The sequence below is a fragment of the Indicator indicator genome, chromosome Z (assembly GCF_027791375.1).
Source record: "Indicator indicator isolate 239-I01 chromosome Z, UM_Iind_1.1, whole genome shotgun sequence".
Lineage (NCBI taxonomy): Eukaryota > Metazoa > Chordata > Aves > Piciformes > Indicatoridae > Indicator > Indicator indicator.
In genome coordinates, this window is record NC_072053.1 from 35549128 (window position 1) to 35692714 (window position 143587).

Below are 143587 nucleotides of genomic sequence, written 5' to 3' on the forward strand. Positions count from 1 at the left end.
GCGGGGAGGCCGCCGGTGGATATATTAAGCACCGGGAATCAGTTACTGGGCGACGGGTAGGAGGTGCTGTGGAGACTGCGAACAGTGACCTCTGTCGCCTCCGTTTATCCCTGTGGTGCCGCCGCATCTTCTCGGCCGGCTGAGGTGAGTCGCGGCGGGGTATGAGGGGTAGCCTGTTTCTCCGATCAGCCTAGCCTAGTCGGGCGTGGCCGGGTGGGTGGCAGAAGGACCGACTCAGCGGCCGCCTGCAGAGGCCGAGGAGAGGGAGACTGGCTTAGCTCGCCCCGGCTTGTCACGCCGGTGGGCGTGGGGCGTGCTACCCATTCGGAGGCGGGTGGGCCGAAGCAGCCGCTGCCCCGCAGCCCCATGTCCGCGCCTCTGGCAGGTTCCCGTGCTAGGTGTCCGCGGGCATCCCGGCTGCCGCTCCCTGCGGCCGCCGCGCTCGCTCTCCGGTGGCGTGGCCGCTCTGAGGCCGCGAGAGGGGCGCGGAGACAGCCGTGTCAGGCGGTGGGTCTGGCCGGGTTCTCCCGCGGCAGGGTTTGGCCTGCCACAGCCTCTCTTCGTCAGGGCCCGCTGCCCCTCGCCTTGCCTGGACCTTCCCGGGGTACTGGCCAGGGGTTGCGTGATGCCAAGTTCGGGGTGAGTTTCGGTCCAGGCCGCTCCATGCTTGCCAGACATATTGGGAGGGCGGACGGATGGATGGACGGACGGACAGACAGACAGACATACATCTGTTGTATCTTTGTTATTTATGTATTATAGCTACACAAGATCTGTAATACACATACATATTTTTACACATGTATATGAAAATAGTAATTACAATGCTATAGTAGATGCCTCCAACAAAAGATGGCTCTCTGTGTGTATGAATACATGTGGATACGCAGAGTCACACACATGCTCTTCTGTTTTCCTATATGTAATGTGTGAAGCGTAGTGAATTTTACTGAGGTAGGGTTGATTTATCCGTCTTTAATAAAAACAAGAGGAAGCATCTTGCCTAAGATCTGTTGACGCAGCATTGCTATCCCGTTATGGAGTGTTAAATCGAGCTGAGAAAACTGGGTTACTCTGGGAGCTAGAGCAAAAGGTTTTACTACCATTAATGGAAAACAATATATACTAGCACACTGATTTTTATGTAGATGTTTGTGTCTTGCCTAGAGAAAACCATTAAAGAGTGATGTTTAAGCTGTTCTAAGCTGTGGAGTTTCCAGTTTTAGCAATGAAAAATTTGAAGAACTAGCCTGTGGTGGGGAGATGCTGTCCAGATGCTTTTTTGGTGGGGGGGTTGGGGTGTTGTATGTGTGCAGGAGAGAGGAGGGGACTTTTCCATCTTTGTGCTTGAGTGCAGATACTGATTTTTGTCTTGCGTTGCACCTCTGGTAATAGTCTGCTATATAACTCACTAGTTTGTAAGGACAATATGTATTGTGACAGTGATTGGTAGAGTATAACCAATTCTACCTCTCAGAAGGACCTGATAAAAGATTGCTTTCAGGGCAGCGTGGTTATGGTGGCTAGTAAGAAAACATTTTAGCACCTGTTTCTTGGAGGGGAAAACATCAGAGTGGAGTGTGGGTTATACTATAAATGCTTAAATTTGGGTGTTAAAACTGAGATTATCGTTTAAGTTAAACATTTTTTTATGAATGAGGATTCTGAAATAGCAGATGGGTGTTTTAAGTTGGTTGCCCATTCCCCTTCCCCCAGTGTGACCTTTCTTAGCATCTGCTCTGTATGGAAGTGAATGTTTTACAGTGCTTTTCTTTACTGTTGTGGAAGATGGGTAATTAAATTGAATTCTACTGTACTTTTTCAATACACTCTTTCCAGCAATGCATCATCAAACACAGTACCAAGTCTTTTTGGAGTGTTTCATAATGACCTCCTTTACAAAGAAGCTTTACCCTGAGAAATTACTTGGAAAGTACTCTTAACGTCCTATGTATGTATATTAAGGTCAATAGGTCTTTTCATTTTAGTAGTGAAAAAACGGGGCTCATGAGGCTGGAACATAGTAATCAAATTGTATCTGCTATACACTCCATAAAACGCTAGTCACCCTTTGATCTGTGAATGTAGAGTTTGGGGTAGCTGTAGCAGAGAGGCAGGCTCTTCTTTGGAAGTGCTTTCATCAATGAATGCTTCTTGGGTAATCATGCCATAAACTATTTAGAAACAGAAAACTTTTTTATACAATAGAAGTGGATTTAAAAAACAGTCAAGCAAAATCCAGCCATTCTCTCAAACATTTAGCTTTTAACTGTTACAGTATGGCTTAAACAATTCTAAGTGGAAAAGATTGCTTTAATGTGTTTAGTGTGTTGTTTTAAATATGACTGAAATTGTATATGCACTGTCTTGGTAGCTCTTCTTTGGCATTCTTGCAGTTCTGTCTTCTATTGCTGACTTTTTTTTTCTTTTGAACAATGTGATGTGATATTTATTATATCATTATAAAATAAGTTGGTATTCTCCAGTGAGCCACAGATTTTTAAAGAGGCTTTTAAATACCTCCCTAAAATATGTAAGAGGGCTTTGTCCCAAGACTACTTACGTTTCAAATCTTCCCTAAAATCTCACTAAAATTAGTAAAGATTGTCAGAACTAACATCTCTCTTTGTTTTCACAATTAACTGGAAAACCTAGTAGTTTTTTAAGAGCTATAGCTATATGTACTAAAAATCATTCCTTGAACTGAAAATCTGGGAAGATGCATTCGTCTGAATCGTGTACAGAACTGTTGTACATCTATTCAGAACAGCATTTTAGTTTGTGTTTTTTTTCTTCTGACTTGTAAAATTTGAGTTGATACTCTCTCAGTCCTGTACTTTGTTTTGTAATAACTTACTATTTTATTATTACTGTGGAACAGGAGACACTTTATTCACAGCACCAGTGTCTCTTTTGTGGGCCAGGGTGAAGTGAGTGCACTTTCTTCAAGGCTTTATCAAAATAGATGTAAGATGCGATTAAATAGGTTTATTTGATCCTATGGATGACTGAAGAGTAAGAATAATTGATAAAGGTATGGTCTCAGTAGAGCGAGTAGCCCCTGAGGCAGTGTTAGAGGAATACATCACGTTCAGAAGTTTGGGAGTAGCAGTGGTGATGAGCCTGCTGCTGCACAAGCCTTTCCCAAGCATGGTGTTAGTGAACTTTGGATGTTACGGAGTGCTGCATTAATCTTAATTCACTTTATACTTCAAATGCACCAAATACACAGCTGTGAAATGTGTTTAGTTTAGCCAGTGTATTGCTGGAAGACAAATCTTATCTAGCTCTCTTGCAAGTAGCAAATCCTGCAAATAGCAAGGCTTGAAATCTTGAATAGCATTTCACAGCTGTTTTAGAATTAGCAAACAATAATCATAACTTTGGGGAATTTGAACGATCTGTGAGCTGATAATGATGTAGTGGGCATGTTAACAATGTAAATGTATTACAGTACAGCACAGACAAGAGGATTTTAAAATGTTGAAGTAATTTTTTTCTTTTAGTACTGCAGCACTGAAACTTTGTTGTCAACCTCTTCTGTGAAACTGAGTTTTCTGAAGTAGGAGGTAATTGAATTTCTGCAACTGAGGCTTAAAGCTGAACACTTAAGGTTTAGGGTTAATAGTGAAAAACAGCACTGCTAATACTGTTGGGTTTTAGACAGTATGATATGGTGATATGTTCAGAGGTATGATAAACTTGCTTATACTTGTTCTAAACCCACCCCTAATAAGCAAGCAATGTCTGTGTTTCTAGAGATCAGTTATGGAAGCTTTTAAGGCATTAAAAAAAAAAAGGTTAAATACATCTTTAACAGAATAGCCTAGATACTAGGACCTGTAGCTTATGATTTTGAAACTCACAAATATGTATTGCAGTGAGAAGCAAGAGGAACACAGTATATTCACAAAAGCATGTTAAGTTCCTGGAAGGATGTCAGGATCGTTAATGGTGGAGGTGAGGACAGGGAGATACATGAAAGGAAGTTGTATGTGAATTCCTTTTCACTACCAGAGGAAATTAATTGCTCTTGCTGACATTCTCAGACACAGCGTCAGTCCTGTGGTAATGTGTTTTCTGATGGCTGGTGAATACTCTTAATAAATCTTTTCTATAATGCAGCCGTGGTAAGCTGAACTAAACCAGCAGCAGCTGTGCCCAGTTGTGGGAAACAAACAAACCATCTGCATGAGATTGTTGTAAGCAAAGACAAACACAGAGCTGCTTAGAAATGTGCTCTACCTGCTAAAGAGGTTGCAGGATACTGGTTCTGATGGCAGTAGGTAGGAACAGTGGAGAGAAGCAATTTGTATTGGGGAAAATAGTGTGCACTAAGCTGTTGCTCCTTTGTGTATCTTGTTGGAAAGCTTGAAGAGGGATACAAGGTAGCTCATATCAGAAGAGACTCTGAAGGGCTCTGAGAAAATAGGGGTTTTGTTTGTTTGTTTTACTCTTGTTTTGAGGAGTTCTACATAAACAAGAAATACTAGATCTTGCTACTTAATTTTTAATTCTAGCTGGAGCAGCTTACAAGGTGCCTGATTCTTCTCTAGCTTTAGTCATATTGATACTGTTTGAATTTGTTTCTTGAGTGCTTATTTTTTGGAGGATGGAGTTTATTTCTGATTTTATAGTTGTAGTTCGTATGTGTCTTTTCCTTTATTTCCATCCTTATGAAGACAAGATAAAACCAGACAGGTTTGCTGCTGACTCCAACTGTGGGCTAACCTGGGGTAGTCTCTGTGGCCTTTGTAAAGGTGAAGAAGAGCTGGAGCTGTTTCTCATGGGTGTACAGAAACGCCTGTGCCTACTACTGTATTTGTGAGAATGGTGTCTGTCACCTGGGATAGCAGGATGAAAAATGACTTGCTGTGATGCGAGAGATGGGACGCGGCCTGATGCAAGCCAAGTGTCAATTTATTGCACAAAGCTTTTTCTTTATATAGGTTAACATAATATCAGAAGGCAGCTTGTAATTGGTCATTAGTATGTCCATACTACAGTTGTAAATTCATGATTGGCTACAGAGAGAAAGTATCACACAAACATATATTTTTTCCAAGGCTTAAGCAACTGTCAAGCAAGAGATAAGGGGGCTCCATAATTCTGTCCCAAGCTCTGCTTTGTTCTTGTTATCAGGTCACTGTGCTCTTCTAGGGAGCCAATCTGTCTGTGTTTTCTTTCACACAGCTGCACTTTGCTCCCAGGGTTTACTGCCCAACAGAGATACTCTATCTCTGGTGTCCAGATCTGGAGAGCTCATCCCTAAATCAAATCCTTCAATGACTGGGCTCAGACTGACAGTAATGGCTTTCTTGTCATGCCTGAGACCCAAGCATGGTGTCTGAAAGCCCTGATTATTTCCTGTGAATATGGCTCTTGATTTCCTTGGTATTGTTTTCTGACTTTCACCTTACCCTTGCCTTGAGAAAGGCAAGGTAATGATCTTTCTAGTTACCTGTGTCTGTAGCTCTTCTGGAGTTCTGTGATCCCATCCTGTTTTGTGAAGTTTGGAAACTGCATTGCCTGTGAAGTTCATTTTGTTTTACATTGTCAAGCCTTCAGCTGTGTGCAGTTGAAAGAATTTGCTACTTCAGAACACTGAACACATAGCAGGTAACATTCAGAATTTTTTTTTATTAAACACCACATTTTAACCATCTGTCATCTTCTGAAAATAACTGTAATAATATTTGGAGATAACTGCCTGTTCCCTTTCTGGAACAAATTCCTAAAGTAAGGTATAAACTCTTACTTCTCCAAATACTGTAGTGTTGACTTCCAGGCTATTGTAAATGGGCCGTAGGGCCATATAGCCAGAATCTTAGATTCCCCAGTTCTGTGTGCTTTATGGTCTGCAAGGTTTTAGGGTTGTCTGAGAGGAATCTGTTGTTAGTCTTGTTTATTTGCTTTCCCTGCTTCATTTCTGTAATTTACTCCTCCTCCTGGGAAGGTCCCATGTTAATTTTTACCTCCCCTTTCTGCATTTTCATTGGAGTCACCCACAAAAAGCACAGTTGCTGCTTTCTTAGTTATAGGTTTCCTGCTGCAAATGACTTTAAAAACAGAACCAACACAAGCACCTATAGAATTTAAAATACTAAAGCCTTGGATTTCCTGTGGCTCCTCTGCTGAAAGCCATTACATCCATGGACTTCTTGGGGCATAGTTGTAACTCAGGCAACCATTTCAGTAGCTTAACTGGGTATGAAGGGGATGATTGCAAAATTTAATAACCTGCTGCTCATCTTCAGAAATCAGGGCCATCGGTACATTTGAATTTGTGTGTAGAATGTAGAATATTCATGAAGCAGCCTTAAAGAATTGTTGTTTGGCTGATAGACAGTAGTTCATTAGACTGCTACTTTGTCTGCATTTGGTTGATCGATTTCTGCAGCTGTGAAGTCTGCTTCATTTGTGGAGATAAGGGAGAGGACAGCACAACAAAGCACTTTAAAAACAGATACAAATGTGTGTTACTGCAACACCAATCTCACTGTGGTGTTAGGTTAGTTGTGTTAGACTTCACAGTCCACCAGCTATCTAACCAGGTTTTTTTTGTGTGTGTGTGGTTCAAGGGAGGAGCTTTCTTTGTTATTTCTGAAATCACTAGTTGTGTTTATGAGGTGCCCTTCCAAACCAGAGGGATGATGTTAGAGGAAGGTATGAACCAAGATATCAAGAAATGGGTGCTGAGCAGGAGTGAGTGATGTTCTTCGAACAGCACGCAGCAAATAAAGGTGCAGAAAATCAGAGAGGAGGCATATCTTATTGCCTTGTTGAAGAGGTGCCTGGAGAAGCAGAAGACAAACCCAGGGATTCAGAGTTGTGGAAGATGAGGAGATGGAAGAGCGTCATGGCTGGATGTTTGGCTGGCCAGCAGCCTGAGAAGGGAGGCTGTGTGGGCTACAAGTGCTATCTATAGGAATGTTTTCAAGATCTTCAAGAGTGGATGGGGCTGTATGTAAGATTCAGGAGTGAAATTGGAGGGAGGTGAGGGTGGCACTCACAGCTGCTCTAAACTGCTGAGGCATGGAAGGAAGAAAGAACAGTAGCCAGAGAAGGGCTGTGGGTCATTCAGGGAATCTGTGAGGTTTGTTACTTCTTAAGATACTAAGTACGTTTGTCTTGTATAGTGGTGGGGAGAATATGAATGTGGAAGATTAGAAAGAAGAGGGAGTGCTGAGCACAGGAGAGATCAGGCTGATGCAGGGAGTAATAATCCCATGAGGCCCTCTTTCTGTCTTTTTGATGTGAATTATTTTCAAATAAAACCAAAATGGGTTTAATTTTGTTTGTACATACATGCTCCTTGAATGCAACAAGATGAAAAGGAAAGCAGGATAGATTTCATTAAGAAAATCTTATTTTTATATTTATTAGTTTTGGATATTTTGAGCTCAGATACGATTTTAATATGGTAAATTTCTAGTATTCTTGTAGAAAACAGTTGTGCATATTAATTTCTCCAAATTCTTTACAGAAGAAAGTGCTCTTCAAGAAACCAGATGATAAGCTTATTAAAATGTGAGACTGTATAGAAGAATGTAAATAACAGGTTAGTAGTTTGTATACCCAAGAACTTAGTCTTTCATTAGGCTGCCTAATCAATACTTAATTTTAATCACTTGAGCAAAATGCCAGTGGTGTTACACAGGTGCTTAATCAGGAATATGCTTAGGAACCTTTCTTACCTAAGGTGGTTTTGAGAGTGAAGTTGTGTAATACTCTCCTAATACTAATCTGTCATCTCTGTTTTGATAACTGGTAAGTTTTCTGTCCTGTTTTCATTAAACCATATAATTGTCATTGTTAGCAGAGTTCACTTGTTAACCACCAGTTGATTACAAGTACTTTCCAATGTTATTGGTTGCACTTTAAGAGTGTCTAGATTTATGTTAGTATGTTTTGGTTGAGCTTAGTCTTTTAGAACTATTGAATGTTGTTTTTTTAATTGCATGGTAGAACATCCTGGGTGGATTTAATTGTAGAGTGAACTTGGGTACTACTTTTAAGACTGTTTTGTTTTAATGAATTTAATATAAATCTTGCAATTTTTCTTTTTTTAAATTAGAGTAATTTAATGTGGAGGACTTATTTTGATCCTTGTTTGTCAGGGACATGTTGACCATAATTCTTGCTGATTCCCCTGCAATTATTTTGTATCAGGACTGCGTAACTAGATCATTTATATAGATTTTGTAATTGTTATACAGGAAAATTAAACTGTGGTGGTTAATTAATGAATGGAAAAGGCTGATTTTTTTGTTTTGTTTATTTGTATTCAAATCATCAGTTTTGATTTGCCTCTGATAGGAAGCCAGAGCTGCATAAGCTGGTTCAAGCAGATTACCAATAATGCAGTTGACATTTTAATCCGCAGCTCTTGGTGGGTGTTGACAAAGATTTCTAGAGCACTGTTCCTTAAGAACTTTCTATTTGAGATTTTGTATACTATGTGTTGATGGTATTCATGGCATTTACGTTATTTGGTGTTTGGAGGTTTGTGGTGGGTGTTAGGGGTATGGGGGGCTGGGGGGTTGTGGTTTTTTAAAAATAACTCCCTAAAAAAAGAAACCAAACCCCAACCAAAACAAACAAACCCCAGAACCCCAAACCAAAAATACCTAAACAACCAAATGCCCCACTGCTCACCCCCACAAACCCCACAGTCCCCAGAAAATAAGACTTCTCTTTTGTTTTAGAAAGCAAACTCTAATATTCTAAACGAAAAAAAAAATTATCTGAGTTTACACAAATACGTATTGAAGATCGACATTTGTATGTTCTCTAAAAATGTGTACAAAATACATGCTACAGGAAGTAGTATTTATATTATTCAATATGTAATGCAGATAATAGTTTGAAGGCCACTTGAGAATATACGAATGAAACTTAGAAAAACAACTCTAAAAAACCTGCTTTTAATTATACAATTATTTGAATTAGTTTGAGTTTTCTTAAATGTGGTAGATCAAATAGTGTATTCTTGTTTCTTCTTCAAGCCTGTATGGTTTTCAAAAAGCCTAACATATACTGCAGTGCTTAAAAAACTTCCTAAGATATCTTCTTCTTTCCACAGTTGACATGTATTAAAATGAAGAGTTTTAGAATAAATAAACACAAAAGCTTTGCTCCAGTAATGATCTAAATTGATAATTATGGGACAGGTTTTCTCTACTTCAAAATTAATAAATTTGATAGGTGCACTCTATACGTAATTAAAAGGTTATCTTAGCATAGGTTTAAAATGGACTTCATTTTTTTTTTTACATTGGAAAAGCATGAACAACCTTTTTTTCTGTATGTATTTGCATAAGAGATGTTTCTTGGAATCAAGAAAAAGCATTTAAGTCCCTCCAAATTTGAAGTATTTTATGTTGAATAAAAAAGAAACAAGAGCAATGATAATGTTTTGTGTGACAACTGGCAATATAAGCAAAGTATTATTTATGTAATTTGTCTGTTAATATTAGAATATTAGCAATGTCAGAATATTAGAAATTGCAGGTGGGATGGTTTTGGGGTTTTTTTGGTAGTTGAAGCTAGAAGAGTAAAAATACTACTTCAAAAAAACCCATGTTTATTCTCCCAATTTTATGTAGTTTCACACATTGCAAGACAAGAAATGAACATAGCAAAAAGGAAATTATTTTCGTGCTGCTCAGACTGAACAGAAAATCGCTGTTTTGGTGCATCATCAGATCTGGTTCCAGGTTGTGACTTGAAACTTCTGTGGGTGTAGCTTGGTTGTCTCTGGAACATCAGCAGCTAATGTATATATGGTGATGCACTCATCTCATGGAGCTGTCTCACATGTAACTATTTGCTGGTCTGAGAAATTACAGTAGTATTATATTTTTAAGATAGAATGAGGTTTGAGGTGTCTGATGATTCACAAGAAGTGCATGGCAGTCCTTGCTGGAGTTCTGTGATCCAGTACTTCAGCACTTGTTTAAGTAGATTTAAGCTTAGGTAAGGCACTCCTGCAGTGTACTTGTTATTCAAGCAGGCCAGTACTTCATTACAGTACTGGACCTCATATATTCTGCAGCCGGGGGCTGGATTAGTTGTCCTGGTTTAACAGAAAAGTTTCTCAGGTTGTAGCTTGAATACCCCAGTGTCTGTTCTTTTAAACTTCAGATTTTAACAGGGAAAAAAACCCCAACTAAACAAAGCCAAAGCAAACAAATTACAAACCCCAATTAAAATTACTTATTATAAACACAAATTTAAATCGGAAGGTTGTTCAGCTGCTATCTAGCTGTCGATTTAGTTTTTCACATACATATTATACCAGGCATGTTTATCTGTCCCAGTTATTTTATGTTGATAAGTCCTTGTTGTACTGATATTTTAAAGTAAAACGTGTTGCGCATTTAAATAGTGCTGTGTAAATAGTTTTTGACTTCCAGTCCCTCAATTGTATCAAAACTTGACAGGTAGATGTCTCATGATCTTGGTATTTGTCATCCTGGTCTCACTGAGATAATTATTTGTGTTTTGTAAGTGAGGAGTTCAGAGAGGTTGAGTGGCGTGTCTGTGCTAGAGCTGGAAATTTATCCCAATTCCTCTAAATCCTTGGCTGGCAGCCTAGCCACTTAAGCTTAAGTTCACTTAAGATAAAGGCATCGAAAACCAGTTTTAAGCTGTATTTAAACCCCCTGACATGCTGTAAAAAACAATAGAGCTTTTGGCTTATCTTTCTGCTGTTTCATGGCATTTGGTATTGAGGGTCTCCAAGGGGATGAACAGATACCTCAATTCCTGATGAAGTTTGTGAGCTGGAAGCTGCGTGTTCTGTGCATCTCTTCTTCATTCACATCTGCTACAGCTGTCATTTATAATTAAATCAATTTACACCATTACCCACTTACTCTACTTTTTTTTAATCTTAGTGCTTAGAGTAATAGATTTTTTTTTTTTGGTGAATAAGGAAGTGCCATAGTTGCATGGGAATGCATTCACTCATCCTGTTAAGTACTTTTCGTTGATGTTCCTTGAATTGATTTGTTACCCTCTAGTACTGAAGCTGTTTCTGAAAAAGAACGTGCCATTTCTTGCATAGAAGCTTGCAAAATGTTGACGAAGGGGAAGGTCATACAATTCCATGTTAAAGCAATGTGAATTTATCACAAGTGATTGCTGATAGTGTTACGTGAAATTACATTATGAAGAGTGTAAGATTTATTTCCTTTCACTTGAAACATGAAAAGCCTAAATTGCTTATTAGAAAAAGCCCCAAACTTGAACACACACTTCTAGTATGCCTTTTGTACAAGTGGTTGTGATGAGTTTGATTGCTTAAGGCTAGAATCAGCTGGACTGTTTGCTAACCAACTGGAGTGGCACTCCATGAGCAGAGCAGTGCTGCAATGCATGACAAGGATTTGACCTGACAGCTTTACAGTTATGCAGCACATGGAGGCTTAGATCAACAGAAAGGAGCACGAGGGACTGTGTGGCAGACGTGTGTGGCTGTTCCTGCTGCTTCTGCAGAGAGAAATGTATAATGCTTTTGTAAAAAATCGAAAAGCTAGTTATCTCTGATTTCTCTTGCTTTACTTGAGACTGGATAATGTGGGGCTGTCTGTATTTTTGCTTTAAAAGCTCTGACAAACCAGTTATGTTAGGGAAAATACATTAATTTATTACTATTGGAAGCCATTTTGTTTGTCTTAAGTAGGTTATTTTGCCTTTCAAAATGAAGATGTTTGCATTTTGAACTGTTGAACTATTTCTCTGATCTGCTATAGTATTTCTGATCTCATCAACGCTGACCAGTCATACTAGATGTGTTTCAGAGCTTGTTGCTTTACATGTTTAATCTGCTGCATGGTACAAATGATAGGTGGTTATTTTGCAGGGATACTGAGTATATTTCCTTTGGTTCAGTCTTGAAGATTGCTGTGTATTTGTTGTTGTGTTGTTTTTTTTCTGCGTTATGTTAGTTGCAAATGATGTAAGATAAAGTCAAAAGTGACTAAGTGGGGAGCGGATAAAATCAAAGTATGCTAGGTGAAAGTGCTAGCAGCTAAACAGAAAGGATTTATTAAAAATGGTTTTGAGGGTGATCCAATGTATTTGTTAATGAGCAGAAAACAGGTTTTGGTCTTAAAAGCAAAGATATGGTTGTTTTCATTTTTATAGTGGTGTAGTGGTTAGAACTCGGATAATCTACTGAATTCTTATTGCATGTTTTCCACTTTGGACCTGCATTATTATTCTTTAAAAAATGTCAGGAACTATTACTTAGAGGCTTTCATTTATAGCTTGTCTTGTTTGTCATGTAATAATGAAAGCTTGGCTCTGTGCGTCTCTGACTGTCTGTCAGGGTTCTCCGAGCGTCTCTGACTGTCTGTCAGGGTTCTCCGAGCGTCTCTGACTGTCTGTCAGGGTTCTCCGAGCGTCTCTGACTGTCTGTCAGGGTTCTCCGAGCGTCTCTGACTGTCTGTCAGGGTTCTCCGAGCGTCTCTGACTGTCTGTCAGGGTTCTCCGAGCGTCTCTCTATTTTTTTGATAGTAGAAGGTGGTTTCCCCTTTCTGCCAGCATACCAAATGCTCTATTTGGTGGTTTTCATGTGTCTGTACTCCTTTAAACAGAATTTACCTGGTCTATTGCAGCTGTCTGGGTGCTAAAGTCTCTCTCTTGTAGAAGCAGTGACTTGTAATCTCACACTGAAGCTCTCATCATGTTTGTCTTGCAACATCAAGTTATTTCAGAACTGCGATATGGGTGGGTAAACTGTTACGTGCTAGAGGTGAGGGCACCACTGTTGGATGAATTGCTTCCGTGGCAGCAGCTCTTCTGACTGCTGTGTGCTGGTGTTTGTTGCTGTGGCATTGAAAAGCACACTTGCATCACCTTTTGGCTCTTGGAAGCCCTTGCTTTGAGCAGGAGGAAGAAACTCTGTTGGCTGGTGTAAGGTGTCTCTTGTTGGCTTCTGCCCTTTTATTAAGGCCAGCACCCCGGAAGGTGAGAAGAAACAGGTGGAGAATAAAGAGATGCAGCTAAGCATCTGAAAAGGGAAGTGAGCAGTATCAGGAAGAATGTGAGAGACTGGAAGAGAAGGCAAGAGACAATCCGAATAACAAGGGGAAGAATTGAGCTGGATTTGAAAGGAAATGGCTGTGGGGAAGGTGTGTGTATGTCTAAGCAATAGCATTCAGTGTTGTCATCGTCAGTTTTAAATTGCATTCAGCAGTTGTAAATGACAACGAAGTCATGTCCAAGTTTGTTTTTCAGTTTTAATGGAAAAAAATCCCTTTTCTACAAAAAATGCCTCATCTATTTAGGCAAGCGAATAGTGGTATATTCTTGCTGTTAAAGCTTTTCAAATGCGGACTCTGTAATTGCTACTGGATGATTCAAAACAAAGCTTTTATTTTTTTTAAGTTGTCAGTAGCACAGTAAATGGTGGATTAAAGGAAAGGCGCTAGAGATGAAGGAAATATCTGAAGACTAGGATTTAAACTTTTTTTTTAATAAAAAACCCAACTCCATAGTGAATACTGGGAATTGTAAATCCCCAGTGAAAAGCTGTGTAAAGTTTTGAGAGCTGGGTGAGTTCCTGGGAGATGATTGACACAGATTTAGAGATCCCTATGTTCCTTCAGAACAGGTTCTCGTGAACTTGTAGTAGCTCATGCTTGTGAGATTGAGTTAAAGGAGTAAAAGGGTCTGTTCTGTCTATAGCTTTTCAAATAGAACTTCTGTGAAGAGCACTTGGTGTGTTCCAGGAGCTCTTGTTCATCTTAATTTGACACCACTTTGGCAATGAAGATTTGAACCTTTAAGATCTTTCAAGGTGCTATTGCTATTGTGGGTGATCTTAAGTGCTTTAGTTTGTCTTGTCACCTCTTTTGAAGTATCAGTCTGTTGTGTGCTCTTGTTTTTAACCATCTTTGAGAATCTCATGCTCACAGTTGAGCTGCTTTTGTAAGCAGCCACTAAGTTGTTGAGAGTTCTGTTTGGTTTCATCAGGGATTCAAATGCAAAGTCTCCAGAATAAAGCCTTTTCTTGTTATCATTTGGGCTGCTTGTGTTTTACGTGACTGGGCACTTACTGCTTAATCAGTGCCTCAGAGATAGCTGAGCGGGGGTTAAGTGAGCATGTCACCAAGACAGCATGTGATCTATTGTGCATGTGCTGCAAGCTCAGGGCTAGTATGTTGTTAATCTGCCATGTTTGGATCTAAGGAACCTATATCCTAAATCCATCTTTTTTTTTTTTTTTTTTGCATCTTAGCACAGATTTGGTTTGTGTATTTGACAGACTTAGGTGTTAATAGGCAGCATCCTAATTAAATGTGTGGAGCACTTCTTTCTGGCTTAGATATAGAGGGCTCCAGAGAGCAGCAGAAGGTGGTTGTTCAGCAGTCTTAGTTACAGGGTTGGTAGGAATGTGTGAAACTGCATCGCGTTTATCAAACTACCTATGGTAATAACGTTATTCATTTCTCAAAAGGATGTCATTTCCTGTGGATATATTGAACAACTGCACTCATGAAGATGTGGAGATCTCAGGATGGAGCTGTGTGGCTGAACTTGAGCGTGGGAATCCAGACAATCCTGAATTCTTCCCTCTGCCAAACCAAACCCAAGTAAGATCTGTCAAATTCTTTATTCCCATTTTTCTTGATATGCTCATAGATTTAAGACTTGTGATACCCAGTACATAAGTATTGAATTGCATAATTATTTTAGCAAAGCTTTTCTATCTCCTAAATTCCTGTTTGTGTTAAGGTCTACCTTTTTATTTTTGAACTTGGGTTTAAATCTGGGTATCAGTGACTACTTTTTGCCTCTATGCATTAATTAATTTTAAAAAGCCTTAATTTCAACTGTGCCCAACTGTTTCCTAACTCAAGCAGTTACAAATCTATCATAACTGAGAGGTTCATGACTTACTGAAGCTCAGTGGCTATTTTTGTATCTCAGTCCTATGTACTTCATTGTTGGATTCAATACTTGACCAAGTTTCACTAATTTTGGTAGTTATTCTTATCTGAAATAGTGGCATGTTAGGGATAGAAAGAGAGGTCTAGGAGTTATCTAGTCCAATCCTGTTGCTAAAGGAGGTTTACCCAAAGCAGGTATGAATGAACGTCTAGCCAGGTTTTTAAAAGTCTCCAGAAGGGACTACACAACGTTTCTGGGCAGTCTCTTCTAGCGCTCTGTCACCTTTATGGTAAAGAAGTTTTGCCTCATGTTCAACTGAAAATTCCTGTGACCCATGTCCTGTCACTGAGCACCACTGAAAAGAGTCTGGCTCCAGCCTCTTGGCACCCATCCTTGAGATATTTATAAGCATTGAAAAGATCTCATTTCAGTCTTCACCAGGTCTCTCAGCCTTTCCTCATAAGATGCTCCAGTCCTCAGGTTTGTAACTCTCTGTTGGACTCTGTCCAGTAGTTCCTTATCTCCTGAGCTGGTGAGTCCAGAACTAGACACGTTGCTCCAAATGGAGCTTCACTAGGTCAAAGAAGGGGAGAAGAAACTCTTCTACCTTCTGGCCCCATTCTTAATGCACCCAGGATACCACTGCCCTTCTTGATCATGAGGGAACATTGCTGACTCATGGTGAACTTGTTGTCCAGCAGGGCTCCCAGGTCCTTCTCTGCAGATTCCATGTTCTGGAAGGTCAAATCCTGACCCTTATTGCTGCTGGGGTATTCCTCCCCAGGTGTGGGACCTTACACTTGCCCTTGTTGAATTTCATTAGGTTCCCCTCCACACAGTTCTCTAGCTTGTTCATGTCTTGCTGAATGGCAGCATAGTCTTTTGGCCGTATCAGCCACTCCTGCCAGTATTGTATCCTCAGCAAACTTGCTGAGTGTATGCTCTGTTGCTTTACTGTTGATTAAAATGTTGAACAAGGCTGGAGCCAGTACTGACCCCTGGGAGACCCTGGTAGTACAGGTCTCCAAAAAGATCCTGCAGTGGGCTCACAATTCTGAGCCAGTTCTCAGTCCACCTCACTGTCGACTTGTCTAATCCATAGTTCGTAAGCTTACTTGTGAGGATGTTGTGAGAGTGTCATAAACCTTGCTGAAGTCAAAGTAGACAACATCTGCTGCACTCCCTGCATTTACCCAGCTACTCATCATCATAGGAGGCTATCAGATGGGTTGAGCACAATTTCCCCTTCTGTGAATCCATGTTCAATACTCCTGAGAACCTTTTTTCTCCACATGCTTAGAGATGAGCTCCAGACTGAGGTATTCCATCACCTTTACAGAGATGGAGGTGAGGCTGATTGTCCTGTAGTTTCCTTGGTTCTCCTTGCCCTTTTTGAAGGCTAAAGTGACCCTGGTTTCCCTCCAGTCCTCAGGCACCTCTCCTGTTCTCCATGATTTTACAAAAATGTTAGTGGCTTAGCAATAACTGTAGCCAGCTTTGTCAGTGCTTGCAGCTGTATCCCATCACAGTCCATGGATTTGTGGCTATCCAGTTTGCCTTGATCTGTAATCCAACCCTCCTCAACCAAGGGCAAGTCTTCTTTCCTCCAGACTTTAACTCTTACCTCCAGGGACTGGGATTCCTTTTGCCTTCACTTAAAGTCATTCTTGTTGTCTTTGACATTCGTTGACAGATTTACTTCCAAGAGGGCCTTGGCTTTTCCTGTTGCATCTGCACATACTGTGGCAGTGTTCCTGTATTCCTCCATAGTGGCCAGTCCCTTTTTCCATGTTCTGTAAACTTCATTCCTCCATTTGAGTTTGTGTGTGGTTTTGGGGTTTTTCTTTTTCCCCCCAGAAGCTCCTTGCTCATCTGTGCAGGTTTCTGCCTCCTTTTATTTCTTACTCATGGGGATTCACTGATCTTGAACTTGGGAAGTGGTTCTTGAATACTAACTATCTCCTGGATCCTGTTATCTTCTAGAGCTCTGTGTGGGTGTGAGCTGAAATTCCCCCCCCACCAACAATAACCAGGCTAGCCCAGTCTGGAAGCAAATGAAAAGCTGTATTTACAAGCAGAGTCTAAAATCTACAATGAAATGCAATGAATATATACAAATATACAAAATTCACGACATTCACAAATATATACAATCAACAGAAAAAGCACAACCGATCTCCCTTTGCTTCCCCCCAAGGGGACCCTCCCAAAGGGGCCTCCCTATCCCAGGAGCTTCCCCCCCCCGACCCCCCTGGACAGAGAAGCACAGTTAGTTAAGCAGAAAGTTGTTAACTTAGCTGCCAAGGTCAGTGTGTTATCTTCAGCCAGAAGAGAAGAAGAAACAGCAGCCAGACAGCCCAGCAACTGCCCCCACTGCCGAACACAGAATGTGCAGAGTGCCTACTTTGTTTTGGGTAATAGTTCTTAAACATTTCTATCTATCCAATGGAAGTGTTTAGAACAATCGTTATTTTGCTTTCTTACACCCAATAGTGACTTATTTACATTCTTTCACTTTTTCTGTTCTGAACTTTGCAAGGAAAAATTAAAAAGACGGTTTCAAACCATCACAAGCTCTAATCCATGGGATTCCACCAAACAAGTCTTGGAGGAGGCCAAAGTTTGCTCTCTTCAATTCAAGGTTCTAATCTGATTTATTGCCCTGCTTCTCCCATGCAGGATCCTGAACTCTAGCATCTTATGGTCACTGCAGCCAAGGCTGCCACTAGCTTTCACATGCCAAATCAGAGCATCTTTGTTTGCTAGTGCAAGATTCAGCACCACATTCTTCCTTGTTGGCTTGTCCAGCACTTATGTCAAAGCCATCATCAAAGTTCTGCGGGAACCTCCTGGACTGTGTATGTCTAGTTGTGCTCTTTCCAATAAAGATTCTCTGCTGTTGTTGGGAGATTTTGTAGAGGCTTGCTGTGACCCTTCATTTAAAATGCTTACTCTGTGTGTGATAAGTTGATCAGTGTTGGTTCTGACTAGATGAACATTTCTATTTGAACTAATACCCAAAAAAGCTATGATGTATAGCTTTAATGAAAAGTAAGTGAGCTGAGAGGATTCTCTGGGAACAAATGGCCACTGCTGCAAGATTCCCTGGCAGAAGCAGTCTTCTGTGTGTTTCTGCAGGTGCTGTATGCCTAAATACTTGTTTGATTAATATCCTTGTCTGTGGCATTAACATCTGGTTTTTATGTACCAATTACTGAAAACACATGAATTTAAGTATCAAAATGCGTTTCTGCAAAAGTAGTCAACTCCTGAAAGGTGGATTGAGTTGACTAGCCCTGAGGGGAAACCCTGTGGATAGCTTTGGCATTCCTAAAATGCACACAATTCAAGGGAGGAAAACCCTTTTGAATCCAGCCATCCTACCACAGCACACTTATGTTTGTTAATATGAGCCCTGATTTTGTTGTGCCGCTTTGTTTTTGTGCCTGTCTGCTTCATTCTTCTGTTGGCTTTGACAGCTTGCATAGCTGGGATGGTTAAGGTGAATGTACTGCTCCCTCTCTGTACAGCTTACTTCAGTTGTGCACATAAATACAAACCGTTTACAGCAGTGAGCTGTATAAATTACTACAGATAAACCTACTAGAACTCTTTGTAATGCAGTCTGTCTTTAGGAAGACAAGGTCTGGTGCTTCTCCTTACAGTTAAGTACTGTTTTCAACATTCATCTTGCTTACCCTGCTAAACATTCTCAGTGTATTGAACTAATGCTGCATTAGCAAGACTGTTGAAATATTGTATGCTCTTGTTTCAGGTTCCTATTAGATTGTCATCTGTGAGCTTTGTTCCACTTTATGGTGAAGATGAGACATACAAAGTTCTTGCTTTGTTTACACCACAGGATCCCTTCACAGGTTCCATTTTAAGATTTTAATTTCTGTGTTGCTGTTTTTAATGTAGCAAATAGATATAAAAAGGCCCTTGCTCTTTCCATGCTAGTGTAACTCTTAACTTTGCCACTTTTTCATTTGTTCACTGTGTTCTTATTTTCATATTGTTTTTCTTGTGGAGTCATATACACAAGAGATAGAGCATGCTAATCAGAGTAGAACCAGTCCCACTGAATTTGCAAGCTATCTAGTAAAACAACATGAGGCTTGCCTGAATCCAAGTATGATGTATATCTGCTGATCTCTTCATGTACATGTCTCTCCAGAAGGAATTTATTGAGCATTCATAGAGTCCATTAATTTGCCCATGAATTTAGATGCTTATCAGTCACTGGTAATAAAGACCATCAGCTGTAAGCTCATTGTTAGCTTTAGATCCTAACATAGCTCTGAATAAGATGAGGTTATCCCTGTTTGGGAACTTTTCCCTCCTTCTTTTCTCCATTCCCTTTGAGTTGTCTGTTTCCTTATCTTTCCATTTAGTGCCAAGTTTGCCACGAATGCCCATAGATCAAATGCTTCCTGATTGCTGGTGACATGGCCATCATTTCTCTGACTCCATAAAACTTGCATATCTTCCATATCAATATCCATTAGCAACCCAAAACTGAAATACATGTATGAATAAGACTCCTTTTGGCAGGCCCAGTTATTAATGTAAGAATGTGCTAGAGCACAATGATGAAGGATTGTGGTTATGTCTGAGAAACTGTTCAAATATGTCATAGCATGCAAAAAATCTACATTTGGTTTTATTCTCAGCTTTTCAACAAGTTTTGGGCTAGGGAGCATTGCATATGATGGGGATATATACCACAACATGTATTGTGTGGGGATAGTAAAAGCTGTCTTAACATAGTACCAATTAGAAGATGCTTAACCTGGTTACCACAGTGTTGTTCCTAGTTGATTTTTTCAGCTGTAGTGAATGTTTCTTTCAGAATGGGAAGAATCACTAACTTTCTATCTCTACTTCTTTCTTTCAAGCTGCAGCTCTATATCTTGCTGGCCAGTGGTGGTCAATTGATGAAATTGTGAGAACATCTGTCCTGACTAGGCAGGGGATTTGTCAGGTAAAGTGCTCGAATATTCACTTAGCAATTATTCTTATCCTTCAAGATAGTGGTAAGTAGTGACAAATAGCTATTCTGTGAGATACTGCATGGTTTCATTTCAGAAATGAGTTGGCTGTCTCAAGTCAAAGATAATGTCAGTGTAAATAGAAGAATAGTTACTGGAGGGAAGACAAGTTGTTGTGAAGATAGTGTCTAGAACTAAAGTGGCCCTCATACAGTAGCTTTATATGTAAGCTATTTAGATGTTCTTTTTTCTTTGCTCTTTAGAACACTGTGTGTCTGGTTGTCTTGAAACATCATAGTAGAGTGGTGCATTGTGGCATAGCACTATTTATTGGCCTTAACAGGAGGCTAGTAAGCTAAAATCTGTGTTGGGAAACCTCTTCGATAGAGGTGTGTTGGAGCTGGTGGTTTGCACTAGCAATACGTGAGGCTTGAGAAAGTGAGTTGCCCAGTACCTACTTTTATTGTGCATCATTGACCTTTGTTAGCATTATTGACACCTGTGAAGCATGGAGTTTTGTTGTTTTCCAGAACTGAAAATCTATCTCTTTCCGCAAGTGCAGTTTACATCTGCTAAGTGAATGTGGGTGCTCATCTTTGGTTTTTGTAGTTTTTATTTTTAGACAATTTATCATGTAGCCTTATTTTCCGAATGCTTCTTAATGGTGGGATGGGGATTAAATCAGGAAAGAAACTTTTACAGATAGAGCAGCTGAAACTTTGGGTGTTGGGAAGTGAGTGTGGTTCCTTCATTCTTCCCTCACAGTGGGTAAGATAGTGGTAGTCTTAAATTCTGTGTGTAAGAGGAACGTTGTAGGACAGAGAAAGATACCAAGTTCCTGGTTTCATGCCACAGGAACTGCTGTAACTAGTTCTTCCACAGCATCATGCCCTGTTGTCTGCAGCTGTCAGCAGTGATTGAGTGTGACAAGTCCTGCTGCTCTTTGAAGGTAATAGAATCATTGAACCACTGAGGTTGGAAAGACCTTTAAGATCGACTCCAATAGTAATCCAGCTACCATAACCACTAAACTATATCCTGAAGCACCACATCTACATGCTTCCTGAACACCTCCAGGGGTGGTGACTCCTACTACCTCCCTGGGCAGCCTGTCCTGTTGCCTCACCACTCTCAATAAAGAAGTTATTCCTAATGTCCAATCTAAATCTCCTCTGGCACAACATAAACTCATTTTATCTTGTCTTATTGCTAGTTACTTGGGGGAAGAGACCAAGAGCTGCCTCGCTACAACCTCCTTTCAGGAAGAATCCTTTATAGGACTCCAATTTACGTGCTAGCTGGGAAGTCTGAGGCTGGTGTATTGCTACTGTTTGAATGTTTCTTAAACCCCAGAACAGTTTTGACTTAAAATCAAAACTTTCTCCCACCATCCCTCTCCTAGCACTACTTTCAGCTCTTACCCATTGGATTAGGAGTAACACTGAAGTAATAAAATATCATCTGTCTCTAGTAGAATTTTACTTAACCTGTTGCTATGGCTTGTAAGCATTTCTTTGCCCTCAAATCCAGATCTCCATCTGCTTTTTAGCACTTAACAGCTTCTTTTGACTCTGCAGTGGTTTTAACTTGATGGCTTTGAAAAATAAGGTCCCTGATGTATGAATATTAATTAAGCTGACAACCCCTCTGAAATATTCTTTTTTTCCTTAGGTAAACTCTGTTGGAGAGAGGATTGTTCTCTATGTTCTCAATCGGATTATCTACCGGACACAAGAAATGGAACAACATGAGGTTCCATTCCTCTGTCATGCTAGCAATGCCTACGCTAAGATTTTGTGGGAAGGAGGAGAAGCTGTTGGGTTCTATTCTGTTAAACCTAAAGGTAAAATGCAAGTATTGTGGGGTTTGGCAGGGCAGTGGTGGGTAGATAGAGAACTTTTAAGAATATTGCGTTTAGTAGACTTTAAGCCTTTCAGGCCTAATGAGTTGGCGTTTTCCTGAAAACGTAAGAGGTCAGACTGCTGTTAAAATTCGTAGCTGAAATGGTTATACTCTACCAACCTAGAAGTTTTCGGGTTTCTTCATATTCTACAAAGTGTATTTAAAACTGTAGAAATCAAGTGTCCTCAAAAACATATTTCTTTTTTCCATAGAGCTATTGATTGTTGGATTTGACTGTTCTTGGTGGATTTTCGATTTTTTAAAAATTTTTTTGGACCTAGCTCCAGAACACAGTAATATTTTTTTCATCTGAAATGATTGTAGAAGATCTCATTATAAGCTAAACATTTTATAGTGTGACAGCATAAACTTTGGTTACAAGCATGAGATACAACTAAGTCTGGTAGTGAGAAAAACATATTCCCTTTCCTTTCATACATTTGTTATTTCTGTTACAGACTTTTTGGTTTTGTTTCTAAAACATAGTAAATTCCAAATAACTAGAAGGAAATGACAGTGGGTTTTGTTCATTGCTGAATAAAATTTAATATTTTGGTAGGCTGTTTAGCACATTAATAGCACTTTGTAGAATATCAGTATTTGAATACTTCTCATGACATCATTATTTACATTGAGTTAACAAACACTGAAGGCTAATATTTCTAGGCATTGTCAATATTTTCTCTGTGTTTATGTGCTATATTCTACAAATGAGTAGTCTACATGGAGAAAGACAGCACTGGAAATACATGACAAGGAAGAAGTGGGAAAGCTTGATTGTTGCCCCAAAGGGTACCCAAGTAATGTAATCTCTGCCCATGTTTCCATGCTTGAAAAATGGAGAAGTGTTTTTATTGTCTTCAAAAGTACAAGGCTGCAAAAACTATGTTGTATAGAGAGCTGTGTGCTTCTCCTTGGTCTTGTTAGAAGAGAAGGCAACTTCTGGGCATAGTTTACACCAACTCACAAAATGACTCTGAAAATGGATTTGGATAGTTGATGGCCTGTCTTAATGCCATTTTACAGCATCTCTTTGAAGCCACCAAGTCTATAGGCACTCTTTGAATCCTCTGACACTGAAGTACTTACGTGTTTTGAGAGTCTGTTTCATATTTAGTGTTTTGTTTGTGAGGATTCCAGTGTCAAGTGTCCTAGGATTTTTGTAGATTTTATTTTAAAATTCAGAATGCTTATTTCATTCTTTAAACAATTGTCGTCTTCATATTTGTCCTGAGGAGTGACAGAATCTACACAACTGCAATGTAAGGATTTTATTTTCTCCTTTTCTCTCCTTCCTCTTTCAGCTTGATTTTTAGTATACTTTTCCATCTGGAGTTGTACAGTGAGATCTTAGATTGAGCCTTTCCTCTATGCTATTCCTTTCTGGTACTACAGACTTTCATAGAATCGTGGAACTGTTAAAAGTTGGAGACCTTTGAGATCATCAAGTCCAACCACTCGCTTAAGGCTCAGAATCCCACAACTACTGCTAAACCACCACCACTAAACCATGTCCCTATGCAACATGTCCACATGTCTTAGTGTATCTATTTATATAGTATCTATTTCTAACATATCTATTCATATATCTTTACAATTTTATGAAGATTGCCCAAAGCTGATAAATGGCTGATAGCAATTATTTTTAATGAACATTCTAAATTAGTTTGAACTTTTTATGACTTTGGTATAATTTTTATAAATTAAAAGTATTTTAGTATGCTAACATCTGTGCTGCAGCATGTCAGTACTCAAGTACTGATGGATATTTTTTCCTCTCCTATTTCAGGAAGTCCTTATTATGCTTGTCTTGATCAGAAATACTGTATGACAGTGCTAGACACAATCTTTATAAGAAAACAACATCGTGACAAAGACTCTGGACTGCTCATGTTGAAAGACTTTGTGGATTCATTTAATGAAAATAGTCTTGGCCTACAATACCCACTGTCGGCCTTCATGCACACAGGCAAGCACTTTTATTTATTCTTCTGTATTGAATGTTCTGCTTCTCAGGGAAGGGTGAAAAATCCTAATTTAAGATGCTGGTATAGTTCCTGATTAGATTTTTAATCCTCTACATGAGATTGGGTTATTGGATCTCAGTTGGCTTTCTGCTACTGTGCAGTTTACCACTATCTTCCCTTGCCAGGCCTCCAGAATGAGCTCAGGTGTTTGTGTGTCTTCTTTGTAGCACTTTTTACTTTCTCACCCCTAAACCTTGCAAGGCTGTTTAAATAATGCTTTCTCGGAACTTCCAGTCAAATGGGCATGCTAGGCTATGTTTTAACTTGGGTGTAAGGTGGCACAGTTCAAATGTGCAAGGAAAGTACCTGTGGGTTTTCCATTAGCAACCCAAGAGTGTTATGTGATCTAGGGAAGGATACGCATCCTGGAAAGTGCTTGGGACTGTGTTGTCAAAAAAAACCACTACCTTTGCCTGGTTTCTCAAGGTTTGTCTTAATCTCTGGCTATCCACCAAACAGCCCATTAAATCCGTTTCTCCAATTTAGAGAAGATGTTGCAGCAGACAGGTAGAGGCTTTACAGAAGTTCAGACAGACAACATCGATAGTTCTTTTCTTGTCCGCTGATGTAGTCACTCCATCACAGAAGGCCACTAGGTAAGTCAGACAGGACTTGCCCTTAGTAAAGCCATGCTGGCTGTCTCGAATCATCTTGCTGTCCTCCATGTACCTTAGTGTAGCTTCTAGAAGGATCTTGTTCCATGATTTTCCCAGGCATAGAGGTAAGGCTGACAGGTTAGCAGTTGCTACCCTTTTGAAAAATGGGTGCAATGTTTCCTTTTTACAACTTGCCAGGGACTTTACCTGACTGCCAGGACTTTTCAAACATTATGGAGAGTGGCTTGTCAACATCAGCCAGTTCCCTCAGGACACTGAAATGCATCTCATGAGGTACTTGTGGGTGTGTGTGTATTTGGAGTAGTGGTCATAAACCTGATCTTATCTTACAGTGGGATGGGCTTTGTCCCCCAAATCTGTCTTGTGTTCCATCAGCTTTGGAGGTATGAAGAGAAAGTTTGCCAGTGAAAACTGAAACAAAGTCATTGAGTACCTCATCCTTCTCCTTGTCTGTTGTTACCAGCTTGCCAGTCTTGTTCATCAGAGGTGACATACTCTTTGACCATTCCTTTCTGGCTCACATACCTGTAGAGCTGCTTTATTATTCTGTGTTCCTTGTTCGATTCCTGCTCTGCCTTGGCCTTCCTGGCTCTAGCCCTACACAACCAGGCAGTGTCCCTGCATTCTTCCCAGGATATCTCTCTGCTTTCACTGTATTCTTTCCATTTATTTTGATCAGCAGGTCTCAACTCATCTTTGCTTGTCTTTGACTTTCTTTGTCAGATTTCTTCACATTGAGATCTATAACTCTTGCACTCTCTGGAAAGTGACCTTAAAAATCTGCCAGCTCTGTTCTACTTTGTTGTCCCTGAATGCAGTTTCCTAGGAGAGTTGTGTTGACTAACTGCTTGAAGAGCTACAGGTTTGCTTTTCTAAAATTCAGGGTCTTGACTTTACTCTCTTTGCTGGACCCATACTACTGAGGACTGTGAACTGCTCCACTGGATGATCACTGCAGCCCAGGCTGTGTCCAGTCTTGATGTCACTGATTAGCTCAGCTGCATTGGTGACTGTCAGATCCAGTGCATGCTCTCTGGTAGGGCTGTCTATTACCTAGCTGAAGAAATTATCCTCAATGCATTCCAGGAGTCTCCTGTATTGCTTACAGCTTGCTATGCTATTTTTCCAGCAGATGTTGGGGTGGTCAAAGTCTCCCAGGGGGATGGGAGCATGTGAGCACAAAGCCTCCTGTAGTTTATTGATAGGCTTCTCTTTATCAGGCAGCCTGTAGTACACACCAGCTACAAGGTTCTCTCAGTCTCTAATTCTCACCCATAAACTTTCAACCTGCATGTGGCTGTTCTTCAGGGATGGTTCTTTACATCAAGAAATGCAGAGTGCGGGTGATGACGCTTGTGTGCATCCTGTGCTCCAGATTTCCTCTCCAACTCTCCCAAGGCCGCGAAATCTCAGGGTTCTGCGACTATTCATAGTGGCGTCATCTCCAGCCACATGGAAGATTTGTAAAGGGCAATAGTCTGAGGGCTATACCAAGCTAGGAGGTTTCCTAATGATGTCCTTAACCCAGGCTCCAGGAATGCAGAATCCTTCCTTAAGAGGAAAATCTGTCTGGCATACTGGACTTCCTGTTCCTGAGAGATGGAAGTTGCCTACAGCTATAACCCATTTCTTCCATTCAGAGTAGGTTTTTATATGAGAAAGGAGAGGGGGATAGACCTTTCTAATGTTGGCAATGCTTCTGATGTAAATGGACTATCTCCATGGAGTGGCCTTCCATATCCAAAATCTCATACCTGTTGCAGAGAGTGTTCTAGTTTAACAGTCTTTTCCCTACAACACAAAAGTGAGGGAAAGTAACACACACAAAAAAATCCAGACACCTCTGGATTGAGATAAAGAGTTGACATAAGAGTTTAATGTAAATGAGATAGCACAATGTACAATTATCTTAGCTTATTTGTGGAAAACAGCAGCAAACTGAAAGCCTTCGATTTAAAAACCCAAAGTGGGGAGCTACTCCCCAGTCCCTCCCTGTCCAGCTGCCATCCCAGTGGAAGAGAGCCAGCACATAAAAACCTGGAACAGGAAGCCTCATGTTACAACTAGAACCTTCAGGTCCCTTAGTATTTTGCTCTAGCCAGCACTTTCATTTTGAAGGTGGCATGAGGCAGGATGTTATGAATAGCAGTAGATTAAAATTCAAACTAGGACGTTCTCCACCCCTTAATCTGTACTGTCTGCATCGTGCCCAGCAGCAATCAACATGAAACAACATACATCGTACATCAGTCACTGTCCATTCTCACTCAAAATGAGATCACTTTGCTGTACAGAGAAGACTGCTCACTGCAGATGCTCTGGAGCTCCACCATGTTCCAGCACAGTCTGGATCAGTCCATGACCAGTCCAAATGGTGGAGCTATTTCCACCCCTGGGGCAGTTAAGTCCAGTCACTCCTTCCATCCTTCAAAGTGAAAGCAAACTGTGGCTTGCATTCCAGTGCTCAGATTCCAACACATTTAGATGTCACACCAGAAAAACAGATGAGTTCCACCCCTTCAGCTTTCCAAGCCATTGGTTGCATACAGTCCAATAAACCCAGTTGTTCTTCTTCATCTCTTTGGAGGCAGGGCCCTTCTAATTCTGACTTGGAATCATTTGCATCTTGTGAAGATGCTTTGGGAATCCCTTCAGGAGGATCAGAAGCAATATCAGCTTGTCTACTCTTTTTGGGTGACTTTCCACTGGAAATTGGGGGAGCATTCTTCAGGGAAGAATTTCCTTGTAATTCAGACTTGTGCAGCCAGGACTGAAATGAGTTTTCCATCCCTCTTCATGTCTTCCCTATAGTCATGCAAGGAAAACCACAGTGTTCTGTGGTACGTACCTCCCAGATTTTCTCACTCAGACAGGGGAGCACTGTTACCAATGGTAACACAGTCACATTCCCAAAGCTTTTCACAAGTACCTCTAATAGCACAGAGTGACAAAAATCACTTGACTGTCTTCTGCCTAAGAGCCTTTCCATCCTGGGCTGGGATTTGCGATTGACAGGGACCAGTGACCAGTAAAGCTGTATAACTCATGTGGATGCTTAAAGAAGAAAATCCCATCCATCTTTGCTTGCAGTTTAAGATAGTAATAGAAAGTATTTGAACCTGAAGAAAGGATTTATTAAGAAGCACGAGTAGAATAAAGCAATATCATGCTTATTTCAGAGTCTACTATTTTGTTGAACAGTTATTTCTGTGGTGGCTTATGTATATGATGGATGATTGTAAAATAATTTTGGTTTCACATACACTTTAAAAACTGAGGTACGTTCAAGTATATCATGCATACACATATAATACAGTGTGGGTTTTTTTTCCTTACTCAGTTTGTAAGCAATATTTTGAGAAGTACCCTGCGGATTGTAACCTTTTGTGGGAAGTAGAAGGAGTAGGACGTTGGTTCCAGAGGAAATCTATTATCTCTCTATTGCAAAATGAAGGTACTTATGCTTTTATTGTCTAGTGGCACTTTAAAAGTTAGTATAACAGTGAGTTCTGTGAACACTGCCTATGGAAACTACTAGAAAGATTATTTTTTTTTATTTGTCCTGAGACCTGAGAACATATTTAGAATGGTTAATTGTTATATAAAGCTACTACAATTTTCCATTTCCCTGTTTCTTTCCCCTCTGCCCGTTTGAATCTTGCATCAGAGACTTCACATGACAAAAACGTGAGTGGACAAGCAGTGGATCATTCTCAGTGGTCTGCAGCGGTAGCTGGAACAAGTGGACAGAATGCTGAGCTAGAAGCAATGCAAAATGTGCGTACCCAAAACTAAGTAGTTCTGATAGCTTTTTAACTTTCCAGAAGATAAGGTCTGGGAGATGTCTTCTCTCTGTCATGTTAACTAAATTGGCTCAAGTGTGCACTATATATAAAATACAAATGTTTTTGTTACTTTTTAAGTGGATCTTATGCTTCTCCCTAATGTAACACCCCTGACTAATCTGGGGTTTAAAGTACCCTTTTTTTCAGAGATGTGGGTAGGGTGTCCGCATGAATGTAGAGGGTCTGTATCACAACTGTGAGGGTCTACAATTTGAGCTGTTTGCTAGCACATTAGAAAAGGGAGAGTATTCCATTTCGCTTGGAGATTAAACTGTCTAGAAAGGCTGTTGAACAGTATCATTGTAAGAGGGGAGAGCATGAGGAAAAGTGTTTATAGAAGTACAAGTGTTTAATTTGTATTCAGAAGGACTGAAACCTCCTTTTTATGTATTTGAAATATCAACCAGGTTTCAGCTGCATATGTATGTGTTCAAGCATGTTTGTGTCTTTGAATACTATGAACTTGTTCCTCTATCGTGTTTCTGTTCTGAGGCCACACAAGGTGCTACAAGCTATTCTCAAGCTATTGAAACATGAATTCGTAACAGTATTGAAACATGAATTTGTGTGCTTCAGGATGGTCTGTACTATTGACTGTGCCTTCACAGAAGTTGATGCTTTAATTAATAGGAAATAAGGACTGAATAGGTGTTCTCAACTATTGGGATCTAAACTTCAGATTTGAAGTAAGTCAACTGTCCCTTTTCCCAGCTTAGAAAAACAAAGCCTTTCCCAAGGCAGAATGGTGATTTTTTTTTTTTTTAAATTACTGGAAACAACAACTCTTTAACTGTCTTCCTTTCGTATCTTGAGCAGCATCACTAAGTTCTAGGTTTAGATTCTAAAAGTGATTGCATCAGCAAAATGATCTAGAAGAGAGGCATGTCTGGTAGTAGAGCTGTATGGATATATTTGGAGAAAATAGTAAAGGAACAGTAGTTATTGCAGTTTTCATTGCTGTGAGTTAAGAACTCAAGCCCTATCCTTTGCCTTCTTCCAGAAGAGGGAAGATAGTTGAATCTAAAGTGTGCCAACTCTTCATAGTTCATTAGAATTGGTGGCAGCTCTTCTTGGCACCTGCATCTATAAACAACTCTGCAATGCTTTGAAAATTGTTGGACAGCTGAACAATATCCCATCTTCTCCCAAATCAGAAAAAGTTTTCCAAATGTACCTTACACTTACTGCTCCCTATTTTGTATATTTTGATGCTAGAATAATTTGACATTTCTTGTTTCAAATGAATTTTAAATACGTATTTCAAATGAGCAACTTTTTGATGGCTGCCTTAGATAATACAGGAAAGGTGACTGAAATGGTGCTGGTTGTTGCCAGTTCTAGATTACTTCCAGCAGCTAAGAAACAGCAATGTGCACAGCTTTTTTTCTGATATATACATTTCATGTCTCCTTCAGAGTATCAAGTGCTTGACTACTGAGTCCTGACAATTTGCAGAAAAGAATTGAAGTGGCTGGGGGAACAAAAGACAAAAGAGTTCTAGGGAGAGGGAAATCTGACATAAGCAAGCTTTTCTCCTGACTGTGCATGTAACCTGCATTACTGATGAATCATCATGGTCTAACTCTGGCCAGCAACTAAGCATCACACAGAGCTGGTCATTCATCAGTTGCCCCTCGTGGGAGTGGGGAGAGAATTGAAAAGGTAAAGCAAGAAAGCTCCTGGGTTGAGATAAAGACAGATTAACAGGTAAAGCAAAAGGTGTGCACACAAGCAAAACAAAACAAGGTGTTCGTTCTTACTTCCCATTGCTGGGCAGGGGTTGTTCAGCCATCTCCAGGAAAGCAGGGCTCTAACTAGTATTTAACAGTGATGTAGAAAGACAAATACCGTATCTGTGAACATCCCCCTCTTCTTCCTCCAGCAGTGTATGCTGGAGGAGATATTATGTCATGTGGAATACCTCTTTTGTTCAGTTGGGGTCAGCTATTTTGCGCACTCCCAGTCTACTTGTCAGTAGGGTGTTGTGAGAAGCAGAAAAGGCCATGACTCGGTATAAGCACTGCTCAGAAGTAACAATAACATCTCCTTTACCAGTGCCTTGTTCAGCATAAATTCAAAATGTGGCTCATTCATGCTACTCTGAAGAAAATTAACTCTGTGCCAGCCAGAGTCAGCACCTCCTTACCACTTATGCCATACTGTTATGCCATGCTCAGGTACCACAATATCCAATGTGTTAACCACTACCACCCTTCCCATCCTTTGATGTAATATGTAGTATAATTCCCTTAGTCTATGGGAATTCTTACCAAGCTTGTAAAAGGTCCACTTAGTTCGTGTAGTCCATGGCTTTGACCTCCAGCTGGTGGTCACTCTGAACAGGAGAGGTGATGTGTTGCATGGCGTTACTGGGTATCAAAGCTAGCTCTGATTGGGTTGCTGCTGCGATTGAGCTGTTGTACTTGCCCTACTTCTTGCAAAACTTGTCCTCCAGTGATTTGGGTAGTTCCTGCTCTAGTAAGTCCTGTAACATGCAACATAAATCATGGGTTACAATAGTTCTAATTTATATCCATTATAATCTCCACTCTTGGTCCCCTTTGGACCAGACCATTGGGTTTAACACTGCAGTGAACTCCTCCATTTTTCCCTCTTCTGGCTTGGCTTTATCTACAGACTTTAAATCCTTAGTGGGATGTGCCTACCTCAAGTGGAGTCTTATGTACAAGCCACAGTCTCTTCAGAGGTATACTTAGTATGATACAGACTTACCCACAGCCACAGTCACTTTGAAGTGCACCTGTTCCAGTGTGGCCTTCTCCATGGTCCACAATGACTTCAGAGATACACCTGCTGCAGCATGGCTTTACCCACAGCCAGACTGCCTTCAGGAGTGAACCCAGTCCAATATGGCCCATGGCTGCAGTCTCTGAAGGGGTATATGTGCTCTCTTATGGGCTTATCCACAGCCACACACTTCAAGATACTACTGATACTTCAAAGTGTACCTGAAGCAGCACAGACTTTGCCATAGTCAGAGATGCTTTGCAGAATAGCTTTTGCAGTGTGGATTTATCCGTGGGCCACAATCCTGTCAGTTATATTTGATGCAGCAGACGTAACTATGGCTACAGACACCCTGAGATATACCTGCTGTGGCACGGACTTAGCCCTGGCCATAGATGCTTTGGGAGTATCCTGCCCCCATGTAAACCCATCCATGAGCCATACCCTGTCAACGTGAGTTCAAACTGAAGTTCCAGCCTGTCCAGTAAAGCAATCCAGAATCAGCAGTGATGACTTGGTCATCTGCTAGCCCAGGTGCATGGCCATTGCTGTTAACAAATGTTTCCAGTGCAACAAGCAGCAAAGGCAAAAAACAGCCACTGACATGTGCTAGATTCCCGATATACACTAAGGCAAGAAGCCCTGTGGCAAGCAAGGGCCTGTCAATTAATAGCTGAGCAGCAATAACAGCTGTAATTTGATCTAGTACATTCTAATGAAACCTGTTGTTATTTCTAATCCTTTGAGCCTCACTTTGGGCACCAAAAAAAGACTGTTGTGATTTAACCCCAGTCAGCAACTAAGCACCATGCAGCTGCTCACGCAGTCTGCCTGACAGGATGGGGGGAGAGAATTCAAAGGGTAGAAGTGAGTTTGGGTTTAGATAAAGACAGTTTCATGGATAAAGCAAGAGCTGTGCACACAAAGCAAAACAAGGAATTAATTCACTGCCTTCCCTCAGCAGGCAGGTGCTCAGCCATATCCAGGAAAGCAGGGTTCCATTATGTGTAGCGGTGACTTGGGAAGACAAATGCTATTACTCCATGTCTTCCCCCTTCCTCATCTTTTTCCACCTTTTGATGTTGAACGTGACATCACACAGTATAGAATATCCCTTTGGTCAGTTGGGGTCAGCTCTTCAGGTACCCCATCCAGCTTCTTGTGCATGCAGCCTGCTCACTGGGGTGGTGGTTAGATAAGCATAAAAAGCCTTGATGCTCTGTAAGTACTGCTCAGCAGTAACAAAAATATCTTTGTCTTACCAGTACTGTTTTCACTACAAATCCAAAACATAGCCCATACCAGCCACTATGAAGAAAACTCCATTGTTGCTAAAACCAGCACAGTTATCAAGTTATGATTTTGTCTGATCTCTTTTCTTTACATGAGCTGTCATATTTTTTTAATGTCTTGATAAAAGTAAAACTATAAAATAGAATCGAAATATAAAAATAAAAAATTCCCATTAATTTTTTTGTCAGTTACTGTAGTGTATTCCTTTCATTCTATGTGGGAAGGGGAAACAAATAAAAGAGTACTTCTATCCTTTAGTTATGTGGCCACCTGTTTCTAAAGAAAATGGTTGGGGGAAAAAATTGGTAGTTTTTAACTGTTTACTTTCAATTCTGATTTGATTCTGGAAGTAAGATGCAGGATAAAAATACTCATCATTGTAATAGTGATGACTTAAAAATAGAAAAAATGTTGAGAGATAAGACATACATGTAAATGTCTTAATTGAAGAATGATTATAGCTGTTCTTCCATAGGATTATTACTATGAAAGATGTGCTTTAGAAAGATATAGCCACAGATGAGGAAATGAATATATTTTAATCATTTCAGAGGTGTTGGAATAACTTTCTTTGCTTTTCCTTCACAGACTGGCTCTCAAAAAGCTAAAGAATCGGTAGATATCCACACAAGCACTTATCAAGGTAAAATTAAGCTTGGTTATCACTACAGTCATTGCTGTGAATTAACAGGTTCTCAGGCTCTTTGACTGCTGCATTGCAAAGTGTATAAAAACATGCCCTTCTCTAAAGTGCTGAGGCTAACTCAAACATTTTAGAGAACTTTAGATATTTTTTTTTTTTGAGTTTTGGTAAGGATTTACACACATATTCAGAAAAAGTACTACAATGAAATACAATTTGTGTGCACTCAGTTTCTTTAATGAAATACTGGAGGGGAAAATTATTTATGGATCCTTAGACTGCATTTGTTTAATGCATTTTTATTGTTGGTTTTCTTTTTTGTTGTTTGTGTGTGTTTGTTTTTTTTACCCCAAAGACCCTAACATAAGTCCAGTTTCCTCTTGGTCACGAAGCAGTTATTTAAAACATGCCAGGATCGGAAAATATAGCCAGGAATCTCAAAGTGAGACTTCCCAAGGAGATGACGAAAATACTCTCCGCGTGTCAAAAAGCAGGTAGAGGAGCCTGTATTCTACTAATTTATTGTTTTCTTGTTTGGCCAGTCACAGATTATATCAGTGTCTCATAATGTGCTGCTTGGTATTTCTTCTTTCTTCCTACTTGTTTGATTTCAAAATTACTAAAAATAAGGCCTGATTTTACAAAGAAAACTGAGACATCACCTGTAGAGTGACTGTACCAAAATGTAGCATCTCTGAAAGCTCAGCAGGTACTGGAAATAGTAGTAAGAAAGCCGTCAGGGCTGTGGATGTTCTGTTACAACTTAGTCTGCATGAATGTAAAACATTGGTCCTGATACAGCACACTGTCTTGCAACAATATAACTGGATAGGTGTCCTTTCTGATCTCTTGTTAGGGTGGCATATTGCAGTAAAATAGTCTGACTGTTTAGTTTGGGAGCTGGCTACTGCTTGTCACTTAATAGCAAAGTTATATGGATCCACCTACTTCAAAGTAAAGCACTTTGTTTAGATAAATTCTAATTTAAAATCATAATATCCAAATGCAACATTTTGAAAACAGAGTATCTCCAGTTTGAAGGATGCTGTTCTGTGTAATAATTGTCAAATGGGGGTGTGAAGAATTGTACCACTTGCATGACATAACAATTCATACAAGACAGAGCCTGAAGTACTATTTGCACTGGCTTTCATCCAGAAATTGGAACTGCAGCTATTTTAAATTAATAAATTTCTTGTTCCTTCCTCCCCTTTCCTGTGTCTATGTGCATACACATACACACACATTGCCCTTCTCTTCGTCTCTCATTCTCTTCCAAAAAGCCCAGTGCACTCCCCACAAACATCTTCGAACTATTTAGAAAACCACTGCACTAGAGGCAATGGTTTTAAACTAGAGAGGGGGAGATTTAGATTGGACATTAGGAAGAAGTTCTTTACTCTAAGGGTGGTGAAACACTGCAACAGGTTGCCAGGGGACGTGGTGGAGGCCCTATTCCAGGAGGCATTCAAGATCAGACTTGATGGGGCTCTGAGCAACCTGCTTACTGCAGGGGGATTAGACTAGATGGCCTCAAGAGGTCTCTTCCAACCCAGTATGTTCTGTGATTCTATGAACTGAATTTTTGAGATTGTGTTACTACCCATAAGGTGCATCAGAGCTTCATCGTTATCTGTATGCTAATTTAATCTCTATTTGATTGAGTCCTCTTCAGCTATGGTGTGTTTATTGCCTTAAATTCTTTCCCAGTTGTGGTCTTTGTGGTATACATATTTAATGATTATACAACACATTTGCTTTTGTAACTCCATAATTTTGAACTGTTTCTACAGCACGGGTAGGAGAAGTTACTTTCTTTCTCACCCCTTTGTGACTTCTAAATACGTAACAGGTTACTGCTTTCTAAATCTAAGATAACAAATTTCTGACTTTTATTCCCATAAAACAGAAGTGAGATGGATGTCTTCATTTTATAATTGCCAAAACAGTTTTTCCTACTTGATGTTTTTTTCCTAGAGAGGAGTTAGCTATTTTAGATGTGTTTAGTTTTCTGTACTCTTACTTACTATGGCAGGCATATGACAGAGCACTTTATAATTCGTCATGAAAGAATTTCCCTGCTGAGATGACCAAATTCATGTGTTACTCTGAAAGATTAAAGGATGTATCTTAATACCTGCTGCAGGCTGGAATTTCTTGCTCAAGCATCTAGAAACTTAGAAGCCATAGTAGAAATATCTAAGGAGAGCACTGTTGAGAACGATGAGAAAACGACTGAGAGCCAGCCTGTGTCAGAAGCGGAGCTACCTGTATCATCCTCTGAGAAAGGGAGTGAGGAGGTGAGCTGGATGTGGTGGCAATAGCAGATAAGTTTGGAATACAGTTAGAGTTTCTTTTTAACTGTGGTCCTTGCTGCTTTGATCCATGTGACTATGAACAGTTTGATTTTTCATACCAGTGTTTTGTTTGGAAGTGTATCTAAGAAGTTATGGCTAGCATAGAATTACTTTTGAGGAATGTTCCTTTATATGTACTTTGAATAACAGAGCTCATAGGATCTTCAGTAAGGTGAATTTCTGGCTTGCCTACCAACCAAATTTTCTTACTTGACTTCTACTCAGGTATTCTGAAGACATGGAGTATGGTCAAGATCTGATCCAGTACCTCTAATTTTTTTAAAAATATGTTTCGTTGAAAAAGCCAATAGCAGGTATGTTTTAGTGACTACTGTTGGCTTTTTCTACTTCTCCACCTAAAGGCTGCCTTTGATTTTTAAATCCAGCTTTTATCTCTACAACTTGTTAACAGATTGAATTTAAATCTGTGAGTACTCTTTGTGCCTAAAGACGTCTCCAGGATTTTGTGTTCTTATTGAGAAATTGGATCTTACACTGTTTTGAAATGTTGGAATGACTGCAGCATGTATGCTTGTGACCTGCATAAAAACCACATAGCTTGGCTCCTAACAATGTAAACTATGGTCAGAAATTTAGTGCAGATGACAAAACCAGGCTAGTAAGAGTAATTAAGTTTGGTATTCTGCACTACAATCTGCCTTCTTAATACACATTTCTAGGTACCTGCAGTATCTGCTTCTCACTTGAAGCTGCAAATTTGGATCACAGATACACACCCACTAGTGCTGGGGGGGGGGAAACAGCTGGGCATAATTTTGACTTACAAATGTCATTTTCCAGGAAACTCCATCAGAACCTTTTAATGGTGAGGTAACAGAAGAAACTAGTAAGACCTTACTTGCAGATGAAGTGGAAACAGCAAATGAAGCTCTAAGTGGTGAATCAAAATTGCAACCTGAGAATCAAGAAGAACCCTTAATGCTGTTTGTCCCATTAATCCTTGAATCTCAGGCAAAACCATCAGAAGACACTGTATCAGAGAAGGTGAGAGAATTGAAACAAAATGTGAAGCCATCTTGCCTTCAGAGTATACATACTGTGTTTTTTTTCTTTTATTAAGTAACAGGTAGAAAGTACAATTCCATAGGAAATTCTGGGGAGAAGCAATGGTGTAAATCCATAAAGAGAATATACTAACATTTCTGTTTTAATATGCAGAAGCAGGGCATGTATGTATAAGCTAATGCTGCACCAGTTTGCCTTGGCAGTAATGAAACAGCTCATTCGTATTAAAATACTAGTTGGATACAAGTGAAAAGTTACATCCTTGTTTGTCCACTCATTCTGCCCTGATGAAGTGCATAAATTAGTGGTAAAACACCTGTCTAGAACATAGATCTTACTGGTGTTTTTTTTGTTTATAGTGCAAAAGTAGATTGTTATATGCTAGCACAATGATAACAGTGTATGTCTAAAACAAAATTTTTAAAAACTACAATTTTTTTTCTTCCCCTGGGATTAATTTCAGCATGTTTATAACCTAAATAAAAAAAATACTTTGAATAACTGGAAATAGGAGAACAACTCCAGATATCGAATGCAGTTCATAAAAGTCTTGTGTGAAAAGGGAGGAAGAAATGTTTGTTGACTGGACATATTCTGGCATTCAGCAATTTTTAATACTATATCATCTGAGTTTGATAGCTAGGGGGAGGAGTTATTCAGCCTCTATCTTCACTTAATTGTCCCTATTGCTTTGGCACCCTTCTCCTCCCATTGTAGGTTTTAAAGGCAAATGATTCAGAAGTGCTGACTGAAGAAGGTAAGTTAGTGGAGAAGGAGGGCACTGAAGAACACCAAGAATCCAGAAAGACCGCTACTGAAAATGCAGCTGCTTCAGGGTCGAAGGAAGAGCTCTCTGACAATGGCCTGCCCAACTCTATGGTAACTGAAGCAGCAGAAGAATCTGCTTCTGAAAACGTATCACCCAAAACGGCTTCATCATTAGAAGATCAGAATGAGGAAGCAGGTTACAACTCACAGGAGGCCCCTGGTGCCTTAAGTCAGAGCTCTTTGATAATGGTTGAAGTCGAGGGTGTTTCTTTTCAGCAGCCTTCTGGACAGGAAGGACAGAAGAACCAGTTGGAAGAGCACTCAGAGGAGTCTGCAGAGCAGGTGGATCAGTACATGCAGACAGTAGCAGAGAGGGCTGCTGACAGCAGCTCTGAGGAAGCGGAAATTGAGGTACCCATTGTAGATCGGAGAAACTTGCGAAGAAAGGCCAAAGGCTACAAAGGTCCACCTAAGAAAAAAGGAAAGCCATCTTAAAAATGAAATACTGATTGTTAACGAATCTATTTATAAAAAAGTTATTTTGTGCAAAACACTAGGGTGTAATTAGACCATATGGAATACAGGACATGTGTTTAAAATTCTGGGTTGGACTTCCTCTTAGCATTAATCACCTTCAGGTTTTCTTGAGGGTGGTTATATACAGAATATTGTGACTCATCTTCCATTTTTAAAGCAATCTTTACTAAGGATTAATCTGCTGAATACTTCAATTGATAGTCATGCACCCACTTCCAAAAAATTAAGGATTCTTTGGCTTATGAAAAGTGAGTCCAATTATTTCAGTTACTTCTAAGTGGATATTTGGTATGTATGTTTATGGCTGTTACTACCTGTGAGATTGGAAAATAGTGTTTGTGAGAAGGCAATGCCATTCATTGGGCTTTTACTTTTCATGGCTAAGTTGGAAATAATTTCAGTCAGTATCTTTAAGATATTTGTGTACTGAATACATAAATATTACAAGATTATTAGATTCAGTCACTCTTGATTTCTACTGAGAACAGTGAGATTTCTGGTATCATTTCAGTGACTTAGTTTTAGATACTGAACTTAATTCACATCTCTAAGTACACCCTGGGGTGGATTGTAAATCTAGGGTACCTGAGATAGTAACTGATGAGAAGACTATTACATGCAAAATATGGGCAGTTGGGGTGCAATTAGCAATTCTGATAACCAGTGCAGTCTTGAAAACTGGATGTTGTTCTAATTGTGATCACAGCAGTACTGAAGGGTAATGTTTTTCATTAACTTTTTTGGCATCAGTTATCTGGCAGTCAGTACAGAGTAGCAAAATTGAAATACTGACTTTCAATAATAGTTTTTGTTCCTGTATTGATTGTCCCATTGGAATAGTCAGTACCTCTTGTTACATTAATGCAAGACAACATAGATGACAACTGTATTGGCTGAAGAGTTTTGCCTTGACAAAACCATTGGTGTTTTAGGCTTGGACAATTTTTTGGGGAGGGTCTGTTAATTGTCTGTCTTATTACCACAAAACTCTTAAAGAATTTTTAAGATCTTACTACACCAGCAACCAATGATTAAAACATCAACTTTATACAAGTTTGTACCAAATGCTATTACCACATGGCTGTGGAAATACATGTATACAATGAAGGCAAGCAGTATTATTTTTGAGATTTATTTAGTCTAGGAATAGAATTTAAAGAACATTAATTTGTGACTTCAGTCTTGCACTCAAATGGCAAATAGCTTTGTATTTGAATCCAGCATTTGTTCCAATGTCTTTTCTTGTACTGCTTGCTAATTATTACCGGGATCTGCTTTGCTTGCCACCCCCCATCCTGTTTTGGTCTATTTCCATTTCATGCAGAACCTTTGTTTGCTGTTCTCAATGTTTCATAGCCCTCTACATGAAGATGTATACATGACTTATTTCAAAAGTGCTTTTAACTTATTTGAAATTATGTCTGACTTTGGTTTGTTGCTTTTCTATACCATTTCATTTGTAGATGTCAGTAATCAAACTATCATTTACAGTGTCATCAATGCTACTAAGTTATATATAGCAACAAATAAGTCTATGTTTCAGCTTCTCTGCTTTAAGTGACCATTCTAAAATCTTACAAGGGGATACACTTCTAAATTTTTTTTTCAGAAATGTAGTGTTAGATGTTTTGTAAACTAGCGATACCCTGTTTATAAATCTTATGAGAGATGTCTTGCTATTCTAAAATATTGTACTTAAGTCTTGTTACTGTGTTAGGGATTTTTGGTTTTTTTTGTACTGTCTTGGCTGCTTTCAAAATGTTTTGAAGTAGTAATTAAACTTATATTTTGTGATTATTTTTTTGTTTTTTCATGTTTGAGTCCTTTTGGCTATACAGGAGATATTTCAAAGTAGTTCAGTTCACTCTAGAACTAGTATCATTTTACAGTCTATCTCTTACCAAGGAGCTTTCAAAGGTAATTAACTGAAAAATCTTTTGTCAGTTGAAACAATTTCCTGTACTTAGCTTATTCGTCAAAAAAGCCTCTAGCCTAGGCTATTGTGAATGTTACAGCATGAATTCTGCTGTTCATACTGACTATGCAGGATGATGTAAACTTCACAGTTAAGTTTGCTAAGGACAAGCCAGATAGAAATGCCATAGTGTAGAACATTAAAATACCTGAAGTGCAGTAATCGTGCTGTTCAGCCAACAAGTTACAAAAGGTAGCAATCTTCTCGAGACACCTATAGAGAACCATTCCATTCACATTGCTTATTGTTGTGCAGTAGAAGGTAAAGTAACAAGAAATGAGGTGGTGGCTTATCTGTTTTGACAAAGTGGTCTCCCTCCAAGCAAATGACTTACAGGCTTGTGACCATTTCTCAGTTTAAAGTCACTTGTCACTACACAAAGAAGTAAAAATCATAGTGAGGGCAATGTGGTAAACTCATGAAATACCCTCTAAGAGGAGAGGACTTTGGTGTATTTAGAAGTATAGCCTCTATCAGACAGAGTAAGAGAAGGTAGAAAGCTGGTACAAAGGCAGCTAGCTTGACTTCCTCTCTAGAGTTCCAAATCTGAAACATGATCTGATGATCAAGATGCTTAAGGGATTGGAACATCTGTCATAAAAGAGACTGAGCTGCATTTGTTCAGCCTGGAGAAGGGGAAGTTGGAGAGGATCTCACCTTGTGTACAAGTACCTAGTGGAAGGTTATAAAGCAGATGGAGAAGTTCTCAGTGGTACCCAGGAAGAAAGTATACAAGAAGCAGTGGGAACAAACTGGAATATAGGAAATTCTATTTAAACATGAAACATTTAAACTGCAAGAGCAAACACTGGATCAGGGTGCCCAGAGTAGTGAAGTCTCAATCCCTGGAGATACTAAAATCTGACTTGACAGGCCCCTTGCACACCTGCTGTATGTGACTGCTTGCAGTATGCAATCTCAAGAGCTCCCTTCCAAACTTAACTACTTTGGGATTCTGTAATCTACTACTCAGCCCACTTTGCAGGTGTGACCACCCCTAGCCTTAGAGTTTTGTCAATGAAAAAAAACCCAGCAGAAACCTATTCACATCTTGCTTCTGAACCTTCAAATTTTGTTTGAATGTTTCCTTCTTAAAATGTTGAGAGGCAAGAGTGTCCTCACAAATGAGAAAGCTTGTAAGGCTTTGAGTTGGAATTTGTTTGAAGTCTTTGGCCTTGAAGTACTGTTTAAGACTAGAGATAGAAGTGAGTACACAGTTTAGAAGCAGCATTTGTTTATTTCAAGAGCGCAAGTTAAAATATGTTTCAATCAGCTGACCCTTGTGACCTTTCATTTTTCTTGAATGTGTCTTAAAGTCACCAAAGTACCTACAAATAATTGCAGTTAAAACATGGTTCTCAAATTTCACATCTTAAAACCCTTAAAACTTCCTGAACTTCTGAAACTGTTCTCCTTTTATGTGGAAATACTGTGTTCCGCTCTCCAGGTCTTACACTTCCATTACTGTAGTCCTAGTGGCAAAGGAGAGAAAGACATGAGGTAGTGGTGGGGGGATGGAGTGGCAACAGTTGCCTTCCTACTTCCCTCCCCTGCATCCCCATGCTGCTAAGGTGCTCTCAAGGCCAAGCTTCTGTAGAGGAAAGTATTAAACTGATGTTTCTGATGTCAGTCTACTGTAAGATTCTAGCTGCACTCTTAAGAGCTCAGGCTAGAAAGAGTAAGCTCTTCTCTAGCTTTAGCTATTACATCAGGCCATCATAGAGGACAGTGTAATGTATCAAAGCCAAGAAACTGCTACTGTGAAAACTCCAAAAGGGTTTACATCAAATCCATACCACATCAGCAAACCATATAAAATTGCTTTATTTGGACAGTTCAGCCAAGCAAACACACACAAAAAACTAAGCCATTTTTTCTGGCACATTTAGCCTCTTCACTGGCTTGTGGGATCCATCTTTGTGAATGGTTGAGGGCTCAGAGTTCTTCCAAACCTGCTGAAACTGCACTGATTTTGCAGGAGCCCATGTCCAAATACTAGGTATGGAACACAACTTAGACGAGTAGAACTGCATTAATACAGCCATCATTTTCTGGATTGTTTGTTACCTGTGCGTATTTCCCTAAGGAGAAAAGAGAATACAAAAGGCTGAAGTAGTTCATGTAATTAATTAGACTTTCCTATACTTTCAAGTAAAATCTACAAGTCCCTTTAAAGTAGGCTGTTTTTTTTGTAGATGAATAATTTAGAGTCCTGAATAGATGTATAAAACTCCAAAATGATAGGTTCTGCTATTCTGCATGTAAACCCTTCTCTTAAAGCAGTGGGCCTGATCCTGTGAAGATACTTCTACTGAAAACACACTTGTAGCACTGCTTTATGTGAGACATAGGCAAGTTAAGTCTTTGTTCTGAACTTCACCTGACTTGCTTTGGAAAGTGTGAACAGAAAGCCCAAAATTAAAGCCTGCATTTTTAGAGTTGCCTAGTAGATGCTTTTACTACAGCCCAAACCTAACATTCAACAGTGGAACAATTATGACTATATGGCATGATCCTAAAAACGCCATCAGGCAATGAAACTTCTAAAAGTGGTTCTGTGGTACTTACCCCAAATAACTTTGCCCCCTTGTGTCACCAGGCCAAGCTCACTCACGTTCACCTCTATAACAGTACCCTTGGTAATTACACCCAGTGTTGTATACAAAGGAGAAGAAGGATTCTTTTTTACACCAAGGATAGGTAGGCAAAAAGTAGCTTTAAGTTCCGGATGCGTCACATGTGCCTTCTTGAAACGTAAGCCCTGTTGCATAAGGAGTGTTAAGACTTGAGTTAGTATTTACTTTAAGCCCTCACAATTGATTTAGTTTAATACTTGAAGCATTGTCTCCTCAGCTCTGCATGTTTTGAAAGACTGGGCAGAATGAAACAATATACAATGCTATCTGCTTAACATAGAATGCTTAATTTGTTCAAAACCTTGACTAAATTACAAAATACAGCTTTCCATATACATTTTTAGTAACAGTATATAAATAATACTTGCTACCTCTAATGGCTTCTGTAAAGGGTACTTTAAATAGCACCATAAACAACTCTGTGTCAATAAAAAGTCTACACAAGGCTTCTTTCTAAGACCATCAGAACAGTAATGAGGCATACTTCAACAGGCAGCTTACATAGTGATTATGTTGATTCCTGTGACAAAATAGGAACAGGTATTGGCAGAAAAACTATGCTGTCCTAGTGAATCCAGTTTTTCCTCCCATGCAGTGCCATGCTGCTAGAGCCCAAGCACTGTTCCTGCAGGTGTGTAAGAAAAGGTAAGGTTGAAAGCACAGCATTTCCCTTGCATATGGTCACAATGGTGCTTCAAAATCACTTAGCAAGCCAGCAGTCATACAACAGAACTGACTTCTCTCAAGTTGCAGCCAGGCAAGTTTAGATTGGATAAGGGTATCAGGCATTAGAATGGCTTGCCTAGGGCAGTGATGGAATCCCCATCCCTGGCGACTGGGAAATACTGTGTCTTGCAGACACAGTGTTTGGACTTGATGATCTTAAAGGTCTCTTCCAATCCAGCCAATTCTGTGACTTCTGCAGATAACAGAATCACAGCAACTTTTAAAAAAAGCATCCAACTTTAAAAGCTATTCTAAGTGCCTTTGCTAAAGACCTTATCACGCTAATTTGACAGCTTGTACCTTTAACTTAATGGCATCATCTGAGTTAAGGGATTAATAGCAAATACATTTCAACACACACTGACTGCAGGGGCATGTCTCTGCCCTGAGGCTATTCCACATTTAGATTTCTGCAGAGAAACTAATAGGAATACAATACATCAGTAAATAATCAAATGCATTAGCATAGAAGAAAGCTTCCTTGCCACAGGAACACAAAGCAGTTGCTTAAACATTTTTTAAGGCTCAAGAACATTACCATTGGTCGAATGAATCGTTCATATTTAGGAGGCTTCCTAGTAAAGCCATCTCCAACAAAACAAACTTTTGTGACCATTCTCTTCCAGGCCTTCTTCTTTCTCTTTCCTGTACGAATTACTTTTAAAACTTCTGTTTCTCCTTGTGCACGGACCTTTGGCACAGGAACTTCCCATTTCCCCTGGAAAGGGGGAAAAAGAGTCAATAGTCTTACACACTGCATTGCTAAATAAAAGGGAAAAGCACAAAATATAACTTCCTTTGAGAGTACTGAAACACTGTACTTAAAACAACTCATAGCTACCTCTTTTGATTAGTATTTAAAATTATGAAAATAAAGATACTGCATATGCTTACTTTGTCCTAGATTGCTGAGCAACTCAAAGTGTAAAGTTTTGTACAATATTAATATTTAGATTTTGCTTGTAGGTTGTTGTCACTTAGGCATCAGCAACACAGTGGTCACAATAGTGGGCATCTCACATTCAGTAGTTACTTACAGCTTTTTCTTTTCTTTTCTGCTTGATCATGTTAGAGAGAACCTTAGCCCGGGATTGGCCCTCTCTGTCCAGAAGGTATGCTGGTACAGCTCCTTTAGGTGTTTTTTCATCATTCTTTTTCTTTGTATTTCTCTTTTCATGCATTTTAATGCTGCAAGGAAAGAAAACCAGTAAGAAGAGTAGAAAAGAATTTTAAAAGCTCATTTTTAGACCATAGGTAAGTCCTTCTAACTTAGCTTGTGCCTGCTCAAAATTTTGTTTTAAAGAGACATTTGTAAGTAATCTGATTTTTAAAGTAAACTAGTAATCTCACCTAATGCAATGACAGACTGCACAGTGCACAAAAGCTTGCAAATTCCCATTTTGACAGGAACACAAGACAAGCATCGTATTAAGGAATTTCAGAATGACTTAATACAAGTAGCCAAACACTTTGAAAGATACTAGCCTTTCTCTGTGACAAAAAAATAACATACTATCGCTTCTCTTCTGAGATTTGATGGCAAATCTTACAAATATGAGGAATGTGTGTGTGTGTGTGTGTGTTAAAAGGGTTGTTTTGTTAATTTTGAGGACATTTAGGGAAAACAAATGAGACCCACAAACTAGTTAACAAACCTAATAGCATTGCAAGTGGTGGAGGAATATAGCTGTCTACATTTGGGAAACAATGAAAACAACATAGTAGATATTAAGTTAATTAACGATAAAAACTGTTGTTAATAACTTTGGGTTTGGTTTCTACACAGAGAAAGATTACAGAAAAAATGTTTTTATTTATCTATACTTGGTTTTGTAACTTATCCTGGGAGACAAGCCCCATGTTCTACTCAAGCACTGTATACATTACTGTACTTCCTCTATCAACACTGTTTACAGAATACCTGCTGCTTCTTGCTATGCTAATACAGCAGTTGATGTAAAAAACCTAAATAAAAGCATCCATATTTTTGCCATAATTACATTAGTCAGTGCTACTGCTAATTAACAATGCTTAACAATGTTTTTAGAAGCAGAATTGTTGACATCCACTGACAAGATTAGAAATCATAGAGGTCCTAACTGTGGCAAACCCCACTTTCTCGTACAACCTGACCAGTATTTAAATGTAGTAGGTATGACCCCAGTAGTAAGTAGTCCTTTGTATCGACATTAACGTCTCATCTCCTACTTCAAATGTCAATATGACCAGCCACGGCACAGGCAAGTACTTACGTCTTCTTCATCTGTATCTTCTCAGCATGCCGCTGCTTGTGGTAGAGCTTAGCCTTCAGCCCGATCATCTTCTTGGCCTTCCGGGATCGCTCATGAGCCTCGCGACCCTCCTTCTTCCTCCTCCTCTCGTGGTAGTCCAGGCGGTACCCATACCGCTTGCGGTGCAGCTCGATGTACTCGTTCTGCGGCTGTGGACACAAGGCAGAGCGGTGAGCGGGTATCCGCGGCTGAGGCTCCGCACCCTAACCGAGACTGGGCGCAACTGGGACACGCGGCGGAAGACCGAGTAGGCCGCGTCCCGACGGCGGCAAACTCAGTGCGAGGCGGCAGGGCCCGAATGGCCGCCTTCGCCTCTCCCCCTCTGCCTCGCGCCCTGGCGCTCTCACGACTCTCCACCGCCGCGGCTCCTACCATGGCGGTGGCCCCACAAGGTCTCCCCACAACCCGCCGAGCCCTCCGCACAGCCTCCTCCTGTCGGGCGAAAAGGGTGAGGCCGGCGAGAAGCGGACCCGGCTGGAAACGCTGCCCCGCGGTGCTTTGGTTCCTATTGGCAGAAAGGCGGCGGTCCTCGTCTTCCGATAGCTACGCCTTCGACTTGGAGGGGCTGAGAATAGTGGGAAAACAAAGAGAAAAGACCAGAGGGGCGCTTCGTGCCCTCTCAGTCTGTCATGTCTGGATGGGACGGTGGAACGCGAGGAGGTTAGGTGGTTGTGCCGGCGGGGGCAGGAAGAACTGCCGCGCCTTCCGGCGGCAGGGGGCTCTCCCGGCCGACGCCGGGCTGCAGGCTCAGGCTGGGCCTTGTTAGAGGTCTTCTTCTGGAGAGAGACGATAACGCAAGAGTCGACGAAATAACGTGCTGGTGGTTCATAACACGGCAGACAGGACAGCCTGGGTTTGCGGAGCGCTAGCAGGGAGCTGCCGCCTGGGCCGCTGGCCAGGGCTCCCGAGGCTTCTAAGGCGTAGCGTGAGGGCACTGCTGCCTTCCTGCTCTCCTGGTGAAGCAGGAGCTCTAGAAGACGGGTGTGTGGCTTGTATGAGGAGGAAGTGGAAGTGAGCCTCTACGCAGGTTTTTTTCTCTTTATTGTGGGATTAACATGAGGTGAAAAATCACAGGCGCTGAGTATTGGTGCCTCCTTACATAAGCAGCAGCCAGATGGGAATGCTCTTGAAGCTTCTGCGCTTGGACTTTGTGTGGCAGTGGTTTTGGTGATGCTTAAAAGCGCACAGTATTTAATACTTTCTCCCCCAAATACATTATTTTCCTTGCTCCTGGCCATCCCTCGAAATCAAAAGAGCTGTGTACTCTTCACTGATCAGTAGTCAGTACTCCAGAGCTTAGCATGAATGAAAAACTCTGATGTCAGTTTTCCTTCTTTACTGTTCGCAGATTGCTGTGAGAAATACATATAGTGTGTGTGGGTATGCATTTATGCTGATTTTAGTCACTTAACATAGTTTTTCCAGATCTGACTCCAATTCAACCTGACAAGCAGTAATTTGAAAAATGATAACCTGATCTAACTTGGAATGCACTTAAGTTTCATAACTGACTTATGCAAAGTCAATATAATTGCATTTTTCATGTCATGTTTTGTACCATGTTTGATTATCTTGACAGGGGACAGCTTTGGAGATGGGAGCCAATATGCTGAGAATTATGAGGAAGTTCTTGGTGAGTGCCGTGAAGCCATCAAGTTTCTGCAATGAGGTGTACTTTTCCCCAAATGTTGATACTTTCTCTGAGAAAAAAAAAATATTTGGGTCATTCTGGTATTTTTTATTTGACTGTCCTTTAAAAATCGTTATCCAGGCACAACACAATAATTTTGTGTTGGAATTGGACTTCACGTAAGTCAGAATGTGGAAATTGAATTTGTAATTTTTCTGTGAACTCTTTAGTTACCTGGGATTTTGATTATGTAATGTTTGTCACACAAATAGACGTATTTAAAATATTGTGGCTACTGACAACATGTTTTGGTGCTATCAAAGGTTTTTACTGGACTTCCCAAATAATATTGGGAATAGATTTGTTTTAAACCTGGGTGTTACCATCTTCATGCTTCCAAATGTGTGTTACTTGAAGCTTTTAGAAATATCTGATAACAATATCAGTTCCTGTAGATGTTTTTTGTTTAGTTTTCTACAACTGGCAAAAGTGTAACAACAGAGTCATTGTTTACAATAATAATTATTCTATGTGTTGTTTGTGTTGTTTGTTTTTTTTAATTAAGCATGCATATTTCAGGAAGACAAAAATGAGAGTTGTAAATGTGACACAGCAAAACTGCAGTCTAAGAAATTACAGTTCTCCACCAGGTATAAGTTTAAATTATTTTCATAATAATAAGAGTTACTCTAAAAATTAGTATGGATGCTTTCTAGATTGTGTTCTGTTGTGTTCTTTTGGTCATTACAGAATTTGGTGTATGAAGCACAAACAAAGTAGTTTAAAAATTCAGAGACTGAAAACGTGTTTTGTATTGCTGCTCTTTTCTCAGTAGATGTGTGTTATACAGCCTTCAGAAATCAAGACAAAGGAAATATATAGATGGGTGAGAAGTTGGGTGAGTTGTGAAGTGTGCTGGAGCTGCTGTCCAGTTACCTGATATATTAATTAGTTGTCAAGTAACTGATAATCAGTGTGTAAGTCAATGGCAGAAATACAAGAATCTACTTAAACAGAGTTTGTAGTTATCGTTAGTGTGTTTTCTTTGCAAATGCAGGCTAAAAGAAAAAGATGTTTGGAAAATACGTTGGTTGGTGTTTTTTGCTGTTTTTTTGAGTAGATACATTGACGATGCATAGGAATTCATTGATGTAAGGTAGTGTTGGGAGTCAGGGCCACTTTTTCTATATCAGGATGAACATGGAAAGAAAATGTTTGCAACTGGTTAAGCAGCTTCTTTTTCTTGTTGTTTAAAAAAAGAAAAATGTTGTAATTGATTCAATCTTGCATATCTTAGCAGAAGTCTTTAACCTACAGTCTTGAGCCTGAGAGGAAGACACACTCTTAACAGCTAATGTCAACAGTCTCTGTTGCTACATGATACTGTTCCTGTGTAGTTGGCTATACAATATCCTTGCCTTTTACTGTATTTATCCCGTTTTGCTGTGCTGAATACATCATTGTGTCATTTGGAGGCACAGCTTCATTCCATACACAAGAAGATAATGTAACTTAGACAAGCAAGAAATCTTGAACATGCTGATGTGTTATTTTAGAGACTGGAGGGAAAAAGGCAGTGTTAGTTGAGAGTTTTTGTTTGGGGTGTTGGTGAATTTCCAGCCTATTAAAATCTGTCTTGAATCTGAGAACAGTCTTTCTCCTCTTTGATATATTAACCTCTCAATATGCCTCTTTAAAATCTCCCTGGTAAATGGGATGATCTATAATAGATAGAGAAGAAATGTTAGTGTAAATACTGTTTGTACTAGACCAGCAACTTCTTGAAACACAACTTAAATGACTTGACTAACTGAATTATGGATCAGTTTAATAAAATTTAGCTTGGCAGCTTGTTTTCCAGCTAAATAGGATGTGAGAAAGGAAGTATCTTTTAAGAAAATATGTATTTGAAACTCCCCAGTCCCATAATTTCTTAACCTAGGTAATTTTGTGTTTTCTCCCTGGGATTGTACTGTCTAGGCTTCAGTGTTTAAAGGAGAAATTACTTGTGAAATTTGTTAACTAACAGCCAGTTCAGATGAACATCAGCATCACAGTTGCCTTGAACTATGGCATGTTTTGTTACAGCTTCTGCAGAGTAAAATTCTACTGTGCTGATAATGCTTTCCTGCGCTGGCTTTTCCTAGTGTTTCTAAATTACAGCTGATCTGAAAAGTTTTCTCTTCAAGAGATTTGTTGAAAATTTAGTATCTGTATTTATGAATTCGAAGTCACAGAGATTACAAGCTGTCATGAATTATGGCTCTGAGTAATATTTTTTTTTTTAGGAGTTTGCTTAAATATATTCAGTTTGGTTAAAACCTATCATCAGTCTTACAAATTGTTGCATGCTTTTGTTTGTCTCCAGGAGATGTTAAGTCTCTGCGTTCTGTCATTAATCCTCATATATCCAGGTATGTCTTGCCACCTTATTTTTCAGATGTAACCAACACCTGCCCAGTATTTCTGCCCTTCTGGTATTTCAGTATAGACTGGTTGTTGGTGTGGGAGAGGTCTTGGATGGTCTTTTGTTTAGATCATCAGAATCAAACAAGGGTCCCTAGGGAAACTCCACATCCAAGGTAGTCGCTGGGAGCTGAATGGGGGGGAAGAAGTGTCTTGGCAAGTAGACCACTGCTCTGGGTAGGGTTGTATAATTTGTGCTCATGCAGGACTCAGCTGTGTTAGATGGGGTCCTTAGAACCAGGGGCAAGGTAGTTAGGGGCTGGGCTGCCCAAAGGAGTGGCTAGGGGTGAAGTTCCCTTGGAATATTACTGAGGGCAAATGCAGCTAGCATTAGTGGTGAATAGAGGGGGCAGTTGTACCCTTGTGAGGCACAGAGCTAGTGAAGCAGTTTTGGAAGCTGCTGGTAGGGTGCTTTGTAAAGGAACACTAGGCTGAACAGAGTCAAGGACAACTTCATGGGAACTTGGATGCTATATTTGGGACATAAAGGGTTTGTATGAAGTGCATGCATACAGCAGCAGATTCAACTCAACCCATGACATTCAGGCACTTGGGATCAGAATTGGACTAGATGAGAGGGTGTAGAGGCTGCTTCTCTCTGTGCAGAGAGCAGATGAATGAGGATGATGCCAAGAAGTGACCTTCTACTAAAATGAAGCAGGGAAACCTGTTCAAAACTCTTGAATACTCTTGATCTGAAGAAAATCCACCATTTTAGTATCGTATTTGTCTGGTGTTAGTCTCTGTGACTGTTAATTGTACAGATAACAGAATCACTGAATAAAAAAATACTGTGGTAACAGCAATGTTCTTGCTTTATGCAGAATCCGAAACATTGGCATTATGGCCCACATTGATGCAGGGAAAACTACAACAACAGAGAGAATGCTGTATTATTCTGGATACATAAGAACACTTGGAGGTTAGAAATACTTCTTTGTATTTCAGTAAGTTTGAAAGATTTAATAGTACACAGGAACATGCAGTTCTCTTAGAGGTTGCTTATGGCATACTGAATGTAGAAGCCAGCCCTTCCAAAGATGTGCAGAAATATTACAAAATTTTAATCCAAGTTCCATTATGTTCCAAGGCACTTGTACTTGGAGAGATCATATGTTCGTATTTTTCTTTCAGTGCATTGCTTTGTTTAACATTTAATTAGAGGGTCTCCTTGCTGGCTGTCCTGGTGTAGCAATTTCTTCATTTCTCTTTTGAAGTGTAAAGAAATGAGATTAACAAAAAGTAACTGTTTATTTTGAAAGCCAGAATACAGGAAGAATTCCTTCCTTCAATAGCTCTCACAGAATTCTTCAAGATTGAAGGCGTCACAGAGTCACCTTCCACAGCAGTGCTACCTTTGGACCTTTTAAACTTTGATTTCCTGTTCTTTACTGTGTATGAGAACATTAGAAGATTTTAGGCTTGTGGAGTGATTGAACTTGGTGGCCTGCTTGTTTAAAAATGTGGAACTGCTTCTCTTTTTGTTAAAATGTAAAAAAGCACAAACAGAACATAACTTCTTAATTCTGTTGTTTTTTTGATTTGTTTAGTTTTAACTTAATCGCCTTTTAATTACTACATTTTGAAATGTCAGTCACATTCCACACAGTGAACGCAGTTAGATTTTCTAAAACTATAGTTTGCTCACGTTTTTGGACTCTGCTTTAATTTTTACATTTCTGATGGTGTTACTAGGATTAAGAACACCACAAAGGTTGTTGGAATTGTTTGTTTTTGTAGACTTATGGATCATTTGTTCCCTTGAAAGAGAGCCTGGGTAAATTAGCTGACATTACCATTTTCTGAAAAAGGCTAGTTTTCATAGCTTATACTTTTTTTAAGGGACAGTATTTCCAAATCTCAGTTTCAGATTTAGGATTATTTAGCTACCCAACTGTAATCCTGCTTCTTGTTCACAGATGTTGATGATGGGGACACAGTGACAGATTTTATGGTACAGGAACGAGAAAGAGGTATTACCATTCAGTCTGCTGCTGTTACATTTGACTGGAAGGACCACAGAATCAATCTGATTGACACCCCAGGTACTATCCTCTAGCAGCACTCAAATTATTAGGGAAGAGTAGATGAGGTAGACTTTCGTAACACGTAAATCTTAGTTTTAAATGTGGTGCAGTGCTTAACTGGCTTAATTGCAGGGGTAAAAAAGCCTATACTGAGCTATGTGCAACTTTGGCTAATTATTGTTTGCTGGTGCCTAATCAAGCTTGTTTAAAATGAGCTCACACCTTTCCATGATAAATTGCTCTGAATTCTGGGATTGCAGTATGATAGTCTTGTGTGTTTCAAGAACTGATGGATTTATTTCTCTGCAAATGAAGGAGAGGGTTGTTTTGATACCATTAAAACAAAAATTGTAATGACCTGTTGATGTTGCCTGTTTGAACTATGATGGTATAAAGGGAAGATTGTTTTTTTAGGTCATGTGGACTTTACAGTGGAAGTTGAGCGTTGCTTGAGAGTCCTAGATGGAGCAGTAGCAGTGTTTGATGCTTCAGCTGGTGTTGAGGTAAAAATAGCTGGTAGATGTTTTTTGTTGTTTTTCTTATCTGATGAAATAGTAGTAATAGTACAGAGATATTGCTCTGAATTACCTCTTTCGATGCTTTGATGAAAATTCAACTTCGGGAAGCTGAGTATTTAGTTTCAAGTCCTGTAGTGTACAGGAATTTCCATAATAAGGAGAAGAGGATTCCCATTAAAGTCTGGGGGTTTTGTTGTTGTTGTTTTGTTACTGTCCTTTATGAACGCAGATTGAGCTGAATACATCTGGTTAGCTCCACCAGTGGAAAGAGATGAATATCCATTAATGTCTCATTTTCAGATTTCATGTAGAAAACGAATAATTTTGAGGCAGAATTTCTACCTCCCTAATGACCTGTTAACACGCCTTGTGGGTCATAGTGCAGAAAAGGCAGAGGCAGGCTGGAATTTGATTTTATTGGATGAGATATTTGAGTATTTCATTCTGTATAAAAGTTACATGCTGTGAAATCACTGTGTTCCCTGGGACTTACCCGTTTTTGTTCATGACAGATGACAGAATTCTTAATCAGTGTAAGCCACATTATTTTACTTGTTATTGGGAGGCATTTAGGTGCCATTGTATATGAACCAGCACTGATTAACAGCCCCCCACCCCTAACGACAACAACAAAAATTACATCTGATTGCTTTTTCTGGTTCTCAAACTGCGCAGGAAATTCTTGCAGTATTTCCCTTTTCTTGGTAAGAGACTATTTCTGAATTGGCACTGATTTGCATATATACCTGTTTTAACTTGCAAATAAAAATGTGTGTCATAAGTAGCTCAGCAATATACCAATTACTAGCAAAACCACAGCAGATTTTATTATTGTCTGTGTAGGCACAGCAATGCTTGCCTGTTTGTGCTTCAGCAACTTGGCAATAAAATCTTGAAGTCTCTACATTACTGAGTTTTTTTCTCTCTGTGTCCCCTGTAATGCTTATTTTCTCTGCATCTTCCTTTTCCCACGTGCCTGTGTGCCCTTAGTGAAGAATGAGAGCTGACAGCAGCTGAGGGAAGAAATAGGACAAAGCTGGTTGTGGAGTTCATCTCTGCTGCTAGATACAGGATAGTTGCAACACATTGAGCAGAGTTTCTCCTGTACTCTGAACTCAGTAGTATTGGGGAGTGTATAGTTCAGCTATCAACACTAATGCTTCTATTTTGCCTTTTGCTTTAGGCCCAAACTCTGACAGTGTGGAGACAAGCGGACAAACATCAAATACCACGAATTTGCTTTTTGAACAAGATGGACAAAAACAGGGCAAGGTATTCAGACAGTTGTTTTAATCATTGCTAAGAGCCTTGTAAGAGAATATATCTAAAAAAGGTGAAGTTTTTCGGTTAACCAGTTATGAAAATACTTACTGTTTACATATTTGGTTATACAGGTGGATATTTTTATGTCATTGTAGGAGTAATTTTTGCAGTAAGTAAGGAATGGTAAACCTCTTTTACTGTGTCATTAAGCTTTGTGTGACTTACTGTCTGTTGTTTTAATACAGTTTTACATATGCTGTTGAAAGTATTCAGCAAAAGTTGAAGACAAAACCTTTGCTTCTACAGGTAAGCTTAGAAATCAAAGGTTTATTTGCTTTTCTCAAATGGAACTCCCTTCTCAGTTTTTTGCACTTGTCTGATATCCGTGCTCTGTCTGCAGCTGCCCATTGGGGAAGCCAAGACCTTCAGAGGACTGGTTGATGTTGTGACTAAGGAGCAAATAGTTTGGAAATCTGCTTCTGATCTGGATGATGGAAAAAATTTCAAGCAAAAGCTATTGATGGAGGCTGATGATCCCAAGCTTTTCCAAGAAGTCCAGGATGCCAGAAATACCTTAATAGAACAAGTAAAGTTCTAAAGTAAATACATAATATATTTAAAGCCGTTATTTAGAAGATTAGAAAAAACAGGCTGAAAGGGACCTCTGGAGGTGCCTGGTTCATGATGTGCTCAAAGCAGGGCTAACTTTGGCATTAGATCAGGTTTCTCAGGCCGTGTTCAGTTGCTGTTTCAAGTCTCTAAGGATGGAGATTACTTGTGTCTTGGCAGCCTCTCCCAGTGCTTGATCATCCTTGTAGTGAAACATTACTGCTTTTTGTCCAATAGGAATTTACCATGCTGCAGCCTGTGACAGAGTCACTTCTCTTTCCCTTGTGTACCTCTAAGAGGAAGCTGGCTCTGTTTTCCTTGAAGCAGGCCCACTGCCACCATCACTTCCATCACTGTTTCATGTAGTAAGAGACAGCGTCTGCATCCTGCTTTAGCCCCTCTGGGTCAGACAAACCTATCTCTCTGGGCCCTCAGCTGCACTCCAGCCACCTTAGTGGTTTTCTAGTGGTCTTCCCACTGTTTGTCAGTCTCCTTTGTGCTGGGGAACCTAACAGCAGACAAACCTCAGATGAAGTGCAGGTTAAATGGTACTGACCACTTGTCCTGATCCACAGGCTAATGCAGCACAGTATGCAGTTAGCCTTTGTCACTCTAAGGGGACGTTGCTGACTCTCACTTGTTCAGGAAGACCCTCTGTTTCACTTCTGCAGAGTTATGTGCTAGCTGTTGATCCCTGTTCTATATCAGCATATGGACTTGTTCTGCCTGAGGTGCAAGATTCTGCATTTGTTCTTATTTAACTAATTTCAGATTTTCTTCATTTCCATTTGTTAAAGATGCTTAATATGCAGTGGAAGCATTAATACATAATGGCAAAAATATGCTGAATATGGAGTTGAACTCCCTGGCTGCATGTATTACTCCTTGTTTTATAAATAAGGAATTGAAGAAAGCAGACATCAGATTTAGCATTCAGTTGGCTAACTTGACATCTTGTACTGTCTTATATGCCAAAAGATACATTCATATAAAGCCTGGCAGATGTTATTCAGAACCTGCAGGATATCCATACCCTCTGGAATGAAGCTGGATGGGATGTTGCAGGCTAGTCAAAATTTTCATGTGTTAAAGGCAGCTGAATCCCACCATAAGTCTTATTCTAGATGCATCCAAAAAGTCCACAGCAGAGACCAGAACAGAACAGTGTAAGTATTTCATTAACATAGTTGTCATACTGTGAAATTAAGAAAGATAATGTAAACTTGGTCTACTTGATACCAGGTTTTGTCCACTTGACCATTCATAAGGAAGGGCTGGTGCAAGTAACAGAAGAATTTGTCTGTTGAGCAGTGCAGAACACTTGAAATAATTTGTCCATAGCATTTTTCTTCTCCCCTCAGATGGCATTTTAAGGTCTCACATTGCTTTCTGTAATGTATGTAATAATATTGGAAGAAGTCATTGTACTTCAGAGATTCTAAGCAAGGCTTCTCAAAGTAAAAAAGCTTTCTATTACATTCAGTTTGCTGATACAAATTAAAAGTATAGTAGTGATTGTATTTGAACGCATACTTGTATAAGCAAAAATAGAGGAGATGAACAATCTCATTATCAGTCTGTTTTGCTGTAAGGGCTGCCATCCATACAACTTGGGAAAATACTGTGCCAATGCATAAAGAGATCATGTTTGGCTTTCAGCTTCCCTTGAAACATGAGAATCAGAGATACCCATTTTATATTGCTTTGAGTTCAGTAAAACACATACACAATCTGTTTTTCAACATTTCCAGATTTTAAATGGGATGTTATTACTCAGCGTCTAAGAAGTGTATTGTCAGATAGAAAGCTTTGTAAGAACAGTGATTTTTTTTTTTTTTCCCCCTGTGGTTTCTGGGCCCTTCCTGAAGCAGGAACAGGTGGACTAGTAGTGTGATAATTGAGATAACCTTGTGCTCATACAGTATTTTTTGATAAGCTTTTTATCCTGTTTATACTCCTTATCAGAAACTCTAAACTTTAGTAGTTCAGATACCAGCCATCTTGCACACTTTGTTTTCATGTAATTAAATTAATGCTTTCATTTATCAGTCATGTTTTAACTATTAAATTGATTTTCTTCTAATTGCTAATCAAGAATTGATTTCAATATTTGGTCAGTTGCTGTTGTAGCCACTAGAGAGGGAAAAGTGCTTCCCTGTAAGTAGTGCACAAAAGTTCAAGGTTCTCTGTGAGATGAGGTTCAAAGAACAGCTGATTTATCTGTTAAGGCTAAGGAGTGCAGTTTGAAAACACAGGTTAGCTCAGACCTAGAAGCCTTTGCCATAATGCAGGTGAGAATACCCTGAAGGCTTCTCTGATTTTTGTGTTGGATCACAAAGGTTACTTGCTGCCTGCTTCAGACTTTGCTTTGTTTGCAGATCTGAATTACATCGCTGATGATACAAAACTGGGGGGGGTTGGCTGACACTCTGTCAGGCTGTGCAGCCATCCAATGTGACCTGGACAGGCTGGAGAGCTGGGTGCAGGCAAACCTCAGGAAGTTTGACAAGGACAAGTGCAGGGTCCTACATCTGGGGAGGAATAACAACAGGCACCAGTACAGGTTAGGAGCTATCCTGCTGGAAAGCAGCTCCACAGAGAAAGACCTTGGAGTGCTGGTGGACAGCAAGTTCTCCATGGAACAACAATGTGCTCTTGTGGCCAAGAGAGCCAATGGGATCCTGGGATGTATCCAGAAAGGTGTGTCCAGCAGGGCTAGGGAAGTTCTTCTACTTCTCTACTCTGCCCTGGTGAGACCACACCTGGAATACCGCATCCAGTTTTGGGCTCCCCAGTTCAAGAGAGACAGAGACCAGCTGAAGAGAATCCAACAGAGAGCCACAAGGATGATTAGGGGACTTGAGCATCTCCCTTGTGAAGAAAGATTGAGATTCCTGGGGCTGTTTAGTCTTGAGAAGAGAAGACTGAGAGGGGATCTGATCAATGTCTATAAATATCTGAGGGGTGGGTGTCAAGGGGAGGGGGCCAGGCTCTTTTGGGTGGTTCACAGTGATAGGACAAGGAACAAAGAGTTCAAACTAGAACATAGAAGATTTCACTTCAACATGAGGAGAAACTTCTTTACAGTGAGGGTGACAGAGCACTGGAACAGGTTCCCCATGGGGGTTGTGGAGTCGTCTTCTTTGGAGACTTTCAAAACCCTCCTGGATGTGTTCCTGTGCAGACTACCCTGAGTGATCCTGCTCTGGCAGGGGGGTTGGACCTGCTGATCTCTTGAGGTCCCTTCCAACCTCTGATAGACTGTGATACTGTGAAGTTATAACCTTCATGGCTGTTACTGTATGGCTGCAGGTTTTTTTCAGATTCAGGGACATGTACAAGCATTCTTTCCCCCATTGGTGTTTTGCCTGACAGCAACTTTGTAAGTTTGTTAGGGATTTTTTCCCCATCCTTTCTTGAAACCTTAATTTCCGTAATTTTCTGTGGTTTGAGATTATGATCTCTGTTTTTTAAAAGGCTTTGTTCCTGCTCTGTTTAGTATATATCCTAAATAAGATTTTTGACTTGTCTGTGAAAATGCTACATGCCAAATAACAACTACTCTCTTGAAGGTTGCAGATCTGGATGATGAATTTGCTGAATTGGTTCTAGGAGAATATAGTGAAGATTTTAACTTAATACCAGCTGACAAGGTAATTTTCACATTTCAGTATTTATATATAACTTTTTACTGGCTCATACTCTGAAGGGCTGAGTTTTTCTTCCTTTGGCACATGCAGATTATGATTTTGCAGATATGCATTTTTTGTCAAAATCACCAGCTTTTGGAGCAAATTTACAGTACTGTGTATTTAGAACACAGTATATTCAAGCTTAGAATGAATTTTATACAAGAATGCACAAACTGATTCTCAGATCTGCTGTATACAATTTTAAAAGCAGGCTACTTTGTGGGTTTTTTTGTTTGATTTGTTGGGGGTTTGGTTGTTTTTTGTTTTTGTGTTTGGTTGAGTTTTTTTTGTTTTGCTTTTTCTTTTGTTCTTGGCTTTTGTGTTGGTTTTGGGGTGGGTTTTGGTTTGAGTTTGTCTTTTCTTTTGTTTGTTTGTTTTTTAAAGTTAGGCTGTGTTTAGGGAAAGGTGAATGAAATTTCCAGGTAAAGCCAGGGCAGTTTGTGTCTGAGCTGCCAATTGTTGCTAACAAAAGTAGCATCTCAGCTACTACAAATTAGTTGGATCTTCAGACACTGCATGTTGAAAGTTGTACAGTGTTCTGAATTAAAAGGGCTGTTAGAACAAGAACAGCTGCAGTTCTACATGAAATGTTTACAAATCTTAAAATAAGTGTCTCCTGTTCCATTTGGGTTTATGGTTTGGAGATCATTAAAAGAAGTGAAAGGAGTTTGTACGAGATGTGTTGCATTTACAAACATACGCTTTTGTGGATTTGTTAGCATATCTGATAGCTGGAATTGCAATTAAAAGGCTAAGTTGTAGTGTGCATGTTAACAAAAAGTGATTCTGTTTTGCAGCTGCAGTCTGCTATCCGCAGAATCACGATGGCTCAGAAGGCAGTACCTGTGCTCTGTGGCAGTGCCCTGAAGAACAAAGGAGTGCAGCCATTGATGGATGCTATCGTTATGTATTTGCCAGCGCCTAATGAGCGCTCATATGAGTTTCTGTAAGTACAGGGTCAGGAAAAATAAGTAGGAAAGCATGAAAGGAGAACATGAAAAATACTAAGAAAGCCTTCATATCTTTAAAAAAGTTTACTGTTTTTAGGTATTAAATAATGGTAAAGATGTGCAGACATAAAAACACACTTGCATACTGGACCTCCCTTGGTTGGTGTAACTGGAGTTGTGTTTATCTCCAGTTGTGAAACTTGTGCTTTACAGTTCTAAAGTCTACTTTTAATTTGAGGAAACTGATTTTATAAAGTTGGGATCTCAGGATAATCTTTAGTATGGGATAAATCACATGATACGTATACTACTGGAGCCAGAACTGATTAAGTTAATATTTTTTTCTGTAAATTATGACTTTAAACAAATGCCTCTCTTAATAGTACGGTTAGAAACATACTTCTTCTTAGATTAGTGGAAATTTGGAAATAGATAGTGGAAATAGATAAATAGGAGTTTGAGCGGATTAGTTGTACAAGTATGATTTTTGTTGTGCTTTTTATTTTACAGACAGTGGTACAAGGATGATCTGTGTGCCCTAGCATTTAAAGTTCTTCATGATAAATGTCGTGGACCTCTAGTTTTCATTCGTGTTTACTCAGGGTCACTGAAACCTCAGTCAGCTGTATATAATATTAACAAGGGTTGCACGTGAGTAAGATGGAGGTGGGGGTTAGTGCAGCATTGGCATGTCTGTCGGAAGCCCTGAGTAATACAAGAATTTCATTTTCAGGGAGAGAATGAGCCGGCTGCTCCTGCCTTTTGCTGATCAGCAAATTGAAATACCATCACTCATGCCTGGCAACATTGCCCTTACTGTTGGGTTAAAGCAGGTAATGGAAAATATTGATTCTGTAAGGAAGCTTGTTTTACTAGTGTGCTTTCTACTTCTGTGGTGGTGTATCTCAGGCATGTGCTTGATTATTGTGACATATGTAAACTTCCTTTGTTTCAAGCCCCTGTACTTCTAAAATGAAATATTACAATGTACAAGTGTCAGTAATTATTCTGGGAGATGCAGTGCTTGTCGCTTAGGAAGGACTAAAACCTGAGGAGTTCTGAGCCTGTATTTTTATTGTAACTCTCAAAATACAATGTAATGCCATGGAGAGACCTCTGAGGAAGGAGAGTGGTGTACCAAGTAAGTTACCCAAAAGCAAGAGTTTAACTTAATTTCAAGCAAATTTGTTTCATGCTTACTTCTATCAGTGTTCTAATTTGGTGTTCTGTTGTCTGAACAGGCTGCATAAATCTCATTTGCAGAGATTTTCTAAAGTGTAACTAACTTTGGCATGCATAAGTTAAGTTTTCATTTACCCATAGTCTTCAAGCATGGTTTTGTATCTTGACTAGTAAGTTGGGTTTAAAATTCAGTGAACTGAACAAAGAAACATTAGTCTAAATTTCAATACAGTTTCTCCTCTTGCAGATAATTTCAGTTATCAGAAGGGAGAAGTTAAAGTAATTGTTTGTAAATAAGTGTGGGTTTGGTGGTTGTGTGATTTTTTTTTTTTTTTTTTTCCATATCCCCTACTCTGCCCCTTCTGGGTCACTGGCTGTTGATCTGTAGAGTGCCACTGGAGATACTATAGTATCATCGAAGGCTTCAGCAGTAGCTGCAGCACGCCGAGCTGGAAGGGATGCTGGAGGAGAGAATAGGTCTAGCAGTGATGTAGAGAGCCTTCTGCTGGCAGGTGTTGAGATACCTGACCCTGTCTTCTTCTGTACAATCGAACCTCCTTCAATGGCCAAACAACAAGGTACAAAATACCCACCTAAGAGCATGATAAGTCTACAAGTGAGGTATTCAAGCATATTCTTCTGTATGAGGAACAGTGCTCATCCCCAGTCTATGCACACCTGGTTGACATGAATGAGATGCACAGATTTATTACTCTCTGATCTTTTTGGTGTTTGGGACAGATTATACAATTCAGATTGAGGTTGTTGGTATCTGTGGCTATTACTGTTTCAAGCAGTATTAGTAATTTTCTCAGTTTTGTGTCTATAAAAGTGGTAGCTCTTCATTTTGAAAAAAGATGTGAGGGCATTTTTAGCTCCTATTGTCATGCCTAGCTTTGCTGCAGTCATACTGGTATGCTGTACATAGTGTTTGAATACAAACTTGAAACATGGTTTGTTTGGTTTTTTTTTTTTTTCCCAGTTAGCTATCACAGTTTTACTGCACGGTGTAAAGTCTTCACTTACCAAGGATTCTGTGCACCTGGTTAGGATTCACCCATGCAGCTGACCTGTAATGTCACTGCCCCTTCCAAGAATCCTCACTGGAGAATTTGGTTTCATTTGACTATTTTTGGAAATACATATTTTAAAATCTTCATCTTCATTCCAACAAAGATGAGCTCAGTTGGGAATGAAGGGGAGGAGGAACAATTACCAGTGTGTAGTATGAAGGAATAAAAGAAGGCAGAATGCAAATTTGTAGCAATATGTCTGCAGGCTGACACACTGAGTTGTGAGGTCTTCATGGTTTTGAAGTGTTTGAATTTTTTGTTGCTTTTGTTTGGGTTTTTAGTTGGTTTTTTTCAGGGACTGTAAGGTAGACAAATGCAGTCAGCTGTAAATTTAGCACTGTGTAGATGGTTTCCTGTGACTGCTTTCCTTAGCATTTAAGATAATGGGGAATCAGTGAAAAATTGCATTTCAATCTTTTCATGTTAAACTCATCTTGAAATATTTAGGCAAATCATATAATCAGTATTTTCTTAACTGTAAAAAGAGAGCAGTACCTTTTACTGACCTGAGGAAGCACTTAAAAATTACATTTTGTCTTCAAGTACAAAATACTTCTCTGAAAATAGTATTTTTGATAACTAAATAAGCATTCTGTAGTATGTAGTTAATTTCTTGGAAAGAATCAGAAGTTGCAAGTTGCTTGTTATTTTAGTTGACTGCCAAAATCTGGATTTGTCCAGAGTTTTTTTTTTTATTCCTTCTGAGAATGAGACTTGGGCCTTGTAAAGGAAGTGATGTTTAGACATTCATTGTGATTCTTGAGTTACTGAAGTCTCTTCAGATGTAATGTTTGATATTTATATACAGACTTGGATAATGCATTGATCTGCCTTCAGCGTGAGGATCCAAGTTTAAAAGTGAAGCTGGATCGTGACACAGGACAAGTAAGATGAATCTTCTATTGCTCACCTTACAACCAAGCTTTTAGTTTAGAACTGTCCAGACCACTCTTCAGTTAGTTCATTTAGATAGAGATTTCCTTGAATAAATAGGACTCTCTAAATGTTTGTATCGTGTATGTACAAAGTTCTATGCATCAAACTAAAATGCTTTAGTCTTCAAGATACTGTAAAATGTCTTTTTTTTATAGTCGTCATAGTAGTTGTAATTACCCTGCCACTTACATGGTGTTTAGGTCAGCTGGCCTAAAGCAGTCATGTTTTCTCTCTCCTTGAAATACTTCTAAGAGACTATGAAGAGTGTGCAAGTCTGTTCTTAAGAGGTTGGTATTAAAATCAGAGTTTTCCATATCTTTTTCTTGACCCTCTTCCTACTAGACTATTCTTTGTGGCATGGGAGAACTACATATAGAGATCATTCATGACAGGATCAAACGTGAATATGGGATTGAGACTTATTTGGGACCTCTTCAAGTAGCATACAGAGAAACTGTCCTAAATGCTGCCCAAGCTACAGGTATGCATGAAGGGAAGGAACATTTTTTTTCCTGGTTTTGTAGGTTGATGTACTTTAAATGATGTTATGCGTAACTTTCAGATTAAATATTTTTTCCCAAATGGTTGGTTTGTTGGTTTTTTTGTTTTGATTTTTATCTCTGCAGATGTGTTGGACAAAACCGTAGGAGATAAAAGACACTTTGTAACTGCAGAGTTAGAGGTGAGGCCCAGGGTAGTGGAGAGAGCAACAACAAAACCCCTCATTGAGTATGCTGCAAGTGTCCCTGAAGTGCTACCCAAAGAACTCCAAGGAGCTATAGAAAATGGAATCACAAATTCATGCATTCAAGGTAAAGGGAGTGCTATGACAGCTATACTGGTATAACATTTCTGTGAGAGGCAATTTAATGTGTTTATAGGAGTATAACTTCCTCAACAGTTTGAAAAATGAAAGATAGTACATATTCATTAGGTGCAAAGGAAAAATCTGCAATTTCCTTAACTACATGAATTGCCAAACACTCCTTCCCCTAGGCCAGGAGTGGAAATCAGCATGCCTTTGGTTTTAAGGTTTCCTCTTTAATCTGGTGTAAGAGATAAGGCATTTACTTGATGGTATTATTTAAGCCTTAGTGATGTGACAGAAGTAGTTTTGGAGGCCAGCATGTACATACCACATTTCCATGTACATACCACATTTCCATTAGTTACTGACAGGGTTTACTTTTCCTGTTTTCAAATCCAGTATACCTGTGAAAGTAGACAATAAAAAGCCTTACCTTGTTGCCTTGTATAGGCTTTCTAAAAGCATCCTTTGTGTCTGATTTTTAAAAATAGGAAGTATTCAGTGACTTGTGACCAGAGAGCAGTCCCTCACAGTAAAACGAACAGGCAGCAGATTGATAAATGAGAATTACTAAGCAGCAGTATCAGGTGGTTTTCCGTATTGCTTTGTTGATTTGGAAAGCATCTCTCATCTCTGGCTGTGGAATGAGTCCTGACTGTGCTTTTTTTCATACTCCTTGATGCTTCAGAACTGTGCTCTCTCCAGACTAAGATTCATAGCATGAAGTGCTTCTTAAAAAATAAAGTAGATCTGGCCATCTTCTTTGTAGGGCAAGAAAAAACATGTATTTTTCTTTCTCAGACGTGGTTCAGACCTCCCCCCTAGTCTAATGTAGCTTTTGGTCTGATTCAAAGTCCTGGGTTGGAGGGAGATAACCTGCCTAGGACCCTAGACCTAGTTCATCCCTCAAGGAACTAACCCTTCAGTTTTGCTAGTGGTTTAGTATCAGATTTTGCAGTGATGATGACATGTTGAAAGAGAAATACAGAAGATACTCTGGCTTCTAGTGAAAAGGTTTCACTACTTTTTCAAATAAAGTCTTTTTTCAATAGACAAGTTTTAGATACCATAATGTTATTTAAAAACTCCCTTTGGGGAAGAGTTGTATGGATGAGCACACTAAGGAACTTCTGGTTCTGAATGCTATCTATGGTTTCAGTAAAGAAAGTATGAGTCTACATTCTTTTGACTATTTTGGCAAAGCTAGGCAATGACACAACCACAAACTGGGGAACCAGTCCGGTTGTCATGTCCTTGAAGGAGAAAGGAAAAAGAGAGAAAAAAGAGGAAAGAAAGAAAGATCATCCAATTTATTCCTAAATCCTTTTTGCATCTGTCTTAATTCTGAAAAACAAATATGCTGTTTTATCTTTCTTTTTTTCCCCCCCTTTTTCCTAGGACCCTTGCTTGGATTTCCAGTTCAGGATATAGATGTGACAGTGCAAGCACTTACTGTGCACCCTGACACCTCTCACACGATGGTATCAGCTTGTGTTTCTCGTTGCATGCAAAAGGTCAGTGAAAGTGTGAGCTGCTGTAGAACACAGTAGCATTACATACTACTGGGAAAATAAAAGTCTTATCAATACCTGCTCATGGTTCTTTTGTGGTAGCAATGTGCCCTTGCTGAGGAATTCATAGGCTTTTGAAGTAGACAATTCAACAGGCAGTGTTAGCTGGAGCTATCCATGTCAATATTCAAAACAAACAAAAGAGTTAACATAACTCTCTCCCTTCTGTCTAGGCTTTGAAAAAAGCTGGTATACAAGTCCTGGAGCCCCTGATGAACCTTGAAATCACAGTAAGTGAAGATCATCTCAGTGCAGCACTTGCTGACCTTGCACAGCGGAGAGGTAGTATTAAGGAAATCCAGAGTCGCCAAGATAACAGAGTTGTGGTTGCTACTGTTCCCTTAGCAGAAACAATGGTATGTGATTGTCTTGTTAATGGTAAAATGCAAATCTGGTCTTTTTTTATGTGCCTAAAAGTAATTAGGTTTCAATTCACTTTTCCTGATACAGATGAGTAAGTTTGGATGGCTTTTTACTTTATTTTAATTAATGAGGTTCTGAACCAAATACCCACATATCTAGTATTGTTTTTGTGTCAGATTGCTAAACCACAATGTTTTCAATTGGAAGTCAGAGAAGTAGTAAATACTACTAAACCAGGTTTTACAGAGAACAGCTTTTTTAAAAGTGTATTATTAGGCTGACATGTATTGCACCTTTAATGCAATAATATTAATAAGTTAACTTACTAGTAAGTTGCAGCATACTTACCTCTCTCTGTGTCTTTCTCCGTGACCTAAGCAGCTTTCTGTGCTAACTTGCCTTCCTTTCATCCTAAACTGACTGACTTATGTTCTTCACTTTGTCCAGGGCTACTCTACAGTTTTGCGTTCCCTAACATCAGGCTCAGCAACCTTCACTTTGGAGCTTGCCACTTACCAAGCCCTGAACAGCCAAGAACAAAGTGCACTTCTTCAGAGAAGAATGGGGTTGGTGTGATAACTTTACTCTGTAGAATAATAAAGGTATTTTTATCCTCCTTGTTAAATATTTTCAGGAGCCTATTCATGAACATCAGTATGCTCTTTTGGGACCAACTGGTTGTGGTAAACGACGGTTTAGCAGCTGCAGGAGCAGACTGTGCTTTCAACCCTCTCTTTTCACTGTCCAAGAGAAGGGTCAAGAGACCATGATGTTCTGGCACAGTCGTGTAGTTGCAAGGTAGGGGAACCGGAGATGCAGGCACAGTGTGATGCTTTGCAAATTCTTCTCTTAGAGGTATCTGTAATGAGAAGTGATGCAAATCCTCTTCATAAAAATAAGCACTAAATGCACCTTAATGTGCCGTAAGACCAGTTTCTTTAGGAAGTAACGTCTGTGAAGTTTAAGTGAAGTAACTTTACAGTTGTGGCAGTCCGTATCTTGCTTTGTTTTCAGATGAATAAAAGAATATGGTTAATAAGCATTAACTACAACTAAGTATTAGTTCCTGTATTGTTAGAAACTAATTTAAACCAGAGTTGAAGTCTAGGTATACCTTCTGAGTTTGCTTTTAAGCAAGTAAATGGAGAGGATGCTTCTGCAAATTGACTTAAGATCTTAAAAAAAGCAAAACAAAACAAAAAACAACAACAAAAAATACATGAAAGAGTGTGTTGAGGAGGATTTTCTTTTTGTCCTTTAAGAATGAGTGGTTTAAGCTCTGTTCTGATTTACATTGATTTACAACTCCATTCTGATTGGCAGTTACCTGGTTACATAGTAGAGTAGCAAATGAAAAGATGCTTTGAAATAAACAGATAGTTCTCTATTTAAAAAGTGTCTTTATTTTCCTTCAACATCAAAATGTAAGGAAATTGGATTTAGTAACTGTGCCATCAAGTTTCAAGATTTTACAGTGAAGAATCCCCATTTCTAGTGAATGTCCAAAAAGAATGTCAAGTAACTTTGGTTCAAATGTCAAACTGCATGTTCATACCCCAGAGGCACTTCAGATTGTTGACTAGAAGTCTTTGCAGCAGTTACTGCCCTCTTGCTTCATGGGCACAATATCCAACAAACACAGGTTCAGCTGCTATGCCACGGCTGTTAAAATAAAGAAGAATATATGATTACAATCAAACTGGCTGGCTGTGTAGACAGGAAGAAAAATACTGGCACTATTTTAATCTTTGTGTAAAGAAAGAACAGTGGCCTAGTTAAGGTGTGAAGAACAGCACTATTCTACAACTGATTGTATTGTTTCTATCAGATAAATCAGAGTATTAGAAAACAGATTGAAAAGCTTAAATTCAGAGGCTAGTTGTCTTGATATTCTGCAGAATCTATTGCTTTTAGTAAAAAGAAGTCATAAGAGCATGAAAATATAAATCAGTTGACATTTGCACACTTGCCTCAACTCGTGTTTCCTTTGCGTGCAACTCCACCTCTCTTTCATTGTTTGGGGAGCCGGTTTTAGTAAACTGGACCTTTTCCAGCTACACTAACAAATTAATCTGTTCTTATGTGACTTTATAAAGAAATAAAAAAAACCTTTAGATTTTGATGCAGTAAGACAGTATAAAAAGATGTTAAATCAGCTGTAGTAAATTTTTCTTTTGCTTCTTGAATATTTAAAAGCTAGACAACATTGCTACAGTGATTGTAGGATATTATATATTAATACACACAGAGAAGTATTTAGATTGCACTTATGAGCTGCAGTGAAAAAATGCATAATTAAATAGCTCAGATGAACTACTTCTTACCCTTAAGCAAGACTTGCTCTTGGTAAGGGACCAGGTGGTTGTCTAGGTCTCTGGAATATATGCCCACCTGTTCATTTGCCTTCTTTCACCACTATTCCTCTGCAATTTGGGTTGCTGTATCCTTCTGCAGGAGGCTTGCTTCAGATGTGAGTAACAGCTTCTGCTTTCATAGTACTATTTCACCAACAGTGGCCTCAGCACTAGGGTAAAGCCTACTTCATTCTTCCAGTGACCCTGATCTAGCTGTTAAAATTTTTTAGAGTACTTCAATCTTGTTTTTAACATGTTAACTCCTTAATGTATCTATTTTTCTCATGGCTGAGATAATACAATTTACACATAACTATTTTCCTATAGCTTTATTTAAAGCCAGCTTGAAATAAACCAGCAAGTCAAACCTTATAAGTCTTTCAGTCACTCTTAACCTGTTAAAAAGCTAGTTCATACTTGTCATGATTTTAAGCCCAGTCACAACTGAGCACCACAGCTGACCAGCTGGTAGGATGGAAAAGGGGAGTTGGGAGCAAAATGCAAAATCCCAGGAGAGTAACAGAACAATGCAGAGGACAAATTATCTTATAGAAACAATAGTAATAAAGAATACAGTACTAGCCCCCATGCCCCATTATATAGCAGGCACAACATTTTATATGGAATACCTCACAGGCTGGTTCAGCTACCCGTCCTGGGTGTGGCTTTCACAGCTTCTTGTGAAGAAAATTAACCCTGTCCTAGCTGAAACCAGGACAGTAAGCTCAAGAGTTAGTGATTCCAGCAGAATCCTGCTGAGGCATCTACTGACACGTGGGCAACCTGCTTTGAGTTTTGAGAGCTAATGGTAATGTCGTTGTATCTTGCTCTTTATAAAAGCTGATTTATTGAAATATTTCTTGACATTGGGATTTTCAATGATTTGTCATACATTTTTTGTAGGGAAATTACATGGCATTTTGTGTTCCTGCTGCAGTCCAACTTTGCAGCAGCATTTAGGCAAACCTAAAAGGCTCACTGACTGTGTACTTTTAAAACTAGAGTAATTTGTCTCGATAGTTTTAAGGAAAGAACTGCAGAGAAGATGATGTTATAAACTGATTTTTTTTTTTACAGTAGCCATAAATATAATTAATTCATCAAGGGCTCCTTGGCCACTCCTTTCAGTCTTTACACTAAGGCATTACCTGAGAGAATAGCTCACTCAAGCTCACTTACCATGAAAAGAGTTTCACCTGATTTCCTGCTGCATGTCTTTAATAGATTTTGTTACGGATTTATTATAAATATTTTTTTCTGAAAGTCTGCTTTTTCTCCTGTCTGTGTACTCATCCCACATACCCTTTTGAATTCAAACCCAAACCCTTTTCTCCTGTCTGTGTACTCATCCCACATACCTATTTTGACTTAAGTAAGTAAATAATGGTGTTGTTTTTTGATGAAAGACAGGTATAGATGAGTTCTAATACTTCACTGAAGAAAGTCAATGAGCTCTGAAGGTACTTGTTGGAAAACTGTCTAGAACTTTTAACATATTAATACATCTGTTCTTCCTCTTCTGAGTACACAAAAACCACATGGGGTAACATTTACATGGTCAGATCAGACTGCTAGTTCCCCTCCCTTCATTTCCAGTACATTCCCAGACCAGTAGTTTAGGCCTGTGCTTGAACTCCATTGGCTGTAAGGCTTCACTGTAGCTGTTTATCTTACCGGAGCATGCGGCATCGATGGTTGGACAGCCTTTCATAGGCATCTTGCAAGTCGGTCACGCTCCTACTGCTCCAAAGTCTTTCCCCTACAGCACTTGCTCTAGGCCTGTAAAGACAAACTGAGTTTTAGAGCAGGTATAGTCTATCCAGGCTGGATGTGGCTCTAAGCAACCTGATCTAGTGTGAGATGTCCCTGCCCAATGCAGGAGAGTTGGAACTAGATGATTCTTGAGGTCCTTTCTAACGCTAACAATTCTATGATTCTATAACCAAGACTAGATTAAAGTTTAATACCAGGTGTTCTATCCAGAACCATACATTTTTATAGCTGCTCAAGTTCAGTACAGAGCACTGTTACCACTAACATACAGTTCTGCTACATAAATCAGTGCTTCTTGTGGCTGCCTTTCTAAAATCCAAAGATGAAGCAGTTCATACCATAATCTTGGTGTGAGGTTAGTTGCATCCACAAATTCTCCCCACAGGCAGGCTTCTCCACCTATTAAGAGTTTTTTCTGTTCTTCAGATCCTGAATTCAAAGCAGAAAATTAGAATTTATATTTGTCCAGAAGACTTGCACATATCAAAGTTCCACTTTCCAATACTCAGAGAGGACTGCTTTTCAATTACTTTCTCATAGAAAACACCTGTACTCAGCACTAACTTAGTGTTTTGGTGGTTTTTACGGAATGTGAGAACCACCAGGCCATTTGCCCAGAGAACCCGTTTCCTGTCTCTGTCAGAAAGAATTTTAATTTTAATCCTCTGAGGACATTCCTTCGAGTTCCAACGTTCTTTAGATATTGCAGTCCTCGTTGAAGCTCTTCATTCTATCAAATACAGAACATTCCCTGAAAAAGCTACAGAAGTCAGATGTTCTTCTCCTTAATAGGGTCTGAGAGCTACCTTGCCCAAAATGAAGCTCTAAGCAGAGCATACAAGATGTTTGTATCGGCTTTAACCAGAGGGAGGAAACATGTCTTTTTCTGGAAGAGTCTAATATTCTAGAAGCTTGTTAACATACGAATTCAATGCCTGTCTGCTAACAGCCACTTCGCACAACTCAGCCCATAAAGGATGATGCATCTATCCACCTAGTCTAGCATCTGTCCACACATGCACCAGTACCAAATGCCTGAACTTTTCCCTGTGAGAAACTGAAAGTCCTTTGATAACAGCATATCTGATCATAGTGACTATATGACCACTCTAAATAACCTTACTTCTTTCCATTTAGACCTTACTATGAAAAGACTTCCATGCACAGAACATGCATATAAAAAAAAAAGTAACATACCAGGGAAGTTGAGTGGCTCAACACTGTAGTATTTCTTCCAGTCTTGCCCGTAACTAATGTAGTCTAAGTACCAGGGAGCTGCCAGGATAGCAGTGAACCCAGCTCCTGTAACACTGCTCAGTTCATGAGCATAGTTGTTTCCCATCCACACTTCAACTACTGTGTCTGGTTTCAGCTAAAAAAAAAATTCAGAATGTTAATGTTACAGGGAAAAAAGAATGATGCATTTCAAAACCGGGAGAGTGATATTTTGTATTGAGGAGGAACATTTTGGAAGCTGATTAGGTCTTTGCTGGCTTTAAACAGTTCACGCTAGAATTAAGCCTAGATCATACTACTGACAGTTAATGCCCTAAGAGGGTTCCTACACACATCAGTTACTTGACTAGCATCTACTTGACAGCATCTGGTGTTACTAGACCTGATGCACCTTTAGGGCATTAACTGTCTGTGGTATAACTTAGGTTTCACTCTAGTGTGAACCCTGTTTAAAACAGCAAAGAGCTAATCAGTTTTAGACTGGGGGATGCGGGAGAAGACAAAAGAGAGCTTCCAAAATGTTTCTCCTCAAAACCATTAACTCCTTAATAGTCTACATCTGAAGCCTCCCACAATATCGGTGCTGTTATGCAAGAGTATCTTATTATTTTCTTATCTTACCTGTGCGTTGTTATCAAACACTTCCTGCCAGACGATGTATCCTTTGTTATAGGAGGAAACTATATCCAAAATCCTAGAATTTAGAAATGGTATCATGTTCGTGAACTTCAATCAGTACAGGCATACAAAGTAGCAACATTTTCTACCCTAACATATCTGATGTTACAGCAGATACTTAAAGGTACCAAATGCAGTGTGTGCACAGAACTAGACTAACATATCCTTGTTGTGTCCCACGTTTTAAAGCTCTGAACTTTACATTCATTGTGCTAAAAGAAAATGGGTAGTTCCCAATGCATAGTAATTTTTGAAACCAATATAGGCTAACCTAAATCATCTTCAGTATCTGCACGTCAGCAACACCCTCAATTAGTGTCTGTGAAATGCTAAGCAAGAATTAAAAAAAACAGCATACTTTTGAATATAGTGAGATTCCAGTTTCTTATAGTCAGTGCCAAATCCTTCCTTCTTCATGAACTCTTTCACCTCAGGGTTAGATTTCCTTAAAGAAAATTAAAAAGAAAAGAAAAATTGTTTTAAACCTGATTTCCCAACCACTTCCTTCTATGCAGAGCACAGTAGCTGATGCCTTGGACACACAATAGCCTGGAACGCACCACAGAACAGAAGCAGCAGGCTAAGTGATTTAGCTATACTGAAACAGTTTCATCCTCATCTGAAATAAAGCAGAGTCAAACTTCTCTGGTAAAACTACTGGAATTCCTGTTCTGAAGCAGTCTCTGGCAGGCTGCATTAAGCTCCTAAGAGCTCCTGGCTTCCCTGTGACTTTGTGTGAAGGTTGCCAGCAGGTCTGGAAACTAAGCAGCCACGGTACCAGGGGATCCGCAGGAGTGAGATGTAGAACTTGGGAAAATATGCCAAAAGTAACCAACACATCTGAGATAAAGCATGCACCAGAAATTCTTTTAAAAATTAAAGCAAGTCCTGCATGTTCACATTTAATATTTCAAGAGAACACATACCGACTAGATCAGTTAATACTCATCCAATTAGTTCTGCTGCAAATTTAGTTCCTCCAGCAAAGAGACTCCAAAATATTCAAAATCCAAAACCACCTGATGAACTCTATTAACACAACCCATACTTTTAATGCAAGCACACAAGAGTAAGTACCATAACAGTTAATTTCAGCAGATTTTCTGATGGTCAGACTTCCTTGGAAATAACTGCTTTCCTTTAACACAAAGTATTTAAATGTCAGTTATTTTATATAGAACTTTTCTGCCATGCTACATCTCCTTCCTGGCAGGTTGATTTTCATACAGAAATTCTTTAGAGTACTGGAACATTTTTGACACTACTAGTCAAAGCAAAATTCTGCACAATATGACTTGCTTGGTGAGGAACACAAACTCTCTGCCTGTAAATAGAGAAGTGGAGATCTTGAGTTTAAGCAATGAAAACTGTCTCATGCAACCGTATTCCATAACTGATGGATTTAGTCAAGTTTCAGAGGCACTAGCTATTTTATTTGAACTGTCACCGTACCAACAATCGAAGTTCACTTCATCTCCTCCCAAATGAATGTATGCATCTGGAAACACACTGCTGATCTCTTTGAAGAACTGAGTCATGAAGTCATAAGTTGTATTCAAAATGGGATTTACAGGTCCAAAGGACCCAGTTGGCTGTTGTCCATTGTAACAAGGGGTGAGAAGATCTTTTTGACCTAATGAAACAATTAATAGAGGATATTCAGTTCCACTTTGGTATGCTAACTTTGCTACCAGGAAGAGGCAGTTACCCATATTAAAAAGGTTCCATATTCCTGACTTAAGTGCTCACCTATTCTATGTATAATCAAATAGAGACAGGATGAAATAAAACAACTTCTGTGATTCTGTGAACTTGCCCAAGGTCGAAGAACCCTGGAACTGGAAATCAAGACTGACTTTCAGATTTGTGATTTAACACATCCTAATGCATAGAACATTTCACTGTATCTGAAAAACAGCTGCTGGATGACTACTTGAATGAAAAATGCTTTAATGCATTTAGGAAGGAAGCCAATTAAAAGGAAGCCAAACATAATTAGCGTGCTCCAGAGGCCTCTTTTCTCTTTCTATTAATCTTTGTTAACACCTAAGTACATGGCAGGTATATGGCTCAAGACATGTCCTACCTCAGTCTGCTAGGAATTTTCTTCTACACAAGAAAGAAAAGATAGACAGAGATCAAAACTGAGTACTGGTTCTTGAGCCAACGTATCTGAAGGAAAAAGTTACTGTATGTAGTCTGGGGATTCCTAAGTCCAGTTTATTTTGTAACCTGTGGTTGCAGCAGCAGCACCTTCTTGCCTATGTGTTTTCCTACTTCAAGCATATTTTCCCCACACAGGGCCCTAGTGATAGATTGCTTTATTCTCTTTGCATGCCTTAAGACTTCTCTCCAGTATCTTGAATTCCAATGTAAACAAAGCACAGCTACTCCAGTTCATAGGCAAAGCCAGGACTAGTCCTTCTGCATCGCATTTAAAATAGCTTTAATACAAAGAGCTATCAGCTTGCTTTTAATATGAATGTAAAAACCTCACATATCACCAGGCAAGACTGGTGCTTCATAGCAGCAAAGACCACATGAGATGAAGGACTCAGTAAGAGTGTTTAGCAGGTTTAGTTTTCACCATGCTTCTTTCCTCCTCATTTTAAATTAGTGAGAAAGAGTCCGAGGCAGCTTCCAACATCATGTCCACATCTCCAAAGGATTAGTACAAACTCACCCTACAACTAGAACTCTGAAGTACTACAAAAACCTTCATTATTTTCAGTTTGGCCAAAGCCACCTTATGTTAACTGCAGTGAAGTCACAGTCGGTGCACCTTGAATTAAGGCACAAGGTTCCCTGGTCTTTGAATACTTGCAAACACACTGCTCTCAGGATTCACCCACTCTCTGCCAAGAAGAAAGTGAAGAAGCATCCAGTTATTGTGCATTGTACATTGGCAGATTACCACTTCACTAATAGTCAGAAACATCAGCCACTTTGGAAGAACCTTACCAAAGTAGTTAATCCAGAGGCAGCAACTCACTACTTCTACCCACTGCCCTATTACTCTGAACTCAGGAATACTACACAGGGTGGTAACAACATGAAGTCTAGTCTGTACCTGCACATGCTTACCCAGCACAGGAAGTGTCCACCTTCTCTGTTCAGTTCATCTATCATGTAAAGGTCATGACCATCACTGAGTCTGCCACTCACTCACCTCTTAACAAGGACCTTTCAAAGCACTCTAACAGCTGCTTTTTAACAAGTTTTTGTTTGCTGAACCCTATGTACCATACTTTTAACCATTAATACTTTCCTAGACATACCTTTTCCCCAAGACTCTGTATGTCCTGGGGTATCAAACTCTGGGATAACTCTAATGCCTCTTAACCGGGCATACTCAATCACCAGACGGACGTCAGCAGGTGTATAGATGTGGTTATAGGAGTATGCTCCCTGTAAAATATTCACATTTAGAGACAGTTTACAAAGCATTACACCAGCAGCTCACAAAATTGAGAATGAAGTCTTACAATTTAGACTGGAGAGCAGTTTTACAAGCTGGGCTTTTTTTTTTCCCTTTATAACATTGACAGAGCTTTTCCATTGACTATCTGGGGTGGGGGAAACAAAAATTAACCCATTTTGCTGCAGCAAGGTAAATAACTTGAGAAGACTATGCTTTCCTCCTTAGCTCACAATTACTGAAAGAAAAAGAAGAGGTACCTTCTACTCATCAGATTGTTGAAAAACACAATTTTTGCAAAATTCATTTTTCAGTTCTGTATAGAAACACCTCTGCATCATTAATTCTGAAGCACAGGGCCTTTGTCCCATGATGTGCAAGAGTAATGGAAAAAAACCTGCCAAGTCACAACAAATGGCATCCTGCTCCAACACCTCTGCCCAGCAGCTCTGATACAATGCCAAATTTAGCATCAGGGCCTGCCAGTGGGGAAAAGGACAGAACTCCATAGACAGACATAGCTAGCAAAAAATAATCTGACTGCACCATGTAACATCTATGATCTTTTAGTCAAAAAAAAATCCTCATGGCATCTGCTCAAGCACTGCCTACCTAGTTTTCATGAGGGTAAGATTCTAGCAAGCAGTTTAAAACATCATCACAAATCTTGTGCTTAGGCTCAGTCTACTTAATTATTCATGGGTGATACAGCTACTGTTGTACCAAGACTAAGCAAGAGCCTCATGAATCAGGAAATAGAGACACATTGCACTGTATTTGTTTTAGAAAACAACCTCTCACGTCTGGGCCTCTTATAGACATTGTATTCTGTAACCAGATCTCAGATAAGGCAAAAGTGGTAGTAGTTCCAAACCAAGAGTAAACAGGAAACTCTTGCATTTGTTTGAGAGGCAAGAAGTCTACCAATTAAACAAATAAACCAACCAAGAGAAATCCAAGCATTGTTCACTATAATTGGTTCCTTGTACACCATTACTGCTTGAGGGCCTGCAAAATGCTGAGGATCACTGTCACCAGCAAGTCTACACAGAAGACCTAGGAAGGTCATTTACTATGCGCCCACCAAAGAGACTTAAACATGGTCCACAGGTGGGATCCCAAATGTAGACTTGCTGGTTCCTGGTCCTCTGGTACTGGTTTGCAATCAGCCAAGGCAGTTGGATTCAACTGTTGGTAGGGTCTGCATTTTATTTCATGAAATATATGCCAGATTTCTGCCCTCCCACTCTGCTCCTACAATGCTTACTCACCTTGTCACTTAACTCCGGAAAATAAATACTCTGGTAAGGGAACGACTGATCATCTACTATATGCCAGTGGAGAACATTGAACTTGTTAAAAGCCATGGCATCCTGTAACAAATAATGCAACACAGTTTAGTTATGAACTTTAGTCTCACAGAAAACCTGTCAAAAAAGCAGTCTCGTCTCAGTACATCCTGCATGCCTAATGCAATGACTGAAAACCAACCAACCAAAAACACCAAGGAAAAAAGCATGTTTCACTGAATCCTGGGGTATACACCAAAACACAGCAGCTTGTTTATGCCATTGCTCCATTCCTCTGTCATCTATTTTCAACAGTCTTGCAAACAAGCTCTCAATCTGATTGTTCTACAGTGACTGGTAGAAAGGGAACTGCTATGAACGCTGATTAGTTTTTTCCACTTCAGAATATATCTAGGCAATTCTCTATGCACCATCAGCTATTTCAACTCGCAGAAAAGCTTACACTTTTCTACCCAAATACTTTGAACTCAGAAACTGAACAGCATTATAGTTTCCTACAATTTAGCATATCCATACTTGCTATTGTCTTCTGCAGAACCCATTTCAAACGCATACAAAGTAAGCTGTGAATCTTCCCCACAGAAGCTAGTGTTCCCCTTACGTTTTCAGTCATTTTAGGGAGTACTTCTCTTTTACTGAAGATCATCAAGACAAATGTTAGCACACCTATTTTAAAACTATGACTCTACATGGACAGTTACACACATACTCTGAGTTATGCACGTTTGTTAGAGCCACTGGGAAGTGTCCTCTGCTGTGGGCAGACAGAACAATTGTTCTTCACATTGTTCATGACTAAGTATTAGCAACACGGTTGCTTCCAAACCCTTGCCACAATACATTTCCATTCCTTCCTCCTCCTTTTTTCAGTAACTTCTATTTAAACAAACAACACCAAATCCAAAGGAAGATTTTATGCCCTGTCCATTCCTCCAAATTATCTCATCTGTTTTATTACAGAATCAACCAGGTTAGAAAAGACCTCGGAGATCATCAAGTCCAACCCATTACCTAATACCTAACACCTCCTGACAACTAAACCATGGCTCCAAGTGCCACATCCAATCTTTTTTTGAACACCTCCAGGGACAGTGACTCCACCACCTCCCTGGCCAGCCCATTCCACTGGCCAATTACTCTTTCTGTGAAGAACTTTCTCCTCACCTCAAGCCTAAACTTCCATTGGTGCAGCTTGAGACTGTGTCCTCTTGTTCTGCCACTGGTTACCTGTCTACAACCTCCTTTAAGGTAGTTGTAAAGAGCAACAAGGTCTCCCCTGAGCCTCCTCTTCTCCAGGCTAAACAACCCCAGCTCCCTCAACCTCTCCTCATGGGGCTTGTGCTCAAGACCTCTCACCAGCCTCCTTGCCCTTCTCTGGACACGTTCAAGTATCTCAATGTCCTTCTTAAATGGAGGAGCCCAGAACCGGACACAGTACTCAAGGTGTGATCTAACCAGTGCTGAGTACAGGGCAGAACGACTTCCCTGCTCCTGCTGGCCACACTATTTCTGACACAGGCCAGGATGCCATTGGCCTTCTCGGCCACCTGGGCACACTGCTGGCTCATGTTCAGCCTACTGTCAACCAGTGCCCCCAGGTCCCTTTCTGTCTGGCTGCTCTCCAGCCTCTCCGACACCAGCCTGTAGCTCTGCATGGGGTTGTTGTGGCCAAAGTGCAGCACTTGGCACTTGGACTTGTTGAATGTCATCATGTTGGACTCTGCCCATCTGTCCAGCCTGTCAAGGTCCCTCTGCAGAGCCCTCCTACCCTTCAACAGATCAACAGCTGCTCCCAGCTTGGTGTCATCTGCAAACTTACTAATGGTGGACTCTATCTCTTCATCCAGATCATCAATAAAGATATTGAACAGGATGGGGCCCAACACTGATCCCTGGGGGACACCACTAGTGACAGGCTGCCAGCTGGATGTGGCACCATTCACCACCACTCTCTGGGCTCAGCCCTCGAGCCAGTTCCTAACCCAGCGCAGAGTGCTCCTGTCCAAGCCATGGGCTGACAGCTTGGCCAGGAGTTTGCCATGGTGGACAGTGTCAAAGGCCTTGCTGAAGTCCAGGTAGATACATCCACAGCCTGCCCCACATCCACCAGGCAGGTCACCTGGTCATAGAAGGAGATCAGGTTGGTCAGGCAGAACCTGCCCCTCCTAAATCCATGTTGGCTGGACCTGATCCCTTGGCCATCCTGCAGGTGCGTAGTGATTGCCCCCAAGATGATCTGCTCCATCATCTTGCCTGGCACTGAGCTCAGGCTGACAGGTCTGTAGTTCCCAAGTTCCTCCATCTGGCACTTCTTGTGGATGGGCATCACATTGGCCAAGTTCCACCCATCTGGGACCTCTCCAGTGAGCCAGAACTGGTGGTAAATGATGGAGAGTGGCTTGGCCAGCTCATCTGACAGTTGTCTCAGTGCCCTAGGATGGATCCCATCCAGTCCCATTGACTTGTGAGGATCCAAGTGGCTCTTACTGCTTTCTCATAGATTATGGGGGGACTATATTGTTCCCTGACCCCATCTACCAGTTCAGGAGGCCAGTTGTCCTGAAGACCTCCTGTCTTACTGTTGAAAATTGAGGCAAAGAAGGTATTTAGTACCTCTGCCTTTTCCTCACCTTTAGTTACAATATTCCACTCCAAGTCCAAAAAAGAGTGGAGGTTCTTCTTGCCCCTCTTTTTAGCATTAATATATTTATAAAAATGCTTTTTATTATCTTTCAGAAAAGTGGTCAGAAACATTGGACATCAAAAGCTTTAATTAATGTATGTCTTCATGCATTTTATCAAATACCATCTTTCCACATAGAAAACTGTATCTCCTATCCTTCACCTCTTCAGGTGTTCCTTCCTCAAGGACAAATGCCCTCCCTGAAAGCACAGTACAGCAGCAGGTGGATGCAAACAAGAACTGTACTTGAACTGCTGCCTTAAGCATCTAATGATCACGTCAGCAAAGGGATTACTGCTGATTTTTATTAGGTTAGCTCGGATCCAAGCAGGCACAGTGGTGGAACAAATAGTGCACTTGTTCATCACCTTCCCCCACCAGGGTGGGATTGCACAATTCATAGTATGCTTAAGCTTTTCAGAGAAAATTCCGTTTGCACACTTTTGTTCTGTTTGGGTTGGGGTTTTGTTTGTGGGTTTGTTTTTTTTTCTTTTTGAAGGGACACAGTGAAAGAAATCAGTAGCTTCCAATCAACACTCCCAGTTTCCCCCTTTACTCTGTACTACTTAATTACTGGCTTGCTGTCACCAGCCTAAGAAAGGATTACCAAAGCCTGGTTATTGTAAAGACTGGAATTTTCCTGCAGCCACTGTCACTGAAGCTACGACTTGCAAGGTCTCCAATGTATTGCTTGGTGATGGTCGGATGTCTAAGAACATGCTTCCAAGAAATACATGATCTGGTTTAGGCAACAGAAAACACAGAAAACTCAAAAGTACCACAAATCTCAGCCTCCTTTACAGGCTCACTAATTACTGCATAAGCCCACTCAATCTCTTTCTGCTGTATGTTCTGATCTTCACCTAGCAAAGTTTAGCTTGTCCTTTTAAAGTCAGCCAGAGGAGATGATTTCTTCTTCCACATCAGCTCCAGGTGCTACATACTAGAGGGTGCAAAAGACAACAGTGAAAAGCCTTAATAATTAGTGATACAAAACTGGCCACTTACCAGATTCGTAAGGATTGATTTCAATGGTAAATAATGCCTTGAAGTGTCTAGTAAGATTCCTCTGTGAGCAAATCTTGGGAAGTCATCAATTTCAGATTCATTGACAAGAAACTATAAAAATAAAATTTAAGAATTAGAATTCTGATTTTATATTTACCACCTCAGAGAGGAAATACTTATTTTCAGTTTGTTAACAGCTTTACAATTATCAGAAAAAATACTTAATGAAAGTAGTAGATCTGCCGTTTCTAGAAGAGCACCTGTTACAGAATGTGATTGCCCATTAAAAGGATTCTACTTTCAGCTGGTAGTTTTACTTACACTTCCATAGTCATCCTCATGAACCAACTGGCTGAAAGTTTCCAAACCTGGAAAAAATTCCAAGAAAGGGTACATGCAGTATAACCCAGTACTTGTCCTTAAAGTTTTAGATAAAAACAGGACCTTAACTACTTACAGGCATTCACACAGCTAGAAAAAATGCTGAGTGTCTTCCTTTTCAGGAGATTACTTAATTGCTCAAACACTACAGTTAAAGAAATTCTAAAGAGAGACCATTCTACCTCTCCCTTATAGACAAATACTTAATATTAGCATTACAGCTCAGCTGTACCAAATTAATCCTTCAATAGCATGGAAGTGATTGAGATGAAGGCAGGAATTTCTGATGTTACTATACATTTATTAATGGCACTTCTGGAACTGATAAAGTTTCCAATTCAGCATTAAAAATCTGCAAATTTAGACTAGCATTCCAGTAACAACAGTAAACTGAAACTTCAGCATTACAGTCTTATTAATAATGTGTTCAGCATGTTCAGTTATCAGGTGCAGTCAGAGAATAATTTGTTCACACTGGAGATTAGAGAGCTTTTCAGCACTTAAGAGTGTGGCTGCCACTGACTTTGAGATGCTGAGAGGCTGACCAACACACATCTGTGTATCCTTCCGGCCTCTAAGCCCAAGGTTACTTCCCATGAAGGCCTGAATGAAGGCAAGGTCAGCTGGTTCTTAGTTTGCCATGGAGTTTGTATTAGGCCAGAAAAAAACATTCTAGAAGAAAAGTGTCATCTTACCTCTTAAAGCACCCCACACCTCATCTGCTTTCAGTACAGCCACAGGTTCAGTTACAGTTAAATGATCTAATGGAAAAAAACCCAAAACATTCCTCAAGCACAGATTCAGAGGACAGTAAAAGACTCTTCAATTGCCACATCTCCCTTTTGTTTTTTTTTTTTTTTTCAATTTTAAATGATGCTGTTTTCAACAGTGATACCATATAGCCATTTTTCATATAGCTCCTAAAATAATGCAGGCTGCTAGTCAGAGTCAACAGTTAACCAGCAGGATGAGAAAACAAATATTCTGCTTAATAATGGCAGTTTTAAACACTGCACACGGACCAGAATTTCAACCAAGTTTAACTCAACTGATTTAAAATATATCATATGATTATTTCTGCATTTAAAACAAAAGTGATAAGGCCTGGGTAAATAACCCAGACCTAGCTGCAAAAGCCTTACATTTTTTTTTTTAACAATAGAGCATGTTAATTAGTAATATTAAGTGTTCACTATAAAGGTCTAATTACAAAGGGGTTTTTCCATTTAAAGTAATTCAGTACATTTTAGTAGAGAAACAAGTATCTTTAAAATGTTAACATTTTTAATATAAAAAAATACACTAACTATAAATCTGGATTACTCTTTAAGCATCAAAGCAATAATAAACTGACCTGTGTCACACATTTGAAACAGCAGAGAGAAAAATTGCTGTACAAGGCTTTATTGGATCTGCCTCAGTATGAAAGAGCAGTTGGCTATAAGTTATACTGTTCAAACATCTGTCTAAACTACCAGAGAAAAGCCATCCAGGGACATGGAGAAAGTATCTCAAGCTTCCATTTTAGCCTAAGCATGGATTGCATATACTTTTTCTGTGTGATAAAGAGAACTTAGAAGAGTACTGCAGTCTTCATGGGTCTTTCTGTGGTAAACTGTAGTTTAGTCAGGGATTTCCTTCCAAGACAGCAGACTTTTTCTTCTGAATATATACCATACCTTAAACAATTGCACAACAAATTTGCATGGCTGTTTAGAACCTTTTACACAAGCAGGCAGGAAGCCAACAGGCAGAAGGACAGATAACTTGTACTTTGATTATACATCCAGCTCTCTTGCTGCAGGACAGTTACTGACTGAACCACACTGTATCTATTAAGGATAGGAGCCAGACTGCTGAATCCAGCAAGTGACAAATAACTGTGTATTGCAGCATTTACTCCCTGAAGAAGTTGCCCTGTTAAAACAAAAAAATCAAAATCTTGCTAAAGTCTGGAGAGTTCATCTTAATATAGGAGGAAAACTCCCTTTTTTTTGGTTTTTTTTTTTTGTTTGTTTGTTTTTTTGTGTTTTTTTGTTTTTTGTAACTGGAAGCTCCTCTTTACAGCACAAGGATAAACTCCTGACTGTTCTGAAGAGTGCAACCTAAAAATCACATGATCTGACAGATTCCTTGACAAAAGAAGAAAAACAGCTGTGGTTAAAATCTGAAGTTCACAAACCAGTTCAAAGTTCAACTAGTAATACATCAGTACAATAATCTGACTGTGTCACAAAAAATTCTAAAGCACTAGCAATTCCTCTGTTACACTGCATTTACGCTGAAGTGTACAATAAACTTGCGCACAAAAATTGCACTGTTTGGCTAACTGTACAAAAAGACTGAGTAAATGCAAAATCAGTACATTCTATCACAAGTCAGGTGGAATTAATCCTGCTGCAGATGTAGGCTTTGAGATTAAAAAGGATCTTTTTCTAAGGATCTGTATCCTGGATACACTAAACAACTGCCTTGCCTAGTACAGAAGATTATCTCAAGACAGAACCACATGAACTGAAATCTGTGCTAATCTGTCCAGACAAAAAGCAGCACTCCTTTATATTTCTACTAAGAAACTTCTCTGGTTATTAGAACTTATTTTAGAGTACTTCTCCACTCTGGATTTCAGTCACAGAACTAAAGAAGCATATCAGAATAAATCAAATATAATCATCACATTTTAAAATCTTTCCATGTTATCTAGTGATAGAAAGTGGATTCATAACGCTGCAAGATGAATAGCAAGGGTTCTGTTTTTCCTGCAAAACCAGAAATACCATGTACATAAGCCAATAAAGTTCAGTTTGAGTTCAGATATAGTTATTTCCAGAGAGAGCAAATGAATAAGCAAAGCCAACCTTAACTCAACACCTGGCATGAAAGAATGGATGATCTATTGCCTATGCAAAGATCTCACCATACCCCAGGCATGCTCTGGAGACAGCAGGGCATGATGCTGCTGATTTGTAATGACAGCTACTAGAAAGGGCACCAGCAGATAAATTAGTCAATTGCTACCTAAACTGCACAAACCGTAGGCTATACTTCCAACCAGCTGCACGATTCACTGTAGGCTGAGATTTCCAAGAGCATTAAGTATTATCTTCCGCTTGGCACTGCTGTGCCTCAGCGAGCTTATGATGCTCAGTTCCTTAATAAAAAATAATTTGTTGACTTTTAAGTTGGTCACATGACTGGAAAACATGCGCTAACGATGCTGTTAAGCCCCGGAACGAAAGAGGAACGCGGTGAGCTGCTGTGCGCGGTACTCACAGGCCTCGCTGGAGCCGAGGTGCGGGTACCCCTGACAGCCGGGGTCCAGAGACTCGACCACCACCTGCAGCTGCAACAGTTCGGGCTCCGCTCTGGCGCCGAGCGGCCTGTGGCCGTGCTTCCGCCGGTCGGAGTGCCCGAACATGTAATCGTAGTACCTGCCGGGGAAGCAAGACACCGGGAGCGGGGAGGGGAGCTGAGGTAACCCATCCCGCCACAGGACTGCCGCCCGCGCAACCCCCGCAGCCCCGGGCCCGCCGCCTCTCACCTGCGGAAGGCATCCTGCAACAGACCGCAGGCCGGCGCCGCTGAGGAGCCGGTGCCAAGCACCAGCTGGAAGCGGCCGGGGGCCAGCTGCAGCTGGCGGCGGGACGTGCGGAGCCACTGCGGCAGGGGCCACAGCGAGTCCTCTGGGACGGTGTCTGAGACCGGCTCCCACTCGGCCAGCTCCGGCTCGGGCTCAATCCGCAGGGCTCCATGGCGAAGGCTGGTGCTCACCAGCACAGCGGGAACGAGGAAGAGTCCCAGCAGCAGCCCAACCAGCCCCATGGCTTTGCCCATGGCGCAGCGACTGCGACCACCCCCTCACTCCCCGGCCAGCCGCTCCAAGAGCAGCCCGGCTCCGGCTCCGGCTCCGGCTCCGCCTCCGCCATCACGGGGATGACAGGGGCGGTGCTCAGGAGCGCGCCTCAGCAACAGTCGGTCCGCCCGCTCCCGGCACCGCCTCCCCGCTCTCGGCACCGCCTTCTCCGTCTCCCTAGTGGCCCCTCAACGACTACAGCGGATGGGCCGCAACGAAAGGGGGGCCGGGGAGGGGGAGGGATTTGCGTCGCCGCGGAAGGGTGGTCTTTTGGCGGGGTTTGCTCCTTCAGATGGCCCCGCGCGGTCTTATGCGGGAAGCTGCTGGAATAAGAGGGATCGTTGCTGGGTCAAAAATTTTGCGCGATTTAATTTCTACATCGAAACGTCTTCACTTAACTTTACGTTTTTATAAGGGTTAAAACTAACGCATCTCTTGTAGTGCTACAAAACAATTTCAGCCTCAGCAGAATTAGTTTTTAACAGATTTTCTGCAGATTGCGTTATAAACTGTGTTGTGAGTAAGTAGAAGTCAGAGGTGCAGTGAAGTATACCAAGCCTTAACCAACCAGACTAGGTGTTTTCACAGACCCCCAGTACGAACTTTGGGAAGTTGTTGCAAAGTGTTCGGAAGGCAAATCAAGCACTGGGAAGCTGGAAGTCACAGTGGGGAGGCTGTCAGGCTTTAAACCACTTCTAATCGAATGGTTTATGCAAACACTGTCAGGTGCTTCAGCTGCTGCACTCGTTAAAGCCGTGGTTATGAAGGAGCTGACATCTGCCCTTGTAACCTAAGGAGCTGGCCAGCCACGGCTCCCTCGGTGATCTTCGTTGCCTGGAATGTTAACTCTAGTCACGCGCTCCAGGTTACAGACTACACTCTTAAGTTTAAAAACATAAAAATAAGAGCATCTCCATAATGAAGATTCTGTCAGTTTGGAAATTAGCAACAGACACCTCGCTGTGGAATTGCTATGGGGAAAACCCTTCTCCTTCAAGTAGGGTTTGTTCTCCTCTGTAAGCCTATGTCACAGTACCACAGTCACTTTTCAGGTTTGGAAGAGCAGCTCTTGCTGCTGTCCAAAGGGAGACACAGGGAGACATTGAGTGAATCACTGCAGGGCTGGGCATCAGTTTAAGAGGAGCTGAGTCCCAGCTGCCAGGTGTCCCCAGAACTGCTCCAAATCACACAGGTTTATATGATTGAACACACAGCAGGTGCAGGGAGCTGATCTAGTCTTGCCTGTTAAAAAAACAGTGATGGTACACTGGAAAGAGGGGGAATAAATGTCAGGATGAGGAAAGGTTGGGTTTATCCCAGGCTTATTTAGACTGTGATCTGCACCTGAGGGGAGTGAATCAAAAATGACCCAATTTTGTCATTCACTCTGCCCATCCATAAAACTGGAGCATGAAGGCTTGATGAAAGCTGTTCGATACAGGCTATCCACAGCTATAAGTAAAAAGCAATTCTCTAATACTTGATACTGAACAGACACGCAACATATAGCACTTGCACATCTCCCCTCCAGCCCCCAAATATGCTGTGAGATACATGGAAATGGCAGTGGAGTCTTCCCTGACCCTCTTGGAGGCAATTAGACTTTACTGTTCAAGCTGTAGCAGAGCTTCAGGCTGCCTGCTATATAGACCTTTTCCTTTGCCTGGTGTGACTATCTCCTCAACTGTGATTCCACTGTTCATGTTGTCTACCTTGTTTCATCTTTTTAGGCATATTTTGAAAATCTGCATTAGAATCATACAGGTTGGAGGGGACCTCTGGGGATCATCTAGTCCAACCTCACTGCTAAAGAAGGTATACTTAGATCAAGTAGGACAGGAAAACATCCAAGTGAGTTTTGAAAGTCTCCAGAGAGGACTTCACAATCTCTCTGGGCAGCCTGTTCCAGTGCTCTGTCACCCTCAAAATAAAGAAGTCTCTCCTTAAGTTCAAGTAAAACCTACTGTGTTCTAATATGTATCTGTTACCCCTTGTCTGGTCACTGGGCATCAGTGAAAAGAGTCCAGCCACATCCTCTTGACCTCCACTCTTTAGATATTTATAAGCATTGATAAGATCCCCTTTTAGTCATCTCTTTTACAGACTGAAGAACCCCAGGTTTCTCATCCTGTCCTCATAGGAGAGGTGCTTCTGTTGCCAAATCATGCTTGTGTGCCTTCATTGGACTCTCCCCAGTAGTTATCTGCTTCTCTTTAACCAGGAAGCCCAGAACCTGGACACAATACTCCACCTGTGGCCTCACCAAGACAGAATTGAGTGGTAGGAGAACCTCTCTTAACCTGCTGGCCGCGCTTTTCTTAATGCACCCCAGGATACAGTTGGCCTTCTTGGCCACGAGAGCACATTGTTGGTGAATTTTTTATCCACCAGGGCTCCCAGTTCCTTCCCTGCAGACCTGCTTTCCTGCAGGTCAACCCCTGGCCTGTACCGCTGCATGGGGTTTTTCCTCCCCAGAAGCAGGACTCCACACTTGCCCTTGTCAAACTTCATGAGGTTTACCTCTGCCCAACTCTCCAGCCTGTCCTACCTGTTTTGTAGGTTTCTTTAGCACAACTAAGAGATCAGTAAGCTCTGTTGGGGAAGCAGTAGGCAAGGATGAGTAACCGAAGTTCCAAAGTAGCTGGGGGTGGGAGTGAAATACTAACAGCTAAATCTACTGTTTATGGTGTTAACCAGCCTGGCAGTCCCAAAGGGCTGGTTGCTATAGACACACTGAGCATCTTTACTTTCACTTCTGTTTTCAGTGGTTGTAGCTTCCATAGAGCAAGGCTATTCTATGCCAGTTAATTACGCCTATTTATTAGACACTTATTTGTTATTCTCACTCTTTAAATAAACTGTTCTGTGCACAGAAAACTAACTAAATAAGTTTTGCATTTTATTTTTCATCTCTAGATAGATTTTCTGATGATTAATAAAGCGAGGAAGTGTGTTTCATGCTTTACAAAAAAGAAAAAGAAAAATAAAAAAAAGAAAAGAAAAAAAAGAAAAAGAAAAAGAAAAAGAAAAAGAAAAAGAAAAAGAAAAAGAAAAAGAAAAAGAAAAAGAAAAAGAAAAACAAAAAGAAAAAGAAAAAAAAGAAAAAGAAAAAAAAAAAAGAAAACCCTAGTCAGTTCAAGGAGTATATAAAGAGGATGTTTAAAAACAATAAAGTGACTAGGTTAGTAGCAGATATGTGGAATGGAAGTCTGAAGTGAGACCAAAAGACATTAATGAGTGTCTGTGCTTTTCCTCCATACTTCCTTGGTAGGGAATGAACACAAGATCTGGAAAATTTAATGGATCCCAAGCACACACACTTGACATTTTAGGTGTCCTTAAGTACATTTAACAAGCCAGAAAGAAAATACTATGTGCATGGTGTAAATCAGTCGTCAATGTAAAATACCTCCTTTAAATTACTTAATGCCCCAAATAAAATCTTTATTCAGGGAAAATAGCCACACAGATTATTTTTAAAGCCAAGGAAAACACAGGCTCCCTGGCTAGACAGCATGTTCCATTTACATTGTCTCATAAGCTTCTTACCCACACCCCATGACAACCCCCAAAGAGCTTTTTTTTTTTTTTTTTTTTCTCTCTTCCTGCCCAAACACAGTATGACCCCTCTGCCACATGACTGACAAATCCTGGTGTCAGTGGTGGGAATACATCCACATGCACTAGCAGAACAGATGGTTCCTTAAGTTCTGATGGGATGGTGGACATCAGTAGAAGGTATTTTATGTAGTGTGTTATTCTTTATTAGTCTGTGGGGAAGGGGCTGGGAGATAAAGGTTTACTTAGTGGAAGTTATTAGTAGAACACCTAAGTGGCAAGATGTGGCATGAATATTTCCATCTCCTGAAGATTATGCACTGTGGGATTTAATTATTGAGTAACTTTTCTGCCTTTTACAGAATTACTAGTTGTCTCTAATTTGCCTCTTTTAGAGAATCACATATGAATTTTGGCAGTGGGGGAAATGAGATGTAGTAAATAGAATAAATGTGGATGACAGAAGAGTCTTGGAAGAAAGGAATCTTTTGCAGCTATCTATATAAATAAGGAAAGGGGACCATGCAAATTTGGAACAATGATGAAGAAAACATCTCAGCTGAGACATTTTAACCTCATTTATGTAAGGAGGCTTTGACAATGGAATTAGATTTCAGGTAAGAGGTAGACCTTATTTTAGATACTCATTACTGTGGGTTAAAGTGTCACAGTTTGAGGAACACTCATTCAATTTTGTTTGGTTTTCTTCTTGCAATTTTTAGGTAGGTAGATGCATGAAGCAATAGCTAAGTCTTCAATGATAACAGATATAGTTATGCTTCCAGGTTTAGTATGGTCTCTTATAGTATCTGTGATTTGTTTATGACTTCATACTTCTGATTCATAGGACCACCTAGGAAAGCAATAAGTGTATTTCCCAAAGGTAACTATTCTCCAGTATTGACTCAAAGTCTTAGATTTGGAAATCTATCATGATTTATCCTTAGCCCATTCTGTAAATTTTATGATGCGCTCCTGAGAAGAATGGATTTTGATCCTCTTTTATTGTGGACTTTTTACTTAAATTATAAAATGTGTAGAACAGGAATGTACTCCGTACCTATGAAGAGATTTACACAACTTTATAGCTTATACATACCTCATGGGTGAGTACTAGAAGTACTATTTTGTGCTTTTGGACAGTGAACAACTCAGAAATGCAAGCAGGAGCCATTATCCAGATAAGGAACCTGCATTCCCTGGTTCCATCAGCAAAATTTTTTTCATTCTTTAAGGTAAAAGTTAAATGTCAACTAATTACAGTCTAACCTTTTCTTCTAGGAGGTCTGAAGAAGTGAGACAAAACTGCTGCAGTGAAAAATAAAATATGACATGAACATAGATGTTTGACTTCTACAACAGCATTGTACAGACTCTTTCACACACACATGTCCTTGTGTTAAACAGGAGAGAAAAAAAAAAAGAAAATAAGCAATTTTGGACATTAAGGAATCTCAAAGGTTCATCTTGCTTACCAAAATGGTGGCATAGGGCTGAACAGCAGTACTGTTTATACGACGATGTGGTAAAGGTGGCTCTCAGTTCTCTCAGTTCTCCCAGTTCTGCTATGGCTACAACAGTCAATTCAAAGTTATCGGAGATCTTTCAGCAGCGTTTTCAGGTGTGCAAAGAAATTTACCATATAGTCTCTGCACCTGACTTCCCTTCTTAAGAAATAGCAAAGCAATAGAGAGGAAATAGTGACTTATTATCACTAATATTCTGTGGCCACTGTAGTCTGATCACCATATGGGGATGTTACTGCCCAGTGAACTAGGGTGTGAACTGATAGCAGACGTTGGTGTCTCTTGGAGAGATTTATAGGGTATGGTAAAGATTCATTAATTTTGGAAAGAACTTCATCACAGTTAGCAATATGTGTGACTTTCACGTTTTGAAAACAGGTGATATTTTACTTGATGCATTTCTAAGCCAAGCTAAATTCCCAAGTTAACTGAAACTGTCTTGTAATTACAGAATCATAGAATTGTTTGGGTTGTAAGAAACCTTTAATGTCATGAAGTCTGACCATTACTGCCAAGTCACCACTAAACCACATCCTCAGCACCACATCTGTATGTCTTTTACATACCTCCAGGGATGGTGACTCCACTGCTTCCCTGGGCAGTCTCTTCCAGTGCTTTACTATTTTTGCTTTTCTTTTTGGTGAATAAATTTTTCCTAATATCCAATCTAAGCCTCCTCTCGTGCAACTTGAGGCCATTTCCTCTTGTCCTACCAATTGTTATGTGGGGGAACAGGCTGACTCCTACCTTGCTACAACCCCCTTTCAGGGAGTAGTAGAGAGTTCTAAGGTCTTCCCTAAGCGTCTTTTTCTCCAGGTGAAATAACCCCAGTTCCCTCAGAGGCTCCTCATCAGACTTGTGCTCTAGACCCTTCAACAGCTTTTCTGAACAAGCTCCAGCAACTCAAAGTCCTTGTAGTGGCCCAAGAGTGGCCCAAACACAAACACAGTATTCAAGATGTGTCCTCACCAGTGCTGAGGATAGGGAACAATCACTGCCTTACTCCTGCTGACCGCACTTCTCTGGATACATGCTGAGATGCAGTTAGCCTTCTTGGCCACCTGGGCACACTGCCAACTGATATTCAGCTGGCTGTTGACCAAGACTTTCAGGTCCTTTTCTGCCAGCAGCTTTCCAGCCACCATTCCCTAAGCTGGTAATGTTGCATGGAGTTGTCATGACCCAAGCAAGAGCCCCTGGCACTTGGCTTTGCTAAACTGTGTACCACTGGTCTTCACCCATCAAGCCAGTCTGTCCATATCCTTCTGTAGTGCCTTTTTACTGTCAAGTAGATCAGCAGCCCACTGAACTTGGGTGTTGTTTGCAAACTTACTGAGGGTGCGCTCTATACCCTCATCCAGATAAAGATATCAAAGAGGCCTGTGGAACACCACTTGTGACTGGCCACCAACTAGATTTAACTCCATTCCTCACCACTCTTCTTTTCATTCAGCGAACCATATGCACATCCAATCTATGAGCAGCCAGTTTCTCCAGGAGAATGCTGTGGGAGGCAGCGTCAGAAGCTTTACTAAAGTCTAATAAGCAACATTCACAGCCTTTCCCACATGTACTAAGTGGGCCACCTTATTGTAGAAGGAGATCAGGTTAGTCAAGCAGGACCTGCCTTTCATAAACCCATGCTGACTGGGCCTAGTTGCCTACCTGTCCTGTATGTTCTGCATGCTGGTGCTCAAAGTGATCTATTCCATCTGCTTCATAACTTTCCTCCACATAAAGGTCCTGCTGAGAAGGCTGTAGTTCCCTTCTTCTGGTCCTTCTTGTAAATGAATGTCACATTTGCTAAGCTCTAGTCCACTGGGACCTGCCTGATTAGCCAGGAGATGTAAAGTGGCTTGGTGAACACTTCTGCCAACTCCCTCAGTAGCCTTGGCTGCATCCCATCCTGCCCCATAGACTTGTGTGAGTTTAAATTGGGTAGTAGGTCACTGGCCATTTCCTCTTGGATTATGGAGGCTTTATTTGGCTCCTTGTCCCTGTCATCAAGTTCCAGGGGCTGGATACTCCAAGAACAAATGGTCTTATTATTAAAGACTGAGGTAAAGAAGGCATGCAGTACCACAGTCTTTTCCTCATCCTTGCTCACTGTGTTTCACCCTCTGCATCCAATAAGGGATGGAGATTCTCTGTAGTCCTCCTTTTCCTGTTATTGTATTTATGGAAACATTTTAGTTGTCTTTTATGGCAGCAGCCAGATTAAGTTCTAGTTAAGCCTTGGCCCTTCTGATTTTCTGTCTGCATAACCTCATGAAATCTTTGTAGATTTCTTGAGCAGCCTGCCTCTTCTTCCATAGACTTTTCCTCCTGAGTTCCAGCCAAAGCTCTCTGTTTAGGCATGCCAATATTCTTCCCTGCCACCTTGTCTTAGGGCATACTGGAATGGCTGGCTGCTGTGCCTTAACTATTTCCTTCTTGAAGAATGTCCAGCCTTCCTTGACTCTGCTCTTCAGGACTGCCTCCCAAGGGGCTCTGTCAGCCAGTCTCCTAAACAGGCCAAAGTCTATCCTCTGGAACTCCAAGGAGGCAGTTCAACTAACCCCCCTCCTTCCTTCCCCAAGAATTGAAAACCCTACCATTTCATTATCACTATGTCAAATTTGGTCACAAGCCTTAACAAGTCCTTGAATTGAAGTAAAGTTTTTCACTGTGGTTATAAGCAGTTCAGCTATGCCACCACTTCAGTAGTGGGATGTATCCTCTGAGTAGTGCATATCCTTTGCAGATGAGCCTGAATCTTTACATGCAGTAGGTTACTCTCAGGTGAAGGGCATAGGGTACCTCAGCTGGAGAACTTGGTTACAAGGTAGGATCATAATTTCATACCACATATAGCTTCTTATATTAGTTTCCTGCAGGAAGGGTTGTTAAGACTCTGCAGTTTGGAAATTAAATAAAGTCCTAGCAGGGAGTCACTTGCTGCATGGTAAATTCCTAACCTAGCTTATACACAGTCTTCTGTATGGTGATTGTATGTCCAGATTTTGCCACCTGTATCTTCTCTTTCATCCTCATCACTTTGAACAGATTTATTTTTAAGAACATCGTTTATGTATCAGGGGTGTCCAAGGTACCTACTAGATCTGGTAAGTTGGAAACCCATGGCAGCCTAGAAATCAGGTATATGACCACAGAGTTTAGGACTGGCTGACTTCAAGAATGTCTGTTGGCTGAGAAGAATTTCAAAATGGAGGAAGATTATACAGGGGCTGTCTGTGAGCTACATGTGGAGAATGTTGGTACTGATGTTGACATAACAGAAGTAATTAGGGATGAGAACTAACCAAAACAGGATGTTCAACTGACTCAACATGAAGAAACTTGCAGACCAAAACTGCTTCAGACAATAGCAAGGAAAATTGTGAATAGATGCACATGCCAGATACATAGTTAGTGGCAGGTGAACCAGCTACAAAGCAAAGAGTGGACACAGCATATGTAATATATTCATACTGTTTTGTATGCTATGTGTTTGCTATGTTGTTTGAATACAAGAAAATCTGAATTACTCTGGTCCTGGGCCAGTCCTGTGGCTTTTGTATTTAAGCCCCTAGAACGGGTGAAAAACATGTTGGAAGAAAGGGCCAGCATATGCTAGATGAAGAAATGTTCTGGTCTGCTGGCTGGATGTAAAACTCCTCACAGTCTTTTGTTGATTTGTCTTTTTGTTTCACAGCTGTCTGGCAGTTCTGAAGTCTGTAGCAGTGCTGACTCAAGGTTTGGGGACTTCAGACTGATGGAGTCTCCTGTTCTGGAACTGCTGCTCCCAAATAGACTGCCCCAAGATCTTATCCTGGTTTCATTAGCTGGGTGGGATTTTTTTGTTTGTTTGCTTGGTTTTTGTTTGTTTGTTTTGTTTTGTTTTGTTTAATCTGCAGCAATTGCAATGAGATATCAGACGGGGGAAAGGCTGAAGCAAGTAAGTGTTCTTGTATAGTCTGTTTGAAGTAATGACTTGTGCCTGTTCATTATCTGCTACATTCTCAGGCCACTGTCCATCACTGCACACACAGTTTTTCAGGGTAGGACACCTGTCCTGGTAGTCAGTGAGGTAGTCATCATGAGTCACTATTCTAAGCGCAGAGGAATAAGGACTTCCATCAGAAGGAGAATTTCTGACACTTCTAGGGCCACTTCCCTAAAGATCAACAGAGCTTTTATCACTACAGACCAAACATTCAAGTAATTGTGGCCTTCTGCTTAATAAAGTTGCCCTTAAAAATAGCTTCAGTTCTTCTTCTTGCATTTGGGCAGGCTTCCTCACAATTACACACTGTAGTCTCCAGCCTCTTATGTGTCTGGCTTCCTGCAGCTGCATTCCTTGGTCACGGAACTATATGCTATTAAAAGATCTTCTAGTGCAAAATTTCTAATCATGTTAGAGCTTAGAATCATGGAATCATATAATTATTTAGGTTGGAAAGGGCCTTTAAGATCAAGTCCAACCACTAACCCAGCATTTGCGAGTCATCACTAAACCAAAGCTTCTTTATATGCATTTACAGATAGCGAAAGGAAACTCAGATAGGACCACATATTTGTTTGTGGAAGACAGCTATGATATCAGTTTAAGACAGTAATTTCCTCAAAAATGTTCTGATGTGGAGCATTCAGAGCATCCATCTCTTTGCTGCTTCCTGGGGGGATTAAAATCCATGATCCCAGCACAGATCCAATTGATAATATGACAAGGCAGCACAGCACACAGACCAAGTACTAAGTTTCCTTGTTAGATGCTCTGTCTCCTGGAAGGGACCAAACTTGCCTGCACAGCAGCATTTTTTCAGAGAGGTGACATCAGGATTCTCAAATCTTAAGAGAGCAGAGCACATCCACATGAGCAGGTTGGTGAATCAGGAAGAGGTGTGGTACAGGAAGGCACTTGCTAATGCATTATGAACCAAAGGCAGACCCACACAAACATACCTGCTCTAGCATTTGTTCAAGGTTAAATTACTGTCAGAGCATCTTAGTCACTCATCTGTTGCATCATTGTAAAAAATTACACACTAAAACCACACTCTACTATGTCTTGCTTTATTTTAGACTGAACTGCCTATGTGTACAAGCTCTAAAATGGAAGGCTTCCTAGAGAAGCAGATTGCCAGCACTCAATGTGAACATAAAAGAATAACTGAAATGGCCCAGAAAGACCTAGTAGAACTATTCACACAATGTCTGAGGTGCAGAACCCTTGCAAGTTTTATGTATTAGAGACTTTAACAGTTGAAGAGCATGTGGACTATAGAGAGAAGTAACTCCTCCCCTCCTTTCCCCTTCCCCTTCCCCTTCCCCTTCCCCTTCCCCTTCCCCTTCCCCTTCTCCTTTCCCTTCCCCTTTCCCTTCCCCTTCCTCTTTCCCTTCCTTCCCCTTCCCCTCCTCCCTCCTCCCTTCCCTTCCCTTCCCTTCCCTTCCCTTCCCTTCCCTTCCCTTCCCTTCCCTTCCCTTCCCTTCCCTTCCCTTCCCTTCCCTTCCCTTCCCTTCCCTTCCCTTCCCTTCCCTTCCTTCCCAAACCTTCCCTTCCCTTCCCAAACCTTCCCTTCCCAAACCTTCCCTTCACTTCCCAAACCTTCCCTTCCCTTCCCTTCCCAAACCTTCCCAAACCTTCCCTTCCCAAACCTTCACTTCCCAAACCTTCCCTTCCCTTCCCAAACCTTCCCTTCCCAAACCTTCCCTTCCCAAACCTTCCCTCCCCTCCCCAAACCTTCCCAAACCTTCCTTTCCCCTTTTGTTTTTAAATTAAACCTAGCAATATTAGGGGGGGAAGGGCAAGAACTCCTCTTCGCCAGCAGGTGGTACTATGCTCTCACTAAAACAGCGTTGGGCTGTCATTCCTGGGACATGACCCTGAAACTGCAACCCCAGGCATGATGGAAACAGCAATTAGTCTCGTCTGCACCTTTTGTTATCCGATTAGAAACCGCCCCAGGATTCCACGCAAGTACAGCTTTTGGCTGAATTCCTCCATCCTGTGCATACATGGTGAAATAAACATCACTGCATTTTGTCACTGAAGAAATCCATGCAAACTAGATGCTTTCTTCATTATTACTTGTATTCTGAGTAGTTAACATTAAAATTTACTGATCACAGATTGCAGGATAATAGGTTAATTGCATAATTGTTGCAGCTTCTGAGACAGGGCAAAATTCAGTACACAGGTGAATGCCCATGCTTTTTAAGGATGCCAAAAGAGTTTTCCAGTAGCAAAAAAGCTGAACCAGTTTATAGAGAAAAGGAACAAAAATATAATTTCTCAGGGCCTAAGTGGATCTTGTCTTGTTTCTGCCTCCCTCCTCACTGTCACTAAAAATGTTAAACTTAGGACAATTCAGTTGTCAGGATGTTAGAAAAGTTTTGACTTCCTTCTCCTGATGATTTTATGTACTAAATCCTCACTAAACAAACACACAAAATGGTTTCAAGTGGAGTCTCAGTTCTATGATTTTCCAGGGAGGGTTATGCTGGGCCTGTTGTGATGTGATGTCCAATTTGTTTCATCATTTGAGCTTGGCCAGATAAAGCTGTGGCTGATCTTATCTGCTGTTCATGTTAGCCCACTCTGCACAGAAGTCCTTTCCTGCCAGCACTCATTGATCACTGTTGCCACGGGTTAAGGCCAGCTGCAGTAGCTCTATATTACACACTACAGTTAAATAAGTATATGCACTGATTAATAAGATAAATGTCTATTACATCAAAGTTGTGAGGCACTGTAACAATATTATCTTCTGTCCTCCTTGGATACCCTTAACTAGGTTCATCTGCTCTATGCCACCTGGCTATGCTGTGCCTCTTCCTGCTGCAGATTGAAGAGACACCCTGCAGCTTCATTGTGATTTTGCCTTTGCATGCAGGAAATGATGATGGAGCAAAACTATCACTGTGTTTATGTTGTCCTGCATGGGGAGTAAGTTCTTGTAGGAAGAGCAAAAGAGAAGGAAAAGGGTGGCTGTGTCACTCAGTGCTCCAGGTTTTCCATTAAGGTCCCATAAGTCAAGTTCTTGCTCAAGAGCAATTAGATCACCTAAGCAAGAAAGGGGTTAGCAAAAGGGGAAAGGCAGAGGTGCTCTGAAAATTGAGATGCTTGTGTTAAAGCTTAGATAGTGTTGCCAAACTAGATCTGGAGTGTTGTTTACAGCTGGCAAATTGTTACTGATTTTCCATTACTTTAAAAGAGGACTGCGATCCCAAAAATCAGCAAGCTGCATGCAGGGTAGTCTGTTAAGAAGGAAATAATCTAAACCCTTTTTCTGTAAATGTCAAGTACAGTCTCCTTAATGCAGGATGGAGTGGATAGGGAGGAAGGAGGTATGAATTAGCCTCCTTAGGCTCATTTCTTTTTTATCACAAACTTTGATTACAGAAGAGGCATACTTTTTGGAGAAGTAAAGAAGCCAGTGAATACAAACTCTTCCAGTGGTCCTTATAAAATGAAACAAGAACACGTGTTAGAATTACAGCATGTATGCAAACAGCACCCTGAGTACATACAAGGCAGACACATTTTATAGTCCAGAAAATCAAAGATAGATGTATATCCTTTTCCCCTTGGATTTCATGAGAACTGCAAAAGGATACCCTGTGTTTTAGACATTAATACAGATGACAGTAATATAGGTAACTGTATATTGAAAAATCCCCAAAGGGGCAGGCTTTGATTATTCTCTTTTGTGTTTAACAGCACTTCTCTTTCTTTTGACAACAGAGTGTTGTAATGACAGCTTGCAGCTGCTTTCAAAAAATAGATAGTGAGACACATTACTCTAAAGACTGAGAATGAGGACAGTTCTACCTGCCATGTAATTTGCAGCTGTTATGATTTAGCTTGGGACTGCTCCATCTCCATGATTTGGTTAGCATGTTTTTGGGCAGCATGATGTTGTATCTCCTTTGCAAAGTATTTGGAGAACTCTTAACACAACCACCACTACTAGTATTTTTAGCCTTTATGTCTAGCTTTGGGAAAAAACAAATTTTGAGCATAAGAGTGTAAGTCTTGTCATGTTTGTAACAAGCTTCTTGGTCTGAATTCTCTTATTAATATGCATTTATACTGCTGTAGTCAGTGTAACAGTGTGAGAGCTGAAATCCCCCCCCACTGACAATGACCAGGCTAGCTCAGTCTGGAAGCAAATGAAAGCTGTATTTACAAGCAAATCTACAATCTATGATGAAATGCAATGAATATGTACAAATATACACTATTCACAACATTCACAAATATGTACAGTCAACAGAAAAGTACAACCAAGCTCCCTTTGCTTCCCCCAAGGGGACTCCCCCAAGGGGCCTCTCTCCCAACCAGAAGGACTCCACCCAGACCCCCTGGCAGAAGGCAGAGAGTCAAGAAGCAGAGAGGCTGTTAGACTTAGCTTGTCAAGGTCAGTGTGTTATCTTCAGTCAGAAAAGAAGAAGCAGCAGTCAGACAACCCAGCAAGGAAGCTGAGAACTCAGACTGCCCCAACTCTGTTTTGAGTAGAGATTCTTAAACATTTCTACCACTCCAATGGAAGTGCTTAGAATAATCATTATTTTGCTTTCTTACACCCAATAGTGACTTATTTACATTCCTTCGCCTTCTCTGCTCGAACTTTGTGAAGAAAAATTTAAAAGACAGTTTTAAACCACCACAGTGAGTCAAGTTTAATTTTATTCTGTTAGATATGCTACAGACATATTCTAAAGTAACAGATTTGATCCCTGGAGGTGTCAGGATATTTAGCAGTGCAGAGAAGCCAAGTTCAGTATCAGGAGTCATGTAGTGTCTCCGTACTAATTTAACCAGTTCTTCTTTGTTGGATCCAAAAAGGAACAATTGACTTATGTTCTGAACTTGGAAGCAGGATATTTTTTTTTCCAGCACCGCACAAGTGCATTGTTTCCCTCTTCTTGGTGTATATCCTGTATACAGGACATTTCTGTATACTCTGTCCTCTTTGAGCCATTGTACAAGCAGAATCAGATATGCTCTCTGTCCAGACTGCTTTACATTACTGTAAGAGAACAAAGAGCTTGAAAGAGAAATGGGAGGGAAGACTGTTATATACAGTAAAAAACTTCTAACTACCTCTTTAGTCTTATCACAGCTATCTCAATCATTACACACAAACCTTTGAAGAGGGGACATAAGAACTCCCCTGGGTTTAGCCACAGAGGGCACTGAGAAGCCCTTCACCCGGCTATTCACTTCCACCAAGAAGTCTTGTTTACCAAGGATAATCATAGAATCATAGAATCAACCAGGTTGGAAGAGACCTCCAAGATCATCCAGCCCAACCTATCACCCAGCCCTATCCAATCAACTAGACCATGGCACCAAGTGCCACATCCAGTCTCCTCTTGAACGTCTCCAGTGATGGCGACTCCACCACCTCCTTGGGCAGCCCATTCCAATGGGAATCACTCTCTCTGTGAAGAACTTCCTCCTAATATCCAGCCTAGACCTCCCCTGGCACAACTTGAGACTGTGTCCTCTCGTTCTGCTTCTGGTTGCCTGGGAGAAGAGACCAACCCCCTCCTGGCTACAACCTCCCCTCAGGTAGTTGTAGAGAGCAATGAGGTCACCCCTGAGCCTCCTCTTCTCCAGGCTAAACACCCCCAGCTCCCTCAGCCTCTCCTCATAGGGTTTGTGTTCCAGGCCCCTCACCAGCTTCGTTGCCCTTCTCTGGACACGTTCCAGTACCTCAACATCTCTCTTGAATGGAGGAGCCCAGAACTGGACACAGTACTCAAGGTGTGGCCTGACCAGTGCTGAGTACAGGGGAAGAATAACCTCCCTTGTCCTGCTGGCCACACTATTCCTGATCCAGGCCAGGATGCCATTGGCTCTCCAGGCCACCTGGGCACACTGCTGGCTCATGTTCAGCCTACTGTCAACCAGCACTCCCAGGTCCCTCTCTGCCTGGCTGCTCTCCAGCCACTCTGTCCCCAGCCTGTAGTGCTGCTTGGGGTTGTTGTGGCCAAAGTGTAGAACCCTGCACTTAGCCTTGTTAAATCTCATCCCATTGGCCTCTGCCCACCCACTGAGCCTGTCCAGGTCCCTCTGCAATCTCCTGTGCCATGCTGCTTCATCTGTATTCCTAGGTGTCCTGGTCTTGTAGTTGGTGGTACACTCAACCACAAGTTTTCTGACTGGTTTAAATGGCCTGATTAAATGCTTATGAATAAGGCAGATGCTGACTTAGAGAAAAGGGCTAATGCCTGCAGCAGGACAGGCCTTCACCTGAGAAGCAGGGTATGGTATTGATGGATCATCCTAACACAATTTCTGAGAAAGTAACAATAATGGTGGAGCAACCATCATATTTTTTGTGGACAGGCTGATAAGTATTTTCCCATTTTCTGAGTCCTGTCTAAGCCTTGGGTCATATTTGTATGTTGGATTTCAGATAAATACAAGTTATGGGGGCATTCTATGATGCTATTTTGAGTGCAATTGTAAGTTTACTGTAGTAATTTTAATATTTGTTGTTGCTGTTGGGTTTTTTTGTTTTGGATTTGGTTTTTTTTGATTTTTTTTTTTTTTTTCTTTCCAAGGATAAAATCAGAAATATCACACCCATACACCAAATATTCTAAAAATTACGCTGATTTCATTTAGTAATCTTCCCATTTCTGTGTAGCTTGTACTTCACTAAACCAAATCCTGAATTTAATGAAATGTTTTTTCATTACAAAGAAAACTAGCGGCTCCTGTCTAACCCTTATCTTAGCACCTACTTTCTAGTGGCATTCTTGCAGATGCTTCATTTCTACCTTGCTGTGCTCAAATTAAACTTAGCCCTCTCTCTTCTGACATCTTGGTGAAACACCATTTTTATGACATAGCATCTTCCTTTTCCATTCCATTATGTGTTCACCTACATACCTTTTTGTTTCATCCTCTGCCTCATACTTTTACTGTTGCAGTAGAAACCTCACTCTTGGGGGGGTCCCAAATAAGCTTTTCCTACATCCTATGGTACCCAAATAAGCTTTTCCTATGTCTTATGGCTCCTTGATAACTGTCACTTTCATTTCAGAAACTGTTTGAAAACACATTTCTGTTTCTTACAAAGAAAAAGGCAAGAAATTCCCCACAGCCCAATTTCAAATTGGAGGGAATAAAGGATATAAGTTTTCAATGTCTTCAGAATTTTTAGCTAACTGCTTGGTATTGCTTTGGATATTGCTACAGTTACCAGCAACTTTTCTACTAATGGTTTGCATTTAATTTCCATTAGTTGCTTGATCCATTATTTGTAAATATTACCTGCAATGATGTGCCATTTACTGCTGGAAAAATAATTAAATGAATACTTTAAAAGAAGTCAACTGAAATTTTAATCTGAAATTGAATTTTTAAATCCATCTCTTTAAACATGATAGCACTGATGATTCAGTCACTTAGTTTGCCAATAACTGTATCACAAACATTTCCTGTAGCTTAACTCACTGTCCCTGTCCCTTGCCCTCTTGAAATAAATGGACTTCCAGCAACATTTTTGACAATACTGTTGTCTACAAGTAATAAAACATCTGGAAATTAGACTAGATGGATAAAACAGTTCCTTGTAATAATACGTATCTGGCATTCATACAACCTTTGTATAATGCATGTTTTTTATGGACCAGATGTGGTATTTATGTGTTATAAGGAACAGAGGCATGTTCAGTCATGCTTTTTATTGCATTTAAATGCAAGGTATATTTTAATAACTCTCAAAGGGAATTGCCTCCTATTGATTAGAAACTGTCAGTGTGTTCGACATAAACCTGAAAAGGCAAATTAAACTGTCAGAAAACTGTGGATGCAATTGAAGTTGCCATTAAGCTGTATACTTGTTGTGAGCTGGCTTCAAAAAAGAAAGAAAAAGGCAACTAATAAATTTCTACTTATTCCTCCAGTGAAGGTGATCTATGAACTCTTTGATCTAAGAGCTGTTTATTTCTTCTCTAGGACTGTGTTCTGTTACATTTACAGGTCTATGAAACAATTATTCTTTTATGTTTATTCTTCAGCCTTTCACATTTTTTTCATTAAGACAATGGCTTTGCATAAAAGCCAGCTGCACAGTCTCCATTTTTACAGTTTGGCACAGCATTTTCACATCAAGTGAATTGCACATCTACTGGGTGGAAAAGGTATTCCACTGAACCCTGTTCACCTTCTTTTGTCATTGCTAGTTTCCAAACAACCCTGAAAAGCATGCAATTGAGCTATTCTCTCCTCTGCACCTTTTCTTTGTCTAAGGTTTTTACTATTTGTAGCCTGAATAACTTTCTCTCATTTACCACTCCTATTTCTGTTTAACCCATTGAGCTCTGTCTACAGCATTCTGCATTTGCTATAATCCTTCTGCTCCATGTCATTTTCCATGATTATTACCTGTAGAAGAGATGCCAGTGTAAAACTTTACACTTTCTTTATTTTTGTTTGTTTGTTTGCTTTTCTCTCTGCCATATCTCCTCAAACACATCCTATGTTATAGGTTGTTTTAAAGCAAGTTACACCAAGGCCAGCCTTGATGGGTGTCAGTACCAGAATAACACTAATTCTTCTAATGTATCCCTCCTTTCCTTAACTAGAAAAGCCTCCAGGGATGCTGTCTTGGCAGCTATGAAATCTGGTTTAACTTTGTAAGAGGACTCAAATTAATGCAATAATTTGCTTAGTTATCTTCTGGAGTAGTGAAGGACAGAAATCTTGAAGCTATCCTTGAGTCTGAACTGAGCCTTCTACCCTCCTTACAGTTTATTTGTTTGTCATTGACCTTTTACAGCACTGCCAGGCTTCTTTCTTCCTTTAGCTTTAGCTCTGCCAAAATTCTTACCCATTCTTGAATCATTTCCTGTCTTGACTATTTCAGCTTTTTCTGTTATAGTTCTTCTCAATGCCTATACTCTTAAGATTCCTGAGACCTAGAAAACTGTCCTTAGATTACTTTTTCAAGTATATTCCCTGTCCATCCCTCCAGTCTTTGAATTCAGGTTCAACATCGAGCTTCTGCTTTTCAAAACTCTTGCTGGATTTGTATCTCCTTTTCTGAGACTCCTTCTGAGTCTGTAATGAACAGAGCATATGTACATACTGTTCAGCAACAGCATCGAGGAAGGCAGAAACCATGGTTTGAAGAAAAAGGTCTAACATTGAAGTCCAAGATTCAAACACTGTTTCTGTGATCTCCTTGACAGGAGCAAGAAGTAAACTGCCAGATATGCATTTGCTCATAATCTACATCCCTGAGAAAAAGGATCTAAGGGGCTAGTACATTTCAGCCTTTGTAATTTAGATATGAGGAAGAACACGCAGTGGTTCGATTCAGGAAAAAATATTCTAGACCAAAATATTAGAGTTCTCTCAAAGCCTAGATTAGAAAAAATATTTTTAAATTTCACATTCCCCTGTTTTCAAGCAGACTTATCCTCCTTGTGACTGACATCTTTATTGGCCACTTAGGATATGCCCATATGTAGCATACAGCAGGCACCACAGGAAACGTGCATGGTCACAAACCATCTGCCTGAGCTGAAATACAAGAAAGAAGTGCATGGCAAGTCAGAGATAGGATATACTGCCAAGAGGGGTACAGAAGCATCACTTGGAAATGCAGTGATGGAATTAGCAAGACCAAAGTTTGACTGGTATTGAAGCAGTTAAGATAGCTGAAGTACAACAAGAATGGCTTCTGCAGGTATGATGGCAGAAAATGAAGACCGGGGAAAATATGGACCTGCTGGTCCAGGCATGGAAGAACCTGAGGCACTCAATATTTTATTTCAGTGTTTACAAACAGTCTCCTCCTGCTAAGCCCTCCAGGTTTTGCTAGTTTTTTTCAATATTTTTATTAGGAATTGAATGCACCATTAGAAAGTTTGCTGATGATACTAAACTGGGACTGTCTTGAAGGACAAGAGGCCCTCAGAATGATCCAGACAGATTAGGGCATTAAGCAGTCATCAGTGACATCAAATTTAATAAGAGCAAATGCTTCATTCTGCACTTGGTATGGGGAAATGCCAGACACAAGTATAAACTGGGTGAGAATTGACTGGAAAGCAGCCCAGCAGAGAGGGAGGTGGGGATGCTGGTCAACAGCAGGCTCAGTAGGAGTCAGGAGAATGCTCCGGCAGTTAAGCAAGCAAACCAAATCCTGGAATGTATCAAACCTAGTATAACTAGCTGGTTAAAAGAAGTGATTATCTTGCTGTATTCAGCATTGGGGTGGCCTCACTTGGAGCAATGTGTGTGGTTCTGGGTCCCACCATTTAAGAAGGATGTGAAAGGCCTTGAGTGTGTCCAGAGGAGGGCAACAAATTTGGTGAAAGGGCTAGAAGGCATGTCTTGTGAGGAAGGGCTAAGGATTTTGGGCTCATCTGGTTTGGAGAAAAGGAGGCAGAAGGGCAATCTCATTGCTCTTTACAGCTTCCTGAGGAAGGGAACTGGGAAGTGCTGAGCTCTTATCCCTGGAATCCAGTGATGGGACACATCAGAATGTTTCAAAGCTGCACCACAGGTGATGTAGACTGGACACTCAGAAGCATTTCTTTACTGAGATGGTGGTCAAACCCTCTGAGAGAGGTGGTCAATGCCCCAAGCCTATCAGTGTGTAAGAGGCATTTAGTCAATGCCCTTAACAATATGCTTTAACTCCTGGTCAGCCCTGAAGTGGTCAGACGGTTGAAATATATAATCATTGCAGGTCCCTTCCGTCTGAACTATTCTGTTCTGTTCTATTCTAACAAACTTCCTCTAACAACTACTGAATTTTGGAGGACAGAGGGAATACCTACAGTAAAGGAGGATCAAATTAGGAAATGCTTAAATAAGCCAGACATATAAAAAAACCCATGGAACCTTGCAACCATGGAACAAGCAGGAACAAGTTAAAGAATAAATGTGAAGCCCTGCAGCTAAGGCATAAAAACTCCATGCATTTATACAAGCAGGGCACTTCCTGGTGAGACACCAGCATGGCAGAAAAGGACTGGGTCACCCAGTGGACAGGAGGTTGAACCCGAGTCAGCAGTGTGACTTTGAAGTGATGAAGGCAAACAGCATCCTGGGTGGTATGAGCAAGATCGTCATAGTGCGTTGAGAAAAGTTAATACCCTCTGTTCGCAGAGATTGCTCAGAATGTGCGCAGAGATTGCTCAGAATGTTCACAGAGATTTTCAAAAGAGCCATAAGCAACTTGATTTAACTGCAGAAGCAACAATCCTCCTGAGCAACAGGGTGGACTAGAGGCATCCAAAGACCCTTTCCAACCAATATTCTATGATTTTGATGCAATAAAGAAGATAATCTGATATACTTTAGTCAATTGAGGAATCTCAGCTCTCAAAATTAATTTGTTTAATGAGGAAGTGCAGAGTAAACTGGAATTTATAGAGTTTATATTTAAAAGTGCTGTGTATATAAGAAAGTCTTTTGATCTGAAATATTTATAACTTTGAGTACTCAAAAAAGAATGAATGATTGACACTTTAGTATATTATCAGTGTAGTGACTGATACCCACACTTCCTCATGTCACAGGAGTACCCCTTCCTTACTGTGCATATTAATTTATTTTGATAATTTCTTATAGAAATTCTAGAAATTTTTTTAGAAATTTTATCTCAAAGAAAAATACTGCTGAACACTGATGTAATGTCTGAAGAGCTACCACAATACAAGTAAAAGGCATTTGTAAGCAGTATTGCTCTGCTTATTGAGTAAGACCTACTAGCAATACATTTAAAGTGAACTGTGGATTTTAAGAGCTACAGAATGGTTCTGATTGCTGTTTAACAGTAACATTTTCTTTCTATAGACCTCAGAAACAGATGTTGCTTTCTTTTCTGGCTGCCTGTAAGTGATCTCTATGGCCTGTGTATTGTATTTGCCATTTAATTTATCAGAAGTGGTCAGATCATGCTATCTAGTTCCTGTTTCTTGTGGTCGTTGGTTACTCATTACCTGGGATGCTTTGTGAAAATGTGATTCATAGTACTGTCATGAAGAAACTGTACCAGAAATAGGTCGTAATAATCTATAATGCCTTTTACTATTACAATTTTCAACACTTTGTTTGGTCAGCTGAAAACTGCTGAGAAAGCCACCTTCGTTAAAGTCAGCTGTGTGGATAAACTCTGTGGACAGGGGGAATATGCAGTCAAATGGTATCCCGTGCTTGCGGCTGCCTTTACTGATGCTGACAGTGCAAAATGGCTTTAAAGCAAACCCCTGGATGGAGGAGGCTTCTGCTACTCACATTTCGTGTTCCTGAAGTAGCACACAATCATGTTCTGCCATTTTTCTGCTTTCCATCCCCAGGGGCAACTGAATGTAAAGACTGTGAAAAGAAGCTTGGAGGTGGCTTTTTGCATTGGCTGTAGCTGGAACTGGAGAAAGGGAAACCAAAAAAGAAAGACAGTTTAAAGCCTTATCCGTCTACTGCATTCAGTTCTGTCAAGAGCTGCAGCGCCAACATGTCAATGTTTTAAGAAGATTGCCTAATGTCATTAGACATATGTTTTGCCATATGTAGATTTATTATCTTTTAAAAATAATCATAAAAGACACCTCAGTCAAAAATGCATACCTCTAGGCAGAGTCTGAAGTAATAGCCACACATTTTTATGAAGATCAAGTTGGTTTTCTGATGAAAAAGGAGATTTGGATTTTTAAAAATTATCTTAGTTGTCTTGACACTTTGTACTAGTTGAGCAGAAAAACACAAGATAGAAACTACCAAAGGCTGATTTACAGGCTTCAGAAAGAAATGAGAAAATATTCAGGTTCTGAAAGAGGGGTGGGGGGAAAAGAGAGAAAATAGGCTTGCAGACAGAACTTCGATATTATATGATGGCATAATGTTTTAGTTTTTTGGTTCAGAAGTCAGAACAGCTTGAAATTGTTTAGAGTTGTGTCTTCCAACAAAAGAAAAACGTAGAGAATTTGGTGGTTTGCTGAAGGTGTGTGATCCCGTTGCCGGCAAAGGCAAAAAGTAACTTGTCTCTGCTTCACTGAAAGCATGAGCGTATGCCCAGTAAAATTACTCTGTAATACAGCATGATTGGCAGTTCCTGCTTAGCAAGCCAAGAAATAAAATAGCAGAGGTGTTGACATTCACTGGCAAAACTCCCACTGACTTCACAGGAGTGAGCTTTTAGTCTTAAATGTATAATGTTGAGAAAATGCTCTTCAAAAATTTTTGAGTTAACTTTTATGTTCACATTGGGGTTGAGTGGACAGCCATGCTTACAGGCATTAACAGGTTAGACCTATCTTTTCATGGATGTGTGATTTGCTGAAATAAGTGGATCAGACAGAAGGTGTGGTACAAAAACCTATCAGGGTGGAATCTCTTCAATCCTTCCAAACTCAGCCTGCTACCAGGGTGTGACAGAGCATATTTTGGCTATGTGATCGGCAGGCTCCCTTCTATGGAGCTCCTTTTACCTTTATTGACAAATACCACTAAGCTTAGGAGGGCAGCTAAGAGAAAAATTATGTTGTTAATGGTTAGGTCACATACTGAATGCAGTGTGCTAAGATGAAACAAGACAGGAATGTGCAAAGAGAAATAAATATACACAGAAAACAATAAAAGAAAAAATACTGCTGTCACAAGTTCCTTCAGAATGTGTTAATCTATAACAAATAAATGATTATACCACAAATAATAATAAAAGAGGGAAGACGGATATATTTAAACAGGGAATTGTGGAGTTAGTTTTCTATTTGTGAGCCTAAGATACAAATGCATGCCTGATTCACTAAATATAATTGCCTAGTTCTGTAATAATTAGGGAGAAAAAACCACATCTCCAACCATCTGTCTACTGACTTCAACAAAGCCAAGACTCACTTGATCAGTTTTCAGATGTCTGATGTTTGGTCATGATAAGGGATTGCCTAAACAGTGAGTTTAACATAACCTCTCATGGGATTTGGGTAGTTTCTTGCCTTGTTTGTCTCCAAGCCAGAGACAGGAGGAGTGCCCATCTCCCACCCTGCCTGCAGAGGTGCTGACTTGGGTTAGGCATCTGCCACCTCAATGAGACAGAGAGTGGGGAGAGAGGACTGCAGAGCTCAGATTTGAGAACTGTCATGTTTTAAAAAGAGGTATTTAAAGCTTTATATCTAGCACGTAAACGGTTAAATGTGATAGCAATGCCATGGTAGTAGTTGTGGTGCTGTAACAATAACACTAAAGAATGAAAATTTGAAGAGATTCCCTCTTCTTACAAATCTTGTTGTAGTAATAAATTATTAAAGGATCTTGTGGTCCCTTAAAATAACTGACTGGATTATTTTATTTCTCATACAGAAGTATACTGGGGTATGCTGATAGAATCAGAATATTAAGGTTAACTAAAATGAAAAGAAAAAAATGACGTTGAAGAGCCTAAAGATTACGCCTTGTTTAAATATGCTTTCAAAATCACAGACAAAATCTTATGTTTCATATTTGGATGAGCTGGGATCCCTGTGTTTTAAATGTATTTTCACCTCTATATATTGCCATGTATAGTTTCCATGTATAGTCTCGTCTGTATAGCCTTGGCTTGTCAACATACATATATTGAGATGTGTTAGCAAGAAAAAGCTAAATCAGTAGATTTGGTAGAAATCAGACACAGGAACTCAAGAAAGTCTAAACCCCTTTTGCTCTTGGAAAACACTGCTTTGTTAAAGACACACATCTTCACTAAGCCTGCTTGGAGAAGCATCATAAAATAGTTTTGTTTATTGATTTTATGAAAAACTGCATGGAGTCTGCTCTGCTGACTGTAGAGGAGAATTTTACATTGTTCCTTGGGTTTTTCATTTACTTTTTTTTATTTGATCTGACTGTCATTTGGGAAAATCAACAGCATCTGATGAAACCACTTAGGATTTTTGTCAGATATTTATGCCTCAAAGATTTCTCCCAGTTTAACATAGTGGAATCTTACAGACCCCCAGCAGAAGGAATGTTTATTGAAATGTATGAGAAGAGAAGAGAAGAGAAGAGAAGAGAAGAGAAGAGAAGAGAAGAGAAGAGAAGAGAAGAGAAGAGAAGAGAAGAGAAGAGAAGAGAAGAGAAGAGAAGAGAAGAGAAGAGAAGAGAAGAGAAGAGAAGAGAAGAGAAGAGAAGAGAAGAGAAGAGAAGAGAAGAGAAGAGAAGAGAAGAGAAGAGAAGAGAAGAGAAGAGAAGAGAAGAGAAGAGAAGAGAAGAGAAGAGAAGAGAAGAGGTCTTTCCAAAGTATCTCAGTCACAGGAACTCAGGTGATCCTCTAGGCAATCTTCAGGATCCTGTTTGCATATGCATGCAGCTCCCATTTGAATGATAATCTGGCAAGTTGTATTAACACTTATTGAGAGGTGTAGGTATTTTCAATCTTCACACGAACAATGAACATGTAAAATTTGATTGATAAATTCCTGAAGGGAAATTCCCAAATCTGATATAGTGTCATATGATTGGTTATCCATGCATTTAGGGTTTTGGTTTTGTTTGTTTCTGGCTGAGAAAATGAGACTACACATGTACAAATGCCAGTTCTGGCTGTGCTTCTGCATAGCATAGGCTGGCCTTGTGTCTATGTACCATACATGTACTAGCATTTTAGACAAGTTACTGAGCACTTAGAGATACCTGCTTAGATATTTTGGTGAACTATTACCTTTGAACTACAAAATCCACTTACGTGTGCTTGACAACTGCTATACAAGGACCACCGTCTTAAGGCTGCCAGCCCCTGCCCTCATCTGTTTATTGTGAAATGACAAATCTTGCAAGTATTTTTGTATCCTGAATACTTGTGATATGTGCAGTTTATCACAATAAGCAATTAAGTTCAAAGATGTCTACAGAATGTACTAGTGGGAGCCTTTTGATCTTTTAGCCAGCTGAGGAGATGATTGCTTCCACAGCTGAATGTACATTACTTGTTAGGAAAACCTGATGTTTCTTCCAATCAGTTATTTGGATGTGGTGAGTCACTAGGCTTTGTTATTCTATTTGAGCAAAACTCCTAAGTTTACATACAGATGAAAGTAGATTCTGTAAAGGAAATTGCCTGTTAACTAAAACCTTAAACACATTTCTTTAAGAAAGCCCAAATAACCAGTTAGCTATCTTCCAACTATGCACCTCAAATTCTTTCTAATTTAATGTATTGCCTCTTTTACATGTTAACACCAGACCTGTTACAAAAGACAGAAGCTGTCTTTTGTATTTCCAAACTACTGTCTTTTCTTTAAGCCAGAATAAACATACGTTGAAGTGCCAAGTGGCTCCTTCTTCAGGTAGGAAAGTAAAAACATGTTCAGACATGTCCTGAAGCTTGGGAAAACTGCCAAAAAATGTTTAGCTCACATAAAGCATCAACAGTTTAATTTTTACTACTTTCAACATCAATCAGATCTCTAATTAAACTCCATTAGCCTAAAATAAAGCAGAGCTTTGACGATGCAAATCAATAACCAGAATAAATGCCACATGGACTGTATTAAGGAAGTTTTGAAGCCTTGCCCACAGTATGCATTCTTCCAAGTTTAAGCCCTTCTGCTTAACTTGGGCTTAACTAAATAGCCCAAATTGACATTTGGAACAGAGAAGTAACAGGAATACAATTCACCTAAGAAGTCTGGTTTCCCCTCACTGCTGCACATGAAACTTGCAAGGTTTTGTCTATTATGATGTGACATTTCTTCACTTATAAACCCTTCTCTTTTTAAAAAACATTTTGCTGCAGATGTAAATGCACCAGCACTGCACCAACAGTGAATTAATCTTCTACAAAGGCTTGTTTATAAAAAAAGATTAAAAAAATTCAAACCAACACCATGAAGGATTTAAACCTTTGTATAATACATAGGCTCTGTGGCAGGATCCAATTCACTGGTTTCCTTTGTACACAAGAACAATAAAGTCTTAAATAAAGGTTTTAGAGAGTACATAAACAGGTCTCTTAAAATATGCAAATGTGTCCTTTTAAGTCCTTCTCATTATACACAGCCTGATGAGGATTTTGAGGCTACTTGTGCAGAAAAGAATGCCTGGGAAACAGCCCCTGCTGTAGGCAACATGTTCAAAAGTTGTATTCAAACCACAGAAATACCAACTATAAGACACGTTTCATTCTCTTAAAATGTCTGGAATCAGATTACTTAGTCCTCAGAATCATTGGGCTTCACAGAATAAGACCAGGTAACAGACTCTTTTAACCTTCTCATGTTCTGCCAAGAGCCTTCAGAAGTGTTCCATTCTTAAGTATCTGTAAAACTGCTATTTAAGAACATCCAAAATTAGTGTGGCCTCAAAGCTGCTACTAATGCTGTTCCAGATGTTTGTGGTGAATTGTTCAGCAAGAAAATTAATACAGTCATACTTAGACAAACAAGATTGCTTTAAAATACTTGTCTGGATCTGTCCTAAACTCATGAAAATCAGAAAATTCTGTCCTTGCTGTCTCTTTAAAGCTATAGTCCCAAATAAACCATGTAAAGATTCCAAATTTCTCATGCATTCATATCATGGCATTGGAAACAACATAAACTTTACAATTTACTTTGGTTCTGTGGACCAGTTCCCATGACCTCTTGGACTACAGTTTGGCAAGTAGTCCTCTATGATTACAGAAGCATGACTTTAACACATCTGTTTGCTGTCACTTTAATTAATTTGGCACAATGGATGATAGTAGCAGGGCAAATGAGCAACCTTCACTTACACCCAGGGTCCTGATCTATCTATATACCATAGATTCAGGAAACGGTTTGGGCTGGAAGAGACCTTCAAAGATTATATAGTCCATCCCCCTCCCATGGGCCGGGACACATTCCACTAGAACAGATTGCTTGAAGCTCCTTCCAAACTGGCCTTGAACTCTTCCAGGGACAGGGCATCCACGGCCTGTTTCCAGTGTCACACTACTCTGACAGTAAAGATTTTCTTCCTTATATCTAAACTAAATCTACCCTCTTTCAGTTTGAAACTGTTATGCCTCATCCTATCACTACATGCCCTGATAAAGGATGCCTCCCTATATTTCCTGTAAGCCCCCTTTAAGTACTGAAAGGCTACTATGAGGTCTTCCTGGAGCCTTTTCCAGGCTAACAACCCCAACTCTCTCAGCTTGTGCTCTTAGGGAAGGTGCACACCTTGATCATATTTGTGGCACTCCTGTAGACTCACTCAACAAGCTGATGTAGTTGTTATAGTGGGGACCTCAGAGCTGAACTCAGTACTCCTGGTGGGCTCTCATCAGAGCAGATGGGAAGAATCACCTCCCTTAACCTGTTGGCCAGTCTTCTTTTGATGAAGCCCAGGTTGTGACTGACCTTCTGGGCTGTGAGTGCGCATTGCCAGCTCATATTCAGCTTGTCATCCACCAGTACCCCCAAGCCATTCCTCTCAGGGCTGCTCTCAATCTCTTCATCCCCCATCCTGTCTTGCTGCTAGGAGTTGCCCTGATCCAGGTGCAGGGCCTTGCACTTGGCCTTGTTGAACCTCATGAGGATCACCTGGGCTCACTTCTGAAGCCTGTCAATGGCACTTTCTCCCTCCAGCATGTCAACTGCATGACACAGCTTCATGTTGTTGGCATGTTTGGTGCACTTAAAATCCCACTGTCAGTTTCTCTAACCAACATGTTAAACAGCAGTGGTCCAAAACCAGACCTGTAACACCACTCATCAGTGGTCTCTGCTCAGACATCAAACCATTGACCACAACTCTCTGAGCACAGCATCCAGCCCATTCCTTATTCACCAAGTGGTTCATCTATCACTATCCATACAGACCATCAGCACTAAAAAACAGAAGGAGCAAGAAAAAGTTTTTCTCTTATATTTGCTCTTATCCACCAGAAGAAATCCAAAGCTTTCTCCTAAGTATGTGATACAGTCTGGACATTTAAGTTCCTATGCATTACCTTCTTTTTTCTGGCATATGTCACTGTATGGCTTGAGTCTTCAACAAGCCTGAAGAGGTAAAGTTTGCTAGTTTGCTTCTGACTTGAGGACAAAAGAGCATCCAAACGGGGGGAACTGAGTAAAAAGTCCCCAAGCTAAAATGCAAACTTTTTTTGAGACATGCATGTGTTTTCAGACTTCAGTGACTCACAGTTGCACCACCAAAAAAATGTGTATTTCTTGTATAGTTCTTAAGTATTAAAAGTCTGTAAATACCTTGTCCATAACTGTGTAGTACTATTTGTGAATATAAGAATAGCTACTTAGATGTTATTTTTGTCTTCCTGCTTTCATTACTAATATAAAAGATTAAATAAAGCAAAAAAAAACTTCATCATTTAGGTGTCTCCCCAGATTATATGCTGTTCAGATTATCTAAGTCCCTTCTAAAGGCCAAACATTTTAACGAATAATAAAAGGTACAGCTCTATTATCACAGGTTCATCAGTGCTAGCTGGTTCCAAGTGTAGGGTTTGTAAGGCATCAGGGACAATGGAAGATGCAAGGAACTCTTAGGTGTTTAGGCCAAATTTCTGGTACAGTATGGAGGCTTTTCAGTATGGAAGCTTTCCAGTAGGAAAACTTGAAATAAGAAACCATCTTAGCTGTCACCACTGGGGGCCACTGCTAACTTAGCCAGAGAGAAGCAAAGGGAGGATGCTGCCAGGCCTGGAATCTGCACTGCCTGGAGAGAAGCAAGAAACTGACGCTGAGTAGAGTTGTTCAGACATGGGTACAGCCAGCAAAGATATTATAATGAACATATGAATGAGATACTAAGACTTTTGCTGAATGTCACCATGAGTGATGGCAGAAGCAACAACAACCACTCCTTGCAGCAGTACTCCCATTGTGCTGGTCTATGTATCTGTGTGGAGTGGCTTACATACTAGTAATAATTGGGAGTACTGTTAATCAAAACTGGTCAAAAGTGGGTCATCATCAGTGTTGTTTTTGCTAACCAGGAATGACTTGCTAAAAGACACAACAGGCAATATGGAATAAGAAAAAACCAAATAAACAACAAAAAAAGGTCAGGTAGCAGAGACTTCTTAGGGAGTAAAAGAGCAAGAAAAATTATAAGATGTACAGAGGAACATGTATAAAAGAGAAGTGGATTGTGTCTCCTTATATTATATTTTTTGTTTTATTTTGTTTTGTTTTGTTTTGTTTTCTCAGTACTACTTATCTGTAAAAGCACATACTGCCGGAGTAATGCAGAATTGTGAATTGTGGACTAAATGCAATAGTTTGACTTCTCATGGGTTTCCTCTAAGGATTAAGAAACTACTAATGAAAATCTTTCTCACTCCAGAGATTATCCACACCTGTGACATTATTTAGAGACAAATTGACCCTTCTAAAAATCTTTTGTACCAAACACATTCAGCCTTGTATGGAAACCAAGGCCTGACTTTTCCTACATATTAGACCTAAGATGATGGCTAATTCACAGACTTCAAATGGGCTAGTGTTCATAAGGTTTACGAGTAACAATGACTCATACCTCACAACTGTTTGTCACACTGATGCAATATAAATGTTTTATTAGAGAGGAGCAGTTTCAAGTCACATGAACCAACACTTGCGCCATAGTACTAATAGTTTTTAGACAGACAGCAGTAGGTATTTTATTTTCAGTCTGAGGTGCCATGCCATGCAGGAATGACATGTAAGGGCCAGCCAGACTGAAAGTGATCCTTTTGAAAAATAAGCATACATAGAGGTGAGAAAAGGAGAACAGATCAAAAAGGGAGTTCCCCCTGCAGAGTGAACAAGCTGATGTAATTGTTGGTAAGAATTGTTGAATGTTGACCTCCCATCAAACACTTTGGCACTAAAGAAGCATTGTGCCACACTGGGCTGCATCAACCCAAACCTCTGTTTGCAGGCCAGGTTGGAGAAGCCCATCAAAGGCAAATCATAAGAAAAGCAGGTGTGGGTAACTGAGGAGTGTTCCTGGCCCCATTCCCCTGGGAGGGCTCTGGCACTGGTACTGCTATTGTACAGTGTTAATTAGATCATTATAATTAATTCATTCAAAGTGTATATTAGGAAGGAATGAAGATAAATTACACTAATACATTGAACCCCATGCTGTTTATTTAGCATTTGAACAAAATAATGTGGTTAAAAAGAGTCTAACAAGGCAAAAGCCAAAGACACAGCTGTTTAGCAGCATTAAAAATGAGATCTCAGCCTATGCTGCAGGCACATACTGTTTGTTTGCATTTAAAAGTGTTGCCAAGATAGCTGAACTGACAAACCCTTCTAGCTGATACTAACAAAACAAAACACAAAATGTATTTCCATACCCTGAATTAAATGACTTGCACTGGTAAATAGATTATGTTGCTGGTACAGCTTTGCCAGCATTAGAATTCTTGCTGGTGTTGCTAGGGTAATCTGGAAGATGTTTTAGCTACATAGGTATCCCTGCAAAACATTTAAATGTCAATAAAGCCATGTTACAAAGTTTGCTATAAATTCAAGGATCCAAGAACTTGTCTCAACACAGAAGCCAAATCAATTTAAATAAAGTGTGAGGTTTCAACCCATTCAGTTAAGATAGCAGTGCATCTCTGCATAGCAAGCCTGACTTGAGTTGAATAAAGATATTTTTGCTACTCTAATTCTTTCAAGAGTCAAACATGGCACATACAATTTCAGAGACTAAATCTGAAAATATCTGGGGTTTTATACACCTTCTGTTTTTAAAGGCCACATTTTCATTTCACACAGTCATTCTTTCGGATTTCTTATTAAAAAAACAAACAAACACACAAACAAAACCAACCCTAATAGATTATCAATTTCATGTGAGTCTAGAAGCTAGGACTTCGAGAAGAGGGCAAATTATCTTGTGATTTGTGATAAAATCATGACATTTAGCAACACTTCAACTATCCTATTTGTCGTGGCACATGAATACTAGGAGAAACATGTATAAACTAGTTTAGTGGGCATGTTAAACTATGTCCTGGGATAGGCCAGCCCAGCTTTGTTTTCAGCAGTGTCAAAATACATATTAGCCCATCTATAAAACTGGCTTATCCACAATTATGTTTAAATGTGACCTGACTTAGTTCTTAGACCAACATAAACTAGCCTAAAGATTTGCATCAGACCAGGCTAATTTCTGAGAGTTGTTTGGGGGGTTTTTGGTTTTGGTTTGTTTTTTTGTTTTCTCTCACCCCCCACCCCACTAGCTATGCAAGCATTCTTACTCTGAATATGTTACAAGCTATATTCAGCCAGAGGTACCTAGGTTTATGTCTTGTGCAGAAAGAAACAGAGTTATTTTGTATGGTCTTTATCACCTAAACATAAAAAGGAGCTTCCCCGAGCACATTCAAGAGAACTGCTGTTGTGGTTTGTAAGCATTCCAGGTGTGGAGTAAAGGCAGACAGCTATGGGTATTCTACTAGGGTAGAATTATACTAGGGTTACTAGGATATAGCTGTCCATATTCCTCTTCCCTCCGTTCTCCCATTAGTAGCACGGCTTTACACAGTGTGTATGCACTGAGCTACATGTATACAGAAGGGGCTGTTTGGCTGTGTAGTGGTTTCCCCACAGATCATGTATAGCTTCATCTAATCATTATGCCCCCATTAATTTCAACAGGTTCTTCATTTTATGGAGGACGAGGAAGATCAGTACTTCATCTGGTCACTCTCTTACAGGATTATTGCCTCATTCTTCTTATGCATCATACTGTCCAAATCTGTGTGCTGTTGGCAGCTGTGTAAGCCTGGTGTGTTGTTCCTTCTACAGACCTCCTTTTTAACTGACTGCTCCTCATAGGCATACTCAAAATCAGTTTTAGAGTTCAGATGTTGCTGAGTGATAGAGTAGGGAATATTATTCTACTATTTCTGTTTTTCACTCACAGTGGTAATTCTGCCTGTAATGTGTCCCTATGGTTTTAGTTGCATGGGATAATAATCTGACTTTCTGACATAAGACTATTGAATCATAATGGAATTAGTTAGAAGAAGACAGGATTTGGGTGGAATCTCTGCAGGTTTCATCGGGGCGAAATGGGAGAAAACAGAATCAAGATATTTTATGGGAAATGTTCTGATGAAAGAAAAAATACTCACAATGTAGACAATCCAACATGCAAGACTGGTTGCACATTCAGAGTCAAATACAAAGCGCTCTAATGACTCAGGTGGCTACTGCTGTCCATGAGGACCCCTTGCGCAAGGTCATTGACAATTTCCATCAGCTTCTCACACCTAACCAGCTTTGAAACATACTACATACAAATTTGCAGTATTTTTAGACATTTCAGTCTGCCACTACTTTGTGTCGTAAGCAAACAGTATTGCAAGAAGAAATATCTATGAAACAAATTACTCTTTCATCTGCTCCCTGTTCAGCTTTGCTCTGCAGGATTGTGTATGCCCCCAGGCTCTCTGCAATTTCAGATGTGTCGTGCTGTACACTAAGTGTGTGCTCACCTGCAGACTCCAGAGTCCAGCAACAGGAATGCAAGTCACCCTCCGCATGCAAGTGAATTGCTTTCAGGGCTTTTCTTAACAGGAGAAACTTGGGTTGCACTTCATGATGAGGAATGAACTAACACTCCCAGCTATTATATGCAACTAGGAGTTTCCCGATGGTGAGAGTAATTGTTCTTATCTTCCTTGAAGCCTTGTTAGACTAATAGTCTAAACGGTATTAGCAAACAGTAAATTAGCAGAATGTACAATGTTTAGCATGGTATCCTGTGTCTCTTGTACAGAGCTGTGCAATACCATTATGTAAACACTATTGTTATGTCTAGAACATGTTTATTTTAGAAATCAGCCTTTAGCACGAGTGTGTTTCTCAAGTATTTTGTTAATTGGGAAGTAATTAAAGCCAGGCTTTGTGCAGCTGCAGCACTCCAGTGTGCGGCTATGAAGAGGCAGCTCTGCGAAGGCCGCATGGGAGCGCAAGGAAACCGTGGTGCTTCCAACTTCTCAGCCAGGGCAGGGCAAACGCCGGGACCTGTGCGCGGATCACCGGGACCTGTGCGAGGATCACCCGAGGCTCGGGCCCCTGCTCTGGTCTCTCGCGGCCGGTCTCCGGAGCATTGCAGAGGGGCTCCCCAGCGGCTGCTTCGCCGCGGCCACGGGACTACAGGGGACATGGACAGCGCAGACCCTGCTGCCCACGGCCCTCGGATCCCTTACCCTGGACAGTTATTTCGATGTGTGCCAAACACAGCGCTCCCCCTCGGCCACTGAGCGCTGCGGGCGCTGGAAGCACGGCCCTCGGGGCACATCGGCCTCACCCCACATAGTGCCATTCCAGCGGGAGCGCTCGCCTTGCGGCGGGGGTGCCGGTGCCGGCAGGGCACAACTCACTGCTAGCCCACACACCTGGAGGGTGTTCCTACGGGGCCGCCACGCCGTCCCGCGGGGCGGGGCACTGGCACCTTTGCTGCCGCCGGGCGGGACAGTAACTCCTGGAAGTACGCTACCCTCATCCTCTCGTCCCTCCTTCGCCTGTCACTCACCCGCTTTACATAAACGCTGCCCCCGCCCCTCAGCTCATATACTCCCTTCTCCGCGGCACCGCTGGGGTAGAGGTGCGGCTGGCGCTGCCACTAGCAGCGAGAGCTCCCTTGTTCTATTCCTGCCGTCCCTGTTTCCTACCTCCCGCCCTCCTTCCGCGGCCCGCCTCTCACTAGCGGCAGCACCTCCGCCCAGCGTTGCGCTGCCTGGCCGCCTCCGCTTTACCGTGTCACGCCGAGCCGGCAGCCGCGCTCCCTCCCATGCGCGGCGCTGCGCTGCCCGCGGAGGCACCAGGACGTCCGCGCTTGCCCAGGAGCTGCCGCTGTAAGTTGGTGCTCACCGACCTGTTGCGGCGCCGGCCGCGGTGGACGGAGGGCGGGCGGGCTGTGCGGGTCAGCGCAGGGGCGGTGGCGGGCCGCTTGCAGAGTGCACAGCGGGGAGCCGGGCGGCGGGGGCCGAGCTGGCAGCAGAGCTGCCGCATGCTGGGGCAGGCGCTGCCTTGGTCTGCGCCTGAGGGGTGCCGTGGTGCCGCTCTGGCTGGCGCCGGGCTGCCGTACTGGTCCCCGGCACAGCCGGAGCTCAGCTCTCTCTGCCCGGAGCGCAGGCAGCGGGAGCACTGGGCGGCTGGTGGGTAGACAATCGCGGTAGCTGTTGTCTCCGGTATGTGGCTGTCTCCAAAAAGTGCTGGCGCGCTTTAGGGAGGCTTCCAGCCTCCCCAGGAGGCTGCACCTTCCTCCGCGGGGCCCGCAGCATCCCTCAGCGGGCATGAGACGGGGTAGGAAAAAGGGAGCGGGCGCCTTTCTGCTCCCGGAGCTGGCGGTGACGCTGTTCTCCCTGCCATGGTATGGAAACTTCTGCACGTGGTTATTACTCTATAAAGGAAAATAAATGCATTTTAACATAATGTTATTGCTTTATCAAGCTGAGCAGAAACCCAGCAAGTTTCTTTAAGAGACGGAGTTTTTTGGGCTTTACGATGCAGTGACCAGAGGGGAGTTTTGAGTTGGGTTCCTTTGTCTGCATGTGGCGAGCAGTGGTGCATTCCTAGCCGGAGCAGCGTGTTCTGCCTTCCATCTCTCTACAGGACCTAGGAAGTCATTGAGTTTGTGCTAGAGGACTTTAGATAGGATCCGGGTTTGGCTCAGCAAATGGATAGTATCGCTGTAAATTCAGCGATTGAAAGCCGTGTTAGTTAGTGTTAGTGGGATGTTTAGCAGATGTCCTCTCCTTCGCTGTTTCACTTATTTAAACATAAATGCAGCTAACACCATGTAATTACTGTCATATTAAAATGAGGCTGCATGAGGATGTGTTACTAATTTGAAAATACTTAATTTTGTGTTTGATTTAGGCTGCAAAGCTATTAAGAAGTAGGGCAGGGAGTCAGTTTAGTTTTAAAAGAGTGTTTACTACCGGACTGCTGTGGCAAGTAGCCTGTTGAAGTGTAATTATAAAGCAAAGCTTTCGTTCAACCTCTGTTCCTGGATAAAATCTGTATCTGTGGTTTATTGACCACTTCTTGTCTTTTGCATTAAAATACATTTTTTTTCGTTCCTAAGGAAAGAACGCCTGAAGGGATTCAACTCATAATTCAAGACCAACATTTACTCACTGTAAATTACCTCCACTGAAGTATTTGAGGAGTGTATAATTTTCAAAACCAAAAAGAGAAACCAGAGATGTCATTTATACATCTTAATATTGTAAAATTCTGTTCTGAGCTGTCAGAAACAGCATAAGGACATGTTCACAGAAACACTGTGTAGTAAATTATGGCGGTTGTTTGTAAGGGTGCTTGTTTGTTCGATTGGTCCATGTGTGAACTCAGCAGCCCCACTGGAGGAAAAAGATATGTATAGATATGTATCTTTGTTCTCTTTGAGAAAATATGTTAGCTTATCTTAAATGTGAATTAGCATACTTTGAATTCTTCTCAGTAGATGACATTGTAATGATAAAGGCAATATTGCTGGAACAGTTAAAGAACAAGGTACATGAAATCTCTAAGTGCTTGAAGAGAAATGACATTGCTCACTGGAAGACTAAATCTTATGTTTTGGTGGGTTGAAATGGCAAGTGCCTTACTCAGTAGCTATTTATTTATTTATTTTTACATCAGTGTTGTTATGACATCTGTGGGCAGGCTTGGGAAATGCAGTGATCTGTTATCCCTTCTGCATACGATCTGTAGCTCACTAGCCTCCAATGTATGCATAACTGTAGGGTGGGTTGCTGTAGTTATGGGCTCGTTCTGAATGATGCTGAGCAAGTGGCACTCACAGGAGTACAGAGCCAACTGAAAAAAATCAGTGCTTGCAGGCTCTGATGTGAACTTCACCTGCCCTCTTTCTGAACCCTGTGTGCGAGATAAAAAGTTTTCAGTGTGCTCAGAAGTATATACTCCCAGTGTGTGGGAGGAAAGGAGAGGAACTGTTTTTTCCATAGAGATCTTGACATGCCTGGACTGTCACTAGTCTACACATTCACTTAACCGGGATAGAAGCAGGAGGGCTACGAGCTCCTGCAGATCCGAGTGACGCTGTTACCTCCGATCAGTGGGTGTTTAGCTCCCATAGCTGTAACTTTGCAGGCATAGGTCCTCAGGGTGAGGAAACCAAATCTGAAGAGATCTGGTGAATGTTTTGCACTGAATCATAATAGCATTTAAAATATTAAAGTGCCTTGAAAGCTTGAAAAAATTGCAGACAGTGCTTTGCTAGTAAAATGTTCACCTTCCCATCTGTATCTCCAAACTGTTTGTGTACTAGGATTTCAAGTTATGTCCCTTCCGGTAGTCATTCATTGCCAGGAGGTTTCAACCTGTGTATGGCCAGTGTAATCTTTTCAGCTGTAGATTAAGTGGGTAATTTTAGTCTGAGATTAGTGCTCGGGATCCTTGAATGCCATCTGAGTCTTTATTTGCCAGACATTAAAATTGCATTAAAGGTAATTCAGTTTTTCTTATAAAAGGATTTGTGTTGTCATGATATATTGGCCTCCTTAAGTTGTTCTGTGCTTAGTATTAGCACATTTAATAGGTTAGTCCAGGGAGCATTGGTAGAATACCTTCTTAAACTTTTGCATGGTGTAGAGTAAAACAGTCCTTTTAGTTTTACATGGCTGCCAGCATTCCTCCTTTTCCTTACATACTGTTTTGCTGTGACTATTACTTAAATCATGGATCTTATTGCTGTAATTGTTACGTACCCTGCATATCATGGCAAGTAACAGTAACATTCAGCTTCGGGGACTGAACAGCTCTGTGGAATTTAGCAACAGAGCAGGATAGCATATGTATTCTGTTTTTATACCTCCTCCAAAGCTCAAAATTAACTGGTGGCCTGTACTCTTGTGTACCTGACTCTCAAGGTAGCCTCAGAGTCAGTATGTCAGTGACTTCAGCTGATAGATAGTCAAAGGACATTTTAATGCTGATTACCTGTGTATATGCTATATCACTATAGTGGGCAGCTGCTGGCAGAGCTCAAGATGTAATCTCTAAATTTGCTTGTCTTCTTTTTTTTTTTTTAAATGATCTTGCAAATCTAAATGTATTATCATTACTAGATTTTAATTTTGAATATTTTTTTCTATGCAGTTGCAGATGGAATCATTATACTAAAAGGAAGCTTCCTAATGGGATTAGTAGGGTTTTGTTCACTGTGCAGCTTTTGACATTCCTTAGGTGTTCTGTCTGGTAGCTCTTCCTGCTATGATTCAGTACATGAGAATGTTTCAAGCATGTGTGTGTGTATGTATGTAATGAATCAGCTGCTGTAGGTTGGGGAAGGGTGAGAAAATCAGTCCTGGTTTCTTTCCTTTCTTCTCTGACTTACTTGCTTACTGTATTGCTACGAAAGTCGGAGATCAGGTTTCTCAAGATAAACCTGCTCTTGGGCATACACCGAAGTAGGTGCAATTCTCTTTTCGCTCATCTATAAATTAAGGCTTTTTTCTTATCTTACACTGAATAATAGATACAATTTTTGATAGTTAAATTAATCATTATTTGTACATATCTCATTAATACTATTTTTTTTTCTTTGTTAATAGGTGTAAAAGAAAATGTCAGTCAGCATGCATGAAAATCGCAAATCTAGGGCCAGTACTGGCTCCATAAACATATACTTGTTCCACAAGTCATCCTATGCTGATAGTGTCCTTACACACCTGAACCTTCTGCGTCAGCAGCGTCTCTTTACAGATGTACTTCTCCATGCTGGGAACAGGTCATTCCCCTGCCACAGAGCTGTTCTAGCTGCTTGTAGCCGCTATTTTGAAGCAATGTTCAGCGGAGGACTGAAAGAGAGCCAAGACAATGAAGTCAACTTCCATAATTCGATTCACCCAGAAGTCTTGGAGCTTCTTCTGGACTATGCATATTCCTCGAGAGTTATCATCAACGAGGAGAATGCGGAGTCACTGCTGGAGGCTGGTGACATGCTGGAGTTTCAGGACATACGGGATGCTTGTGCAGAATTTTTGGAGAAAAACCTTCATCCCACCAACTGTCTTGGTATGCTGCTGCTGTCAGATGCTCACCAGTGCACCAAGCTGTATGAACTCTCTTGGAGGATGTGCCTTAGCAACTTTCAGAGTATCAGTAAAAGCGAAGACTTCCTCCAGCTGCCAAAAGACATGGTAGTGCAGCTCCTTTCCAGTGAAGAACTAGAAATTGAGGATGAAAGACTGGTGTATGAATCAGCTATCAACTGGGTCAACTATAACTTGAGTAAGCGTCACTGTTACTTGCCTGAGCTATTGCAGGCAGTGAGGCTGGCCCTCTTGCCAGCCATATACCTTATGCAGAATGTGGCCACAGAAGAACTTATCACCAAGCAAAGAAAAAGCAAAGAGATTTTAGAAGAATCAATAATATGCAAGTTAAAAATCTTACAGAATGATGGAGTGGTCACTAGTTTGTGTGCCAGACCCCGTAAAACTGGTCATTCACTTTTTCTTTTGGGTGGCCAAACATTTATGTGTGACAAGCTGTACCTTGTAGACCAAAAAGCAAAGGAGATCATTCCAAAGGCTGACATACCAAGTCCACGGAAAGAGTTCAGTGCTTGTGCCATAGGCTGCAAGGTGTATATCACAGGGGGACGAGGGTCAGAAAATGGAGTCTCCAAAGATGTGTGGGTGTATGACACCCTTCATGAGGAGTGGTCGAAGGCTGCTCCTATGCTGGTAGCTCGGTTTGGGCATGGCTCTGCTGAACTTAAGCACTGTTTGTATGTAGTAGGAGGGCACACTGCAGCAACTGGTTGTCTTCCAGCTTCTCCTTCAGTATCCTTAAAACAAGTAGAGCAATATGACCCCGTGACCAACAAATGGACGATGGTTGCCCCACTGCGAGAGGGAGTGAGCAATGCAGCAGTAGTCAGTGCAAAGCTTAAGTTGTTTGCTTTCGGAGGTACCAGTGTTAGCCATGATAAACTGCCCAAAGTTCAGTGCTATGACCAATGTGAAAACAGATGGACAGTACCCGCCACCTGCCCCCAGCCCTGGCGCTACACAGCTGCAGCTGTTCTGGGTAACCAGATTTTTATTATGGGTGGAGATACAGAATTCTCTGCGTGCTCTGCTTATAAATTCAACAGTGAGGCATACCAGTGGACTAAGGTGGGAGATGTGACAGCTAAGCGAATGAGCTGCCACGCAGTGGCGTCTGGAAACAAATTGTACGTGGTTGGAGGCTACTTTGGCATTCAAAGGTGCAAAACATTGGACTGCTACGATCCCACATTAGATGTATGGAACAGCATAACAACTGTGCCCTATTCGTTAATTCCCACAGCATTTGTCAGCACATGGAAGCACCTCCCCTCATAATTGTGTATATGTTGCAATTACAAATTATCAGGTAAGAAATAGCATCTTTGAATTCCATTGTAGTAATGCCTTTCACAAAGCTTTTCAGCAGCAGCTCTGGAGAGGGTGAGTACTTTCAATCTAGTATTGCAGCTGGAACAACTGAGATGTACATTCACAGGCTGTTGTAAGGGATGGGCCGCATTTGTGACAAAGCCAGACGCTGGGAGTAGTCTGCCACGTATCTTGCACCCACTTCTCTTTATGGGGCCTTTTTCTGTATGGCTTAAAGGTAAAGGAGCAAGTGAAAACAGTATTTTCCACTTGTGGGGAAATGCAAGTAATCTGGAAATTGAATTCTGGTTGGCTTTTAAATACTATCACAAGCTAAACGAGGGTTCGATGCTGTTTTCCTGGTGAGAAAGGCTAGGTCACCTTGTGTACCTAATAACAGTGCCCAAAAAAGATACTGTTAATTTTGCTCTGAAGCCTGACTGAATTTCCAGGCAGACATCATGTTTGCTGCATGGAAAGAGCCATTAGGGAAACCTGTTGTATTATGGAACGTGTTTTACATGCACTTAATGTCTAATTGTCCATCTTGCCGAGACGTCGTTGCACCTGCATGGGCTAAGGTTACAATTTGCTCCATTGATAAACTTGTAAAATATAGATTTTTCTAAATAGTTATGGTCATGTATGTTGGATTAAGTGTCAGGAAGACATATAATTAATATTGCTGTCTGAAATAATTATCAGTCTGTAGCACGTACTGTTCCAAAACAATGTAATTACCTTTAATGGGCCAAGCTCTTAGCAGATGCAACTTCAGCATTGTTATCTTCTTACAAGCAAGTCTGAATTTGGCCTTGCTTTTTTGGTTATTGTAAATTTCTGACTATTAGGAGGAAATGGTTCTTAGGGGGGGAAAAAAGGCAAAATAAAAACAAAGAAAAAAACCCCAACCCCAAACAAACAAAAAACCAATCCAAAACTAAAACATCTGAACACCTATTCATATATCCAGTATTTTTCAAGTCTGATTTTTTTCATTCTAATTACTCATGGTTACTCCAACTATTAGTAATTTTTTCTTATTTTTGTGTTCCATCACTTAAAATAGGTCATTGACTTTTCCCAGAACTGTTATTCTGTGTATTTTGCAACAAATTGGCAGACTGTCCTTAGTATTGTTGCTCTTTTCCTTCAGTCCCCTGTTGAGACCTTGGTACAGAATCACAATTACCACCAGCCAACAAAAAAATAGAGACATCCTTAATAATCCTCAGTAATCTGTGCCCTGTAAGTGGCAATTTCTTTCTGAATTTGAACAGTGTATAGTGCAACCATGAAGGCAGGCAAGTTAGAAGGAACAAGGCAAATAAATGCAGCTGCAGTAATAAAAACAAGCTCCACATTTGTGCATCTAAGTCACCTAGAGGCCCAGACTGTCGGAGACTCTCCAGAAAATAGGAAGAACAGCTTGTGTATAAAGACATCCATAGGTGGTTCTGTTTGAGACAGACTGGGGTTTGTTTTGTTTTGTTTTTCTGGTTTCTTTTGCAGCCAGAGGTATTTGTATACAAAACCCAAATGTCTTTGAAGGGATGTAGATAGAAGTATACACCTAGAAATGTAGGATAGCTGTGAAATTCCTTTCTCTTTGGTAGACTGAGGATTTATCTTGTCCTTCAGCTGACTGAGAGCTTTGGTTGAGTAAAGAATGCAAGGCTGGCCCTGTGCAAAGCAGCAGGTCAGTGTGGAAATCTAGTGTGAAATCAGGCTGTGTTGCGCTGGCTCCTTCTCTTGTCTCAGTTGATTGTTTGTCTTGAAGACTCTGCCCTCTCCTTTCCATGTGTTGTTTTCACAGACTTAACTTTTGGGAAGGCAGGATAAATACTTGGGACTTACCAGATCATGAGTTCTGGGAGTAATTGCACCCCTAGCAGCCATGAAACTGAAGCCCTGAATTCTGTGTGGGTACTTCCTCGCTATCTGGGAACAATATCTTAACGTCTTCAGTTATTTTCTATTATTACTGACTTTCAACAGTTCTCACTATTATCAGAGCACAGTATTGAATGCCCGGACTCAGGTTTGTGCCAAGAAAAATATTGACATATTCTTCTGAGACTGACTTAATTATTCTGAAGTTTACAGTACATGAGAGGGAACAGTCTATTTTGAAAAGGTGTCCTCAGGATTTAACGGTGCAAAATGCTCTCCTTTGCACTGCAATCTTGTTAAAAGCCATTATTTTAGCTTCATTAACACTCAAGATAACTGGCTTAACTAACATGCAAGATAAATGAATGCAGCTGTATACTGCAATCTCTCCAATGCTGTGTGGTTATCCAGCAAGTAGTTTTTTTAACTCCTGCTGGTTTGTCCCTGGGTGGGAGGGACCAAAAGGAAATTACTTCTGATTACCCTCCATTTTTACGGTACTGTGTGGCCCCAGTCTGACAGCTTTTAGGAAGAGTTCAGTCTGCTTTGTCTGGTTCCTTAAACTTGGGGCTTTTGAGTAGATTGGGAATTCCCCTCCCCACTCCATTTCAGAATTGTTTATAATTCTTTAAAGTTCATGCCATGACAAGGAACATTGCTTTGTCTTCAGTGTTGATAGTGTCTTTCAGTGGGAAGAACAGCATATAAGGCTGAGGAATGTCCAGGAAGAAAATAAGCAACACAATGCAGACACCGTTGTGGTTTGTTTCTGTTTGGGGTTTTTTTTTTTTTTTTTTTTTTTTTTTTTTTTTTTTTTTTTTTTTTTTTTTTTTTTTTTTTTTGTTTTTTTTTTAGACATAATGAAAATGTTTCAGATGCACAGTGGTAAAGAGGTTTGATGCTCTGGTCAGTTGGGTAGGCTGTGGTGTTTCTTTGAGTGTTCTCTTTTGTTCTTAGACATCACAGCTCGAGAGAGATGTGGTATGTTCAAATTAACTGAATTCATTTGAGCTCTTTGCATTGTAGTGATGTAGGATTTGTCTCCTAAAATGCTAGCAGTGTCATCAGAAATGACTGTAATGAACTGATGATGGTTAGAAAGGTGACATCTGAGTACAGCTTTATGGTGATAAAGCAAAGCACAATCTCAGTATCCAAAGGCTGAATTTTTCACTGGAGAACCAATTTATATAAAGAACTCTAGGAAGAAATTATTGATGCATGATGCATTGCTATGTGAAATGAGACAGACCTCTGCTTTAATGAATAGTAGATATGTTTTAAGTACAGGGATTATATGCCTCTTTCTATATTGTGAATAAATTAAATTCAGAATTCTTTGTGGTCAGGTAGGCATTGGGGTATTCATTGTCCCTTCTGCTTTACCCCAACCATTTTTTTTTTTGACCCAGGGTTAGAAAAACTCTTTATACTAGGTGTTTGTGGGCTTTTGTGGAAGAGAAGTTGCACAAGGTTATGTTTGCATAAAACAAATCTGCAAACCTGTATGATACTGGGGAGAAACATAGAAATATTGAAATATGCAGTGTTCAGAGCCTGTCACATTGAACTGTATTGGGTCAGTTTGATTTAGGTTTCAAATGACTGAGTTTATAGCCAAAGAAAAACCTTTCTGATGTCAGTAGAATGGTTTGCAGAGTAAGGCTAGTAGAATAATAAAGGCAGAATGTGACCCTAACTAGTTATGGTCTTGGCTGGTTTATGTATCAATAGTTGGGTATTACACAGAAATACTGAGGTGGAAGGGGGGAAATCCATCAATGGGATTGTATCCTTATCTTAGGTGTTAGATTTTCTTCAACATCTGAAAAAACCCTCATGGTATGTTGTTTCAGCAAAACGTTCTAAGCCTTTTCTCTCTTCTCTCCCTCCCAACCCCTTTCCCATGCTTTTAGTTTCCTCTTTTACTTGGAGAACTGGAACCTCAGTTCAGGAGAGAGTTTTAATGAAGAAAAATCGTCCAACGTCTCTTGCATTTGACGAAAATCATCTGCACCTTGTAAATTATATAGCCTAGACATGAAGGAGTGGGAGGAGAAAGCCTGTCTTCAATACTTCAGCACATGGTTTAAATATGAATGGACAAGCCTGTGATCTGGTCCTTGTGCTGGTAGTTGTGGATTAATGCCAATATTAATCAATCCTTCAAAGAAGAAAGAAAAGGAGACAGAACTCTGAGCTGTGAGAGCGCACAGCACTCTATTTCCATGTTCGTATGTGAAATTTGAAATGGTTGTCACCTCTCCTTGTGGTAGTCTGAAGTGCCAGCGCCAGCTGCAGGGGAAGCTGGCCAGGTCTGAAGTGGCAAGATGCTGCTGTGAATGAAGATACAGCAATATGTTGCTGAACTCTGCTTAATGGATCTTGCTTGTCTGTGGGCAGTGCCTACTTGCATCTCTTACATCCCACCCTGTGTTGTCCTGTGTGCATTGAGTGACTTTCCACGTAGTAAGGAACAGCCCAGTGGTGAAATGTTTTTGCAACAGTGGGGAATGAAAATTATATCCTGCAAATGTTCCTTGTTCCTTTTCCTCCCTGTGTTTAGAAGTAATTCAAACTGTCCCATTCCTGTTATGTTACTTGTAGAGATGGTTATTTATTGTTCAGTGCTTGCATGCTGAAACAATGCCTGCAATTGTCATGTTGCAAAGGCTTGTGTGAATTGTTGTATGTTTTGCACATTCTGTGATTGCTGACTTGCTCTGCTGCACAAAGAAAGAAAACTGTTGGCTAACAGTTAGAGGTTGAAAGGAGCAGTGGTTTTCCGGTCAGAAATGGAAGGATTACAAGACAGGATCTTAAATTACAAATATACTAATGGAAGAAGCCATGGAGGTCACTTTCTCAGGCCAACAGCTCTCCCCAGGTTGCTTGTGGCATGTCTTGTAGATGATGTCCTTGCTACACTTCATTCGTTGGTCATGCCTTTCAGTTTCTAATTTGGAAATAGCCAAAAATTCTTGCAGTGCTCTCTTTGTGCAGCTTCTTGATTACAGCGCAAATACTGTGGAAGAGCTTCTGGATACCCAGCCCAGGTGAAGTCATTGTCCAAAGTTATTTATTTATTTATTGAGGAGGAGGAGTATCTACAATATAGCTTCATTGACCTGGATGAGTGGAGTATGATCTTTCAAGAATAAAAGCAAAACAACCAACCCTCAAGATAGGTTAAGTCTTAAAAATAAAGAAAAGGAAGAACAACAGCAATTTTGCACTGACTGGATTGCTTCATCCATCTGGATTTCAGGTGTCAAAGATTCAAGTGCTCCAGCAAAATTATTATGGGGATAGAAAATTAATTTCAAACATCTTAATCTTAAAAATAGCCCTCAAACTCTGCTGCCTTTTGTTTTCTTATGGGGATAGAAAATCAATTTCAGACCTCTTAACCTTCAAAATAGCCCTCAAGCTCTGCTGCCTTTTATTTTATGAAGCCAGGTGTATCTTTAAGCACTTGGTTGCTTGGAAGCATCAGATACAATCCTGAGGAACTAAACTCTCATTACTTTTTTTTTTAAAGTCTGTTTCTTTCCATCTGGTCTTGAGGCAGACATGAAGCTACTTTTTTTTTTCTGGTTTTCAGAAGCTTATGTTTCACAAGTGCTTTCTTTGCCAGATCCTGTGATGAAGCATGTACTGTGTTGTGCTTTTTCTTAAGTGTTTCTAGAGACCAACTTCACTGGCACATTCAGCAGCATGGTTGGTGTGTATTGCACAGATGCATGTCTGCATGCAAAAACAAAATAGTCACATTGGTGATGCCTGCCTTTATGTGACAGTGATGTGGCTGTATTTGTGAAAGTCCTGTCATCTGAAAGTGTTTACATTGGTCACTGGAAGTTTCTCTGTGCTGCCTTATGTTTCACTTGGCTGTTTGCGGTAGACCCTTACATTTCAAAAAAAGAATATTTGGAGTTCTGTGAATACTGAGAGAACATTGACTAATTAGAAAAGGCATTAGGTTTTTTTTCAGGGTGAGGCCTAGTTAGATGTGAACAGTTATGCTTCCTCTGGTTAAACTGATTTCTTGAAATGATAATTGAAAAAGTGTTTAAACCCACTGCCTTCTCCCCTCCCCCCCCTTCCCCAGCATTGGTCCTTTTCTCTTAGATGGCTTTTAAGCACTAGACAAACATCTTGGGATAGTTCTCCTTTCTGTATTCCTATACTTGCACATGTTGCTCCATTGAATCAAACTGCTGTAGTCTTTCATCTTGTGGCTCACTCCAAGCAGTGGAAAAGGAGCTGTAAAATCAGACTTCCAGTGCTTTGCATGACCTCGTCCAGACACTAGTGACAGCAGGAAGTACAAGGAAGCAAAGAACTGGGTCCCTGAGGGCTCCCTTGTTTGAACAAGGGCCATATAGGTTTGAGACCATTTTTTTTTCCCATCAAGCTCATTGGAGTCCAGATGTGAAGCTGCACTGCATCTAATTACTTAGCTTATGAAATCTGTTTTGTAGCACCATCCAGCTTTTGACAGTGGAGTGGATTTTCTGCAGCTGTTTCCAAAGTTGTGGTCTGCTTTCAAGTCCTTGATTAATTCCTATGTGTAGTCTGAAGGAAGCTGAAGTCAGGATGGGCCTCTGGCTCTGCAGGGAATATACTAGTCTGTTGCTCTCTGAATTGGCGTGGGAGTCCTGGCTGACTATTTCATCCTACAAAACACCCCACACTTTGAAGCAAATGCAGTTCACAGTGGAGTGCACACAAAAATGCAGGCATAAGATGGGAAGCTTCCTCTTATTTTACAGACTGGTTGCTGTAGAAACATAAAACAAAGGACAGTCTTCCTCTTTTCGTATAATTGTGCAGCCCCTTTTCTCTAGGTCTGGACACCTGTCAGAGCAAGAATGATTAAAGGAAAATAATATTCTCTTTTCCTGGCTATTGAAGATTTGGTTCATGTGCTAAAAGAAAACTGTGCAAGTAAAAATATAAAATTGTCTGTCATGTTTTCTTGTTTGTTACTTAAGGTTTTGTAAAACTTGCGCATTTTTTCACAATGTGAAACTGAAGGTCAATAAATTATTAGAGATTTTCTCTGTATGGATCATTTATTTCAAGTGTTTCTTCTCCTCCCTCTCCAGCCCTAAATCCTTTGTAATGTCCTTTTAGTGTCCTCTTAATAAAAGCACACTGACAACATGCAGTTTACTGCTTTAGTTTAAGCTTTTGCTTTAGTTGCACTTCCCTTCCCTTTGTTCTGTTCTGCTGCTGTTACTGTGGTCTCTATCTCAAAAGCTCAGCAGTTAAAATATGAGAGCCTCAAAATGTTTAAGAACAGGAAATGCAAGTTTGTTGGTGCTTGCAGTACAGTTTATCTAGTGCCTGATATGACTTGAAAGTTGAATTAGACATCTCAAATCCTTGCTAATTATTCTCAAGGCAAAATGCTGGCTGTGTTTAAAGCATTCCAGTTGTTCTTTATAATGCACGCATATAGCCAAAGTCTTTGATCTTTTAAGCTTACTTATATTTTTGTGTGTACATACAGGGTGATGGCATTTTTTGCTTTGTGGGTTTTGATTTTTGTTTTATAAAATAACCACAGAACAAATGAGGAAAAAAAAACAAGCCCAAAACCCTGACAACAAAACAAAGCCCATTGATTTTTCAGTGTTTGCTTAGCACCTCTCTGGCCTTGCAGTGTTGCTGACTTCTGCCCAGGTATAAAATGACATCATGCCAGGAGCATTTGTACATGTGTCCTGATCTACTAGCACTCAACTGCTATCCTGCCTGGAAGAGGATTTTCCTCAAGTGTGCATCCATTGCTTTGGAGCAAAGGAACAGGGCCTTCATTTCTTGAGTTGTTTCACTACCTGCCATCTCATCTTTTTGCCTCTACAGCACCAAAGGAGGAAGTGGTGTTCACAGCAAATCGAAGCAATGGTGCTGACATTGCATCCTTAGCCTGTACAGCACGACGCGTGGAACTGAGTGAGTTCCTGGCCCTGGAAATAGTAGTGCTTGCTTTGCAGAAAGACAGACAAAGCAGTAGAAGGAGGCATTGCTCTCTGCAAGAATTACACTTTCTAAAATCTTCTAAATCTACCTTTTAAAATTCCTGCAGCAGCACCCTGAAAGTCAGGTTGCTTCAGGGTTGTTTTTTTTATTCAAAAGAGTCAGAGCCATGGTATTAAGTGACTTCTAGGCCTCAGCACTGCTTGGTTAATCTGTGATTTGAGGCATTTTCAATCAGTGTTGGCTGAGTGAGTGGAGCACTTACCTCAGAAAATCTTGAAATATGAAGGATACTGGAAGAAATCAGCCTTCCCACAGAGCAGCATAGTATTAAATTGGCTACAGTGTGCACTGCAAGATCTTTGCTGGACAATAGTCTGTTTTGTTTTAATTTGGGTCTGATCTGGCTGCTATAGAGTAAGGCACTGGTGTCATTTTAGGGAATCAGGCTACTTACAGGAAGGCTTTTGTTCAGTCATGGGTTCTGGTTGTCTCTGCCGGTGGAAAACCTCTCATACAGGAGGTCTGATACTTATGGTAAGAATTTAAAATAGGTATTTACATTTAGATTTAGAAGAGTTAATAATCTATAGAATAGATACCTGCAAGGCTGTATTCACAGTAAGTATGAATACTAAATAATGATTAGAAAAGAATCAGCTCATTGGCATTGAGTATGGCTCAATCAGGCATACCAAGATGATCAGCCCTAACCCAGGAAAGTTAGAGGGTCTGTCTACACTAGTAAATTGAACATGCCTGGTTTCCTAGGTCTCTGATGCTAAGGCTCTGTGTTATGAAACAGCCATGAGCCCTCTGAGCCGCCTCTTGTCTGGGCAAGACAGGATGGCTGTATGTAGTTAGAGTGACTGCTTGAGCGCTCTGGCTTCTGAACCCTTTTGGGGAATGCTCCAGAGGAGTGCAAGGTTGCACGGACCAAAATGCTGCCAGGGCTGCTCAAACAATTTAGCAGAACTGATGATTGCCTTCCAGTGCCTGGGAATGTTCCTGAGCATGGTTCAACATACTGCCCTAGCTGAGGCATCCAAGTTAATATCATGTTTAGGTTCTAGATAACTGTGTGAAAGTTTTTTGACCCAGTGACTTAAATGCTGTTGAAGATGGAGGAAGGAATGCTTCTTTTGAGTCACTCAGACCTAGATAAGTGGGAAAGGTGGGTTCCAAAGAGGTGGAGACATCCTGCTTCTTCAGATGCTGTAACATGAAGCTTTGGAAGTACACGGAGAAGAGGACAGGAGTGCCCAATGTAAGTGAAGAGCAGTTGGTGTGCCTGAAGGTAGGAGGTGGCAGCACTCTGCAGGCTTTGCAGTAGCAGTATAATGTTTTTTTTCTGGTTTCAAGAAGAAAACAAACAAACAAAAAAGGAGCTTTGTCACAAAGAAATAGCTCAGGTGTCCATGTGGGAATGGGTAGCAAACACTAAATGAGACAAAGTTAAATCTCTTTTGTTCTAAAGGATCCCTAGTCCCCAGGGGTACTGGCATATCATCACTTTTGGCCCTTAACACCTCTGTAAGACCTGCACAATATATTCCACTCTGCAGTGTGAAAGGATGTGATCTGAAATTGTAACCTATCCTCTGTGTGTGTGTATGCACATGAACCATACAGAAACATTAATATGAAAATTACATGCTTATTCAAATCTTCACGTTCATGTGTGGGTCTGGCATGAAGCAAAGTACAGACGCCCTCAGTAGCAACATATGCACACACACAACAGGGCCATCTGTCGCCTTTGTATCTTCAGTAATGGTCTGTTGACTTTAAAGTGTCAGTATTTGTTAGAGACTGTACATTTCAATATGAGAATTAGCCTTAAAACTAAAAATGCACATAGATGTGACTGCAAGTTAAAATGAGATGTTCCATAAATTACACATCTCTTTCATAAATATGGTTAGGCTATCCTTCTGACCTGGCAATGTTCTGACAGTTTCAGTAAACCAAATTAGACTATGTGTCCCTTTTTTTTGTGTGTGTGTCTAGTTACCTTAGAAACCATAATCTTTATCTCTGAAGTGACAGAGGGCTGTGAATGAGGCAAAGCCACTGGAATTTCTGCCAGGTCCCTTCCTAATCCTATTCTTACATTATCAGACATTCAGTAAATTACTTAACGCCTTGTGTATTAGATGAAGTTCATTAGATGTTTTGTAATCACTGTGCAGAATTTGTGGGTCATAGCCCATGCTCTGATTCAGAGGTAAAGTTTATGGTTGATGGTGTTGCTTAATTTCAATTATAAGCCAAAGTCACAAATACAAGCTAAGATTCTACAAATCTGCATCTCTTTCCATATTTCAACATACTGCATTTCATCCCAACAACAGGTTCATCTGGGAGCAAAATATTTAGTCCCAGCCTGAGGTTGGGAAGCCCAGTGCACTGGTTTATTGAAGGGTGGAACAAGAATTGCAAAAGAGGCTCCTCTAGTTGCCCAACACCTTCTCCTGGAACCACTGAATACACTGTGCCAGCCAACAAGCGTCAGGCTGGTTTACCAGACTGGCTGTGAAAACTTGTCATCTCATTCATGTGTTAACTGGCTTGAGAAGGGCCTGAGAAAACAGAAATGGTTCTCAGGACTAACAGGCCTAGGGAGGACTTGCCGCAAGGTAAACACAATCGAGGTGGCTTTTTATATACCATCAAGGGACCGTAGGTCTTTCAGGCAGACAGCCACTCTTTAGCTGAAGAGCACTGATAGAAAGCAGGTAGGTATGAAAATATTTACACAGACAAAAATATTGTCCTGCTCCTTGACATCCCTCCCAGTATGGAGAGGTAAAGAGGTTGGACTTTTTACCTTATAGCTGATAGGCTTTCTTTTCCATTCTAAAAACAGAAACATCTTGTTTTACAAATACTGTAACTGGAGTCTTACATTTGTTGCTTTCTGTTCTTACGGCTGTGACAAGTAGTGATCCACCCATTTCCCGGTACTGTTCAACACCAGCAGCACCTCTGATGGAGACATGCTCAGTGAATGTGCTGTTAGCACTGAGCCTAGTTTGGGATTAGTTACATAAACTTGTGCTACCATCAGGCTTTGGCAGCTAATTGTTACTCTAGTTCAGCAATCCTGCATGGATTACTCACCTTATAAAATTCATCAGAGTAGTTGGAAGAAACCTTATCATAGAACAGAATCATAAAATGCATTAGGTTGGAAGGGAATTTTAAAGGTCATCTAGTCCTACCACCTTGCATTAGGCAAGGACATCTTTAATTCGATCAGGTTGCTCAGAGCCCTGTCAAGCCTGGCCTTGAATGTTTCCAGGAGTTGCACCTTCATGGCTTCCTTGGGCAACCAGTTCCAGTGTTCCACCACCCTCATAGTAAAGAACTTTACTGGAATCTACCATGCTCTAGTTTAAAAGCACTGCCCCTTGTCCTGTGGCTACAGGCCTTTGTACACAGTCCTTCCCCAGCTTTCTTGTGGGCCTCCTTCAGGTACTGAAAGGCTGCTGTAAGGTCTTCCTGGAGCCTTCTCCAGGCTGAACAAACCCAAATTTCTCAGCCTGTCTTTGCAGGAGAGGAGCTCCAACCCTCTGATCTTTGTGGCCCTCCATCAGGTCCATGTCCTTATGGTATTGGGGGCCCTGACACTGGACACAGTAGTCCAGGTCAGAGCTCACTAGAGCAAAGCAGAGTGGCAGAATCATCTCCCTAGATCTGCTGGCCATGCTTCTGTTGATGTGGTCCTCTCTTGATTTGCCTTCTGGGCTGCAAGTGCACATGGTTGGCTTGTCTCCAGCTTTTGGTCCACCAGTATGCCCAAGTCCTATTCTGCAGGGCTGCTCTATGTCACATTACCCCCCAGGCTGTATTGATAACAAGGATTGTCTCAACCCACATAAGGGGTATTGCACTTGATCTTGTTGAACCTCATGAGGTTCACCTGGGCTGGCTTCTCCAGGTTCTTCTAGATGACATGCCATTCCTCTGGCATATCACATACGCCAATTGTGCTGAGGCTGCACTTGATCCCACAGTCTGTGCACTGATGAAGGTACTAAACAGCAGTAGTCCCAGTATGGACATCCAAGAGATACCACTTGTCACCCATCTCTTTCTGAACATTGAGCCATTGAACTCTACCCTCTGGATGTGACCATCTAGATATTTCCTTATCCACCAAACAGTCCCACCATCAAACTCGTATCTTTCCAGCTTTGAAGTAAGGATGTTGTGAGGCACAGTTTCAAAGGCCTTGCAGAAGTCTGGATAGATGACCTCCATTGCCCTTCCCTTGTCCACTGAGGTAGTCGCTCCATTGTAGAAAGCCACTAGGGTGGTCAAGCAAAACTTGTGCTTAGTAAAGCTGTGCTGGCTGTCTCAAATCACTTTCCTGTCCTCCATGTGCCTTGTCATAGTTCCTAGGAGGATCAGTTCCCAGGCACAGAGGTGAGGCTGACTGGTCAGTGGTTCCCAGGGTCCTCCTTTCTACCCTTCTTAAAAAATGGGTGCAGTGTTGCCCTTCTTCCAATCATGAGGGACTTCACTTGACTGCCAGGACTTTTTGAATATCACAGAGATTGTCTTGGCAACTGCATCAGCCAATTCAGGTCTCACAGACTTTTTTAGTTTAGGTTCCTCAGGTGGTCATGAACCTTGTCTTCACTTAGAGTGGAAGGGACTTTGTTGCACTGGTTCCCATCTTGCAGTCCATCCCCTTGAGAAGTGTGGGAAATGAGGTTTTCAGCTGAGAATGAAGTAAAAAAGTTGTTGAGCACATCAGCCCTTTTTCTCTGTTGTTACCAGGTTGCCAGTCTTGCTTATCAGAGGTGTTGTGCTCTCTTTGATTTTCCTTTTCTCATTGACGCACAAGTAGAAGCCCTTGCCAAGGCAAGGTTACAGCTGCACCTTGTCCCTCCTGTCCCAATCTCTGTGTAACTGGGCAGTGTCCCTATACTCTTCCCAGGATACCTGTCCCTGCTTCCACTGCCTATGCTTTGCCACCTTGCCCTTCAGTTTGATCAGCAGATCTTCAGACTCAACCATGTTAGTCTCTGGCCTTGCACGATGATCACGTCTAGAAGCTCCATGTCTAGATGGAGACTGGTGTCAGGAAGTGTTCTTCAGCTGTTCAATATCTTCATCAGTGATGTAGATAGTAGGGTTGAGTGCACCCTCAGCAGTTTTGCAGATGACACCAAACCGAATGGTGTGGTTGATGTGCCAAAGGGACAGGATGTCATACAGAGGGACCTGGAGAAGCTGGGGAGGTAAGATTCAACAAGGCCAAATACAAGACCCTGCACCTGGGTCAGAGCAACTCCCAGTGTCAACACGGACTGGGGAATGAAAGGATTGAGAGCACCCTGTGGAGAAGGCCTTGGCAGTACTGGTGGATGAAAAGCTGGACATGAGCTGGCAATGTGCACTTGCAGACCAGAAGGCAAACTGCATCCTGGACTGCATCAAAAAGAGCACGGCCTATCAGTCAAGGGAGGTGATTCTTCCCCTCTGCTGTACACTGATGAGAGCCTAATTAGGGTCCATTTCTGGAGTCCTCATCCCAAGACATGGAGCTGCTGGAGTGCGGACAGAGGCATGCCATGAAGATTATCAAAAGGTTTGATGGAACAGAATTATTAGCAGTGCCTGAGGTGGCAGGACCAGAGGCAAAGGTTTTAAACTAGAAGGGTGGTGGAAGTAGAAACTCCATCACTGGAAACATTCAAGGTCAGGCCAGATGGGCCTCTGGGCAACCTGAACCAGTTAAAGATGTCCCTGCAGGGGGATTGGACTAGATGACGTTTAAAAGTCCCTTTCAACTCAAAAACATTCCATGGTTCTATAACTGTGGCCATTGCCCACAGGAATTTTGTTGAAGAGCCCTGCTAGAAGTGTTCAGGAACTGGAGTCTCTATGCCTCCAATGGAACAATCCCCAGATTGCTGTTGGTTTTGGATGTGGCATTTAAATTAGTTCGAAAATTGGTCTTTATTAGCTTCAGAAACTTGAAAATGTCTTATGCTTCTGTTTCTCCAAAAAAATGCTGTCAGAGTCTGATCAGACTGAGCTAATGTCTCAATCACAGCATCACAAGATGTTAGGGACTGGAAGGGATCTCCAGAGATCATCAAGTCCAACCCCCCTGCCAGAGCAGAACCACAGAATCTATCACAGGTTGCACAGGAATGCATCCAGATGTGTCTTGAAAGTCTCCAGAGAAGGATACTCCACAGCCTCTCTGGGGATCATTCTGAGAAGCTGTAGCTTTGCAGGTAAGAAAAATGTGTGCTCTGAGGTTAAGACAAGGACAAAATATGCCAGCTCATGTAGTTTGGAATGCATTGGAAGATGGATGGCCTTGCCCTCTTGTCAAGTTTGCTTATGTTCCACCAAGATAAGGAAGTTTGCTGCACACTGTGGAAAGTGTAATAAAGTACGGGGTCTCTGCAACCCCAAACTCAATTGGTGGAAAGGGTTAATGCTGCCCTTCCCCCTCCATAAGTATGCATGCACTGGTAGGCACTGCCTTCCAGTGCTTCCTGTGCAGCTTAGGTGATATATCACCAAGCCAGGAAGTACCAACCCTCTTGGCAGGGAATAAAAAGGACTTGAATACATTAGCGGGTGGTGTGCCCACCACTGAAAACCCAAGGAATGGACCAGGCAAGATGTCACTGGAACCCTGGATGGTGATATGTCTTTACCTTTACCTCTCTTCTTTACCCCCTCTACCCCTTTCTTTTACATGCACTGTGTATATACTCATATGACTTTAGTCAAGGAGCTAAAAAGTAAATATTTTTTTTTGTGTAGAAGTATGGTGTAAGCTCTTCTTAATTCAGCCCAAGCAAATCACTGAATCTGAGCTGCTCTCTTTTCCCTCCTCCCTCTTGGGTCAAGCAGGATGTGACAAATGCTTTTTTTAAATTATTGAATCTACAGTGTCTGCCCTCTTAAAATGTAGTATTATGCAAACCTGTGTTCTCTGATTAGGACTCATTGCTGATTGCAAAGCTAATGAGATTCAAGATTTAATTGTTATGGCTAAATATCTTAAATGCACGTTCAGAGGAACCAAATAAAACTGCTCATATTTGGGTTTTAAGACTAGAAGGGTGGAAGCAAGTGAAAATTCTTATTGTATAATCTCTAAAGCATAAGAAGAAGACTCTCCCATCTGGGGGCAACCAGCAATTTTCCAGTAGCTGAAGGCGGCCTACAAGAAGGATGGAGAGAAACTGTTTACAAAGGCCTGTGGTGACAGGACGAGGGGCAATGGCTTCAAGCTAGAGAAGAGCAGATTGAGATTGGATGTTAGGAATAAATTTGCTACCATGAGGGTGGTGGAACACTGGAGCAGGTTGTCCAGGGAGGTTGTTGAGGCCCCATTCAAGGTGAGGCTCCACAGGGCTCTGGGCAACCTGATCTATTTGAGGATGCCACTGCTTACTGCAGAGGGCATTGGACTAGATGACCTTTAGAGGTCCCTTCCACCCCAAATCATTCTATGATGACTCTAGGTAATTTAATCACATTATCTTATTTGTATCACACTATTGTATTTAAATATTAGTTGTTAACATTGTGAAGAACACATCTCAGATGTTCCTCTCTGTGTTTCCAGGGAGATGGAGTTGCTTGGGAAACAACAAGTGATGGTTGAGTGTGGCTGGGAACTGGAATTCAGAGCTTAAGAGACCATCGCAAGGATATTACTATTAACTAGTTAAATGTATAGCTGACTTGAAAGATCACACTAATAAATAACCAAACAAAAGCCTAAAGAAGCCTTTGCCTTTTCTTTGGACTTCTTCCTTTATGTTTTAGTGGTCATTTTTTTTAGTGGCCTTCACAAATTTCCCCCCCTTTTCCAAGACACTGAATTTTTCTTTACCTGATGATACCTCATACCTGTTTTTATTAAATGCTGAAGACATTATTACCTGCTTTGAATAGGCTTGCATTTTGCATCCAGTTCATCACAAAGTATTGAATAGCCTTGGCTAAAGAGTGCTTAGTACTGCTTAGTACTGCTTGACCGTACCTGCTGTCAGCAAGGAATGATTGCCACTGCAGGACATTATGGGATTGTGCAGAGGGGATTCACTGTAACCTCTTTATGCTTTGCCTTGTGAATAATGGAAGGATAAAGTTTTGTAGTTTTTTCACCTTCCATCAGAAGGTGATGGGAGAAGCCTGATGTACTCTGAAGGGGGGGGGGGGGGGGGGGGGGAATTTGCTAGGCACTACTGGGAAACATGCTTTTGGGAGAAATTTGGAGCAAACTGAAAAGGCTGCTTGTTTCCCAGAGGAGAAAGAAAGGTCTAAGAAAGTGGTGGGATGAGAATACATTTATGAAAGGCGGCCTTTGTCAACACCGTTAAGTTCTTGAATGATGCAGGGAATTAGAGTGATTTTCACAGAGTAAGATGCACTGCACTGCAATTTGCTGCCTTTAACCACAGCAGGGTCTGTCTTTTGCAGACTGATTAGTTTTTGATCACTGAATTGGAACAGATGATTCCTGTGGGGAAGTATGCAGAGAAGAAGTATAATGATCCTATGATTCTATGATAATGTCCCATTACAAGAGCAGAACCTGCTAATCAATCAATAATGTATACAAATCAATAATATTTATAAGAATGTGAGGTTTTGCTGCCAGAAAGTATGCCTAAGCCTGTTTTAAGAGTTAAGCACAGCAAGGCAGTGGTTTAATTTACTGGCAAATTTAATTTAGTGGCAAATGTGCAGCCCATGGTTTCCAGTTTGCTCAGCTGTGGGAAAAGGCAAGATTGTCAGCCCTGTCTTACCAGGGTAGAAGTGATGACAGCTAAAGATTTACTTTGTCTGTCACACTTCCCTGCTATGGATGAGAAAGGAGTCCAAAGGGAGGATTAAATAAGCAAAATGACTGAAAGGAGATATGTGGGGAGGGCTGAGAAGGTTGAGGTAGAGCTTTCCAAAAGCTAATCTGTCTGGTAGAAAAGGAAACTTTCTAATAGCCACAACTCTACAGAGGACAGGGAGATGTTCAAGCCAGCGGAGATAGGATACTGCACCTGCTCAAAAAGCTAATGACTATGACAAGCAAAGAGCCAGGATTGAGGCAGAGGGCCCTCCGAAGATGAGAAGTGTAGACTTGGGCTGAATTCAAGACTGTGAATGCAAACACCATAGGAAGTACCACCATATGCCCTTGACTCTGAAGCCTTTTCATGCAGACTCTATTAAAAAACACTCAGCAATATTTAAACATATAAAAAAAAAGACATCTGATTCAGGTCCATGGTGTAAGCCATTGAGATGATTTTAAATGATATTTTATCCTGATTTTATGCCTATCTGCTAAGATATTATGGTAGTTGAAAGCTGTCTTTGTAAATTGTACTATAGTGTGTGACTTGCAATACATGGTGTTTTGTCAGCTCACAGAGTGCTGCAGGTGTCAGGCTGAAGTATGTGTCACTTTCTGTAGGACCTCCACAGGAAGGTTAGGACTGCCTAGGCAGGAGATAGGATTTTTGTGGGAAGGCAGAAGTGGGGTGCACAGGGGAGTAAGAACAGGTTTTTAAGAAAACGGTGATATTAATTTCCTTTGAATAAAAAACCTATTAAATCGCCTTTATGCTCACATTTCCACAACTCCTCTGAACTAAAACATAACAGTCTGTGTGTTTATACGAGTGCATAAAGATAGGTGTATACCTATAAAGCACCCCTGGCCCTCACACTCAGCTGTGCTTTACACATGCATGTGTGCTCCCCACAGCACTTGCATTCACTCATTCTTATGCCAATAAAGACGGTGTAAGAAGCTGCATAGTACAGAGCAAGCATGCACATTGGAATTGAGTAAATTTTCCTTATCCTGGCTCTGAGTTAGAGAAGATTTATCAAATAAAATATTCTGTTATGCCGTGAACTACTGCAAATGATCTGAGACCTACATTTTTGAGGAAGGATGCTTGAGAATTTTTTTAACAACATAATGGAAAGGACAGGCAAGTCCCTATGATATATTGTGTCTAGACTACCACTTTTTCTTTTAGTGGCCTGTGCTGGCAGAAAGTTGTATGGGAGTGGATAACATTATTCTAAATCTGAGGAATTAGGCCTTGTAATAGTCAAAGTATATTAGCTGAAGTGGTGGCAGCTTGTGCTTGGACTGTACTGACCTGGTTGGCCAGGGACAGGAAGAGAATTCACTTCCATTCAACTGAGTGACACCCCACAAACAATTCAGCACTGGATCTACAAAAACTTACTTTTAACTGATCAGATTCATTAGCAAAATACTTTGTGATCGTGACTTTGGAAAATTTGATTTTGCAGTTTCATGTTAGGATATAAGAGCAGCCTGAGCATGTTTCTCTGGCTGATATACCTATTTTGTGTCCATTGGAAATGGATATAGAAACAGAGTGGCCTCATAACAGATCCATGAGGGAAGGCACAGGCAAAGAAGGGCAGAAAGTGTAGTGTACATGAAGCAATTTTACTAAGCAATCACTCCAATGCAGAGAGTCACAGGAATACAACCGTGTAACCTGTAATTTGTACTGTCTTAACGCTTTGATGATAACAAGTGGTTACAAAAGGAGTTTGTACAGCATGGGACAGAAAAAAAATCTTGATTTTCCAGACCCTTAAAAAATATGCAGATTGTCAGACCACACTTACAATGAAAATGAGTTTGATGGCTGGAACGAAACACAAAAGTTTGTTCAAAGTGAAATAATGCTGGCATCTAAAGATACCATGTCTGTACTTTTTCCTCAACTGGACTGACAGTCCATGTTTGTACTTTTTCCTCAACTGGACTGACAGTCATTGTGCTAGTATTATAACTGTACTAATATGTCTTTTATTGTCCTCATACCTCTCTCAAAAAGTATGTCTCTAGACACCTGGAGTATGGTCAGGGTCTCCTGCAGCACTGATAATTGAGTGACCTTCTGTGCAGCCAGCACATGTGAGAGCCTAGGTGTGCCAACACTGTAGCCCATTGCCCACCCCAGCTGGGGAATGGGCTCTGCAAAGCTTAGTTATGCCCACAAAGCTGTTTGGAGACATGCTCCTTCCTTTTCACCCTCAGCTCTGTTAAAGGAAATAAGACAGCTCAAAACACAGGCACACATGAGCTAGTGGAGAAATGTGAATCTTTGCTTTTGTTTAGAGCCTAACCAATAATTTCAGCCTTGCATTCTCCCTTTTTTTTTTTTTTTTCTTTTGGTGTCTGTTCTGAAAGGGCTTAAGAAACAGTCTTTAATTAACTAGTAAATAGGGTGTCTTGCCACTGAGGAGGAGATTTAGAAGATCTCTTTAATTACTGAAACCATATTTAAGTTTGATTGCAATACTAGTTTTCTCCCTGTTCAAATGAAGTGAGATGCTGTAAAGTGTTACAAAAAGCTTTCATGTGCTTCATCCCTCCACTCCAACTTAAGCTACTATTACATAAGGGGAGGACTTGTTTAAATCCACATAACCATGTATTTCTGTTGTTTGTACTGGAAAGGCAAGTGAAATTTGATTCACATAATGACCCATGAAATGTTAAGCAGTCATCTTGTGAATCTTCTTGTAACACAACTGGTGCCTTGCAGTGCATCTTTACAGTCTAATTGAACAATCAAGAAGCTGACCAAGAACCTTATTATATTAGATTGATGCTGTAGATCAAGGTTCACAAGTAGTTCCAATAATTTCTGAACTTAAAACTTTTTTTTGGTAAGACTCCAGATGGTGAGCTCCTTGTTTTGTCTTCACTGAAGGGTGTCAATGTATTGCTATTTTTGTCCCATGCTTTGCCTCCTCCTCACCCAGTTTAGGAATATAAAATTATATTAATCCTACTTCTCTCAATGCACTTCCTTTTTGGAATGATCTGGTCATATTTTGCTTACATCCTTTGTGTGAATCAAGTCTTCTCTGCCTGACTGCTTAAGGAAGTCACAGGCACTAACAGGTTATGCTAAAGTACCTGGTGGGAATATGCACTCTGCCTGCAATGACATGTCTTCCCAAGGTAAGAAAAAAGTATCTCAAATGCTGCAAACTGAGAATATGATAGAGTTTATAAGATAAATGTAGGAGTTTTCCATGTCCCAGAAATAATTTACAATTGCCTGGAGAGAGTCCAAACTGGTGCAAAGTACTTCCATTTGAAACATCAGATCCCCTCCAGCAGCAGCTTCACTGGAACTGCTTGCTTGCAAAGCCAGAAACAGGTTTGACCAGTTACTCCATTTCAGAGGACAGTTTAAATAGTTGCATACTGGCGTTGCTAGATTAATCTCTGTGAAAATAGCCCTATTAATCCACAATGTGCACAGATGAACCTTTACCTCAGTTTGAAGAGTTGTTGAGCAGCATTGGTTAGCCCAATTAGCGTGTGAGCAGCAATAGCACCCAAATCCTCAACTCTGTGAGCATGGGATTGAAAGACTTTAAGGGAACAGGAGGAAAATGTTTAACTGAACAGCTGTGGAAGAGTACAATGAGGTCCTGTGACTCTTCACAGGAATGTTCTCTCTCATGCTCTTTTTCTCTCTGTTGCTTCAGGCTGTACGTCAGCCAGCTCTGCTTTTGGATGTAATTTCAAAACAGCTAGTAAATAATGAACTGTGGTGAAGACTTTCAGCTCTTAGTAATTGCCAAATTGTGGAAAGAAAAGAGAGGATCAATAGATACCGTTGGACATGAAGAGAACAGAGAGGGGCATTCAGTAAATGGTGGAGTAAAACACAAGCAGAAAAGATCAAGGCCTGCTGGCTTCACATCACAGCTGGAATTAATGGTTGAAATATCTCTGGCTATTATTAAAAACAACAAACCCAAAATATATTTTTTTTATTGTTAGAATACCATATGTTGGATATCACAACCCACACAGTAAGATCTGTCTGGTGTGTGCAGATGTTCCAACATAGATCAAAAGATGATTCTTATGCTCTGAACACAATGTCCAGCATGGGAAACAAATTAGTGTTGTCAGATGTCAGAGAACATGCAAACAGTGGAAAGATCAAGTGGAGATATGTTTTGGAGGCTCTGCAGTTAAACTAGAGTTACGGACATTAGACCAGAGCTGTTGATCCTTGAATGCTCATTCTGAGGCCTACTGACACATTCACAGTTCTTTTATTCATCTCAGCAGGATATAGAACCATAGAATCATAGAATCAACCAGGTTGGAAGAGACCTCCAAGATCATCCAGCCCAACCCATCACCCAGC

At 40.7% G+C, this 143587-nt stretch overlaps 5 protein-coding genes across 5 annotated transcripts; 3 read left to right on the plus strand and 2 right to left on the minus strand.

Moving 5' to 3' along the window:
- The first annotated feature begins 14471 nt into the window (after positions 1-14471).
- Positions 14472-37616, plus strand: FAM169A (family with sequence similarity 169 member A). The gene is made up of 12 exons (XM_054397564.1): positions 14472-14606; positions 18680-18779; positions 19803-19888; positions 21567-21738; positions 23587-23766; positions 27782-27895; positions 28109-28218; positions 32916-32970; positions 33326-33464; positions 35117-35270; positions 36129-36332; positions 37071-37616. Exons 1-12 carry the CDS (start codon positions 14472-14474, stop codon positions 37614-37616), a joined length of 1995 nt encoding a protein of 664 aa, XP_054253539.1.
- Positions 37617-41460: 3844 nt separating this feature from the next.
- Positions 41461-45715, minus strand: NSA2 (NSA2 ribosome biogenesis factor). The gene is made up of 6 exons (XM_054397680.1): positions 45659-45715; positions 45248-45435; positions 44033-44183; positions 43534-43713; positions 42202-42394; positions 41461-41714 (listed from the first exon to the last, which is right to left on the minus strand). The coding sequence occupies exons 1-6, from the start codon at positions 45659-45661 to the stop codon at positions 41647-41649; spliced, it is 783 nt and encodes a 260-aa protein (XP_054253655.1). The 5' UTR covers positions 45662-45715; the 3' UTR covers positions 41461-41646.
- Positions 45716-46251: 536 nt separating this feature from the next.
- GFM2 (GTP dependent ribosome recycling factor mitochondrial 2) lies at positions 46252-65106 on the plus strand. The gene is made up of 21 exons (XM_054397272.1): positions 46252-46297; positions 46866-46955; positions 47482-47566; positions 49285-49330; positions 50207-50304; positions 51302-51427; positions 51824-51912; positions 53111-53199; positions 53436-53496; positions 53591-53776; positions 57372-57452; positions 58289-58437; positions 58952-59092; positions 59175-59274; positions 60012-60201; positions 61505-61581; positions 61975-62113; positions 62259-62444; positions 63839-63954; positions 64185-64367; positions 64822-65106. Exons 2-21 carry the CDS (start codon positions 46881-46883, stop codon positions 64948-64950), a joined length of 2346 nt encoding a protein of 781 aa, XP_054253247.1. The 5' UTR covers positions 46252-46297; positions 46866-46880; the 3' UTR covers positions 64951-65106.
- Positions 65107-65949: 843 nt separating this feature from the next.
- Positions 65950-83049, minus strand: HEXB (hexosaminidase subunit beta). The gene is made up of 14 exons (XM_054397431.1): positions 82757-83049; positions 82489-82646; positions 79911-79976; positions 79156-79202; positions 78835-78945; positions 75105-75206; positions 73694-73823; positions 71868-72048; positions 70774-70860; positions 70359-70431; positions 69699-69873; positions 68840-68930; positions 68403-68507; positions 65950-66036 (listed from the first exon to the last, which is right to left on the minus strand). The coding sequence occupies exons 1-14, from the start codon at positions 83047-83049 to the stop codon at positions 65973-65975; spliced, it is 1683 nt and encodes a 560-aa protein (XP_054253406.1). The 3' UTR covers positions 65950-65972.
- A 37628-nt stretch (positions 83050-120677) lies between these two features.
- On the plus strand, positions 120678-122447 carry ENC1 (ectodermal-neural cortex 1). The gene has a single exon (XM_054397895.1). It carries the CDS (start codon positions 120678-120680, stop codon positions 122445-122447), a length of 1770 nt encoding a protein of 589 aa, XP_054253870.1.
- Positions 122448-143587: the final 21140 nt, after the last annotated feature.

Excerpts from the sequence above, each read along its gene's own strand:
- FAM169A (XM_054397564.1), top strand. The coding sequence starts at position 14,472 with ATGTCATTTCCTGTGGATATATTGAACAACTGCACTCATGAAGATGTG. Across the intron at positions 21,739-23,586 it reads CTATTCTGTTAAACCTAAAG|GAAGTCCTTATTATGCTTGT; the intron begins GTAAAATGCAAG and ends CTCCTATTTCAG. Across the intron at positions 36,333-37,070 it reads AAGACACTGTATCAGAGAAG|GTTTTAAAGGCAAATGATTC; the intron begins GTGAGAGAATTG and ends CTCCCATTGTAG.
- NSA2 (XM_054397680.1), bottom strand. Across the intron at positions 44,184-45,247 it reads AAGATACAGATGAAGAAGAC|CATTAAAATGCATGAAAAGA; the intron begins GTAAGTACTTGC and ends CTTTCCTTGCAG. Across the intron at positions 41,715-42,201 it reads AGGGGGCAAAGTTATTTGGG|GGAAATACGCACAGGTAACA; the intron begins GTAAGTACCACA and ends TTTTCTCCTTAG.
- GFM2 (XM_054397272.1), top strand. The coding sequence starts at position 46,881 with ATGGGAGCCAATATGCTGAGAATTATGAGGAAGTTCTTGGTGAGTGCC. Across the intron at positions 47,567-49,284 it reads AAATTACAGTTCTCCACCAG|GAGATGTTAAGTCTCTGCGT; the intron begins GTATAAGTTTAA and ends GTTTGTCTCCAG. Across the intron at positions 58,438-58,951 it reads GAGCGCTCATATGAGTTTCT|ACAGTGGTACAAGGATGATC; the intron begins GTAAGTACAGGG and ends TTTATTTTACAG.
- HEXB (XM_054397431.1), bottom strand. The coding sequence starts at position 83,049 with ATGGGCAAAGCCATGGGGCTGGTTGGGCTGCTGCTGGGACTCTTCCTC. Across the intron at positions 82,647-82,756 it reads TTGCAGGATGCCTTCCGCAG|GTACTACGATTACATGTTCG; the intron begins GTGAGAGGCGGC and ends CTTCCCCGGCAG. Across the intron at positions 69,874-70,358 it reads TGTTTGATAACAACGCACAG|CTGAAACCAGACACAGTAGT; the intron begins GTAAGATAAGAA and ends TTTTTTTTTTAG.
- ENC1 (XM_054397895.1), top strand. The coding sequence starts at position 120,678 with ATGTCAGTCAGCATGCATGAAAATCGCAAATCTAGGGCCAGTACTGGC.